General features: G+C 47.2%; 2 protein-coding genes across 7 annotated transcripts; one reads left to right on the forward strand and one right to left on the reverse strand.

The window, feature by feature from the left end:
• Positions 1 to 2,898: 2,898 nt before the first annotated feature.
• CCNK (cyclin K) lies at positions 2,899 to 31,362 on the reverse strand. 2 transcript variants are annotated; one of them, XM_028099444.1, is made up of 12 exons: positions 31,288 to 31,354; positions 30,513 to 30,599; positions 19,079 to 19,327; positions 18,524 to 18,605; positions 16,811 to 16,942; positions 12,401 to 12,506; positions 11,847 to 11,904; positions 10,968 to 11,137; positions 10,393 to 10,664; positions 9,782 to 9,815; positions 7,034 to 7,105; positions 2,899 to 4,260 (listed from the first exon to the last, which is right to left on the reverse strand). In XM_028099444.1, exons 3-12 carry the CDS (start codon positions 19,273 to 19,275, stop codon positions 3,635 to 3,637), a joined length of 1,749 nt encoding a protein of 582 aa, XP_027955245.1. In that variant the 5' UTR covers positions 19,276 to 19,327; positions 30,513 to 30,599; positions 31,288 to 31,354; the 3' UTR covers positions 2,899 to 3,634. The 2 variants fall into 2 exon arrangements, with proteins under 2 accessions (XP_027955245.1, XP_027955238.1); XM_028099437.2 differs by lacking the exon at positions 30,513 to 30,599 and having other exon boundaries at positions 31,288 to 31,362.
• A 545-nt stretch (positions 31,363 to 31,907) lies between these two features.
• SETD3 (SET domain containing 3, actin N3(tau)-histidine methyltransferase) lies at positions 31,908 to 109,825 on the forward strand. 5 transcript variants are annotated; one of them, XM_088024458.1, is made up of 14 exons: positions 31,908 to 32,032; positions 46,197 to 46,270; positions 46,376 to 46,485; positions 48,280 to 48,372; positions 51,212 to 51,360; positions 54,055 to 54,127; positions 54,428 to 54,684; positions 92,587 to 92,645; positions 93,920 to 94,034; positions 99,035 to 99,109; positions 100,135 to 100,301; positions 101,115 to 101,200; positions 107,660 to 107,820; positions 108,499 to 109,825. In XM_088024458.1, exons 2-14 carry the CDS (start codon positions 46,257 to 46,259, stop codon positions 108,928 to 108,930), a joined length of 1,791 nt encoding a protein of 596 aa, XP_087880584.1. In that variant the 5' UTR covers positions 31,908 to 32,032; positions 46,197 to 46,256; the 3' UTR covers positions 108,931 to 109,825. The 5 variants fall into 5 exon arrangements, with proteins under 5 accessions (XP_087880584.1, XP_087880585.1, XP_087880587.1 ...); XM_088024459.1 differs by having other exon boundaries at positions 46,244 to 46,270; XM_088024461.1 differs by lacking the exon at positions 46,197 to 46,270.
• The last annotated feature ends 32,542 nt before the right edge of the window (positions 109,826 to 142,367 follow it).

The raw sequence follows: 142,367 nt of genomic DNA on the forward strand, positions 1-142,367 counted from the left end.
CTGAGCCCCACGCTCGCTCTCTAGGTGGGCAGCACCGGGCTGAGCTGGGCCTCTGGTATCCCCCAGAGCCTGGCCCCAGCCAGGGTCACTGTGGACAGAGCTACATGGACTGGCCCTTGGGAGACTTCTGCCCTCTCTGGAAGGAGCCTGACCTGGCTCTGGCTTTAATTGGCTGTGTGACCTTCAGCAAGTCACTCAGCTTCTCTGGGCCCCTAGTGGGAAAAGGAGGCCTCAGGTTCTCTGGGCCGTGCTCACCACCTGAGGCCACCGGCTTTGTTCAGCCTGGGCCTCCGTCGCGGCCCGCGCGCCCAGGTGGTCCATCCAGCCAGAGGCTGCTGCTGGCGGGGCTGGATGGAGCCAGGGACCGAGCGGGGTTCCACTGCCTTGCTGCCTCCTCATAGGTGCTGTCACCTCCCCTCCCTGAGCCTCAGTGTCCTCCACTGGAGAAGGGACAGCCTCAGGCCCTCCTCGCAGGGCTCGGGATCGAACGAGACCTTCAGTGTAAATGACCATGTACAAACTATAGAGTGTGATAGAGAGACGTTGAAATTGGTGAGGAAGGTGAGGCCCAGAAGGTGGGTGATAGGGGGCACATTACAGACGAGCTCCCGGATGCTGGGAGGTGGGCGGGCCACTGTGAATGCTGTTGGCATCGGCCCTGACGGCCACTCGGTCCCTCCCTCCTCCTTCACTGTCCGGTGGTTGCTCAGCTCCGTGCCGCAAGCATTGACGAGCCCAGAAGACCGCTTTTGCAGCAGGCAGGCCTCGTCCAGGCCCACATGAGGGCCGGGGGCCGGGCGAGGGGATGGGGGAGGCCACCCTGTTCCTAGAGCCCCAGCGGGAACTCTGCGTCATTCCCGCTGCCTGTCGGCCATCGGCGCCCTTGGGTCGGTCGTGCACTCTCAGGGGAAAGGCTCGCAGCCCTCATTGTGCCCAGGGAGTGCCAAGTGGGGGGCTGGTGGCGGCGACAGGCGTGTTCCTCTTGCGCTAGGTGTTACAGGGAGCTCTGGGCTCTTCCTGGAGGGAGCTTGCCAGCAGGTCAGGTGGTGAGCTACCTGTCACTAGGGGTATGCGTTTGAAGCTGGGGAACACCCTTGGTCATGGTACCAGGCAATTCTTGTCCTAGTGGGCAGTGAGCTGGGAGGTAGAGGCCCCCTCTGGAGTCCAAAGAACCATAGAGCAGCCCGGGGTGGGGGGGATGGGTCCATTTTGGGTGGAAGCCACATCTGGGAGCCCAGTTGTCATGTCTGGATCAAGTTGGCTTGGCCACCACTGAAAATAAGCAATAAGTAAGGGCTCCTGGTATCTGCAGATCCGCAAACTGACCCAGGGAAGCACAGCTTTGATGGGACCGTCCCCGCCTCCGGAAGGAAGTGACCCTGTCCCTCATGCTGTGGTGGCGTCCGGGGGTCAGGTGCAGCCTTTCTGCCTGGACCCTCCTGCGCACCATAGAGGCAGCAGAACCAGGCGCAGACCCACCGCTGCTCGTGTTCCTGAGCCAAGTGCATGGGGATGGCTTTCGAGGACAGAACTGTACCTGTGACAGTCATCTAACGTAGTAAGCTGTTAAAAAAAAAAAAAAGCCAGCAGCACCCCTGCCTGACCCCACGGGGCAGGGGGTGGGTGGGTGCAGTGGGACCCCACAGACGGGGGAGGGTCAGAGGAGCCTCACGACAGGGGCGGCCAGGGGCCAGGTGAGCACGAGTCCCAGCCCTGCCAGCAACACGGGCGTGCGTCCGGTGACGTCGGGTGACCCTCCCCCCCTCCGGAGCCTTAGCTGTAGAAGCTCACGGTGGGGGGAGGGGTGTTGCCGAACTTGGTGCCCTTTCGTAAAGGTCCCTTTACGTTTCAGATACTCTGATTCTAGATCTTGAAGCCCCACGTGACACCTGTACTGGGGCTTCAGTTCCCACTGTGATGGATGTCACCCTTCCAGCCTCACCCCAGGTGGCCAAGGCCATCCTGGGATCAGAATCTGCTGAGCACATTTTTTTAGGGTGGCACATTTTTATCCAAAAGTTATTAGCTACACATCAGTGTTTAAAGAGAAAAAAGTGACCTTTCATTTTTTTTTTTCTTGGAAACTTGAGAGGAAACGAAATACATACTACTGATTTTTTTTTTTTTTTTAAAGGAACAAGCTAAATGCATGACTGCAGAGCGGTAGAGGTGTATATTTTTCATACTGTAGGGGGGGGAGTATTTGTGCTGCTTTCTGGAATTGGGCTGGAATGTTTGGTTGCTGGCCCCGGGCCGTCAGCCATGCTGTTCTCCATGGTGGGTGACTGCCGTGAGAACCGGGGCCAGCCCCTCACCCGGCTCCAGGAGGAGCTGGGAGCTGTGGACCCCTGTGCCCGTTTCTACCTTCCACTGAACCACTTTGATTTGGGGAGAGAAAAAGAAATAGAACTTTTGATAGTGTGGTAAAAACATTGATTTGAACTATTTTAGTAAAAGGAGTAACAGAAGATTGTGATAGTGTATACTTTGCGCTAGATAAATAAAGGCTCTTTGCAAGCCTCTGTGGTGGGTGCGCAGTGCTTTTTTGCGGGGGGTCCACCGGGTGGAGGGCCACGGCCCCTGGGAGCACCTCAGATGTGGGGGCTTGGCCCGGTGCTGGAGACCACAGACGGCTACTCCCTTGGGGGTCCTAGGAGCCCGTGTCCCGCGCAGGTGCCTCTGTCCATACTGGTTTGGAACTCACCAGGTTCCTCCGAAGGGACCCCACGCAGGCACGGTGTGGGAGGGCTGGCCCGCAAGGACAGACCCAAAAGGGCACTGCCTTGGGGGGATGTGGGGGTCAGGCCTGGGGGTTGCGAGGCCAGTGTCCCCCCGGACTTCACATCCTAGGGCTGCTTACGGCCTGGGGCCCCACCTTGTGCAGAAGAAACAAAAGGGTCGTTTCAGAACAGGTTTTATTTGGATAAATGACCAAAGGAGCCGCATCTGTAACCAAGATGGAATTCACAGTATGTTGTTACATTCACACTTAAAAAATATATCTCTATGTACAGGAATTTGCAAATTGATGTAAACATACATTACTTTCCAAGTACATTTCTCCCCTTCTCTCTGGAGGAAAAAGAACAAAGCCATCCAACAAGGCAACCCCTTCAAAGTAAGTTTAATACAAAGGATGTAAATATCTCTAAATCAAAAAAGTGGTTCGTCTGACCTACTGGGTGTCGGGAGGGAACGTCACGGAATGAAAGCGATGACAACAGCTTGACTTCAGATGGAACTGGACTATTTAAAATGGATTTTCCAGGAAAAATAGGCACTGATTTCTAGAAGGAAATTCACTCCTTACTGAAGCTATTTCTTGAGCCAATATGGCTGGTTAACGTTTTCACGAGTACAAGTAACCCAGGGCAGGACCCTCCGACGCCACCAGCTGAGACCAAGCGCGCGGTCGGATCGAAACCGGCGCTGCTCAGGCTATACTGAAAGCCACTGGCCCCATTCTCCAGATGTGGAGGACCACCCCAATTTCATTTCGGGTCCGGGCCGTTTCTTCCCATACTGCAACTGTCTAGCATTATATAAGGTACCCTGCTGCTTACCCACTTAAACTACTCTTCAAGTTGATTAGAAAAACTTGTTAAAAAAAAAGGGGGGGGGAAAAGGCATCACGTTATCTCATCCAGGCTGCCCGCCCCAGCCCCCCAACCGGAGGCATGCCAGGTGGGGGGATGGGTGGGGGCACGGGTGGCTGTCCTCCTGGGGGGACGGCCGGAGGTGGGTAGCTAGCCGGTGGCAGGCCCAGGCCTGGAGGAGGGTGAGGGGGGACTGCGTGGGTGGGGGGCAGGCGTGGGGGTGGGGGTGGGAAGTTGGGGTTGTAGGTGGGGGGAGGAGGGGGATAGCCCGGAGTGGGGGGAGGAATGGCAGGAGGGGGGAAGGAGGCTGGGGGAGGGGGCACGGGCGGAGGGGGCGGGTTGGGTGGGTAGACGTGTGGGTGGTAGGGCAGGTGAGCCGGCGGGCCGTAGGCTGGGGGCAGGGCACCATAGGAGGGGCCCTCGGTCTTCATCATGGACTGCAGGCTCTGGTAACCCTCTCCAGACATGTAGGAGCTGGTGGTAGACATCCCGGTCATGTAGCTGGAGGGTGGCGGCGGCGGCGGCCGGTGTGGCAGCGGCGGCGGCTGGTGCACGGGCGCCGGGTGGGCCGGAGGAGGAATCTGGACTTTGGGAAGGTCACTGGTGTCCACGGGGCCCGGGGGCTCCGCCTCGCCTAAGGGAGCTGAGAGGGGAGGCTTCCGGTCTGCAGAGGAGAGACAAGTGACTGCCTGGCCCTGGGGTGGCTCCCAGGGCTTGCTTGTGCAGGGACACGTCCACTGACAACCTCAGGGTGGGGAAGGCCACCCCGGGAGCCAGGAGCTCCACAGAGTTCTCATGCCCCCCTCTCCCCCCCACCGGCTATAGCACAAGCAGGGCTGCTGCTCTTCCCCCAGGGCCAAGGTCACAGAGAACAGTGACAGCTCTTGCTGCCGGTGCCTGCTGCCCCCACGAGGACCCGCTCCCCCCAGCATGGCCGGGTCTCCCTCCCTCGGTCCTCACCACACCGGCCAAGGCCGAGCCTGCAGTGCCCGGAGCCCCTCCTGCTAGTACAGACAGACGGGAGTGGGCCCTTCTTCCTGCCCGTCTCTGCCCAGAGACCGTGAGGCCAGGGCCATGTCACCTTACGTCTGCAGCACGGGGCAGCGAGCGCAAAGCCTGCGAGTCAGGTGAATGAGGCAACATTTAAAAACGTACGAACAAGTCTCTGACATTCCCGACGAAGCTGCCAAAGGAGCAACTCTGGTTCGAGTTTACTAAGGGAAGTGACCTCAGCCCCTAGTGCGTGCTCTCAGGAGCGCTGCTGAGCTTTCGGGTGCCGCCCTCCGTGGTGCTTCCCAGCGCAGTGCCCCCCCTGCTCCCTTCGTCCAGAGCCTCACTGCAACATTTCTACCTGTGATTCCCCTCTGCATTCATGGTCAGATACCTGGAGAATGACACCGGGGATACCCCACCAGCAGTGGACAATCACTGAGAAAGTGTGTTCTTAGGATAATTCCTAAGGCAGCCCAGAAGTCAAGGGCAAAGCATAGGAGCCAAGATCTCGGTCCAGAGAACACAAAAGAGTAAGGGCCACGAAGGGGGTTTCAGGTCTCCCAGCACGTGGCCTCGTGTGCTCCCTGCGGCTCCGAGCAGCCCCGACTGTGCCGACACGGACACGCAACGTGCCCAGGCTGGGCATCCGCGGAGGCCTCACTGCTCTCGCCAAGTGAGCTAGGACATCTTCGCCCGACAGCAGTGTCCCTAGGGCCTGGCCTGAACGAACCAGCAGGCCCACCCAAGGCAGCAGGTCAGACATGCCTTTGGAGAAATACGGGCTCCAGGGTAGGGCCAGGGGCCTTTGAGTTCCAAAACTGACTAGAGAACATAAAAGTATGAACTTGAGGCCTGTGGACAAAAGGGCCAACCACCTTGAATTCCTCCCGTGCGTCACTCCACGGCGCCTGGGTCCACTAACACGCTCTTCCGCCTTTGAGACATCACTTCCTGTCACCTACAACACTGCTGCCTCCCCAAGTCACCCGTTCATCCACCTGTCCTCTGTACCTCGGCCTGGAACAGGTGGTCTCTCCAGGCACCTGTGCTGCTTCTCTTCATCCTCGCCTTGACGCCTGCCACCACCAGCCGCCCTCGGAGATATCCCTGGTGACCTAAGTGCCTCTTCCCGCCTCCTGCACCTCATTAGGGACTGTGGTTCCCCAAACCACAGACCCTGCTCCTCCTCTGAGCCTTCTTTTCCACCCACCTCCCATTGGCCACAGGCCCCTATGAAGTAGTGGCGGGACCTCGCTGGAGTGAGCTCCCGTGGCCTGGCCCCCTGATCCCTCTGTGTCCAGCTCCACTTTCAGCAACTGCAGCTGCCAGACCCCACGCTCCCTCCCACCGCGGCCCTTCTAGCAGCCCAGCCGGCTCCCACCACCTGCTGCCGGGACCTTCGCCCTTCCCGCCTGCTGCCCGTGGTGGGAGCTCCGTGCGTTCTGCGGGGCTCCTGACACCATGCCCAGGCCACCCCTGCCCCGCGGTGTGCAGCTGTCTCCCTGCCCTGGGCTCCCCAGGCCACCACACCTCTTCTCAGCCACACCCCTGGGCACAGGGGCTGGGGATCTGTGCTTGCTTGCAGAGGAGATGCTACATAAATACTGAAGTGACCTACTGCAGGTGCCTTTTTAAGCAGGCTTCATACTAGAATGGGAACTGTAGGATTTGTCCCAAAGCAGAAAATGATGGCCCTATTTTCCCAAAGCTTCTAAAGTGCTATGACTGACCATAAGCAGAAAGAAATATAATGGGTGGTACCTCTGCCCCAGGCACTCGGCACTGGGAGCCCAAATGTGAGCCGTGGGGTGGGGCGGGTCAGCCCAGCACCCCTCAGAACACAAACAACTCCTGCCCACCCCAGCCTCCTGCTCCATCTTCCAGAACGCTGTCCCCGGGAGAGAATGCTATATCCCTTACAAGGCTTCTCCTCTGGGTTTACATGGCGCCAAGGAAGCTTCCCAGTTCCCTGTGGGCCTGTCGAGAACTCGTCATGCTTTATTCTCCACTCGACTCTGAGCAACTGCTTATTCTTCCAAATGTACCCAGACGATGTCCTACCACTAGAAGCAGACGCGAGAGAGACTGGGGTCTAAGATCTACACCAGTCCTGCAGGTCAATGTTCATAAATTGTCAGGGCATTGTCAGGGCTTTGTTTTCCTAAAACTGATTCTACATTTATTTATCCTGCATAGTTTGGCCTTTATGCACACGAGAGGCCAGAGAATATCCAGACATACTTGGAATTTACAACATCCTCAAAAGATCTGGTTTGTGAAAGACAAACACCATTTTTTGAAAGATCCTTGGTCATTATCTTCTTTTAAAATTCTGGCTACCAGGTCTCCCTTCTATAGACTTGGCCCGGGCCTTCCCAAGTCTGCCCTTCAAAAAAGCAGAGAGAAAAGCTGGCCTTCCCACGCTGCTTTTCGCAGACACTCACCTGGAGGTGGGTGGGCCGGAGGCAACGGAGGGTGAGTGGTCTCGATTTTGGGGATTTTAGGTGGTGGTGGTTCTAAAAAGGAAAAGGAGATTGAAAAACAACTCATGCTTCTTCATGCGAACAAACATGTCATAGTGAAAGAAAAAGAAGAAAAAGGAAAATGTGCCATTCAGGAATTTCTTTGGGGAACAAGAGACAAAAGCTTTAGCGAACTTGAGGGAGACCTCAGCAAAACCAGTAGGTGCTAATCCTTTCATGAGAACCAAACAAGTCTAACAAACACCATCCCCCACCCCAAATAAAACAGCCTGCTGGCTTCTCACAGCTGTTTCTACATCTACCTGACTTCCTTGCTGACCATCCCGGACAAGGCCTTCCAACATGAGAGAAGCAGAGTACTGTCTCAGTTACCTGGGGTGGGGGTGGGGGGGGAAGGGGGTGGCTACCGGGTGCACGGTCACGTCACCCAGCCCTGAGGGCTCACGGGAGAAACCTTCCACCTTTGTATTCTTCATTGGGCACATTTTAAGTCTATTTTCTTCGTCACAAATATGTGCTCCCACGTCAGAAGGACATTAACGACGTCAGAACAGATCTAGAGGCTGCAGAGCCAGCATAAAAGCAAATAGGACACTTGGGAGCGGTGCACATAGCCCACCCCTCGGGGTCCAGCGGCTATGGGCAACCAGCATCCACGGCAACAACGCTCAGTAGCCAAGCCAGGCTACGCCAAACCCAGGATCTTGTGTTTATGAGGGTAGGGAGTGTGTACACGTAACGCGGCACATTGCTTGTATGTTTTGACCCTTTCTTACAGAGACTCGCTTTATTCTGGCTTGTACACTGTTCTGATCGATTCTACTCTAGCATCGCTGAGCTGTCCTGGTTTCCTCTGTCCAAGTCCAGGGATGTGTCTGTCTGCATCGGCTTCCTGGGGGATCAAGTCCTCTCTCCTCTAGGTGGACGAATGGTGGTACATGTGTGCCTCTAGCTTCTCTCTCTCTCTCTCCTAAAGCCGTGGACCTGACTTTTGAGCTCCACCCTAGACCCAGCAGCTCGCATGATGCCTTCCCAGCTCTGCTGCGACTGCTATTACCGTCACCACGGACGCCCAGAAGCTGTCTGGATCAGTGCCGCCCCCAAACAGAAGAGCCACACACGTGATTTAAAATTTTCTGGGAGTCACCTTAGAAAGGGCATTGATTTAATATTTAATTTAACCTGATGTGTAAAAATCTGATCACTTCAATGTGTAATCGACATAAAAATTTATCAGTAAGAGTTTTTACCTTCTTTTTTCTTAGTAAAACTTAGAAATCTGGTGTGTATTCTGCACTGAGGATACATGATGATTTGGGTTAGCCACACTTCAGCGCTCGAAAGCCCCCTGCAGCTACTGACACGTAGCGCACAGCGTGGTCAAGGTCCTACCTGCAGGCCATGTCTGCACCCTCCGTTTGTGGCACCATGTCTCACTGAAAGGCTTGCGAGCTTCTTCCCATTCCCAACCACCCGTCCTATTACTGCCGCCAGGAAACTTTTTATAAAATGAACTCAGACTTTGCCATCCTCCTGCTCAAACGTCTTCAGTGGCTCCCACTGCCTACGCAAAAACCCACATTTCCTCCACACGGCCTCTGGTTCCGATCACACCTTCAGTCCCGTCAAAGCTCCTCCCTTTTACCCCCTCACATTCTAGTCAGACCTCCTCTCCACCTGTTCCCAGTTCCTTTGCCCACTTGCATCCTTCCACCCACAGGCCCAACCCCCCAGCTCAGCTCCAGGTGCTCAAAGGCCAGTCCTCCTCCAAGGTCACCAGTGGCTTGTTTCCGCCTCATATAGATGTACACGTCTAGCACAGCGGCTCGGCTCAATTGTACATCCACGTGGCAAGGAGCGCAGCCCACCCTTGGGTCTCACACTTACTTTTTGCCCAGATGGAGAAGAAAAATTCACCTGTACTGAACTCATCATTTCCCCAAAGACCCTGAGAAAAATGTAGCTTTATTGTAACTTGAAGATCTCACAACAGTTCAATAAATCATTCACTGAGTGCCCACCCTAGAACTTAGCAACAGAGAAGCAGAAATGAGTAAGCACTGTTGTGCCTTCAAAGAGTTTAGCACATCAGGGCCCATGACACAGGGACAAAGGCTTCTAAATTTCTGTTTTGTGACCTTCCAGATTTTATGCACCCTTTCCATTTGTTTCCAATATAGAAACAAATTAACCAACTTTTGGGCTCTAAAAAAAAACCCCAAAAAACCCAAACCCAAACCCAAGCAGTATTTGAAGGTCTGGCCTGCATAAGCAGCAGGGCTGGGACACAGGGTGGTTCTCTGGGCAACAGCACTGCCTATCACTGCCATCCTGTCTGCCCACCACTCTGCCACTTGGTGTTCAGGACGGGGACCCCCCAGGCCTGTTACTGTCTACTGCAGTGGGCTGAACCCAACCTCTAGAAAGGAACACTGTGGTAACCCTCCCCCTATGTTCATGATCACATTTGTATATAGGCTACCTAAGTACATTTTTATGGCTGCTCATGTTTTTTGATGACTTTGGTCAGAACACAGTCTGAAAACATAGTCACGGCACTTTTTCCGTCAGGCAGGGTAAAGTTTTGGATGGACTCTAAGGGTACATTTTAAGGGCAATCTAAGTCTTGCAGAAATGTTAACTAAGGATTTAAAGTTTTGATAAACAGACATATAAAGCTAAAAAAGCCCTCTAAGAACAGGAAGTTACCTGCTGCTTTGTTCTCTTCTTTGGGAGAAACAACCTGTTACAAAAGATAATACACAAGTGTTAACCAAGACCCGGGGTGCAGTGAGGAAAAACAGATTATCCAGGGCCCAACAGAAATCGCAGCAACAGAACACAGCTCCAGACAGAAACCAGCTCTGGCTTAGAGCCGCACAGCAGACTGGACCCCCGGGAGATCACCCTCTGCTTCCTTCCTCCTTCCCTTTCCCCGGTCAGATGGGACCACCGAGGATTTTCAACAGTGGCTTCCGAACGACACTAAGTTTTAGGGCCTCTAATGCAGTGGCCTAAATTCGATGAGCTGTTTGCTGAGCGCGCGCACACACACACACACACAGCAGTGGCTGGAGGAGGTCGGAGCCCTCCCTGGCTGCCTGTGGCCCCCTTCCTCTGACCGCAGTTCTTGCACTGCCTGTGGCCCCCTTCCTCTGACCGCAGGAGTTCTCGGACTGCTCCCTGTGGACGTGCAGCCAGGTGGCGAGGCCAGGGGTCGCCCTCCCCGCTCCGTGTCCTGCACAAGCCCGGTGCTGCCCCCCACCCCCGCCCCCCTCCCTGGAGAGCAGGCTGCCCCTGGGGCTGCCTGGCCCACTCACCACGGCTCGCTTCGCTGGGCGTGGAGGACTGGGCTGCGGGGATGGCTTCTTGGGCTGCGGGGCCTGCTGTGGTGGGGGCTGTGGGGTGGGCGGCTGCACGTCCTTCTGCTGTGGCTGGGGCGGGTCGGAGCCTTGAGCCGGCTGGGGCGGTGGCACTTGTGGCACTTGTGGGGTAGATTGGAGAGGTGGGGGCTGCTGCAGCTGGTGGGGCGTGTGATGAGGCATCTGTTGTTTTCCTTGTGAGTAAAGATCCAGGATTTGGTGGCAGATGTCTAAATGAGGGACAATTACATTTGTCACAAATTAATCTGCCTAGGAAAAAATCAGCCCATTTCCCCTTCCGGCTACGATTCCCCTACAGGGTCCGATGAGCAGGGATCACATCTGCAATTCCCCCAAACTCTGCTACGCACAGCGTGGACAGAGCGGATGTTATAAGAAAACCAGATTAAAGGTGTTTCTGAAGAACGGCTTACATTTACTTATGTGGGGAAGTCCATTCTCGGGACTCAAGGCTGACAGGGAAGGATCCCCTAAACATGGAACCCCCTCAGGAAAGCCCAGCATGCCAGTACCTTCCAGAACGTCCACAGGGACATCCTGCACAAACTGCTCCCACCATCTCCTATACATGGGTTTGGAGGTCCACTCTTGTATTTCAAATTTGCACAAACGTCCTGCGAGATACATTACTGCCACTGCTATGATCTCCGGTTCCCACTGCAGTGACAAGGTCGTGCAGAGACTAGTTCAACAAGAGAAAGGGGTGACGTGAGTTGGGAGCAAACAGCTATGTTACCAATGAATGGAGAGTAGATGCCGCAACTAAGTATCATTTTGCCTATTCCTCTCTAAATAACCAAATAAAGAATTAGAAATAAAAGCAACAAGTTTTAAGTCTTCTAAAGGTACCAAAATAACTTACTTTAGCCATAGTTACCAATTTGTTCTTTAAAGACTCAGGACACTAGCACATTAAAAAACTGCTATGTCACGAAATACAAATGAACATAGCTCATGTTCTTCAAATTGTTGAAATCCTCGTCACTGAACCATGTTTTCAAGTGATGGCAACTCCCCACACAGGCCGTCTGTCCCCGCACAGCACCTCATTGGATCCCTGGCTCTAAGAATGGCCAGGCTCTAAAACCATTACAAGGAAGTCTATTTGTGCAGAACCAAATGGGTTCTAAGTATTTAGTTGTCCCAATTCTCTGGTGTATTGTTTTGGACTATGTTTTAAACCGTGGGTGATATTTTCGCTTCGAGACACGGCAGGGCATCCCTCTGCTGGGGAGCCGACTTCCTGGACGCTGGCCCCAGCTCTGCCATTAGCTGGCCTTTCAAGCTGGGTGAGTCAGAGTCCTTGATACAAAACAAGGAGTCTGGATTCAGTGACCCATAAAGTCCCTATTGTAAAAACTACAATCAGAGCGACATTTGAACACATGTACCTGTCATTTACAAATGTCCATGCCATTTGAACCAACTTTTGAATTTTGTTTTTATCACCTAGAAATGGGAAGAAAAAGGTAAATTAGTAGTGATAATAACAATGAATGAGCACATAAAAAGCACCATTTAGTTCAAGTCCACTGTGTGCTCAGCACCGTACCAACACACAGCAAAGAGCTGCTGCCTGGGAACAGAGGGCACACGGGTGGGTCTGAATCCTGTCTGTTCTCTTCCCACAGGACCTGCACTGAACCGCCGTTTACGGGAAGCCTGCTCCGAGGCAGATTTTATTAGGCTATTTAAAAAATTCTGACTCATTTTCCTGCCTCCTATCACTTGGCAACTGAATGGCAGAATGTGTCGACAGCTGACAGGAAGCGGTACTAACAGCTACATTACTGGGCTGTCTGGGCGCCTGACGTCCTGGGCACACATGCTCATACACCCAACTCTTCTGCTTTCCTGTTTCGAGAAGCATAATCCGAGTGCCATCGAATCATCGTGAAGACTTGATTTCACAATGAGAAGTTCTTTATGTAACTTTCCCCCTTACCTTTGAGTTGTTTTGCATATTTGAGAAGGAACTGGTATGGATGCTCCACCTGTAAATCAAACTTTATGGTCTGGAGTAGGATTCTCTCCAGAACCATCACTTCTTCCTAAAAATAAAATAACAAATGTTGGGATGTGATTTCAACCACAGGTCTGAAGCCACGTTCAACAGTGAACTTTCCCACTTCCTCTCTTCCAGCTCTATTTTAGTGACTCTTTTTCATTCCTTCTCTCCTCTGCCCTCCCAGGCTTTCACCTTGCTCAGAGACAAGGAGAAATTCTGAAAAGAACTAGAAGGACGAAGATGAAACAATTGAAGTTGATTTTTTAAAAATACTGGAAACATTCTTAGAAATATTTTTAATTTTTTAAAAGATGTTATTTTTTTAAGTCATCTCTACACCCAGCGTGGGGCTCAAACCCATGACCCTGAGATCAAGAGTTATAGGCTCCCACGACTGAGCCTGCCAGGTGCCCCAGGAATGTCATTACTCTCAATACACGAGCCCTTCTTTACAAAACAGACCTTCCCTTTATAAAGAATTTAACTGTAGTTTCTTTCCAGATCTCCATCAAAACCGCAATCCTTCAGGGATTTCCACTGAAAACTTTAAGTGTATAAGCAATGATGATGATGCAGATTCACGCAAACTCAGACTCAGTATCTGTTCGATATTCGATATGTACGTGTGTAGCATGTGTGTTTTTACAGAATACGTCATCATTTACTCTTCTACTAAACCACATCCTAACCTGTCCACACACACAAAATCTTTTCTGGTCACTGATCTGTTTGTCTCCTTCCATCTGAGGATCAAAGGGATGTAGTGTTTGGAAAGGAGAGTGTTAAGCATTACTCCTCTTTCCTTGTTTTTGCATGTCTCCCCCCCCCACCTAATTTTTAAGTTTAATTTCCATTTTCTTGTTTTCCAGAGGACAGTTTTTCTTCAGTCTTAAGGACTTAGTTCTCACATGGATTTTGGTGGAGGTTGTGGGGCAGGACCCGGAGTCACGAGAACGATGCCTGACTCACAAAGGAAAGGAGCTTCCCATGTACCATGGGTGGGACACAGGTGTTGAAATCACTTGCTTTGGAAATGTCCCTGACAGTGGCGGCCACTACTTTGCTTCCAATAATGAATTTCATTTTTTCATTTTTAGAGAGAGAAAGAGAGTGTGCGTGCATGAGCGGGGGGAGGGGCAGAGGGAGAGACAGAATCTTAAGCAGGCTCCATGCTCAGTGAGGAGCCGATGCAGGGCTGGATCCCACAACCCGGAGATCATGACCTGAACTGAAATTAAGAGTTGGATGCCTAACTGACTGAGCCACCCAGGCGGCCCTCCAATAATGAACTTCTTGATGGCCTTGTCCTTGGGCACACAATGGGCGCGCAGCTGGCGTAGTGAATAGGCTGCACGTGGCCATGGGTGCTTTTTGGCACAACACTTCCTTCTTTTGTTGGTTATCTTGGCAGCGATGACTCATGGGAGTGCTCCATACCTCATTTTAGTATCGTTTTACTTAGTATCAGTCCAGAAGAAAAGGAAGCTATCAACGTTCTGATTGGGAACTCAGTGGGTCCTAGGACAATTTAGGGAAAATGGAGATTTTTAACTTTGAATCTTACCAAACATTTATTTATTGGAATTTTGTCATTCCTTCAGCGGTTTTAAGTTCCATGGTTTCCATAGCTTCTTACGAGGCTTCATTCTGGACATTGTATTTTACTGTTGCTGTCATAAATGGAATCTCCCCTTTCACCATGCTCGGGAACTAGCTAACACCTACAAACCGGAACTTCCTGAGCCCGGCCTCTGTGCAGCCTGGCTGCACCCAGCACTTAAAGACAAGGTGCACCCGCAGTCACGGTGGTCTAAGCGGGCAGAACAATCAGACAATGACTTGTTTATTACACCACAGAAGACAGGGCTTGGTAGGGGCCTGAAATCCATTGCCAACAGGTGCACAAGTCCATTAACACCAGAAAGAGAAGACGTGCTGGGAACGGGCTTTCATGCTGAGGTCTGGCCTCACTTCACAGAACACAGACAATTCTTTCAGGATTAGTTACTCCAAGCAGCATGGCAGGACTAAGGTTTTTCTACCCTAGCGCTGCAAGCATTCTCTCAGGAAAGCTTTCTACCATCTCAGACACTTCCCCACGATATAAAACTTCCTGCTAACTTTGCCTGGTTTTGTCACTACCTGTTTCCCAGTAGTCTCACCATGACTCTAAATTTAGAAACGGTCTTTCACCAAGTGCGCCTACAGGTTTGGAGGCTGTGGCCCATATAGTATTACAGGATAGCCCAAGGCCTGGCCTCCCTTTCTGTTTCAAATATTCAAGTAATGGGGTAATGATAGGTCTGTGTGCAAGCATCATTCCTCAGGGAATCTTCCCTCAGCCCCACAACACTTGTCTGGGGGACTTGTCCAGGTTCCCAGGTTGAATGCCCTCATTGCACCTTTAAATAACTTTTTATAGTATTCCCCACAGCTCATAATCCAATAGTTATAGAATTATTTGATTAAAATCTACTCCAACTCCACTATAAAATGTAGGTGAATGGCAAAGGCCATGTCTGTTTTAGGTCTAGTGCCTCACACAGTGGCTGGAATAAGTATTTGTTGAGCACATGTGAAATTAATATGATGCGGGGGGAACCACACAGTTAAAGCAAAGCTAATTAAGGCAAAAATGTCCCAAGTGATTCACCATCTTTTTTTCCTAATTGCTTATAAGCCTCCCCTTAATAACTGCCCTGCTCGTTCTCCTCTCAGGCAAAGGAAATGTCCTCCACAGTGACTTCACTGCTCCCAGGTCCAGCGTACTTTCCTGTGGCCCTTGTACTCCAGATCATTTCTGGGGAGACCGCACATGATAGAAAGGAGGGGCAGGTTTCAAAGCCCCTTTGCCCTACTCGCGACAGGCTGGGCCCTGCTGTATAAGCCCGACTAGCATGGCCGTTCCCCTCTCCTACCATCTGGGGCACTGGAGCTGCAGACCCTGTACCTCACTGTGCCCGGCCAGGTCTCGGTTTCCTGATCTGAAAGTACAGTGAGTGGGTAAAGGCTGAAGGTAAAAGCGGACTTCCCCAAAGGCACCTAGGATAACACATGCCAGTGTGCTGCACATGCCCACAACACGTTCCTACAACTGTCTCTTACTGTGTCAGAATCAGACACCCACAGGTATCCGATGGTCACATTACTTCTATTAAATTGCATTTTGATCACTTTAGCATGAATTCCTAACAGACTGACATTTTCATAAACAGGTGAACAGATTTATAAATCAGTTCAAGGAACAGAGTTACCCATATTGAACAATACTTATAAAGTTATTAGTATTCATCGCAGCTACACCATATGCAAAAGCACTCAGCCTCTGTTACCTCCTTGAAGCAAGAAGGAGAATGAACACGTTTAATATACACACATACAAACACTGCTTGGCAGACAGAGGTGTCTACTGTGGCGGGCAGCAGCAGCGAGGGAGGAAAAGCAAAACCGGACAGGGCCGAACTTCCCTGCCTTGGTGAGCTCTGCCCTACCCGTGCTTTTGAGTTTGTCATTCAGTCAATAAGTAGCTGTTGAGTAGCTACTCTGCCCAGCCTCTCTACCAGGCGCCAGGCAAGAGAGACATGGTCTTTGCTCTCACAGACCCTACAGTTGAGAAGAGGCGAGTTCTTTGTGTGATTATTTGATTAAAATCTATCTACCAGCTGTGATCAATGTTGTGAAGCATGATGCACAGGTGCCATAAGGGTTACAATGGGGGGACCCTGGCAAGAGTCAGGGGTGGCTGAAAAGCTGCCCCTGGGCTCTGAGAGTGGCCTTTTTAGACCTAATAAAAGCATGTGCACAACTATTTTAGTACCATTTCCTGACACTGTCAGGGAGTGTGGGGAAGGGACAGGATGGATGGTACGTCCAATAGCAACATTGGTGTCTGAAAATAGCAGCAAATGTTAATACTTGCCAATATTCTCAGGAAGCAAAAAGACACATAGCATAAGCACACACAAGTGCATGTCCGTCTATCATCTGTACTTTCTGCCTGCCCAGAAGCTGGATGGATCGGGCCTTGCCATCACTGCTGAATCAAAGAAACCAAACTGCTTCTGGGTCTAGGAGTGCTAATGGTGACAAGAGGATCTCTGCTCATATCCAATGTGCTCTAGCCCCCGAACGCACTCAGAACAAGGGAGGCGTGTGCATTAGCAAGTGCTACGCAAATGTAGGCCACATTATCTTCCTTCCTCTCTGACAGAAGCAAGCACAAGTACTTTCTGCACAGGGCCTTCTCAGGGCTCAGGGGCCTGGCAGATCTAAGGGCCATACAAGGAACTTTACCATAATGCTACCGCGAGGAATTAAGATTTGAAGGCAGGAAGTTAAGATTCTTACCTTTGGGTCATCTCCAAACTGGCCAAATTGTACATCATTTAATAAACTACGAGCTGTTTTGATGATATCTTTACACTTTTTGGGCGTTTCTTCTACTTTCCCAGCCAGAAAGAGACAACAAGCTCCCGTCACCTAAAAGGGAAACAAAAGTTCTTGAGATACTGTTAACAGAACTCATGGAGAAACAAGTAAGGATTTTTGGCCTTCCCAACTTGGCTTCATAAATTATTTTAAATCTAATTTTCTAAAGAAAACATCATGTAAACAAAGTAGATGCCAGAAAGGAAAAGAATCATAGGAACAAACTTTCATTTTACATTGCAGTCTTAAAGATAATGGCTCCCTGAGGGCGCCTGGGTGGCTCAGATGGTTAAGCATCTGCCTTCGGCTCAGGTCATGATCCCGGGGTCCTGGGATCGAGTCCTGCATCGGGCTCCCTGCTCCTTGGGAACCTGCTTCTCCCTCTGCTTCTCTCTCTGTCTCTCATGAATAAATAAATAAAATCTTTAAAAAAAAAAAAAGATAATGGCTTCCTGAATAGTGAGCTTTGCTGCAGAAAAAGAGCGCAATTAAATGCTTGTCCTGTGGAATCCATCTCAACACCACTGCCCACACTTTCTCTCCCCGCTCCAGCTGCCTGAATCCACATGCACATCCTTACACCCCTGGCCTTCTCACTGCTTGGCTTCTGGCTGTTCTCTGTGCCAGCCTCCCCAGCGCGCCCCTCTCTCCATGGGACCCCGAGTGCAGTGCGTGTCAGACGCTGTGCTGGGGCAGCAAGATGATTCTGCTACAGGCTCCTTCCTCTAGAACTTCACAAATTAGTGTGGAAGACGTGTACAAAACTCAGTAAAATCTTAAGAGGAAGATCCCCAACAGATGAATTTCCTGGTAAGACTTCTGTCAACTTCCTCATGAAACCCTTCGAAAACTTCACAGTCTACCTACTAAAGTCAGATTTCCCTGGTCTGGCTTTCAAGGCTCACTATGGGCCGTTCCAGCTTACCTTTCCACCATTTCCGTCCTCCCAAATGGACCCCCCCGGCTGGGCTGACATCAAATAGCATGCTTCCTGGTGTGTCTGCTCATGCCAGCTTCTGTTGGACTAACTGCTCTGTCCCATTTTGGCATGTCTAAGCCCTACTTAACTAACTGCTGGCAACTCCTTGCTGGCATTTTCCCTGATCCCTCTAAGATGTAATTAATCTCTCCTTTGACTGCTCCAGCTTTCCTTCCTTACCTCTCTTATGGCTTCACTACTGACTGTGTGTTCTATACGTGTCATACCATCGATCCTGGCTACTTGAGGCAGGTTCCCTGACTCCCCCAAAGAGTATAAGACATACGGCATGTTTAAAGAGTAACTGAAGAATGAGTGATATGGCAAAAGGAACTTCTCTTCCATCTTGGCCTTTTTTTTGGGGGGGGGTCTCAATTATAAGTCCCAATTTATCTTGTAAAAGGTAAGAAGGAAGTAAATTCCACACAAAGTGCAATATGATTATGGTCCACAGTGGCCTAAATAAAAAAAGATTTAAATATAGTTAACTGGAAAAAACAAAAAATTCAAACTTGATTGTTTAGAGATAGCATGTATTATATAAAAATAAATACTTTCTGGAAAACAGAATAAAAAGAGACTATAACCAGTCCACTAAACTGTGTGAAAATATAACATGTGATAGAGAACTATAATAAAATTCAAATACTTACATATCTTGGGAATTGCTTGAAGGAATGAAACATATAGAAGCGATGAAAATAAATTATTCCAGTTGCCAGGGTATCATAGTGTCTGTTGTTTTGGTTAAGGACTTTACCAAGAATGTTTATAGGTTATGTTCTTAGTTAAAAGTGGAAAAATAAAGACAAAAAATAAGAAAATCAGTGTTAAAGCATATACCATCAGTGACCAAGCAGGCAGATGGGGAATCTCAGGGTGTCAGAACTCTGACATAGGAATTATCAAGTTGAAGTTTATACTTATAACAAGGCGGGGCTTCACCTTCCTTTAGGTGCACTTCCACTATGGTCACTAGGCCTGGTGGCCACTCGCTCAATGGCTAACTCTACGCATTTAAATGACAAATGGGAAACAGAAATCCCCCGAAGAGCCAAGTAAATGAGAAATAACATTTAAATAAAAATATTTAAGAACTGTTTAGTAAAGAGACAGTTCTATATACTTTGTATATAGTATCTAACTTAATTCTTGGTGGTGGTGGTGGGGAGCCTATCTGTAACAGATTCCAGGGAGACTTAGGATACAGTCCCAAGCGTGTGCCCACATCGAAGATGAACCGAGCTCCCTCTCGGCGATACCGGGCCTCAGTGGCTGGATCAAGTCCTTCCAGCTGCGAGGGTGTATGAGCCAAATCTTTCTTATCCCAGTACCAACATGGTTTTGTGTGATCCAGGTTTGCTGAGGTTACTGAAGGGCTTGAATTTTCTTTATTCTCCTTCATTTATTGAAGTAGACTTGTTCTTTCCAAAAGATTTTCTGAAAATGTTAGAATCCTAGGAGAAAGAGAAGCGGCAGCAAAGTTGGAGAGGAACTTTCCATATTAAACAATCCCGATCATTATAAACAGTCCTCAGTCACAGGTTATACTTGATTTTGGATCAAAATTTCCCAGAGCAGCAATACTACTGAACGACTGATACAAGCCCATGTTTACCTCCAAAGCCAATTTAACACCTAAGTGACCCTCAGGATAACAAATTCCAAATTTCATGGTAGTATAAAAGGAAGAGCATTTCTGTCTTACATTCCTTTCTGCCTTTCTTCAGTAGACCCAATCCCCTCACGCTAGCTTAGGTTCCATTCTTCAGTAAAACCCAGGCCTGTCCTAACCGCCTAAAAAGACTTATGCTTTAAAATTATCCATCTCTTCCATTCACCACCCAATCAAAATTTTGGTTTTTTGGTTTACTTCATTTCACTGAGAAAAGCCACCAGATCAGATGATTTCACATCTACATAAGTCACTGAACTGAGCAGTATAAATCAGGTATGGGTGCAGTGATTTTGAGGGGAGCGGGTGGAGGAAGGTGGTCCACAAGGGAAGAAGCGAGTTCCTTTAATACGTTCTAGCTTTCTCATCCTCTTTTTTTCTTTCAGAATAAACAGATTTTCTAAAAGTGTCATGTTGGGGTGCCTGGGTGCCTCAGGCGGTTAAGTGTCCGACTCTTGCTTTCATCTGAGATCATGATCTCGGGTCATGAGATCGAGCCCCGTGTCCGGCTCCACGCTCAGCAGGGAGTCTGCTTAAGATTCTCTTTCTGCCCCTCACTCTGCTTGTGCACATGCACACATGCATGCACACACTCTCTCTCGTGCACGTGCGCAAATGGATAAATCTTAAAAAAAAAAGCGTCATGTTGAGAAAATATAAAAAACAAGGACTCTCATCAAGAGGCCACTGGAATATGTAAACTGTAAATGTGATCAGAGAATAGCAATTTTCAAATAGGTCAAGGATTTTATTTATTTTTAATTTTTTAAAAGATTTATTCATTTACTTGAGAGAGAGAGAGAACAAGCAGGAGGAGTGGCAGGCAGAGGGAGAAGGAGAAGCAGGCCCCCCACAGAGCAGGGAGCCCAATGCGGGGCCCAATCCCAGGACCTGGGACCATGACCCGAGCCGAAGGCAGACGCCCAACCGCCTAAGCCACGCAGGTGCCCCCTCTATATTTAATTTTTTGAGGAATTTCCATACTGTTTTCCAAAAGTGTTTTTACCAATTTACATTCCCACCAATAGTGCACGAGGGCTCCCTTTTCTTCACATCCTTACCAACAATAGTTATTTCTTATCTTTTTGATAACAGCCATTATGACAGGTGTGAGGTGATATCTCACTGTGGTTCTGATTTGCATTTCACTGATGATCAGTGATGTTGAGCATCTTTTCATGTGCCTATTGCTACCTAGATATCTTCTTTGGAAAAATGTCTATTCAGGTCCTTTGCCCATCTTTTAATCAGATAGGTTTTTTTTGTTGTTGTTGTTAAGAGCTGTAGGAGTTCTTTATATTTTTTGAATATTAACCCCTTAACAGATACATGATTTGCAAATATCTTCTCCCATTCAGTAGGTTGCCTTTTCGTTTTGTTGATGGCTTCCTTCAGTGTGAATTAGTGTTTTAGTTTGATGCAGTCTCATTTGTTTATTTTTTGTTTTTGTTGTCCTTGCCTTTGGAGTCTAATCCAAAAAACATCACTAAGACCAATCTCAAGGAGATTACCACCTATGTTCTCTTCAGGAGTTTTATGGATTCAAATCTCACATTCAAGTCTTTAATCCCTTGAGCTAATTTTTGTATATGGTGTAAATTTCATTCTTTTAGTGGTGCAATTTCATTCTTTTGCATGTAGCTGTCCAGTTTTCCCAACAGTCCTTTCTCCATTATATACTCTTGCCTCTTCTGTCATAAATTAATTGACCAAAGGGGCGCCTGGGTGGCTCAGTCGTCAAGCATCTGCCTTCGGCCCAGGCCGTGATCCCAGGATCCCGGGACCAAGCCCCGCAGCAGACCCCCCGCACTGGACCCCCCGCCCAGTGGGAAGCCCACCTTTCCCCCTCCCACCCCCTCCGCCCACACTCCCTCTCTCGCTTTCTCTCTCTCTCCCTCTGTCAAACAAACAAAACAAAATCCTTAAAAAAAAAAATTAGTTGACTATATATGGCCAATTTGTGGATTTCTGGACTTTCTATTCTAGTCCATTGATCTATGTGTCTGTTTTTATGCCAATACCACACTGTTTTCAACACTACAGCTTGGTAGTATAGTTTGAAATCAGGAAGTGTGATGCCTCTGGCTTTGTTCTTTCTCAAGATTGCTCTGGTTATTCAAGTCTTTTGTGGTTCCAAATAATTCTATATTTGTTCTAGTTCGCGCTTGTTTTTGGTGCCGTGCCTCTTGGTGGCGGTCAGCTCCTGCTTGATCTTAGTCTCCAGGAATTCCTGCTTCTTACTTAGCATCTCCTCTGTGTCCCGCAGCCGCTGGCTGGCATCCTGAGGGGTCGGGCCGCCCTTGCCGGCCTTGCCACCTCCTGCCCCGAACAGTTTCCCAAACACTGACATGGTGGCTGCTCGCCGTGCCGCCCACTCCGGCTCGGCTCGGTTCCAGCGCCCGCTCCTGGCCCTGCTGCTTCCTGCGCCGCAGGCCTCTCCGCTGCCTCTGCCCTGGAGCTGGGCCCCCAGGTCAAGGATTTTAAAGAGGCAGCTAGAACCAGGCTGGTCTGCTTAGCAAGAAAATAGCAGTTCACTAGCTAGAGTCTGGGCCAGAGGCATCTGGAAGCCTAACCTCTTCTGTGTGCCACTTCATTTCTGGTGGGAAAGGTGACGTGGCAGGGCTGAGTGCATCCCTCCTCTTCCTCCTACCTGGGAACCCTAAAAATCCGATCTTTCCTCCAAAAGGAAGAAATTAAGTATCAGGAAAAAAGCAATCTTCTTCCACTAGTTTGTACTTGGCCGTGTTGTGGAACTAGGCAATGACTGTGGGTTGGGGGAGGTCAGTTACCTAAAGCCTAGGTAAATATGGAAAGTGCACAATCAGATGCTCAGTAAATTGAAGAGTTCATAGTCAGATGTCATACTGAGATATATTTCTCAACTCTCAGTTGGCAGAAAATCTAAAAGCGTGACTATATACTATGTTGGCAAGGCCAGGGAGAAGGAGGCGATCTCATATAGTGCTGGTAGGAATACAAAATGGAACAACTCTCACAGTGGGGAATTTGGCAATATTTAACAAAATTGCATATGCATTTGCTCTTTTACTTAGTAATCCCACTTCGAAGAATCCACTCTGAAAATACCATTACAAGTACGAAACAATGTGTGCAAAAGATTATTCACAAAAATGCCATTTATGATAGCAAAAAACTGTAAACAACCCAAATGTCCCTCAATAGGGCACTGGTTGAATAAAATACAGTTAACATTAACACTAATGATGTACCATGCAGGTATAAAAAGAGACTGAAAAAAACCTTTCTTTAAGTATTAGTAAGGAGACATTTCCAGGATCAGCTAGATACAAGACAGTGTACACGGTACGTTAGCATACATGTAAGAACAGAGGAGAAATGAAATAGACATCTCTGTTTTTTTAAACTAATTTAAAAAAAAAAAGGTTACCAACAGGGAGCAGGGAAGAACAGAATGGAAAGGACAGGGATGTGAGCCACACTTCTCTGGGTACACCTTTTTACACAGCTTTGACTTTTTAAGAAATCTTTTATTTGAAAATAATTATAGATTTACAGAAGAGTGTAAAGATAGGAGAGAATTCTCATGTACCTTTCACTCTGCTTCCTCCAATGTTAACATCTTACACAGCCACAGTACATTTACCAAAACTAAGACATCAATTTTGGTACATTATCAACTACAGCCTTCACTCAAATTTTGAGTTTTTCAAAAAATCCCTTTTCTGTTCCGGGATGCCACACTGCATTTAGGAGCCATATTTCCTTAGTATCTTCTAGTAACAGTTTCTCAGTCTTTCCTGTTTTTTCATGAGCTCAGCAGTTTTGAAGAGGACCTAGGCTGACTGAAATGTCTCTGGTTTAGGTGTGTCTGATGTTTCCCATGAACAGACTAGAGTTCTGGGGAAGAATGCCACAGAGCTAAAGTGCCCTTCACCTTACCTCACATCAGATACCAGAATGACTTCCTACGGCTGATATGAACCACGAGCACTTGGTGAAGACGGGGTTGTGCCCAGTTTCTCACTGAAAGTCACTATTTTCTCCTTGCCATATTCTATTCCTTACAAACGAATCACAAAGTCTAGCCCACTCTCGAGGGAAAGGAATTAGCCTACATCTCCGGGAAGGAGAAATATCAAAGAATGTGGGGACATAGGTTATTATTACTACAGTAATTAGTAAGCATCTTAGAGAAAATATTTTGCAATGCAAAATACTAAGCAAATAACCTGTTTTTCTTAAAGTTTTGCCCATTAATTTTAGCATTCACTGAAGGATCTTGCCTGCAACAATTATCATGGTGTTCCAATGGTGACTTTCTATTTCCTTCCTTCCTTCAACATTATTTGGATTTCTTCTGTAAGAAAGGTCTGTTCCTTCTCCCTCATTTATTCAATCATGTATTTATATTAGTATGGACTCATTAGTATTTGTTTTATTCTTTGAGTTATAATCCAATACTATCATTATTTATTTTGCTGCCCAAACTATTCCAGCTACAGCCACTGGAAGCAGCTCTTTCAGGTTGACTCAGGAGTCCTTCTGCAACTCTGACTTTCAAATTATGTAAATATTTAACACATTCATGAACTTAACTAAAAAGAAAAAAGCAAATCCTAAAACTCAAAATAAGCCCAGTGTATAGCAAACAGGAAACATAACCACCAGAAAATCATTATAAGTAATTATTCCTGATCTTGTTCCATCCTGAGTGAGATATATTCTAAGGACTAAAGAACTGCAAAGAAATCTTAAACTTCTCCAGTAATGTTTTGTTAGTAGTGGCATTAATATTGTTAACTGTCAAACAATTTTGTCAAACAATTTTGTGTGTGTGTGTATTGTAGGATAAAGCAAAGATATATAAATGTTAATGTTGTTAGGAATCAAGATTTTCAGTTCAGTGCACAAGATCAAAGGTTAAGTAAAATCTTTAATGCTGAATTTTAATTGAAAATATAAAAATAAATTATGGTTAAAAAATACATATCCTAGCTCTGTCCACTGAAGTATCCAGAAGCAATGACACTCCCTTAGTCAGGAACACATCAGGGTGCACATCTTAGTTACCCTCTAAAAGGAACCAGGTCTCCATTCTCCTTTCCAGTCTGGAGTAGGGGTCTGCCTGGGATGTGCTCCGACGAATGGAAGCTTATAAAAAGACACAAGAGGCAGCATCAACTCTCACTGGACAAAATCAGGGAATTGGAATATTATAAAGAAAAATGACAAGGATTGATTGTAAAAGATCCATGAGTCTACTTTGCTAGCACTGGTATTAATTATTGTAGAAAAAAGTACCTTTACCTTAACAAAAAGTCAAGCCTGGCATCACTAATAGGGTGAAAACCTGCTATTCTGTGGCCTGATATGATGTGATATGGAATAAAAATCAACCACCTGTGTAGTATTCTTACCTCCAAAAAGCTGAAGCTAAATCCAAGCAAGCTAACTTGGTTAAACCTAACTTCTAGTTTACAGTAAATACTGGGAGTAGAAGAACAAGTTAAATGGCACAAGGAAACTATTAGTCACATCCAGAAATGTGACACTCCACCAGACGACTGACTGGTTGCTTCAAAAAAGTCAATGTCATGAAAAAATAAGATGGGAGGAACTGTCCTAGATTTGAAAGACTACAAAGGCATAATGTTCAAACTAATGTGTGAACCTCGATTAGATCCTTATTTTTTTAAAGAAAAAAAAACTATAAAAGAAATTTTGAACAAGTAGAGAAATTTTGATATGGACTGTATATTAAAGGCTATTAGGGACTGTTAATTTTCTTAGGGGTAATAATGATATTGTGATTATATACGAAAATGACTATTCTCAGGCTGAATGAAGTATTTAGGGGTAAAGTATCATGTCTGCAGTTTACTCTCAAATGGTTCAGCTAAAACACAGGCTCAAGCAGTAAAGGTGGTAAAACGTTACCAGGTGTCCAGTCTGGACCACAGGTAAACAAGTGGTCCCTGTACTCTTCTTTCACTTCATGAAAAGTGGGAGAGACTCAGGTAAGACTACTTACCAGACCTCCTCCTTATCCCCTCTGGATCAGAATCTCTCAGCAGCCAAAGAATGCTTGCTTATGTGCTTATGATTTTATAAATTCAAACAATGTGTAATTGCATTATAGCATACAGAAAAAAATTTTAAGTGTATGGTTTACCAATTTTCACAAAGCGAATACACTTGTGTAACACCATCCCGCTGAGAAGCAGAATATTACCAACATCCCGGGCATTCTCCTCACTCTTCTTCTAATCATGATCCCCCCAAAGATAGCCACTATCTTGATCTCTACTCCCAGCAACCAGTCTTGCAGGTTTCTGAAGGACTGTGGAATGATAGAGTATCACTCTGTCACAACTGCTTTCTTTTGCTCAACATTATGTTTGTGGGGTTTATCCTTGTTGTTGCATAAAGCACTATTCATTTATTCATTCTGGTTTTCAGGGGCGAATTTGACCCCCAGGGACATTTGTCAATGTCTGGAGACAGTTTTGGTTGTCATAACTAGGGAGCTGCTGCTGGCATCCGGTGGGTAGAGGCCAGGAATGTTGCCAAACATTCTACAAGGCACAGAACAATCCCCCAAAAGGAATGAACTGATCCAAAATATCAACAGTGTTGAAGTTGAGAAAGTCCATTGTACAGTATTCCATTCTATGAATAAAACACAATTTACTTATCCATTCTACTATGAATGAACATTTGAGATATTTCTGGTTTTTCATTATTAATAATAGTAACAAACATTCATACACATCCTTGCGGAGCAGAAAGCAACTGGCCAATTGGCTTGAGGGAATCAATATCTCAAACTGTAATTTATTCACGGTACACTAGTTGGGAATACCTACTTTAAGATATATTAACCCAACAGTTCTGCATGTAGTTATTCATTCAAATATTTATTATTTACTATGAGCCAGGCTGCAATGACACAGCAGGAAACGAGAGGTCAGGTCTTTGCCCTACTACAAGTTTATGTTGTAGTGGTAGAGACTAAGAGAAACAAATATGTGCTTACTTGTCAGGGAGTGGCAAGTGCCATGAAAAATAATAAGGCCTGGTAAGGGGAGAGAGAGATGAAGTGGAGGATGTTTGGAGATTTGCAGGAGGAAGACCAGCTAGGAGACTATAGCAGCTGTTCAAGAAATGATGAGGGCTTGTCCCCACAACATAGTGTTGAGTAAAAGAGGAAGCACCACAACTGGCCGTGAGGCAAAAAAAGTGGCAAGAGATGATTTCAGGTTTGTTTGCCTGATGGAAAGGGTAATACTAAAAAGAAAAGTGGGAAGAGAAGGGGTTAGTTTTGATGGGGGGACCTGGGGCGGGGAGAAGAATTTTGGTTCCAAAAATATTAGGTTTGAAGAATGTGTAAGACGTTTGTATGGAAATACCCATCAGATAAACAGGACTGTTGAAATCTGGAAAGAACACATCTATTTGGGATTCATCTATACAGAATTGACAATTAAAGTCATGGTCACAGGTAAAGGGCTGGAGAGTGAAAACGGATGGGTCTGGGACAGAACTTGAGAAAGCAGAAGAATCACCAAAGGAAAGAAAGGGAAGGAATGGTCAAAGAGGTGGTAAATTTGCAACTTCAATTGCAAGAGAAACCAAGGGATACTGACCGTAATCCAGATGTGGTAGGCAACAGTGACAAATGCTAAAGAACCAAGAAATAAGGAAAGGTTACATTGGTGATTAGTTCTTAGAGACAGTGAAAGTCCACTGCAGTAATGGCTGCACAACCCTGTACTGAAGGCCACTGACATGCACACTATTTCAAACAGGTGATTTGTATGGTTTGGGAACCATCTCAATAAAGCAGACACATACACATGTGCAAATAGCAGAATCTTGGCAGAAGTGCAGTGGGGCAGAAGTAAGACTACAAGGGGCAAGGAATGAATAAGCTATGAAACAGGTTATTCTTGTTTATTCAGCATAAAGGAGAAGGAAGGATGTCTGAAGCAAGAAGGGAAAAGAGCCACTAGAGGCTGAATAAGCCACTGAGGGGTTCACTGGCCAAGGGATCATAAAAAGCATAGGTAAAAAAGTTAACCTCAGGAAGGAAGCTCTTTCTCTGAGACAGAGGGAAGGAAAAGTTTGAGGAAGATATTGGGAAAAACTCATTTAAGGGGGAGGAAATAAATCCTAAAATTCCACTGGGAAGTAGAGTGCCAAGACACCCACTGAGACGACAGGGGCAGAGTGAGGATAAGGGTTCGGACCCAGTGAGGGTGAAGCACAAATGGAAGACAATCCCAGTCCCCCAGTGAATAAGCCACAAACAGATTCAAGCCTGTTCTGCCTTGCTGTCAGTGGCCAAACCCCATGCTAATGATCCAGCGTAGGTGCCTTTAGACTCTGGGGCCAAATCAACAATACATGAGAGGAAGTGAAAATAAACGTACACAAATAGAATAAAAACAGTCCTCTGAATCATTCATTCCCCTGAAAAAGTTCTTACATCAGTTCTATAACCCTGTTCCCTATTACTCTTTAATTATTTTTTCACAAGACCCTAAAGTTACAGGTTTTCTCATTAGCAGCTCATGATTACCATGAAAATGACAGAGACGTTTATGAGCTCCACAAAGTAAAAAAATCTCTCAATAAACAAGCAGCATGTCAAAGTATTTTAGCAACATGTTTCAGGTATGTGCTTTGGATATGTCATTTTACATGATGAAAGAATAAATGCATTTTCAAATTTAGAATTATGGACACTTACAAGTTGGAAACAACAGTAAAGGTCACTACTCAATTTTCTCAGCTAGTACAGAAATTCTAAATAACAGTAATATTTGGTCACTCACTAACCTTCATCTGGCCACTTTCATTAACGGGACGTTAATCGTTTACCAGACAGCCTATGGCATTGCTGAATATCAAGAACTAGTGTTCACCTTAATTCTTATATTAATCTTACATTGATTTTTCTACCTTTCAACAACACTCTGACGCTCCTACCTTGCTCCTACCTTTCAAGGCTTCAAAGCCTCCAAATACCTTTCCCTTATCTGATTGCCTTTCGAATACGTGAAGAGAATTTTTCCATTCCCTTCTCTTCTCCAGGGTAAACAAACATCTTTATCTTCTCAACATGGTTTTTAGTGTTTCAAGATAACCCCTAAACATTAGCAACCAAAATGGAAAACAGCACCTTTTATATGATCTTCATAGCAAATGGGGGAAGGGACATTCCTAATATTCAGCACCATGTCCACTGTGTGCCCACTGAGACACAGTATGCCTGCCAGCTATATTTTCCTATCCTCACAATTTATCGCGGAGAAAATAGAACCGAAGAGACATGAAACAACTTGCTTAATTCACAAAGGTTGTAAATGGCAGAGCCACAGTTTGTCATTAGACGAAGATACTGCTTTCCCTCAATCTGGGGGAAGATTCTATACTTCACTTCCCTATATGGAACATTACTTTCTAGAATCCTTTTTTCAAGTCAGGTCTTACTTATCTCAAATATGCGTCATTGAGTTTTTGTAAATTCAACCTGGCAAATGTACATCTTGTTAGTTTTGGCCTATTGTTTCAACCTTTAACAATTCTTTATAGTACGGCTTTTGAGTGCATTGATTAGTCTGAGAAGCATGCCTCCTATCAAGTTGGTAATAAGAAAGTGCTAACCAGAGTAAGGGCAAGACCAGGGCCCTGTAGCTCATCTCTAAAGACCTCTCTTCAGGCTGACATCAACCCATTAATCAACATTTTGGGTTGGGTAATTGTAATATAAACCCATCCAGATAGACCTTACCCAATGTACGTTTCTCTCTTGTGTCTACTAGGATAGGAAGAGAGACTACGTTCAGCATCCTAAGGAAACCTGAATAGATCCATGTCTAACAATCCCTCATTCATCACCAGGGTATAGTAAACTTCTAAGGAAAGTAATTAGATATATGTCACCTGGCTTTTTTTAGTTAAAACTCTGCCAGTTTGAAGGAATCAGCTCTCCTCTCCCAAGTATTTACAAACTCTCTTTTTGCCCTCCCAACAGGATTCCAAAAACAGATTAGTAACAAGTTCTAGCGTTCAAGAGCCACCCATCTAACTGCTCTCTGCAAACACAGACATTTACGACTCCGGTCTTCTACCGTTAACTGTGCTTTTTGGATTCCTCAAAACCCATGAACAACAATTTTACAATTTTACCTGCAAGTACTCTGGTATATCATTTATCTGACCCTAAAAATATGAACTGAACTTAACCTGGTTTAATATTCTTTGTAATCTCCTCAATTACCTTGAATTTAATTCCTTTTGGTTGTTTGTCCTTACCCAGTTTTTACAAACAAAGCAAACAAAACATTTTTCTCCCTCAGCGAACTCCATGCTTTTGAACATAATCTCCTGAAGTAAAGTAGTTCATTTACTAAGCCAAAACTATGACCAGTTTTTTCTTTATGACATTCAATTTCAGAAGTGGCATTTAAGGACTTCATTAGCAACTAGAATGTTTCTTTATTGCTCGTGGGTGCAAACTACATTTTCAAAATGAAACAAATGTTAAATATGTTTTATGCAAGAATCAACTAAAAAAATCAACCAATATGTTTGAATAATGCATCACAATATAATCAAAATGAAACAAAACCCCCCTTAAAATCAGGTATCAATAGTGTCACTCTGAAGAAAATAAAATAATCCTGGACAACTCATATTTATAGTCAAGATTATTTAACAGGCAAGATCCTAAGGACACTAACAATCTTAACCAAAATGTCGATCAATACCACCGCTACTACCATCATTCAGCAATCTAGAAAGCTTACTATACCTCAGCAGTGTTCTAGGTGGGGAGGATACAAAGCTCCTCATAGAGTTTTCATTCTAGCAACATCATGCATACAAACCTTTTAAGAGCGCCTACAATTGAAAGGCACTATGCTAGATATCTCTAAAGACAGATTTAGAGCGAGACACATAAGCATTATCAAGTTTACCTTAAAAACACAGAAGACCACACTCTCAAGTAATTGCTCTTGGAAGTCGTGCCTAACGTCGGATGATTTGGCGAAAGCACGGTTTAACTGCAATTCAAATTGAGGGAGCTTTATCGACCATGCTTTGTGCTGGTAACAGGCTAAGGGCTTCTAGATAAGCTCTACACTTACGCCTCAACTTGCTAAGGAACAATTCCTTTAATAACAAACCAAACCCAGCAGAAGATCGGCTAAGGACCACGTCTCGGAAAGAACGAATCTAATCGCGGAGTGCTTTTTTCTCATTCCCAGTCCCACCCTGTTACACGGTTCTTCAGACTCCAAAGTCGGAGTACCCCAAATGTGGAATAATTCCCGAAGTCCCAGGCCTAACCACGATAGGGGCCGGCACGCTGCGAAATAACTGGAAGATGTGGGTAGTTTGCGGTTGTGCGGCTCAGAGTGTGCGCGCGCGTGTGAAAAGACCCCCGCTCCTTCCCCCCACCTGCTAGAGAGTCCCCGAACCCTAGCCGCCCCTCACTCCGAGGGTCGCTGACTGTTTTTAGGGTCCGCACCGACCTCCCTCCCTCGCGCCTGTTCCTCAGACCCTCTCCCGGAGCCCGTCCCGCAGCCCCGCTGTCGCCCGCTAACTTCGATTTGCACGGGGGATAGCGGAGCGAGGCGGAATCCGCGAAGGGAGACTCCGCCAGTAAGCGGAGGAAAGAGGTCATACCCTACGCCGACCTCCAAGTAAGCGGGGATGAGCGGCGCTGTCCGCGGTCAGTCGGTCACTTACCCCTCGCCTCAGGCAAGCCCCTTAGCGACGTCTCTCCTCGCCGACTGTGGCCATTTTGGACACGGAATGTCGGGGAAACTACGTCATCGCGCTGCGACCGCGACGGAAAACAAGCGACCGGGCGCAGCCCCGCCCCGCCACCCCCAACGGTTCTGCTCGGCTTCCTCCCCAGCCATTGGGCCTGCGGGCCAGAGCGGTCTCGGCCCCCGCCAGCTTCGGGGTCACAATTGGCTGGGCTGCGCCCACGCCAGGCGCTGATTGGAGTACGGGCGACTCAGGCCCCGCCTCCCTCGTCTAAGTTCCGTTAGCACGTTCGGTTGCTCCCGAATTCCCTCTCGCCCCGGGGGGCGGGACTGACGGGATGGACTCCCCCCGCCCCCGGCTGGCTCCTCCTCCGGCCCGCCGCGACCACTGACCCGCGGGGAGGGGCCGGGGAGAGACGGGCGACACTTTCCTCTTTGGAGAGCTCTATTTTCTTCTGATTGGCTGACAGGCGCTCCCCATGCATCGGAGCCGCGGGCCAATGGGCGGCGGCGGCGGCGGCCCGGGGGCGGGGCCCGGGGGCGGGCGGAGCCGGGTTGGGCCGCGGCGGCGGGGCCGTCTCAGGCCGCCGTCCCGCCCCTCCCGTCCGGCCGCTGCCGCCGCCGCCGCCGCCGCCGCCGCCTGGGGCTTGGTTGAGGCGGACGGTGGGTCCGGGCCCGAGTGTGGCGCCGCCGCCGCTGCGCAAAGGGGGGCAACCGGGCAGGTGAGTGCGGGCGGCGGCCCCTCGGCGCGCGCGGCCCGCAGGCAGACTCGCGCGGCGAGGCCGTCCCCCGCCCCGGCCGGCGCCCCTCGGCCGGGGTCTTGCGCGCGCCCCGCCGGCCGCCCCGGGCCCGAGGTGCGGGGGGCGGTGTGCGCCCCGGGGGCCGGGCGGGAGGGCTGGGTGTGGGGGCCCGGCGGGTCAGGGGCGCCGCTCGGCTCTGCCGGTGCGGGGGGCGCGCTGGCCCCGGCCCCGCGGCGCCTCGGGGCGTTCGGCCGGAGGCGGCGGCAGGTGCAGGGAGCGCCGGCCGCTGGGCGCCCGCCGGGTGGGGCCCGGGCCGCTCTGGCTTGCGCTGGGCGGCTGGGCGGCTGGGCGGCGTGTGCGGCCGGCCCGCGCTCGCGCTCCCTTCCTTCCTTCCTTCCTTGCTTGCCCGCCGTCGCCCGGGTGAAGGCTGTGTGGCTTCTGTGTTCCGCTCCCCAAACCTCAGGTGCTCGCCGGGGCGCTCGGGGACGAGTCCCTGCTTTTCTTCCTCACTTTCCAGTTATAAAAACAGGCGTTGAAAATAGGTCATCTTTCTTCCCACGCGCCCTGGCCGTGGTCCACACGTTCGGCGCCCTACTAGGGAGAAGAATTCGGTGCTTTGGAGTTTGTCATTCTGGCCTTAAACTCTTCTTCCTCGCGGCTCCGGCCGGGCGCTGCAACTCTGCCTTTGCCCCGCTTGTCCTCGGGGGACGGTAGCCGCCGGGTAGCGGGCGCCACTCGCTGCGCGGCCTCGCCCCCGCCGTTTGTCGACACGTGTAGGATCCCTTGCAGGGTATTGCTTTGCTTTTCCAAATGAAGGAGGTGGTGTTTGAAGAGCAAACATACTTTTGAAGTATGTTGACAGGTTACTTTTGCTTTTAAAATCCTCCGAAGAGTTAACCGTTTAGCGATGAATCTGCTCATGGCTTGATTGTGGTGGTTGATTACGTAGCCGTATGCGTTTGTCACAACTCGTAGAAGTGGACACCAAAAAGTGAATTTTGCTGTTGTATAAATGGTACCTCTCCCCTGTTTTTCTTCTCGATGGCCCCACTGGTATTTCAAAATTGAAATAACCAGTAATAATCTTGGAGAGGTTTTTCTTACTATTTTAGGTGAATGCATTTAACTCAAGAATATAGTAAAATAGGGCGCCTGGGTGGCTCAGTCAGTTAAGCGTCTGCCTTCGGCTCAGGTCCTGATCCTGGGGTCCTGGGATCGAGCCCCGCATCGGGCTCCCTGCTCGGCCAGGAGTCTGCCTCTTCCCCTCCCTGTCGCTCATGCTCTCTCTCGCTTGCTCTCTCTCAAATAAGTAAATAAAATCTTAAAAAAAAAAAAGAATATAGCAAAATAAAAGCAGCTTTCCACTGTTAAAGTTTGGCAAGACTTTTGCTTGAACCATGATATATTATGTCTATGCAGGCTACTGTGCATGCAGTCCCGCCTTACCAAATTAGTCCCAGGGACTGCTGTGATTGATATTCTGGTCAAGTTCCAACAATTTAAGGAGGAGTTTTTCTCTGGCCGGAGAAAGTAGTTTGCAAAGCCAAGTTCTCAAACAGCTACAGAACAACCTCTTTATTGGAATTCCAAACAACCTCAGTTTTTAACCTTCTGCTACCCCTTCCTGTCTGCCCTCCTTTCTCTCAGTGTATTCCAAATTTTAAGTTAATGTCTGAAATGCAACTCTAGCCTGAGAGAGTAAAGTGGTTGCTGCTTCTCATTTCTTCAGTTTGCTGACATCTCTTGGTGCTTTTGTTCCTGGTATGGGAATGATGTTGGACTTGAAGATTGAAACATTTATGCTGTGGAAATGAAAGTTTCTGTTCAGTTCTGTCAGTAAGAGTGCAATAAGATTGTTAATAAGAAAGTAACACTTACTGAACTCTTCCATTTGGTGAACGTTTTAAGTAGTTAAATCTTTGCTTTAGAAGCCCCTGGGAAATGAGGAAAATGTAAAGGTTGTACTCAAACATCTTCCCATTCTAAAGTTTAACCACTGGAAACTGTTTTTGTTATGAGCACTCACAACAGCCTCCTTAAAACTTGATGTTTTCATACCTAGAAGAGCATGAAAGATGACAGCTAGAGAAAAATGTCAACATTAGCACAACAGAGGTCTGCTGGTACCAGAAATATTTAGTAGACAATTACTGAATTCAGTAAAACCAGGTACACAGTTTGTACTATGTGGAATTTTAGAAGAAGTAGGAGTAAAAATCTTACTAGTGGAGGGTTACTCTGGATTCTTTTTTACTAGATGTCCGTTTACTTTGAGGCTTTCCAGTTTCTTAAAATGTTTGAATTACATGGTCTCCTTTTTTTATCTTTAATCTGAAGTAGCTTTTAGAAATGTAACTAATCATAGTGTATCTTTATGTGTGTGTGTAGTTTGATGACTATCTTCCACTGGGAAGTTTTTTCTTTAGAAACTGGTTTGCTTTTCCCTGGCTGCTGTGTGAGGTGCTTCTGTTGGGGGTGGGGACGAAGAGTTTCAAGTGTGTCTCTTCTCCTTGTACCTAAGTCCTGGGAATGGAGCCATGATTTTGTTCTCCTGTTAGAGGAGCAGAAGTCATTTATTACTATGGCATTAAACATTTTTAACAAGACAGTGAACATATCTTTATTCTTATGTCACTTGGGAAGTTGCTTGTGGCCTGTTGTTTTCTCAGTTAGCTAACATTATATTTGGGCCCATTATTTTACCATTGAAGACTATTTTGATTTGCTCTGCATCCTTTTTCTTTTGCTACAGTCGTAGATGTGTTTATTTTGGACATCGGTTCATTCCGAGTTCTGCTTAACCAGTTAAAAGTAATAAACTAAGGGTTCCTTGCTTTTACATTTTTCTAGGTTTCATTTTTGTTGCAGTCACAGGTGTACCTTACTTGGCAAAATTGACTTCTGTACATTGGATTTCCTGACATCATCTTGTTTTCCTAGTCCTAAAATTGGAGATGTTAAATATTTTGATCTGGAAATAGAATTAATTTGCATAATGCTTATTAAAGTAAAATTGAAATTTTCACAAAATATTAATATATATAATGTTTGTACTAGAAAGGAGTTGAGCTTTTTTTTTTTCTAAAGTTGCTTAATAGTGTTATGTAAAGAAAGCTTAGTTAGCAGAATTGGCAAGATTAGAAGTCCTACTTTTGTTGTTAAATTTATCCAGTAACTCAAGCCAGAGATTAGCTGTGTCGACTCTATTTCCATTTGGGGGTTTCCTCTAGTTTTTAGAAATAAACAGCTCTGAAACAAGAGGTATAAACACAAGTATTGCCAATTTGCAACTGAAATAAATTTGAATGGAAGAAAAATTCCAGATGATTATAAAATTCAAGTACCAAAGTTAAGACTTTGAAATTATTTCTTATTCTAGTACTTTCTAAGTAGAAGTTAATTAACAATCAGGATAAACCCAAGTGGAAGACAGGTCCAACCCTGAAGTTAAGATTTTGAAAGGGATCTGAGTGATAACTGATTACCAAGCCAAGTAAGATCCTAACCTGTTACTTGTCTAGCTTCAGTGATGGGGATGTGGAGGGTGGGTAGGGAAAAGGGACAGAGCAGAAGAAATGTTTTCACTCTTTTTCAGAAGGGACTAAGGAATTGTCCAGAGGATGTAGATAATCAGGTGTCTACATGGAACTCTTAATAAATGTGCAGTGTTTTAGGCTTATTACCTATCTATAATCCTGAATTTCACTTTTCAGTTTTTTTTAGGATATATTTCTTTTTTTTTTTAATTTTTTATTTATTTATTTGCGAGAGAGAAAGAGAGAGAGAGCACGCACATGAGGGGGGAGGGGCAGAGGGAGAAGCAGACTCCCTGCTGAGCAGGGAGCCCGATGTGGGACTCGATCCCGGGACTCCAGGATCATGACCTGAGCCGAAGGCAGTCGCTCAACCAACTGAGCCACCCAGGCACCCTAGGATATATTTCATTAGCACATAGCAAGGTCTAAAAAATTATATGACTAAGTGGTTTAAAGGTTTCAGTCTCAGGAAATAGGCATGACTCTTCAATATCAATACTTTTCCAGTGAGTACAGTTAAAAGAAAGTAAGGATTAGTATTGAAAAATAACCACTGAAGTTGCTTCTGCCATATTTACTAATGATTAACAAAGTTTTCCATTTGTTGATTGTAATGACTTAGCATTGCTACATGTTATCGTCACCTGAGTAGTTATTGCAGTTTCTTGATCCACGACAAGAGTGTAGCATTGCAAATCTCAATATGGGCTATGTGAGATTGGGCAGAAGTTTATTTGGAAGTTTTGCTCATGTTTCACATTTAAGCTGAGGCCACTTCTGTTTATTTGGACAAAGCCAGCAAGATGGCTCTATACTTTAAAAGGCCAAAGAGGTAAAACCTTTACATAACATGTTTTACTACTGTAAGGGAATATTGTTATTTTGAACTTCAGAGGTGATAGCCAGCCTTCCAAGCCTTCACAAGTGGGTTGGTTTTGAGGTGAATCCATGAAACACTATTGAGTATCAATAAAGTTTGCCATCAAGGTGTGTTGGTGAGGCTCTGCCACCAATTGAGCCTTCATCTTGCACAGAATTTATTAACCTCTCTGAACTTCAGCTTTCTCATCTGCAAGGTGGGTATAATATCTATATCTATTGTGTAAAATGCTTACCTCGGTTCCTGATAGAGTAAGTGCCGGATTGATGCAGTTATGATGAAGATGATCAAGTTGGGGACCTGCTATAGGACACTGTGTGGCAGGGATGATGGTTTCAGTAATCTGGAAACAGTGTGATAGCATGAAAAATTGCATTTAGGTTCAGACACTCATTTGATATAGCACATCTGTCTTGCTGATCAGTTTATGAAACAGGTTTTAGTTGATTACCATCTTACCCTAAAGGCTATGGGAGTGCGCATGTGTCACTCATCTGTGCATTTCAGATCAGATACTCAAGAAATGTGCACTGAACTATTGAATGCGCTCCTTTGTTTGCCTGACTCGTAGGAAAGCTAGGGCAGTCTCCAGCATATTAGTAAGATCCCCTTGATTTGAGCTCCAGGGGAGGCGATTCCCACAGAGCTGTGTCCCTCTCAGAGCTCATCCAAAGGGTTTTGTTGCCTTGGGAAAAAACTGTTCACCAAGGTGGTTTTGTCCACTTTTGAGAAGGGATATGCTAAGTCTGGAGAAGAGAAGACTTTGTTGAGGGGACAGAAAGCGTCTTCGGAAATTTGAAGGAGTTGTTTCTTTTGAAAGGTGGAATTGGGAGGTGTCAGAGAGGATGGTGAACTTTCAGACCATGTGCTGGAGCGGCTCATGACATGGAGGGGGACAAGTGGCAGCTGACAGCAGCGCCCTGTGTAGGGAAGCAGAGGAGCACCCCCAGAACCACTCAGCAGCAGCAGGCCACAGGGGGCGCATTTCTTCTTGGCCATGACATGCTGCACCCTGCCTCTCCCAGGGGTTTTCAGACCTGAGTTTGCCAGTGGACGGCAAGGCACTCTGACACCTGTCATTGCTTCATGACCTTAGGTGTTGTTATTTTAAACATGTGCGAGGTGGAGCGTTAACACAGATAACCTCAAAAGTCTCTTCCAAACCTGGTATTCCACAGTTCTAGAATCTCGAGTCCTTATGGGAGGAATGTGGGTGGTTTGAAGGTAATTTCTTGACAGATTACAGCTGTTTCTTAACATTTTTCTATTTTATTTTAGAAAGAGATAATAGGAAATGATTATTCATGATACCAAATGATTCTTTGCTTTATGAGAGGTTTTTCCCCCCAACTTCCTTTAAATAGGAGCCTCATTTTAAGTGTATTTACAATTTAATTGAACAGCAGTTTAAAACTGAAACTCTTGTGTATTGAAAAGTCAATCAGAAATGGCTTAAGCGTTTCTAAAATTACCATGTAAATTAGTGGAAAATTAGCAAAAAACACTATAGAAAGCAAGAAACATCTGTATTTTTTTAAATCTCAAATTTGTGTATATCTATCTATCCCTGTCTGTCCATCTATTTATATGACAGCCCAAATTGTTCTGTATAGAGATTGAAATTTACTTACATGTAACTTACAGGCCTTTATGCATCCCTCTACTTAAATAGCTACTGACTTGAAATTAATTCCACCTTCTTGCCTGCCTGCTTGCCTTCACTTCTTGGTACCTTTGAGTTGTGGCACATCAGCACCTCTTTTGATAGGGATTGGAATGATGGATGCTGGTTATCTGTTTAAACTGGTAAAGTTCGTATGGCTTAAACCCACTGTAGGCCCTGCTACTGTGTAGAGAGTGCATATTTCCCACATGCTAGCTCCAGTTAACATGGTCGCATGCAATACTGGTCTGTGGATGCCTTCTCACTTTCTGTAGGACAGAAGACACTGCACAAATACTTTTCAGTTGGAGAGTGCTTTAATTTTCCTAAGCCGTCATCCTGTAATCGGTATATTTAATTCAGAGTGTAGTGATCTGATCCTAATGGCCTGCCAGGTATTTTAGTGAGATTCTTTTCTTCCTGCACAAAGATTAGGCAGGCTCTCATACTCCCATCAAGTACATTTACAGCTGGGTTCCTGAGGTGGGAGGAGGAAGCCATAGGACAATTCTCTGCTTTAGTCAATCCAGCTGTAAAGTAGGGTAGATTCAGGATACATTGAAAAACAGATGCTGGGTTGGAGCTAAAATTTTCTGGTTAAATTGCCAAATAAGTGTAATCAAAAATGTTTATTCTATTTGTATTTAGTTGAAAGCAACTCAAGAAAAATACAGATTTATGTACTTCTCATTTAGAATTAAAAAAAAAAATCCACCCAGCTGAAACCTATCTCAGTGTGTTCAGTGTACGTGAGCTAGACTTGGTAATAATGGTTAAAGTAGCTCCCTCCCTCACTGTCCCCCACCCATTAGCCAAGTTGTCTAAATGTGCTTTATCTTATTTCTCCTGACTTTTTATTCCACCATACAGATTATATATAAAATAACCACTTGCTTGGTCAGAAGTGGCTGGTGATTACAGATGCCAGTTCCTATTGGTCAGCAATTTAAATAATTGAATATTTTACAGTTTTATTTATTTTATGGTTTTCTAAAGTATTTTATCTACTAATGGGAGAGATTGTTGGTGGGCTTCCTAAATAGTTTATAGTGTCTTCAAGAGCCACATTTTGAGGATTCTGTAGATTTTTAAAATATCTTGATGGTGAAGAAACGTAGACATGTGTGAAACTCCTGGCTTCCTGTTTCTTTTCATAGATGCCCTTCCTTTGAACTATAACTGTTTGTAGAGTCCATTTGTCTATCAATCCTGTATTGCTTTTCTGCTTAGTTTCTTTTGTCTTAAGTATTTTCTTTTTTTACTCTGTACTTTGGTTTGTCTCCAGGTAATTCCATAAGAATTTGTAAATGATACCTGATTTCAGTCTGAACTTTGGGAAAAAAACTTTCAATTAGTGTTGTACCTTCTAGGTAATATTTGGAATTTAACTTGAATGTGTGTGTGTGTCTGTGTGTGTGTACATGTGTGTACACATATTTAATTTAGACATCTTTATACTTGTATAAGTATTTGAAATAAATATTGAAAATAAATATTTGGTCTCTGTAGGAACTTGATGAATTTCTAGTAGTTTTTTTCCAATGGGGGCATAAAGGATGCTCAGGCTACCTGTTTGTTCATTTGTTGAAACCTGGAATCTAGCCCCAGATCAGCTGAAATCACAATGAAAATTATTCATTATGTGAAACACATTCTTGAATCGTAAATGAAAAGGGTAGGTAGTTATTTCTAATCCATAATGTGGAGGAAATCTTCATTAGCTAAAAAAGGCAGACGGGGGTTGAATTTAGGAAACCACTCAGACTGGATTCTAACACCTTTAACGCTAACTGCATCTTAAAGTTTAGTCATCCTTCTTTAATTGTACTTTTTCTCTTGCCCCTTTCTGTTCAGCTACTTCTCTTAGGTCTTTGAGGAATTACCCATGCTGTGAGTCTTGGTTCCCCACCTCATCATCCTTGACACCTGCAGGGCTGGCCTGCCTTCATTTTGTGTTCTCTAGTGGCTGGCATAGTCCTAGGCACATAGACGCAGGAGAGCTTGTTTAATGGAGTGCATGCATCTGTATTCAGAGCCTGCCTATATGCTGGGAATGCTACAGGATTTCAGGTTTGAAGCTGTGGGTCCATGGTTTGGTGGTTGTGGGCTCTTGGCCAAGTCACAGCCATGTTTAAGCCCCTCAACATGGCTGTCATCAGCGCTGGCCTGTGCCGGCTGGGGCAGGGGGTGTATCTGGCCAGTGTGGAGCACCCTGGTCATGATGGCCCACAGAGTTTCAAGCTGTGTTTGGGCCATAACTCTTTTTTTTTTTCCTGTTGGAAGTGGACTGGTTCCTGCTTTGTTGCTTTCTAAGACACCAAAGACACTTAAAAAATTTGGATTTGTATTTATCAGAGATTTTCTGTTACGAAAATATCCAAAGCTTTTCTAATGATAAACTATGGACTCCCAAAAGAAACTGTCTTTTAATTTTAAGGGTAAATTCTGTGTATTTCATGTATACATAAAAATTTACAACATTATTTTTAAGAGTCATCTTAGTTCTTTAGCAGAGGTAGATAAATATTTAGTAAATGTTGCATTTTGACTACTGTTTTATTCACCGGTGGGAGAATATACGGCAGTGGTTCTCTGACACAAAATCTTATTGTTGTGATGAGAGATAAACTTTACCCATGAGTAACACTGATGTATCCAAATATGATATCTAGAGATTTTCATTCCTTCAACAAGTATTTGACCTTCACCTGTGTCCATGGCACCGTGCTGGACCCTGTAGGTAATTTAGAAATGGAAACTTTGGGTTTTTTCTGCCGTGAGACAGCGGGCAAAATAGGCACATCAGTAACATAGACTGTGGTGTGTGAGCCTCTGGAGGCTCTGGAGCTGGGCTCCAGCAGTGCAGGGAGGGTGACCTTAGGCGAGAGGTGGGGTCTTAGCCGAGATGTGGAGACACGTGTTCACCCTGGGGTAAAGGCATACAGGCCTCAGTGATGGAGGAAAGAGTGAGGGTGAGCAAATGACAGCCAGGCCAGGGGCGGAGGGAGGGCAGTGTGTGGGGAGCTGGTGGACTGTGACAGGGCCCGATGGTCAGTGGGGTGAAAAGAAGTAAATGTGTATACTTCTAGGTATACTTTAGCTAGGGATGTCCTACAGAAACTAGAAGAATTGGTGCCAAACCATATCTAATCTCGAGGTAAATGCATGTCACAGACATCGATGGTTGTGCAAGCTCAGAAGATTGGCTGCTGGGCTATAGAACTGGGTACAGAGAACCCTACCCTTTGGAATCCTGAGTTCATTCAAACTGAAGGCTGGGCGACAAGCCCATGACTACCTCTGATTCAGTGCACAGGGGCCCGAGCTTGGTGGGGACTCCCAGGCAGAGCAAGTCCAGGGCAGCTGGGGAGCTTTCCAGGAGGGGGTCAGTGCAAACCTGGTTTCTGGGAGGACAGATTAAGCCCCGGCCTGGACCTTGATTCTGTACCCTAGGGAGGTACGTTCACTGGGAACAAGGACAGACAGCCCCCTCAACCTTAATTAAGATGAAGTGAGTTAACGTCACTGTGTAAGATTCTTACTGCCTTTCCCAAGCAAGCTGCTTTCTCTCCAGTAGGGTCTATATCCCTGTGGGAGGGAAGCAGTCCAGAGAGAGTTGCAAAAGACTGAATCTCAAGGTAAGCCAAGACTTTAGCATCTATTAATCGCCTTGAACTTGGCTTGTTCTTACTGACTTTCATGGGTTCAGTCTATGAAACGAATAGAGGAGCCTAGAATTTCCTCAAGGACATTGGGGATGTTTTTTGGCTGCATCTTTACGTTTGTGAAACATTTTGTCAGGAGAAGACAAAGGGGGTAGTGGAGGATAGCTTCTTTCCAGAAAGTGGGGAGAGCGAGCAGATCCCTGGAGTGTGCCGTGTAAAGGGGTGATGGGTAGAGTGAAGGCAGGTGAGTAAAGTGGGATGGGGCGTGAAGGACCTCGAGGGCTGTGCTGGGGAGGTGGGACCACCCTGTGAGCTGTGCAGAGACCTTGTGCTGAGCAAAAGAAGCCTACATGTTTGTGATACGAAGTTCAGGAACAGAACAAACTAAGTGATGGTACTGGAGTCAACGCGATGGTCCCTTGCTGGGGATGGCTGTGACTGGGAAGGGGCCCGGGAGGCTCGGTGAGTGCTAGTACCTTACTGGAAGTGCTACCCAAGCACCTAGCAAGCAGTGCACTTTATACCTCCACTTATAAAGGCTAACTGTCCACGTGTGGTGGGAAGGAGATTGGAGGCGGGGAAAGAGAAGCCGGAAAGTTAGAAGGAGCTGGACGTGAGGGTCTAGCTGGGTGTGGCTTCAGTCAATGTCTCTATAAACACTCCCCCGGCCTTTGAAGGCTGTGCTCCATGTACCTGCTCTCCCCAGTGCTAATTGACGGATGTGTTTGGAAATTTGGCCTGCATTGTATTTCTATGCCTATTACTCATTTCTAAAAGCCGGCAGTTTTCTGGCTTAAGGAAAAGACATCTTGAGAACAGTTGTTTTAAGTATTCAATGGCAGAGTATTACTGCCAAGGGAATCTGTTGTGTTTTCAAATCATTGTGACCAAATCTTTAATGGCCTCTCACCTGCGGCAGGAATTAACACATTTTCTTAATGTTCCAAGGAGATTGAAGCTTGGGTAGGAGTTTCAGCAATACAGATTTTGACCTAAGAGAGCTGCCCAAAGGAGGCAGCGCTTTTCCCTGGGAGCTCATGAGCACCCTATGCAGAGAGCCTGCTGTGTGCTGGGTTCTGGGCTGGAAGTTGGGGACACAAATAGAAATAGGACAGGGTGCCTCAAGGAGCCTGTTACCCGGGAGGAAAGCCAGTGTGTGAGCAAGTCTTGCAGTGCAGTGAGATCCAGTGGTAGAAGAAGTGGTACAGAGGAGGGCATATTACAGCTAGGGGGATCAGGAAGAGGTGATACCGGCAGGGCTTGTAGAGGAAGCAGGGTACTGAACACCTGACTCATGTATTGCAGGTAAGGGGTGGGGTGGGACAGATGGAGGGACAGGGCACGGAGGCACGAGACGACACCTGTATGAGGGACTGGGCACCATTGGTGGTGGTGGAGCCCGAAGTGCTAGGGCAGGGATGGCAGCGTGGGGCAGATTTAAGTGGTAGCGATGGGCTTGGCCACAGAGACCTGTAAGAGGCTAGTGTTACAGTGTAAACAAGAGATGAATTCAGGAGGCGGGCAGGAGCAGATAGCGGGCAGTTGGCCACATCCAGGGGTGTGGGCCCTTGGTAGGGTGTTGTTGGGTGTCACGTCTGGAAGACCTTCTAGCCCTCCTGCCCCCTGCAGTGCCCTGTGCTTTTGCTCTGCGTTTAAACAGAGGCAGTAGGGCAGTGGCCAAACTTGAGAGTCACACAGATCTGAGTTCCAGTTCTAGCTTCATTTCTTACCTGATGTGTGACCTTGGACAAAGCTGAAGGACTTCACCTTTCTGAGAATGCCATCTAAAAGATGAGGGTATGATCTGAGGCGCCTGGGTGGCTCAGTCGGTTGAGCATCCAACTCTTGTTTTGACTCAGGTCATGACCTTAGGGTCGTGGGACCAAACCCCACATCAGGCTCTGCACTCAGGGTAGAGTCTGCTTGGGGATTCTCTCCTTCTGCCCCTCCCCCTACTCATTCGCGCGTGCATGCGCGCGCTCTCTCGAATAAATAAATCTTAAAAAAAAAGATGAAGCTATGATCTACTGATAGAGGGTCTAGGAAGATCAAATGAGGAGATTATCTTAGCCCAGCACCTGGCAGAGCATAAGCACTGCATGCATACAGGGTCACTGGTGCTGTTTTAATTGATGATCGTTATCTCAAGACAGGTATCTACATGCTGGGAGTGATGGCAATCTGGTAATCCCTGCAGGAAGACCTGGGGGGAGGTAGGGGTCTGCGGACAGAGTGAAGAAGCCTGTTTGGTAGTGGGTCCTCACGCTGTGGGGGCTGGTGTAGGAGAACATGGCTGTCTCGGGCTCACTTTCCCCAGGCCTGCTAGGAGAAGGCGAGGGTCCTGGAGTGCCTCATCAAAGTGATGTTTTCAAGTTGTTTGGAGCCTGACATGCAAAAGACTTGCAGACAGGGCTGAAGGGAGAGGCCAAGCAAGCCCATCACCAACAGTGGCCAGTTTCTGTGGTTCTTCCTGCAGAGCTGTATTTGGAAGTGTAAAGTCCTTTCCAAGGGGGGATCTGGGGATGGGTAAAATAGAGGAAGGGGATTAAAAGGTACAAACTTCCAATTATAAAATAAGTCACAGAGATGTAACATACAGCCTAGGGACTATAGTTAATGATACTATAACAACTTGGCATGGTGACCGATGGCAGGTAGACTTGGGATCACTTTGTAGCGTGTACAAATGTTGAATCACTGTGTTGCACACCTGAAACTAATACAATATTGTATGTCAGCTACCCTTCCAAAGAAAGAAAGAAAGAAAAGAATTAAAGAAAAAAAAAGTCACCCCCCTAAAAAAAGTCTTTCTTTCTAGACTTGTGGGTAGTTTTGGTCATCTTGGGGTCAGGTTCAGTGGTTCTCCGCAGAGAGCCCGAGATGCGGAGAAGAGCAGCTGGTGCTCCGATCAGGCCGTGCCTTCACTCTTGGCCATGAGCAAGTGCACGTGCGGAGCGTTACTCTCTTTTAAGAGGCTAGTCCTTCACTTCAGAAAAAGCCGCTTAAGCTCTTCCTCCTTCTACCCCCACCCCCATTTATTTATTTTTTTTCTGCTTCTGATCTCAGAGCAGCTAATTCCGTGCTGCAAAGGTTGTTGCAGATACTTCTTTTTTTTTTATTTTATTTTTATTTTTTTATTTTTTTATGTTGCAGATACTTCTTACCTGTTTCCTTTGATTCTGGGATGATGTGCACTGTGTATCGCACACTGTTTTAGAAGGCTTGTTAGATACATGAAGTTACATGTTGTATTTCACACCTTAGAGACAGAAGAAACATATCCTGGCCCTTTGAGGTAGGCGGTTTTCTATTATGTTAGCACACGGGCCCATGCCCTTACTTCCGATGCAGTCAGGGATCATCTATATAATGGGAGAGTATGTCTTTCAAAGCTTTTATCCCATCCCTTCTGGTTCCCCTTTGAGGTGACGTGTAACTTGTAAGAGGCATCGTGGTGTTGGTTATTAATCAGCGTGTAGGTTGCTGCAGTAGCTACTTGGCTGGGTACTGTCCATCTTTGCTGGGCTGTCGTCCTAAGGCGCTTCTCTCTGGTAGAGGAACGCGGGCCAGACGCCTCAGGCAGCCTTTGCAGTCCTCCTGCAGGGGGCGGACTCTCAGGCCCCACTGCTCCCTGGCCACCTCTCGACCTCTTGAGCCAGGCCCCTTTCCTCCTGGGGGGCTCCCCCTGGGGCGCCCTCGTGCCTCCCCCATTCCTTTCCTGGCCTGTGAATCTCCCTACCCTTTCTTCACACATCCTGATCCCTTACTTTCCTCAAGGCGCGTCTTGAAATCATTGTGCTGAAGCGTTTTCAGATGAGTCGTCTCACAGAGCCTGTGCCCGGCGTGCTGTTGGTGTATTTATGTCCCGCGTATGTATGCCTCATCTGCTTATACAATATTGTGGTCACTTCTCACCCAAGGCTCGTGGGTGGTCAAGGTGCCGCGTTGGGGGATGCTGGGAGACCTTGTTCCAGTGTAGGATCTGCCATCACCTTCCCGTGAGACCCTGGGCAAGGCACCTTGAGTTTTCCAGTGAAACAAACCCACAGAGTTAGAGTAGCTCTCTGAGGCGTCTTTGAGCTCCCACATGTCTTCAGCATTTGTCCTGAGAGCCTAGTTTGCCGCTTGTGGTGCAGTTGCTCTTAACGGGAAATGATTCTTCCAAAGCAAAGTGGGGAGAGGAGATGGAGGTTTTTGTGCCCATATAGCAGTTTGTGATACACGTGTGCATATGCATCTTTATCTGTGTAGTGTCATGGAGTAAGCATTTGAGCATACACAGTAAAAATCTGTGTAACTTGACAACATTCCAGAGTAAAATTTGCCTCTCCTGTAGTTTTTGTGGGTGAAAAGGAATGAACTTTTCTTCCAGAGACTACAAAGCAATTTTTTTTTTCTTTAGAGAGCCTCCAAATACTAATATTTGGTACACATTTCTTTTTCTGGAAGGAAACTTCAGAATATGGCACTCATGAGGTAAGATGCTAGCATCTTGAGGCTAAGCCACTGCTGTGCCACATTTTATTACTTGATTTGATTCTTTGGAAATGTAACACTTTTTGTCTTTTCTCTTCTCTGTAGTTGGAAAATGGGTAAGAAGAGTCGAGTGAAAACGCAAAAATCAGGCACTGGTGCTACAGCAAGTGTGTCACCGAAGGAAACCTTGAACTTGACTAGTGAGCTGTTGCAGAGTAAGTTCCGCCCTGGGCTTCCCGCCCTCCCGTGGGGCTTTGTGCCTTCACACCTTCGCGTCCTTGGGCTACGCAGAACAGCCTCTGGCCCGGGGAGGCAGGAAGTGAGACAAATCCCAACTCGTTAGCCACATGACCTGGGCACATGTCAGAACTTCTCTGACCTGCCGTCTCCCCGTTCCATAAAGCTGGGGATATTGGTCGTGGGTAGTGATGAACGAGGGCTGGATGAAACAGCGAACTGCCCAGAACATGGGCTTCCCTGGGCTCCGGTGGGCAGGGACCTACTCGACTACCTCGGGCAGATCATGCCACCCTGCCGAGTCCTGGTGTCCACAGCCGTACGTACAGCCTGCCTGGGGAGGGGGAGGGCCGCGCCAGCTGTGGCGCATAAAGGTGCGCCGTGGCCCTCAGGCCCAAGGTGAGCACGGCAGGCCTCTCAGAGCAGACCTTTGGAACTCTGCCCCCTTGTTAGAGTGGCTCCCCTTTCGTTTTAGTGATTCAGTAATAGTTTTCCAATTTCTTGGCTCAAGGAAGTTAAATATCTGTTAAGTGCCGGTACTTGCTTTAATACATTAGTGTAAATTGGTAAGTTCTTTTCTTAATGGTGAATTTAAATGGGTGCTATGTAGTTTTCAAACTTAGCTGTGGTCACTGTACTAACTCACTCCATTGTCTCGTTTTCTTTGCCCCTTCTGTTCAGATTATGTGACAGGCTAAACCCCACGTAAAAATTTAGCTTTCTCTTCCCGCCAGAAGCAGGCAGCAACCGAGTCGGGGTCAGGTCCTTCCCCAAGTGCTCCTGTGGACTCCTATGACCCCTGTGGCCCACAGAGCGGTGTGGGCCCCCCATAGAGCACTGAGGTACTGACTGCTTACCACCTCTCTCCTGCACTGGACTGCGGGCAGCTTGAGGACAGGCGCTGTCTTCTTGTATTCCAGGGCCTCAGTCAGGACTTGTTGATGGAAGGATGACTGGTTAACCTTAATAGTTATGAGTCAGCCCATGCGTTATGACTTGTTAGTGTTAATTGTTTACCACATACACTCTTTTCCTCAGAGAACAGAGGTGGCCGTGGGAAGAAGGCTCTCTCTTTAAACTCATACAGTTGTTGAAAAAGGAAAGAGCTTGCTGATAGGCCGGGTGCCCAGGGCACAGCCTTCCAGAACCACCAGCACCAGTCTCGAGTGCTGGTCTTTGCTTCTGGCCCTACAGCAGAGTCTCAGCTTCCTTTTGAGCAGTGACTGTGCCATCTCATTTTTTGACTCCCCCAGAGTGCTTAATATAGAGCCTTACACATGGATGTGCAATGTTTGTTGAGTAATTTTCCTTATGTCCAACTTAACTGGTTCCTTTAGAGAGCCATTGTTCTAGGATTTAACTAGAAAGAAATGTTGACTTTTAAGATGACCTTTTTTTTAAATCCATCTAGAAGAGTTTTCAGGGAAATGTTTTGCATTTTTAGCCTAGCTTTTTAGATTTTCCCATGTTCAAGTATATTCTGAGGAGAATTTCTGAACAGCAAGTGTAAGAGAGTTGCAAGCTCAGTGCTCACACTTAGGTACGGGGGTCCCCGTTTAGTAAAGTGGCATGTGGTTGGGTTCGGAGGGTTTATATGCTTTGAAAAGTATACCTGGTTAGTACTTCCCACGTTTATCAGCATGGCTGTGGTATCTTTGTCCCTTAAAAGTAAACCAGGAGCGGTAACAAAACCCCAGTCCTCTTTGTGCTGAAGACTAGCTGGTTGAGTTGAAAGCAAGCAGTAGTTGAGTGCCATGGCTTTTGTGTTACAGAATGCAGTAGTCCTGCACCTGGCCCAGGAAAGGAATGGGAAGAGTATGTGCAGATCCGGTCTCTAGTCGAGAAAATACGAAAAAAACAAAAAGGTACATTTTCTAGAATAATCTTATTTTAATAAAATCATTTAGAGACTTGGCACAAGTCAGAAATGTTTTGAGGTTATGTGAAAGTCTCGGTGTCATTCCTGCCTGTGGAAGGTCACAGTGGAAGGGGCTTGGAATTTGGGAGAGCTGTACTGGGAAGCTGTCCCAGGATCTGTCCCATTTCTGAGGTGCTGCTACCTGCTTTGGAAGGGGTAAGAATAGGGGAAAAGTGTGTGTATCTAGGGACTAAAATGACACAACTTTTGGGGCACCTGGGTGGCTCAGTCGGTTAAGCATCTGCCTTCAGCTCAGGTCATGATCTTGGGGTCCTGGGATCGAGCCCCATGTTGGGCTTCCTGCTCAGCAGGGAGTCTGCTTCTCTCTCTCCTTCTGTCCTTCCCCACCACTCTTTCTCTCTCTCAAATAAATTAAATCTTTAAAAATAAATAAAATGACACAACTTTTATTTATTTATTTTTTACAAAATATATATTTAGATCTGTTTTTCCACATTGTGTTTCCTTGAGGGTTTGAGGTCAGTACATAATGCCATGAGTGGTCAACACACAGATATACACTAATAGATTAATGTCTTCACAAGATTTATGATGAACTCAAACTCCTCTTGGTTAAATAAGAGATGTAGTTCTATTTCTGAAGCTCTGTTTTTACAGGGTGTATTCAGTAGGCGTCTTAATGATTCTCAGCCAGGCCAGCGACGGGGCCAAGTGTCAGCTTGGAAAAGCCTATTCAATATACCTATTGTTTTTGTTCTGTAAAGCACAAAAAATAAAGATTGGTATGCAGGGCCACATGGAAGGTGGAAGGAGAAAACATAATAAGGAGCCTGCGTTTAAAAGGGTGAGAAGAACCTTCTTAGACTCCATTTTTATTTACTGCCATGAAAGTCAGAAGAGGGTTTGGTTTTTTATTTGCTCTCTGAGGTTTTATTGCGCTCCCGTGTACTTCTACAAACATGCAGTCTTTAGCTTAGATGGTCTCGAACCCCAGATGGTGACGGGTTCCTTTATAATGTGGTTCTTTGCTCTAAATGGTAGACGTGCCAATCCTGGCTCACCAGATCTATAGCGGGACAGTTTTTGTATGTCCTGAGCGTTTGTTGTTAGCAGAGATGGCTAACTACAACTCACACTAAGGTTAGAGCATTCCTGAATTCTCAGCAAAGAGTGACTTCTGTCTCAGAATGTCCCTAACAAAATCAGCTTGCTGCGTATGCAGTGTGGCACAGCCCTGTGCCGGGCTGTCCCGCTGCAGAGATCCAGGTGACTGCTGATGGTGTCGTGTTGGCGTGGCCGCGGGCACCTGGGCTGGGCTCCACACCCTGCTCCTCACGTTTGTGAAGTTCCTGTTCCTCTCCTTTTATTTGTCAAATAAATCTTGGTTTTTCCTCTGTGGCTTTTCAAATAACACAACGCCTAAGAATCTCCTACCCAAACTGAATCAGTCCCACCGGTCAAGTTCTCCCTCCTTCCCACCTGCTGGTCTGATCCCTGTCCCTCCCTCCATCCTTTGTTGTGTTTTCATTATTTGTTTTTAAGAAATACATGTTGCAGATGTAGCTGAAGCCCCACGCTTCTATCCCAGTCCCTTTTTGGCCCCCTTGGGAGTTTGTCTTGACCGAGAATATTTTTCTACCTCTTGTATAACCCCATAAGTAAGTGGTATTTTAAAATTTTGCATAAATGCTATCAGAGCACTTGAATTTTTAAAGATTTATTTATTACTTGAGAGAGAGCATGTGCGCGCATGTGAGAGAGGGGAGGGGCAGAGGGAGAGCATCTCCAGCAGACTTCCTGCTGAACTCAGAGCCCGAAATGAGGCTCCATCTCAGGACCCCGAGATCATGACCTGAGCTGAAACCAAGAGTCAGACGCTTAACCAACTGAGCCACCCAGGCGCCCCAGAACACTTGAAGTTTTAGAAACACGGTGTTCTATTTTGTTTTCTTTGTAGATACATATGATCCAACTCATTCAAACTGTTCAACAGAATTCAGTTGCAGAGCTGTCCAGTTTTGTGCTCTTAGAATCAAGCCTGTAGTGCTCATCCTTATACACACTTCCTGTGTGCATGTCAGCTACAGATTTCTATGTTCTGGGAATTCTGCTGAAGCAAAGCTGCCTATGAGACACAGCATGCTGGACTTAATGTGGGGGGGGTGGCTGCTGTTATGTGTGAGGTGGTGAAGCCCTCCCCTTTCTACTGAGTCGCCTCACAGAACCCAGTAGTCAGTAGCTCTATGTCCTGGGCTCAGCAGACTCTTCTCTGCAGCTGACGAGGGTTTAGGATTGTACTTCGCTTTTCCTGCCACTAGTTAGGATATGTACTGTGACTGTTCTGTGATTTGTTTTTTTGTTGTTTTGTTTTTCTTTCCTTGTGATTTCTCCTTTTGTCCATGGGTTATTTAGAAGTGTTCTGCTTAATTCCAAATATTTGGGAATTTTAAGATTTTTTTCGTTGATTCTAATTTGATTATGTTGTAATCAGAGAACATTGTATGATTTCAGTCCTTTCCAATTTATTTAAACAATTTTTAAACCAGTTTATTTTTTAAGCTTTTCTTTTTAAGATTTTTTTTTAAGATTAAAGCCTAACTGCCATACAGTATTGTATTAGTTTCAGGTGTACAACACAGGGAGTCGATACTGCATACATTACAAAATGGTCACCCCCGTAAGTCTCGTTACCTGGTGATGAGTTTTGATTTCAAGATTGGAGCGTTATCACTATTTCCAGTGTGTGTTTTTTAGTTTCTGAGAGCAGAAAGAATGGTATGGGTCCTAAATATAGCTCTTGTTTTCTGACACATGGATTGAAACAGGTCTGTCTGTTACTTTTGATGGAAAAAGAGAAGATTACTTCCCTGACCTAATGAAGTGGGCCTCTGAAAATGGAGCCTCTGTTGAGGGTTTTGAAATGGTCAACTTCAAAGAAGAGGGCTTTGGTTTGAGAGCCACAAGAGACATCAAGGTGAGTTTTGATCCCTTGTTCCGGGAGCCCTCGGTGTGCTTGGATTGTGCCACAGGGCGGGCACAGGATGGGGAGACAGGTGTCTGGGCTGATTCTGACTCAGGGGCAAGCAGGCAGTGCACCGTCAGCACTCTGCTTCCTGCTGCAGGGTCTCCGGGCTGACCAGGGGCCTGGAAGAGCCTTACCAGTGTTCTAGGCAGCCCCTTCCGGTCTATCTTCTCTGGGAGCCATGCTGCTAACCAGTGACCTGGGGCAAGTCAGTTCATGCTTCAGAGCCTCTGTTAGGAGACCACAGAACATGCCTCACAGGATTCTAAGACTTCAGGAGAAGGATGTAGGCTCAGGCGGTTGGGGGGGGGGGCACGCAGGACCTGTGATAGAGTGGGTGTGCAGGGGGGTGGGTTGGAGTGGAGGGTGGGCAGTGTCCAGGCTCAGGTGGTTGGGGGGGGGGGCACGCAGGACCTGTGACAGAGTGGGTGTGCAGGGGGGTGGGTTGGAGTGGAGGGTGGGCAGTGTCCAGGCTCAGGCGGTTGGGGGGGGCACGCAGGACCTGTGACAGAGTAGGTGTGCAGGGGGGTGGGTTGGAGTGGAGGGTGGGCAGTGTCCAGGCTCAGGCGGTTGGGGGGGGCACGCAGGACCTGTGACAGAGTGGGTGTGCAGGGGGGTGGGTTGGAGTGGAGGGTGGGCAGTGTCCAGGCTCAGGCGGTTGGGGGGGGGGCACGCAGGACCTGTGACAGAGTGGGTGTGCAGGGGGGTGGGTTGGAGTGGAGGGTGGGCAGTGTCCAGGCTCAGGCGGTTGGGGGGGGCACGCAGGACCTGTGACAGAGTGGGTGTGCAGGGGGGTGGGTTGGAGTGGAGGGTGGGCAGTGTCCAGGGTGCTTACTTGTTTTCTGGAGGGGGATCTGAGTGGTTGGCAGTGCCACCTACTGACACTGTACCACCAGAGCTGAAAGGGAAAGAAGAAGAGCAGTATACACCTGGTAAGGGACAAATGCTTTTCCTCTGCTCTGGGTCCTTCCTTCCAGATGAAGGGAGCAGCAGTACCCTGACATTCCCAGCCTCTCTCTGCCCCTCACTCGTGCCTTTCTGAAAGAGGAGGCGTAACCTAATCTGTTTGAAGATTTGGGAAGAAGGAACCAGTCTTGGCCTGTTTCTTGGTGGGAGCTGGTTGCCCATATGCATCCATTGCGCTCTCTCCGCTGTGTGCTTTACAGGGCAGGCCACACGTGGGGAGGCCCGTGGGGCTCCAGTTCTGCCTGTAACTAGGTGGGGGAGTTGGTCTAATTCTGGGATTCAGTAGGTGATATTTTGGGTGACCATCTGTTGTAGTCTTGTGTCTCTCGCAGTGGGTTCAGAACTTGGATGGAGGAAATGAGTGTTATTTATTCGGGTCCCCTCAAACCTCAGGCAACGTTTTTGGTCAAGTTTAGTTAACCTTTCATTGATAAGTTGATAAACCATATGCCAGTTTATTAGATAGCTATTAAGTGTCTAGTGTATGAATAGTACCTTGCTCAATATTATACCAGCCTTCCAAAAAAACTGAGGTTTCTTCCTTCATGATGTTTATAATCTATATATAGTAGGAGAAGAGACACACATAAACAGAATCCAAATGGTAGACATTGGCAGAAGGCAAGAGTAACCAGGATGTCACACATTCTTCTCATGTATCAGAGAACCATCATTCATGTGGATGCTGCCCCAGTTATCTTAACTGTGGTCTGTCTTCACCGTGTGCATTTTTTAAGCTTTATTGAGGTATAATTGGTAAAAAAAAACTGCACATATTCAATGTTGACATTGTGATGGGTTGGACGTGCGCACACACCCATATCGTCACCACAATCGAGGCACTTGTCTTCGCATGTTTTAAGCAGTGTAGGACATATACAGCACATGCCAAAAAGAAACCTCTCATGTTGGCAAAAAATGAGATAATGTTTTTGGGAAAAACCTCAGTAAATCAAAATATGTCCTAGGGACTTGTGCTTTTGCTGGTAACTGTTGTGCCTTAAAGACAATCATGTTGAGAAAGGAATGTTCCTCTGGCTTAAAAAATACAACAGCAAGAGCAGTTTACATCGACAGGTTCAAGTTTTTATTGGAGATAGAAATTTTGTTTTGTTTTGCTTTTCGAACTTAAAAACTTGAGTGCAGCAAAGAATTAATAGTTTTGTGCTCCACTCCAAATGGCTATGTTTACTTCAGATTAAAGTTGAAAGTCCCATTTTTTTTTCTTAATGTATATGGTTAGTTTTTCTATTGGAAGTAGGATTTTAAACCCTGCTTGTACTCATCTAAGTATACCACAGATATTTACATTTAAAAATACATTTCCGGGCTCCTGGGTGGCTCAGTTGTTAAGCATCTGCCTTCGGCTCGGGTTGTGATCCCAGGGTCCTGGGATCGAGCCCCGCATCGGGCTCCCTGCTCAGCGGGGAGTCTGCTTCTTCCTCTCTCTCTGCCCCTCTTCCCTACTTGTGCTCTCTCTCTTTCTGTTTCTATCTCAAATAAATAAAATCTTTAAAAAAAATAAAAATACATTTGATAGTTAGAAATGAAGTGCTAACTTGTAACCTTAAACAGTATTTCATGTGTGTTGTGTGATTGGCTTTCTGACCACAGATGAAGGGGCTGAAGATTGTGACATGTTTTGATGATTATATGATTTTCTTATTTTTTTCCTCCTAGGCAGAAGAATTGTTTTTATGGGTTCCACGAAAATTACTAATGACTGTCGAATCTGCTAAAAATTCAGTGTTGGGTGAGAATAATTTCTGACTGTTCAAGGCAAAGTGCAAATGATAAAAGTATGAAATTTTATTTTGTGGCGCTAAGGACCATATTTGGATGTTTTCTCAAACTAGTGAAATGTTCCCCCAAATTCACATTGTTTTGCGTGCTTGTAATCTGACATAGTAGAAGAGTGTTGGAAGAAAGGGGCTTGTTACTCTAAATATTACAGAACTTTCCAGTTATTTCTGTAACTTAAATATATATTTTGAATGAATACTTTTTAAGTCGCTTTTTGGAACTTACGCTGTTAACTTCTGGGTTGATTCAGGGCCCTTATATTCTCAAGACCGGATTCTTCAAGCTATGGGAAATATCACACTGGCCTTTCACCTGCTGTGTGAGCGAGCTGACCCTAACTCTTTCTGGCAGCCCTATATTCAGACCCTCCCCAGCGAATATGACACTCCTCTCTACTTTGAGGAGGATGAAGTTCGGGACCTTCAGTCCACACAAGCTATCCATGACGTCTTCAGCCAATACAAGAACACGGCTCGGCAGTACGCCTACTTCTATAAAGTCATACAGGTGAGTGGCTGGTTGCTGTTTATTCTTTTTTTTTTTTTTAAGATTTTTATTTATTTATTTGACAGAGAGAGAGACACAGCGAGAGAGGGAACACAAGCAGGGGGAGTGGGAGAGGGAGAAGCAGACTCTCCACTGAGCAGGGAGCCTGATGCAGGCCTCGATCCCAGGACCCTGGGATCATGACCTTAGTTGAAGGCAGACGTTTAATGACTGAGCCACCCAGGTGGCACTGGTTACTGTTTAGATGCATGTTTAACAGAGTGCAGAAGAAAGGGAAATCGATGGCATAAATGTTCTACCTCGCATTTTATTACACATGTTTAAACATTGTGCTTTTTAAGGTAAAAGGCATTCTGATTCTAGTCCACTCTCTTTTTTTATACAGAAATATCCCTGAAGTGTGATTTGAACATATCTGACTTCCCTTGTTAATAGAAGCAGCCCTTGTTCCTGAGTTAGGAAAGTCTCTGAGCTTTTCTGAAAAGGAAAGATTATAATACAATACAACTTTAGAAGCTATAAAATATATCTAATACAAACAGGTGCTCGTGTATCAATTTTCCAAGAAAGTGAAAGGCCCTTTCTGGGTTCTTCATATATATATGTTGACATGTATTTTACTGAATTATAGCGACAGTTAATTTACTAACTTAGAATGCTTAGACTCTTCGTGTCTTTCAGAGTGTGCTGTGTATTATGTTAATTTTAATCAGTTCTGAGTGGAAGTGTCCTATAAAAACTTCTGTAAGGTTGTGAACATTTGAATTACATCTGGTTACTCCTTTCTGTGTTTTGGCAGTTCTCCCCTTTCTCAGTTGCTCAAGAATTAGCTCCAGGGCTGCTGTACCTGATACCTGGCCTTGGGGATGCTGCTAAACTTCCTACGATGTTCAGGGCAGCCCCCAAACGAATTTTCCAACCCAAAATGTCAGTAGTGCTAAGGTTGAGAAATCTTGCTTTGTGGTTATATATAGAACAAAGTGTCTCAGGTACCAACATGATACCAAAGATCACCATCATTCCTGACTGGTTGGATTCCTAGGGCCTGACTGAACAGAAGGAACTTAAGCTTCGTAGTGAGATGAACCCGAGCTGAAACCCAGATTCCATATCTCACTTGCTATTTAAATATAATTTGAAATTACAGTTGATCCTTAACACGGGTTTAAGTGGTATGGGTCCACTCATAACATGGTCATTTTCGATAAGTACAGTGCAGTGCTGTAAATGTATTTACTCTTATGATTATCTTGATAACATTTTCTTTTCTCCCTCTTTATTATGAGAATACAGAGTATAGTATGTATAACATGCATAAATCAACTGTTTATGTTATCCGTAGGACTTCTGGTCAACAGTAGGCTATTGGTAGTTAAGATTTTGGGGAGTCAAAAGTTATGTGTAGATTTTTGACTGGGTGGGGGTCAGCACCGCATCCCCTGCATTATTTGGGGGTCAGCTCTAGGTGCTTTACCCCTCTGATTGGTTTCCTTATCTGTAGGATAAAAACATATGCCCCATTTTCCAGTGTAACTATTGTCAGCCCAACTTGGGCTGTTCATCAGAGGACCTACCGAGGTGCTAGGCCTCGGCGCCTGTGGCCATTAGGAGTGCAGTTTCTTCTGGGAAGCACGGAGGACATCTCGGGTGAAGCCATCTCAACGGGGGCAATGTCATTGAGGCGGTGGGCTCCGGAGCTGGCCTGCCAGGGTCCGAATCCTCGCAGCACCCTGATTGCTGCGCTGTTTGGGGCGTGTCTCTGTACGTCTGTTTCCTTATCTCTAAAGTGGGATAATATAGTGCCCGATTCTAGGGCTGCGGAGCTGACCAAATGAGTTGACGTATGTACAGCCCTTGATGACAGCAGTGTTTGCTGTAGGAATTCTCAATTTGTGTTACTGTTCTGTGGCTCGTTCTTCAGGCCATGTGACTCAGTTTGAGTTTTTTATTGTTTTACGTGGCTTCTCCCCCTGTGCCTGCAGGGACTTACATTAGTGTGTCTTAACCTTCCCTACTGAACACCCTCGCCGCCAAGGACAATGAAGCTTATTCCTGCAAGATGAGGCTCTCCACCCAGAGTGGGCCATTACAGGCTCAGAACTGCTTCAGAGCCTCATGCTTTTGTCGTTGTTGGCTTCGTTTAAAAATATCAACAGTTCGTGCAAATGTGTATGTTTGCTCTAGTTTGAAAACCATGTTCAGTGACATACTATCAAGTCAGGTTGGCATTGTAGGAAAACAGCCTGGCTTCTCCTGGGGCCGTACCTGCCCCTGTGTGTGCCTGGGGGCCCCCGTTCCGGCTTGGCCCGTAGTAAACACTGTTACCCCGACATCGTGGCCCGTCCAGGTGTGCTTCTTTTTCAGAAGAACGGGGACACTCCACATTAGTAGAAGGGAACGATTACAAACTGAAGATACATCCTAATGGGATTTTGTAGGAAATTTCCTAGGCAGTGGTTTAATTTAAGTGCGGGCCGGAATAAGACCATAGACAGCCTGATGGGGTGGAGCCGCGGTGGCAGCAAGGAGGGTCCAGGCCGGGGAGAGGAAGGGCTTTGCACGAGCGTTCCTGACCAAGAAAAACGGACTCAGGCAAAAGTTATCTTTTTAAAAATTAGAGTTTGAGACCACCTGCTTTTCTGGTTGTAGAATGTTCTCGTTGCTCGTGGAATCTTCGATAACGATCCAGCTTAAACACAGACGTTAGCATTGTGCTGCCATTATTTTGTAGGTCAGGTTTTCTCACCTCGGCACCAAACCCTCCCTCTTGCTCATGCTGTTCCAGGATCAGCTGTCTGGCTTTTGCTCCGTTTTGGTAGATCACTCCATCAGTGCGCCGCCGCTTGGGAAGAGAGAGTGAGCGGGGTTGCCTCAGTTCGTATTTAACGTCTTCATTGCCGTGACCTGCTCTCAGTTTTGTTTTGTGGGGCATGGTGGCTCTTAACCTTTTCAGGGTCCTGGGGCCTGTCTTCCCCGAGAACTGTGCACATGTCCTCTATCACAAATGCTTACGTACCATTTGAGGGGGTCCCAGTTCCAGAACCTGATTTGCGGTTTTTAATGATAACTTCCCATTTAAAGTCATTTTCCTGCAGCTGGGCGCTGGACCTGAAACCCGTTATTTTTCTTCTGAGGTCTGCCAGCCACAGCTCTTAGCCACTATCTCGTGTCACACCAGCAGTGTGAGTGCAAGCACGACTTGTTTCCGTGTGCCCCCACTGGTGATGCCCAGACCCTGGGAGAAGGGTAAGGAAAAGGGAAAGAGTCACACCAGCCTTCTGTCTTGCTTCAGGTGCTAGAATGTTTATTCTGAAAGAAAAGTAGCATTAGTACTACCTCCTAGTCATTATGAATTCCTGTAGGTAGACTTCCCTGCATTGTGTTTTGTATTGTCATGTTTGTCTGTCTCTTTGGTTGTTGTTGACTAAAAACTAGAAAAATAATTTCCCACACTCTTTTCTCCCAGAGTGTTTTCTTAGTCAAGGGTTTTTTTAGAGCAGCCGGGTGTTAGTTCAGATTACTTTCTGTTCAGAAGTCTTTCTGGGCCTCTGCTGGTTCTCATGTATAGAGAAGGGGTTTGGGCTTTATGATCTTTTCAGTTTTTTATATTATATTTACATTGTGTTTTTGAGATGTTCTACATACGGGGTTTTCTCTAGGTCTTCAGCAGATGATAGTATGTAACCAGGAGCCTCAGATTCAAGGAATTTGGAGAGCATACCTTGTATGAAGATAGAGCACCTGCTGGTGAAATCTTATACTGCAGCTTAACAGTTGAGAAATGTCAACACGCAGACTCGAGAAGCTAAATTAGGAACTGTGGCTCAGCCAGATCCTGGAAAAGGCTTGTGTGGATTGAGAACCCTAAGTGGTGGTAAAATTTCTGTCATTTTGTGAAACAGGGACCAGCGCAGAAGAGAGGATTAATGGTAGAGGGCAGAACTTTGCATTTAAAACCACTGCAGAGTTTTGAGCCTATAAGAGTACACCTCGCAGACCAGGACGTTCCAAAGTTCAGCTCTAAGTTGAGACTTCTGTCTGGAAATATGGGACCAATTTTGTGATAGGAATCACTGGAAAAGTAGGACTTGGCTTACACCCAGCTCTGAAGCAATGTAATTGTGTAAAGGTGAAGAAATCCTATCAGATGTGACCTGACTTAGCACAGATGACCAATAGTCCACATATTGCTCACCCCTGCCAGTAAAAAAAACAAATGAACAGATCCTGTGAATGAACTGTGTTTAATTTGTACTCCCATCTATCAGACCAGGCACTGCGATGTGGGGTGTCAGCTTCTCCTGGGGTTAAGAGCTGTCTGGGGACATGCACGTTTTCCTGTGTTGCTGAACTTGAACATGATGCTCATGTAAGGAAATACAACTGTGTAAGGTTTAATAGAATAGAGGCATAGGTATAAAATTACTGTTTTTCCATTGATCTCATAGTTTACATGATTTGTCCCACCTTACTTGGGTTTCGTCTTTTGTGTTGGTCAGACAGTTTGAGAGGTTGAGTGGAACGGATGGAGATGGAGAAACCACTTGTGTGTCAACTGCCGTGAGTTTCAGTTGAGCGAGCTTCCACTCTATCTGCCTTATGCTTCAGGATGGAGTCAGGCAGTCTTGAGTTGGCTCTATTCCTTGAACAGGCCACTTCTCCTACCTAGTCAGAGCTGTAGTGGCAGAAGATTCGAGCAGTCATACTCACAACTTGGCTGAAAACAGAGCCCACCAAGAGGCAGAGGAAGATGTCACGCTTGGTTCTTGGCATCCCATGGCAGTTGTGGCCAAATACAAACAGTTGCTCCTCCCATTTCTCGCTGTTCTAACTTGTCTCTGACAGAGGCGCACAAGAATAGCACAAGATGGGAGTTGCCAGATAGATTTAGCCTGTGTTTTCCTAAAACTCGCATCTACACATAGAATCTGCTCCTACATAGTGCCTTCAGGGCTGAGCATCCAGTTAGAGTAAGAGGCTTTGGGCACTAGCTTACTCTAAAGACCCCGACTCCCAGAGCCTCACCGTGCAGAGCTGTTTGTAAGACCTCCGTGTAGATAGTGTGTGCTATCTACACACGGAGGGCAGCACCGTGAGGCAGAGCATGCATGTGTATTCCTGTAACTTCTCCTCTGGAGGCAGAGGCTGTGGGCAGGCGCCTGCAAGTTTGTGCGCAGGTTGTGGCCCCCAGGCAGCGTGGGGTTCTCCGTGGTCAGCTTCTCCTGCTGTTGGTCTTTCCCTTCCACCTGGAAAGCTGCCTAAGAGTCTTCCTTCATGGGTGTGCCAACCCACTGCTTCCTCCTGACCTTGGATTTACTGCCCTGTCTTCTGTTTTTAACCTGTGTGCCCTCTTGATTATTGCATTTTTCAACTAATACGTGTGTGTGTGTGTGGCAGCACACCCGGATCCCTGGGGATATAGAGATTTTCTTTTCTTTTTTTTTTTTTTTAAGATTTTATTTATTTATTTTAGAGATAGCATGAGGGAGGGGGTAGCAGAGGGAAAGGAATAAGCCGACTCCCTGCTGAGCGTGGAGCCTGATATGGGGTTTGATCCCAGGACCCTGAGATCTCGACCTGAGCCGAAATCAAGAGTTGGACACTACAGACTGAGCCACCCAGGCGCCCCTAGAGATTTCCTTTTTAAATGTTTTCTTCTGGAATGAACTTTTAGGCTTACAGAAAAATTGCACATGTAGCACAAAGTTGAAAGTGTGGCCGTGGACACACACTGCTTCCTGGCTTCCATCCTCCTGACCTCGTTCCCACTTACATGTTTTTCCTCGGAGGCAAACGTGTTCCAAATGGGACATTTTTGTTCTCAGCCAACTTCATGGCAGTGCCACATCTGTGAATAGCTGCAGAAGTGAAGAGGGAAGGAATAGAGTCAGAGGTGACGGTGACAGTGAGCACAGAGGAGGCTGATCGACAGGTTTGGAGGTGTTGGATGCAGGAGCATGAGTCCATGTTTCTTCCTTGGCTGCTGTGGTAACGGACTGGATAGAGGCTGCGGGATGCAGAGAGAGAGGATGATTTCCGTTTGCAGGTTGCTCATCTGAGTTGACCGGGGCCTTTTCCCGTCAGGTAAAGAGTTTCTGTGCTGTGTGCCTCGTGGGACTGGCCCGAGGAGGAAGGGCTGGTCCAGGGTGGGTCGGAGTGGCTCCTGAATACATGGCAGGAAACCCAGAGCCCAGCCCATCTCCTATCCGGTCAGAGCCTCTTGCTCTCTTCGCAGGGCTATAATCCTTCCAGTTACCTGTGAGGGTGCCCACGCCCTGAGCTGGGGTTGGAGCATGTCTGCTAGCCCCACGCCTGTGTCCTTGAATCTCTAAAGTTGTTTCTGGTCTTAATTTGGGGACAAAGAAGTGGTCTGGTTTTCAGGGCAGAGCAGTCTTGTTTACAGTCTTCCTTGGGCTCTTTTACAGAAAGCTGGGTGTGGCCTGCTGGCTTCGAGGCCGAGGCTGGTTGGGCCCAGGGCGGGAGCCTGCACGGGGCTCACCTGCTGGCTGCTTTTTCCAACAGCATGGATGTGCCTCCTGCCCAGCCTGGCTCCCGCTGTACAGAGGTGGGAGAGGCTCCCTCTCAGAGGAACCCATGCCCCTGCCCGGGGCTTTCTCTGCAAGCTGTGAGGAAGCCACCAGTCCTCTCTTTATTGTCATCCTTACTGATTCCATTTGTAGTAATGTGAAAAACATGAGAACGCTGGAGCTTAGGAAACCAGCGTAGCTTGGCGTGTTCCCTGGAGAGTTTCCAGTGCCCTTCCAGTCTTTGTTAGAGCCTCTGGCTGTCTCGCTGAGCTGTCGTGACCCACGTCCTTGCTTGTTCCCGATAGCTGACCTTGACCATTATTAATTTGTGTTAAATGTCCAAGAGTGTTGTCCTTATTGTGTCCTTACGTAAGCTTTCTGATTTTGTAACGTATCCATTCTAAACATGTTTGTGATTTTCATCGTTTTCATAAATAGAGGCTGCAGATATGTCATTAAAACTCTTTTTAACTCTGTTTCTTGTTTTGCATAGTGTTAGAGCAGGGCAGATGGGTATGGACTTCACCTTCCGGAATCCAGTAAGTGGTCCTGGTCTCCTGTTTTTTTCCAGCTTAAGTTTCAGCAGCCTCTGGGAGGCTCAAGAAATGAAGTGCTTTCTCTCTGTGTTCGCGCTTCTAATTGGGGAGCGTGGGCCTGATGTCCTAGCGGTGGTGGGTGGTCCTGTCTTGTCGGCTGAGGGAAGACGTCGCTGGAGGGCATTCAGTGGTGTGTCTGTGCAGGGGGAGACTCGGCAGCCCCGTGCTCCGTGTCCTCCCGTTGAAGTTCTCACATGCAGATTCGGCATCTCCCATCTGCCCTGTCTGCTGGTGACAGCGCGTCTCCCGGCCTCGCCTGTCCCTGCCGACTCTTCTCACTGGCGGCCCTCCTCCCGAACCACAGCCTCCCTCCCCTTTCTCATCTGCTTACCTGACTTGGGATCCTGGGGCCCTTCGGAAATCTTCCATTGTTGCTAATTAGGGTTAGGGACACGTGCCCAACACAGCAGGCACATAGATTGTCCCCGTCTCCTACTTTACGTATCACTCGGGCGCCAGCGTGTTCATAGAGGCCCCCCACGGGGTTGGCCGACAGACCCACAGGGGCGAGATCGATCGTGTACACGTGTCCCCTGGTGGCAGGACTCGGGAAGGAAGGCGAATCGGCATTTGTGGTGACGCCTGCTGTGTGTCAGGCCCTGTGATGAGAACTTTCTCTTCTGTTATTCTTGTGGTTAGGAGGAGTCGGGAACTAGTGTCTTCCCATAAGAATTTGAGACAGAAGTAGCCAAACTGGATTTTGAAGAAACCCCCAATACCAGGCCCAGGTCACTGGTAGTTAAATTCATGTCTGGAGAAGTTAAAGCCTCAGAGGTCAGAGATGGGGCCTCGCTCCTAAGACGCTGTTCACTGAGCCGATGCTTCTGCGTGCCGCTGGTGGGCTGAGGGGCTTGGCAAGGCTCCTCCAGTCCTCCCTTTTTCCTCATAGCTGGGCATCACCCCGTTTTCCAGGGGAGGAGACAGGCTGAGGGTGAGAAAGGTGGCTGGAGCTGCTGAGGGTGAGTCAGGATTGAAGCCCCAGTACACCCCACCCACCCACCTGGGGGCTGTGGGTCCCACTTCCTGTCTCTGCAGACCCATCCTTCTTACAGTTCCTTTCCTCCACCAGCCCCGCTTTACCAGTCCTGGCTCTTCCCAGTAGTCGGATCAATGGAACTTTGTGAAATCCCTGCAAGTTTAAAAACAAGCCTCAAAAAAAAATCTTTCTTGAAACCTGCCTTTTTCCCCCTTGGCCTCCCTAAGATCTGTATGTGTAAATTCCCTCACCTCTGGGACAGGATTTTGGGGTTTTGTTTTCTGTATGCTAGGGGACAGGACTTGCTCGTGTTTCTGAGACCTGGGGTAAGTGCCCTTATGAGTGAACACACTTGTGACCACTCTTGTTGGTTGATGTTGCTGCCCAAGCTCCATTCCTTCCTGGCAGAACTGTGCTGTGTGTGATGTCTGATGATCTGAATGATTTAGGCTGCAGCCACTGTGTAGCCACTGTTGGTATTCGTCATCCAGTCTCAAGGAAGGCTGCAGAACCAATAGAATGTGTATGTACGTAGAGAAGGAGATTTATTTTAAGGAGTTGGCTCATGCAGTTGTGGAGGCCAGTAACTCTAGAATTTACAGGCTGGACCAGCAGAGGCAGACCCTGGAAGGAGCTGATGCTGCTGTTGAAGTCCAAAGGCCCTCTCTCATAGGATTTCCCCTTGCCTGGGGGAGCCAGCTCTATTGAGGCCGTCAGCTGATTGGATGAAGCCCACCTGTATTAGGTAGGGCAGTCGGCTTTACTCCTAGCCCACCAATTTACATGTTAGTTTCATCTAAAAACAGCCTCACAGCAACATCCAGAATAACCCAGTATCTGGGCACTGTGGCCCAGCCAAGTTGCCGTGTAAAATGAACCAGCACAGTGAGCATGCTGTTCATCTCTCTCACAGCACATGTCACTGTGTGGACTTGCTCTTGCATTTATCTGTTCCTTCCTCTGGCGCGCGAGCTTCGCGGCCAGGGGCCCTTGTCCCTGGGCACCTTGTGCTGCTGCCCTCTGCACAGCGCCCACCACATAGGAGGCTCGGGCAGGGGAGCCAGTGGCCGTCTGGGTCCCCACACACAAGCCACGTGTGGCCAGGGCCTCTGGGGGCGGGGCAGGGCCAGAGTCTAGCCTGGCCTCACTCCCCAAGCTGGCCCCTGCAGAGCTGCGTCCTTGCAGATGGGCAGCCTTTTCTGGTTTGTACACAGGTCCCTGGCAGACACACTCGCCCCAGCAGGGACACATGCTTGACTTGCTGGGACGTCCGAGGAGCCAGCGTAAGTGAGGACTGTGCCGAGTGTCCCAGAACATTCCTCCCTCTGCTTGAGGCTTCTGTGGCCGTGGACATCCCTGCCCTGTCCTTTTGTCTTTTGTCTTCCCAGAGATGAAGTTTGCAGTGAAGGAAGAATTTATCAGATCCCCTGCTTTTATTTAATTTTTTTAAAAAGATTTTATTTTTGAGAGAGTGTACGAGCAGGGGGAGGGGTAGAGGGAGAGGGAGAAGCAGACTCTGCTCAGCAGGGAGCCCGATGCAGAGCTTGATCCCAGGACTCGGGATCAGTACGTGAGCAGAAGGCAGCTGCCCAACCGACTGAGCCACCCAGGCGCCCCTCTCCTGTCTTCTTACCGTCCTCACCCGATGTTCACTGCCTGGCCTCTATGCTCAGATTCTAAGAGTTCTCTGCAGGTAGACCCTGGGCCATTTTTCTTCAACCCTTCTTACTGGATCTCCTTTTAGATGATGCACACCCTCCTGCTGCTGGGTCCTGTGGTGAGTTGGGGCTTTTTGATTGTGCTGAGCCTCACGTGTACTCTGTGTGTCGCTCCAGTGAAATGCGCCTCCTCTACTCTGCTTGTTGACCTGCAGACACCTGAGGCAAGAAGGTTCCTCCTGACCCTCTTGCTGAGGGTTTCTTCTTGGGGGTCGCTGGACATCCCCGCCTCACATGTGACTGCAGCAGAGCACCCTGCGAAGGTCAGCACTTCAGATGTGAAGTGCATTTTTGGAGAGCTGTTCCATTTGGCCCCCACTTTGTTCTTTAGTCCTCGGGCTTCATCACACATTTTGATTTGGGTAGTTTTCCCTTTCACAAGTCAACTTTATTTTTTCAGCTTAAAAGAAAAAGTGAGTTCTAGATAGTAGTAGTCAGAAATACAGCCTGGATACTGTGCTTATCTTTATTTATGTTGAATCTTGTCAGGAAAAAAAATAGTTTTTTCTTTTTTTAAGTAAGTCAAATAACTATTTGAAATATTTGCTGATAGTAATGGAGTTTTACTGAATGCTTCTCCATTCAGTTTTACTGAATGGTCTCCAGTTCAGTGGTAGGTGCTGTAAGGAGATCAAAAGTAATACGAGATCCTTGCCTTTTCAAAGTTTATGGTAGAGATGGGAGGGACTCAGTTGGCAGGAAACAGAAGAACAAAAATGGTAAACTGAGGCAGTGACTGCTCTCTGAGCTCTGGGATGCCTGGGGCAGTCAGATGGTTGTGGCTTTGAAAGGCAGGATTGTCTGGTTGAGGGAAATACTGTCAGCGAAGGTCTGGACTTGGGGGCAAGCAGGGCATATCCAGACGAGCCTGAGAAGACAGCCCAAGCCCAGCAGAGGCCACACAGTCCCTGGAATGGTGGGAAGTCATTGCAGGTTTGTGGGGACCAGCTCCCAGAAGTCTGATGCCTGAACCTCTCCAGGGTGCCTGTAGCTTCTGTGGCTCAGGCCAGTGTGGGATGAGAGAGTTGTGGCTTAGCTGAGGCTGTTTATGTGACACCTGCTCACGTCACTCAAACTCCACGAGCCTCAGTTTCCACAGTTACAGTCTAGCCTGTCTTAGGCTGTCTTTGCAAGTGCAGCTGAGATACAAGTGGCTATAAATGTGTTTTTAAAATGCCAGCCTTGCTCTTGATGTCATTAACTGGCAGCTGGGTTTGAGCGTCCTTCAGTGATGTCGTGAAGGAAATTTCCTGCACTGGATGTAAAAGACAAGAAGATGCAACAGCAAGGCCTGTTCATAGGTGCTAGGATGGAGGGCACAGCAGAGAGGGGGTAGGGATAGACAGAAGGAGGGAGAGCATGAGGCTGAAAATGTGGCAGGAGCCCATCTCGAGGACCATCAGCAGGCCTTGGGGTTTGTGTCCTCCTCACGTGATGGGGAGCCGTGTGGGACCACACCAGCCTGGGTTTGCTTGCTTGCTGCTCTAACCTCAGAAGCAGGAAGACCAGCTAGCCCGAGGGATGTGAGAAGTGCTCGGAGGGAGAATCGGTAGTATCCGGGATACACTGGGCCTGAGGAGTTAAGGACGGTCACGAGGTTTCTGGAGTTTGCTGGCTTTAGGTGCACCTTCTCCCCTTTGCTCCTACACTGACTCTACCAGCCTCTCTCTATAACTTCTGTGCTTTAGAAAGGACATTTTTGATCCTAAATTTCTAGCTTATTCTAACTTGTTTAAACCCGAGACCTACCAGAAGTAACTTGTATCTGCGTTTTCCATCCAGACATCTTTATTTTGTACTTTGGAATATATATTTCAAGCTGAAATCTTTTGTATGCAAAAGTCAAGCCTGGAGCAAATGTTTATTGTGAAAGTATAAGCCGGTGAGAGCGAAGGTTTTAATGGGAGTGCTCGGCCAAGCTTAACCCCGGTGGCGCGCACACAATGGCACGTCTGAAGGAAAAGCTCTCAGAAGAGCAGCTTTCAATTTGAATATATCCGGGATCTCAAGATGGATTCTAATGAGTTTTAAAACCTTTGTGTCAGCCTCATGTTTTTTCTTTAAATGCTGTGAAGTCATTTAAAATTAATAAGCCAGTTTGTATTTGACAGCATCTGCATCAGAAATGATGCCTCTGTCGGCTCTGAAGTCTTTGCTCTTGTGTGGTCTTATCATTTCTCTAAAGTGAATTAGTGGCTATGGCTTCTAGAACCACTAGGAGGACATCCACTGCTCGTTCATGGGCAAGTTGACTACCCGACAGACCACCTAGGTCCAGCTGCTGTGTCTAAATGCTGACACCATCACCTGAATGTGGGCCACATAGTGAGAAATGAAGGATTCCAGCGACGGGGGGGGGGGGTGGCATGGCGCGGAGTTTCCCTGGGTTAGTGAGGTGCCGGACCGGGGTACGCTGGGACTCAGGGACAGCATTCCAAAGCCGAGGAAGGTTTGTCGGGGAGGTCAGTCTCCTCGCACTTGCGCCTCCTCCTCCCCCACGAGAAGTCTCACCGCATCTGGGCCTTTCTGTCTCCAGCAGCTCTGCTGAGACACGAGTGCACTTGTGGGTGCTGCTGGGCCGTGGGGCGCTCACAACGCAGTTTGTGCTTCCACAGAGCTCCCAGCCTGGTGGAAAACCCAGTCAGGACGGTGATGGAATAGCAGTTCTGGCGGGGGGCATGGGGGTGGGCAGCCCAGAGGCAAGGGGAACAGCAGGAAGAGTGGGGAGTCAGGAGAGGCTTCACAGAAGTGGGAGGGCCCCTGACCCTGAAGAAGGTCCAGGAGTTTGCCAGGCAGAGGGCAAAGGGCACAGTGAAGCTGCCCAGTGCGCTTGGGAAGAGGAAGAGAAGGTGGAGAGACAGAGGCAGGCAGGGAGGGGGCCAGGAGCATCACATGGCTCACAGTGCCACCTGCATCAGGCACAGCTAGCTACATGTGACCCTCACAACAGCCTCACAAGGGGTCCGCTTGCTGTTATTTCCATTTGAGGGGTGACAAAATCGAGGCCTGTTTGCAGGTCTGCCTGTTCTGGAAACTTAAATGCAGACCTAATTATCAGTACACCAGAAGAGAGATTCACGTCTGATTCTGAAGTATCTTCTCTGCTGTATGGTGCTGCCTTCACCTCGTAACCATGGAAGCCGGTCACTCATCCCATAAACATTTATCGAGTACCAGCTGCTCAGGGAATCAGATTTGTATTTCAGCACGAGGTATTGGAATGTTTCAGGCAGTGGCTCTTGTTCTCAGGAGTCCTGCTGAAATGGAAGCATCACCAAGGCAGGGGTTGGCCTGTGTTGTTCAGGCACCGAGACGGTGAGTGCTGTCACATAGGAGAACTCAGTAATCAGCTAGTGGGGGGTGCCAGGAGAGTAGTGACTGAGGTCACGCTGCCAGCACGTGGCGACACAATTCTTTGTTTTCTCTCCAGTGTGTGGGCAAGCACTACCTTCCTGGAGAGGCTGCTCTAGGTATCGAAGCACCCTAAAAACAGGACCATGGGCCACATCAAATTTGTGTCAAGAAAAAGGCATTCTTAGCCAGCCTTATGGCTTTTTTAAAGAGGGGCGGAATCCTAGCAGACAGGGCTCCTCCGGATGCCGCAGTAGAGTGCACTCTGAGTGTGGTTAGGGAGGGCTGATGGCTGGTGTCAGACCACGGCCTCTGAGGCCGACTTACTGGCCCTGTTGTGCTTAACACTTGGTGGGATAGAGGTGAAGACCTAGGAGGCACGCCGACCAAATTTCTGGATGGTGGAAAACTGAGAAAGGAGGCTTTGTAAGTAGATCAAGCCTGTCTTGGTTCAGAAAACTCTGACCTGCGAGAAGGATGGGATTGAGCAGGAGTCATCTGGAGGCAGGAGGTGTGGGGAGAAGACTGGTGGCAAGACATCAGAGCTCCGGACCCTGTTCTTTGTCGGTGGCTCATTTGTGACCATAGACAAATCACTCACGTTCTCAGCCTTGTGCCCCGTTTCACCCGCAGAAGTATGAAGCCAGGTGAGAAATGGAAGGAAATGTGTTTTAGATGAAGAGCATTTTACAAATGCATGTTTCTTAAAGAGAAGCTCCCTCTCACTGCCCTTCCGGGTCCCGGTATGCGTCTTGGGTGAGGTACACGCTGCTGGCCCCTGGTGGTTCTTCCAGTGCAGTGAACTGCAGGGGGACTGTCCCTTCAAGGCCCTGTGGGCATAGAAGGCACACGCTTAGCCCCGTCTCTCCGCAGTCCCTAGCTCACAAACTAGTGGGGGAAGTAAGACAAGTAAGGAAAGCTAAGTGATGATACAACATCAGACTGACAGTTGTTGGCAATAGGAGTTCACTTGGTGGTATAGGATCAGTTACCAAAATTCTAGGGGAAAGTTGCTGAGGGAACTTCAGATGCGAGGAAGATTCTAGTGATTTAAGAGTTTACCACATAAAAAATATGACTCTGCTTTAAAGGCAGTAAAGGTCAATCACAGCTTCCAGCTTCACACATCGAACATTATAAACTTTTAAAATAAGATTAATATACCATCTCCCCAGGCATTGTACATGGTAAGAAATAGAAAAAGGTAAGAGTTATGTGTGCCTATTGATGAATTCTATCCTAGTGATACTGAATAGGCTTTAGACTGTATCAGTTATTCTTGAAAATGGCTTATGTTAACAGAATAAAAATGTAATAGAAAAAAAAAGGCTGGGGACATTTAGTAACCCCCTGTAGTAAAGACGAACAGTTTGGGTCATTTTCTGTTGATTTTTAATTTTCTTTAATTGAGGTTTAACTTCCACATGTAAAGTACAGGGATTCCATGTCGATTAGTTTTTATCCTAAGTAACCACAACCGAGATCAAGCTGTGGCACGTGTCTGGCACCGGAGGAAGCCGCAAGGCTCCTGTCTCAGGCAGTAGCCACCCTCCCTTTTCTGGAGGGAGCACCCTTCCGACTGTCCGCACAGCTTAGTGTGTGAGGCCGAGCGCTTCTGTAGGTAGACCCGGCGGTGCACTTGCTCGCCGCCGGCTGCTTTCACTCCCTGTGCTGTCCGTGGGACTCCTCCACATGTGGGTCCGCGGTACCTCCCTCCCGTCCCCGTCCCTGCTGCTGCTGCACCGTTCAGCGTCCTGTGTGCACCCCGCAGTCTGCGTATCCACGCGGTGCCTGGGCCTTTGTGTCGTTTCCGGCCTGGGGCTACAGAAAGCTGCTGTCAGTGATCTTGTCGTCTGCTTGCGGACACATGCATCCCTTTCCTTTGGGCACTCTCTGGGGAGAGGAATTTGGGAGTTTCGGGCAGTCACATATGCAGCTTCAGTAGATACTGGTAAAGTGGTTTCCAAACTGGCTGAACCAGTGTACGTGCCACCAGCAGCATGTGAAAACATTCTGGTTGCTCCCCGCCCCCCCCTCCCCCCCCCCGCTTTCTGTTAGGCTTTCTTTGCGTGTACAGGGGTGTCTCCTCGGGGCTCTGACTTCCCTTCCCTGGTGACTGGTGGGGTCGAGCGTTTGCTTATTAGCTACCCGGATATCTTCCTTTAGGAGTGCCCAACCAAATCTCTTACTCATTTAAAACACAGTTATTATCGTGTATTTTACCTAACTCAGTATACACGAAAGAGTATTCTTTAAATATATTAATAATATAAAATACTTAATAATACATTTTATATTTCTTTATACGAAATCTTGACAATGCAGTGCATTTTTTTTTTCTGCAGGGAGTATATTACATTAAGGTTTTTAATTGTGGTAAAATATATGTATCATAAAATCTGCCATTTTGACTCTAAGAGTACAAGTCAGTGGCATTGGTTATATTCATAATGCTATGTATCTGTCACCACTGTCTGTTCCCCAGAATTTTTCATCACCCCAAACAGAACGTCTGTAAACATTTGACAAGACCTCCCCATCTCCCTGCCCCCTTCCGAGTCACCCATTTGTAATTTGTTTTTTTCTCCTGGATCTGTGTCCTTGATGAGTGATTTATGCCTGTGTCCTCCCAGTGGCTCACCTAGTCCCTTCCTTAATGATGAAAGCCTTTGATGATCAGAGTTCTTTATTTTAACAAAGTCTAGTGTATCAGTTTTATTTTTCAAATACGGTATTTTTTGTGCCTCTCTAAAGAACTCTTTGCCTAGCCCTGGGGTTCCCAACTGAGAGTGGTTTGCCCCTCAGGGGACAGAGACAGTTTGGCTGTCACAGCTGGGCTAGGGATGTTGCTGTACCTACAACGCACAGGACAGCCCACAACAGAGAATGATGTGGCCTGAGAGGTCAGTGTGCTGCAGTTGGGAAACCTTGTCTGGCACAGGACCATGCATGTGTGCTTCTGGAAGCTTTGTGGCTTAGCCTTTCACATGTAGTCCAGGACTCACCTCTCCTTAGCCCCTGTGTATGTGAGGAGAAGAATTTGAGAGAAATCTGGATTCTTCCACATCTGTGTCCCTAGCCTTTTATTTAAACCAAAATTCAGTACATGATCAGGAGCTTTATATGGAACATAGTAACGTACAGAACGAAAGTTTTGGTAGTTGGTGACCTAAGAGCAGTATTTGGAGCATGAATGTAAATGGCTTGGCATTTGCAGAAAATGGAAAATTTTTCCCCTTCCAATCCGATTAGTAAAGACTTGATTTAGAGCTTTGTTGTTACTTTGTAACTGTCAGGTTGCCACCATAATGAAAACTCCACACAAAAGGGACAATTCATAAAATACATTGACCTGAAAGTGTGCTGTTTTTATCAGACTCTTACTTGGTTCTTTGCACATAGGTATAATGATTAACCAGACGTTTCTCAGACTGATGGGGATTTGTTACTTTTTTCCATTGTAGTTCAGTTGTGTGTGTACTTGTCAGATCTGTACACCATGCACATAAATACGCAGATGTTTGCGGATAGTTAGGAGCGGGAGAAAGCACCTGCGGAAGCAGTGTCCTGGAACATGTGGACAGCTGGTCTTCACGAGGATGGCAAGGAGGGAAGAGTTGCTGGAGCTCTTTGCCTCCGTTTAATGGTCATGCCGACTCCATTCCTAGCATTCTCACATTAAAATCTAATGCTGTTTAAGAACGTATGGCCATGGCGTGGTCAGATGGGAAAAATCACCTTGTCCAGAATGTGCTGTGGGCTGTTAATGCTCTTCTATTGAAATGGACTCTAGCAAGGGGGTGAGTTGCTCTAGGGTTAGAGCCTTAGGTCTTACTTTAAGAACACACGCTGTTTTGGGGGTACCTCTAGTTCCCTTTTACTACATTTGTGGATGGTGTGCACTAGAAAGTGCTAGGTTTGGGAGCAACCCCTGGGTCTGAGTCACAGCTACGCCTCTAAGTGACCTAAGGGTTGGCAGGTCGCTCTGCTCATTGCCTCATCTGGTACTGGTGGGGCCAGCTTCTGCCTCATTTGGTACTGGGAAGAGTCAGTGAGAAGTGGAAACCTTTGCATAAATGCAAGGTACCCACCTTGTGGGACCACCCAGTTTTTAAAAGAGTTGTCACTCCAATATGTGTTAATATTTGTGGAGAGACAGCATGTGGGGTCGTTAGGGGAATGGGTTCAGAGACTCTTCTGCTTCCTAGCCGGGTGGCCTGGCTCATCATTTATTTGTAAAGTGGAGTTGCTGGTAGTACCTATCTTAACAGGGTTACTGTGAGGTTGAAAGCTTATCTGTGTAACATGTCTAGGACATTTTATGTGCCTGGCATACACTAGGTGCTTAGCAAGTGTTAATTTTTATTTTTATTGTTGCTGTTCGAGTTGATTTGGCAAAGAGTGGAATTCAGGTCCTGCCTCAGTCAGCACTTTTCTTCATAGACTCGCCAGTCCACTGAAAACAGGTGTGGTTAGCTCTCGAAATACAAAGTTTTGGTCGTCAGCATTGTGAAGTTGATTAGGGGTCGTGGGGCATCTGCTGTGGGAGAGAAAGAGATGTGAGCCAGATGCACAACTTGGCCTGCCTCCTCACTGGGGAGCCGGTTCAGAAGTTTGATGGTTCATTGACGTTCACCTGCTCAGTCTCACCAGTTTACAGGGCTGTTCCGAGCCCCAAGAGGGTTGAGAACAACTTGCTTCCATTCTGTTCCCACAGCTCCTAGCCTGATGTTTGGCACATAGTAAATGTCTGTTGAATAAATTTTCCTTATTTGCAGGTTAAGTCCAAAACCGTATTCGCGATCCTGAGGAAAAAGTAATGTGAGAATTTTTGGCCGTATGGTGTCAGAGACCTTTTTGACTCTTTTTTTAAGTGTGAAATTATTTTTAAAATTCTAAATCATACATATGTATAACAGAAAATGTTAGAAAATATTAGCATAATCGCTTGAGGAAAATATAAGTCTTATTCTAGTTGGCAGGGTTTCAGTGACCCCGAACCTCAAGTGGGCAGATCTGGATGAGGAAGGGGCCAGAAACCCTCGTGGGAAATGCAGCTTCTCCCAGACTGCATTTTGCCGTCCTTCATATGTATGTGCATACGTACACGTGAAGAGCAGGGAGAGGTTTCATCAGATAGCAGAGATCTTTTCTGTTCTCTTCCTCGGTGGCAGCTAGCAATGAACCCAGGTCCTGGCTTCAGCTCAAGCGAGCGTGCATCACTGGGGACACTTGTCACAAACAGTGCTTCCAGGACCCCACTCTTGGGGTCCATAGGTCTAGACTGCAGGCCCAGCTGCAGCACACCCAGAGAATAGTGTCCTGGGCTGTCGGACTTTGGGGTAGCAGAGCACTTGCTGTTGCAGCCTGTCTGGAGTAGCTTACAACTTCCTTTATGCTTCACTATTTTCATCTATTTCAAAGGAAAAAACAGGTGTATGGAACTAAAGAGACCGAAATAAATTCGTAGGTGTAGAAGGCAGGCCTTATGGAGGCCTTCAGATTGGCTGGTTTTCATGAGAACTTTGGAAATTGAAGAGACTCGGAGGGCTTCTCTGTGGATTTGAGGCTGCGGAAGCAACAGTCTCTCACTAGGTCCTCCGTGTCTTTATCCAGAGCTGTCAGCATAGGAGTCCAAGAACGCGAGTATCTCCGAAAGCTATGCCTTTGGGATTGAAACAGTCTTAGTTTTCCGGTAACTGAGTGCTGAGTGTAAGTGGGTGCCAAAGGGACAAGAAACTGTATCACCACGTTAATGGTGATCGTGAAACAGACCAAATGTCCTTCATTTTAAGCAAAGTCTCCTGCCTCTGATTTGAAGAGAATTGAGGTGTCTTGTTACTTAGATTCCTTGGCTTCTGTCTGCCCCCCTCAGTCTCCCCGTACCTGCACTCACCCTCTTTGTGTTCCCTCTTCTGTCCTTACCCAGCCTGCCTCTGCCCCCTGGGCCCACGGTGTTTTATTCTGCCCCCTATGTCTTTGTTCTTTTGCTTCCTCCCCACCCTGCATCGTCTTCTGGCTTTCCTGCAAAATATGTTCATTTCCTTCTTCCTAAGAGGCAGAAGGTCACTAGCATGTGCTGAGTGCCTGGGTCCCAGAGTGAAGATGCCACGGAGAGGAGGCATAGCCGAACCATGGTGGGCCTGCAGTGAGTGAGAAATAAAACTTGGTTGTTTTAAGCCACTGGGACATTTGTTACTACAGCAAATCCCAGCCTGTCCTGACTGATACCATATGTATATGCTTCTGTGAATTGTGTTGCAGAAGTTAGGCCTGGCCCACATTTGTTTGTTTGTTTGTTTGTTTGAGGCTTACAACAACCCATATTTATTAGCTCAGTTTCTGAGCAGGAATCCAGTCATGGCCTGGCTGGGCCCACTGTTTCAGGGTCTCTCACAGGCCATGGTCCCGTCTGAAGGCTCAGCTTCGAAAGATCTGCTTCCAAGCCCACTCATATGACTCGTGGCAAGTTTCCATCCCCAGGGCCTCAGTTCCTTGCTGGCAGTTGGCTGGAGGCTGCCTTGAGTTCCTTGCCTTATCAGACACATAGTCTTGATCAGATTTTCGAACTTCCACCCCCCCCCTCATTTTCTGCTTCCTGCTTGTTCAGAGACCCAATTCACATGCCTCTCCTCCACAAGTCATGGCCAGATCTCTCTCTTTCCAACAATGTCTGCAACCTCTTCTCTGTAATTCCAACACATGTCGTTTATTCTGGTGTGACACGTTATATTTTACCCATCTGGATTGTCTGCGACGACACTGTTAACTTCTTGTGATGCCCATCTTACTCATTGTTCCCCCCCACAGTGCCTTACATTTAGCAGACAGTGGTGTTTGATGAATCGATGGACGAAGCTTTGCTAGAATGCATGGAAGATGCAGAAAAGATGCTTTAGCAGGTCGGGGGTGAAAATGTACCACTTTTATGAATTTACTCCTTTATTATTATTTTGTATGAAATAATAGCTATTTAACTTTGACAGCTTCCCTGAGAGTGATCAAACCCCCCCTTTTTTTCAAAGTTTCTTAACACTTGCTCCTCTTCCTACTTTTTGCAGATATATTTTATCCTGTAGGACACAGAGCATCACGGTCAATACTACATTTATTACATTATGTCCTTTTTTTTTGTGGACATAAATTTTAAGCACAGTGAGGAAGCTAAAAGATGTGATTAATATGGCTATTCTTATAATGGGTGTCTTATTTCCTCTAAAAGTCAGTGAGCATTTTCAAATCAAATGGGGAAGTTGTTGTCTGTCTCTCCAGAGGACGTTTTCCTTGTCAGCATCATGTGCCCATCGGGTTACTGGGGCGTAAGTTGAAGTACTTAGCTTTCTTTTTCAAAAGTAGAAGGTTAATTTGCAAAATGACCACACTTGGAGTAGTTAGCCTCGTAGTGGCAGTAGTGATTATAATAACAACAGGAGGGAGATAGGTGAGTGCCCAGGACACTGCTGTCTGTCCACCAAGCTCCTGGGATCGACCACACTTCAGAAGCAGCCACTCAGAACCAGTCAGTGTATCACTGCCTCCTGCTGACTACACCCCACCTGCTGCACGGGGAGACACGGGTGCCGCACGCTGGAGCATGTCAGGCCATATTTATCAGCTCCCTGTGTTTGACAAGTTCAGTGGGAGAGCCCAGATCTCCCCCTGCCGCCCCCCTCTGGCCTCCTAACCCCTGCCGATTAGACCACCTCTACCTGCCTGTCTGGTACCCCCTGTCCACCGGGCAAGAAGCCACGTGGGGGCAGAAACCAGAGCTGTCTTGCTCACTGTGTCCCATTCCTGGCACAGCATCTCACCCACGAGTTGGCACTCCATAAATATTTGTTGAGTGAGTGCCATGAAGCAATGCACGGAGCAACACAAGAGCAGTTTAATAAGGTGCGGAATCAGGTGCTAGGTGGTGTTTTGCAGAGTGTGTGGGTTAGAATTTCAGAGGTCAGGAGGTCATATGAAGGTTTGAAAGAGGAAGGACCTTAAGCTGGCCTAGGGTTGGTGAATCAGTGGAAGAGGTAAATTATCCTAACTGGGAAAGTAATATTTGAATATTAGTTGTGAAAATACAGTTGACCCTTGAACAACATGTTTGAACTGCGGGGGTCCACTTGTATCTGGATTTTTTTCAGTAAATACAGCCCAGTATTGCAAATGTATATTCTCTCTCTTAGGATTTTCTTAATAACCTGTTCTTTTCCCTAGCTTCCCTTATTGTGAGAATAGAGCGTATAATACATACAGCATACGAAACGCGTGCTCATTGACTATGTCGGTAAGGCTCCTGGTCCGCGGTGGGCTATGAGTAGTGAAGTTTGGGGGAGTCAAAAGTTATATGCGAATTTTTGACGGTGTGGGAGGGTTGGTGCCCTAATCCCGTGTTGTTCAAGGGGCAACTGTGGTTATTTTCCACATCAGGTTTTATCAAGGATAAATAAGGTTATTACTTCCAGATTTTGCAACTTTTTTTTAGAAATTAGAGGATGAATCGAAAAAAACAGTGGTCATTTTGCCAAGCGCAGAGTCTTAACTGACAAAGCTAATGATCTAGAAAAACCTATGTTGGAAAATGTCACTTTATTATATGTGTCTGGAAGTGCAGATGGGAAAACAGATTTTTTTCTTTTTTCAGTAGATTCATTAAGTGTTTGGGAAGAGGCTCTCTTCCACACCGTCCCCAGCCTGCGTTGTTTGAGACTAAAGCTGAGCCCCACTTGCCTCCTGTCTCTCAGGGCAGAGGCAGCTGCTGATTTTTGCTTACGGACCCGGGCCGGCGGCAGGCCTGTGGCAGGGAGTCTGCCACCGCCGCGTGGGGGTCCGAGGGCCCCGCACGGATGAAGCCAGCATGGCGGGAATGAAGAACGAAGAACCACTGACACTTACTGCTTACACAGAAGCCTTGGCGCTTGCCCCCGGTCATCCCCTGGCCCTGGCTTCGAGCGGAGGCCTAGGGACCCTGGGCTGGGGCTGTGCGCGCGGCGCTGTGAGCCAGGCCACATGTCTCCCGGGGCCGTGCGTGCCCCTGGCACGGGCCCTGCCGGCCACCGTGCACCTCGGAGTGGCTGTCTGCTTGCCACCTGTCAGGCCAACCCAGCGGGTAGAGCGTTACGCCGTGTGGTGACGCAGCAGTTCACCGTCCACACGGAAGTCACGTCCGGCCTGGTTGCTTTTGGTCTGCTGCGGTTTGATTTCAAAGACGTGGAGCGTACTTGGAGGAAACCTGGCCTTGCCGTGGACGTAGCCTGTCACACCTCCTGGTGGGTGACTTACCCCCGGCCTCCACGGTGGGCACCCTGCAGCACTCCCCAGTTTCTCCCATCCTGACTTCCATGAATAATGAGCTCGTCCTCACCGCCCACCTTCTCAGCTCCCCGCTCCAAGGGTTAGGGCCGAGGGTCGTGAGCTGAGTCAGACCTTCTCAGCCCAGCAGAGAGATGCGGTGTCACGGCCTGACGACCTGGGTCTCATTCCCCTGAGGATTGTTCCAGACTCCCTGCAGCTCCTTCCGTCCTGCTTCTCAGAGAAAACTGAGACCTCTCCTGCTAACTCTTGTCTCCATGTTGGAGCTGTGTCTTCACCTCCCTTCATCCCCTGAGAAAGAACACCCCCCAGTCGCCAAGGCGAGCCCGGGGCCTGTGCCAGGAGCTCTTTAATACTGCTGTCCTAGCTTTGTCCACTTGGTTTCCAGAATTTCCCTGTCCTTTGACGTAATATCCTGTTCACCTTCTGCCTTTAACCCCATTTATCATGAATATTCCACACTCGAGGCTTCTTCAGGCCCCTGCAACCCCGGTCCTCCCCACTGCCTTGCTGTGCCCTCTGGTGGATCTTGGGACTGCCAGTCACCCATTCCCGTGTCTGTTCTTGCTGCCCAGTCGCCTTGCATCCTCCCAAGTTGCAGGACTCTGGGTCAGGAGTCAGATCCACTTTTCAAAATCCAGTTCTAAAATCTCTTCTCACTTGTGACTATAATCAAAAATCATCTTGGATCAAGAGATGACTTAAGTCAGTATATTGGATTTCTCGCTCTCTGTTCCAAGTGAACAATTTCCTATCTGTTTAATAGGTAGTGCTTAGAAGAGAGGCACTGATTAAACTGTTCCATTGGAAATTTGTGTCTAGAAGCTGCTCCAACAAAATAGCATTCTTCTTAAAATGTGATATTGTGTTTCCTCTGAAAAAAACATGAGTGAAATCCATTACATAACTGTTGATCAGTAGAGCATTTAATTAAGAAAATATAAGGCAAATCGTAATTTTTTGGAGAAGGAAGCAGTCATATGGACCTTTTCTGCCTGGTACTGCTTGGCTCTGCTTGGCCCTCACTAGGCTTGTCATCCCAAGATGGGAGCCGGTGAAGCTTGGGGTGGTCCCTGGACTGCCTGGCCTGGCCCTTCGTCACTTCATGCCCTGCACAGTTTCAGGGTAAATCTAACTCTATATTACTTCACAGAAGAATTTTTTTTTATGACATCTCTTTTCTTCCCCCTGGGAAGTGTTAATACTGATGGGGAAATAGCCGGTAACTGCTGACGACGTCTTGGTGCCTGCTTTTTTTTTTTTGGTACAACTGTGTTTAAAGAGTTTTGATACCTATTCTGGACTCTTCATGAAATGAGAGAGGAAATTTTATCAACTAAAGAATATAAGACGTTTTTGCTTCTCCACTACTCTATCCAAAGTCACGGACATTTGAAATTACGTTTGGTTAGTCAAGTCAGTGTCTTGACGGAGTGTGAGAATGTTTTGTTTTGACTCTAATAAATATAACCTTATAATTCAGTTCATTGCAGTTTTAATGGGGATATTTTTACCAGTAAGGTTAAAATATTTATCATATCTCAGGGTAATACTTTTGAAAGCCCTCTTTTCAGGAGATACAAAAGTTATTAAGACTTTTCTGAGCTAGCCTTTTCATCAGCAGCTTTCTTTGACAACGGGGGTACAGTGGCCTCTTCACCTCTCTTCCCTTGGTTGGAACTTTTGTAACCTGCTGTCCCACCAGTGACCCAGGGAAATAGTATTGGGATAGTGCATTCACCATTGACATGTCCACAGATTGTGGATAGAAGTGGCTGCTGGCTGCAGGGGCCATGGGGACGCACACTTCACCTTGGAGCTGGGTTCTTGGACATGCACCCCCACCCACCTCCTGTGACCAGCAGGTACCTTTGCCCTAGATTTTGTTGTGTTGGGATTGACCAAAGTAAACTTGTGGCCGCTGGTGACAAATGTGTGATGTATGGACTCCGATGGTATGCCTGGGAATGTGGATGTTTCACAGGCTCTCCGAATTGTGGGGATCCTCTTATGTCATTAGGATCGATTGATTCCATCAGAATTTGGCCCATCTTTATCAGAACCCCAAGTCTGATACCTACAGGTTCTCAGCTTCCATGCTGCACTCTACTAGCTACTTACAGACTCCTTCAATTTCCTTTAGGCTTAAAGGCAGAACATTTAAGGGGCCAAGGTTCATTTCCCTAACAACATGATAACTAGGAGAGGTGAAAGTAGCCAAAAAGTTCATTTCGATTAAGAACTTGGAGATAGGGGGCGCCTGGGTGGCTCAGACGGTTAAGCATCTGCCTTTGGCTCAGGTCATGATCCCAGGGTCCTGGGATCAAGCCCCACATCGGACTCCCTGCTGAGCAGGCCCTCTCCCTCTGCCTGCCACTCCCCCTGCTTTTAATCTCTCCCTCTGTCAATTAAAAAAAAAAAAAAGGAACTTGGAGATAGTACAGTTTTAATGATTGATAAACCTGTGGGGTGTTTTAGAGGCTGTTCAGAGTTATCACAGAAATGGTAGGAATTCCAGATAATGGAATATTGGAAGTTGTTGGAACACTAATGTGGCATAATTCTAGTGAAGAAAATACTGGAAAGAAATTCCAAATAATACCCTAATGTTTTGAAATATAATGAAGGGAAGGGGAGCATATATATCTAAATGTATTTGATACACGTGTGGTTTCTGGGGCCAGCATTCTTCATGACCAACATGAAGGGAATTGGGCCAGATGATCTCTGAGTTATCATCTAGGTCTGAGATTTTATGACAGTGGAGGTTACTTTTCAGTAAACACAGTATCCTTTCTGGTGGTTGGGAAATAATAGATTCACAGTCTTAGTCTCGCTGATATCGCTTGCCTCTAAGCTTTATAATGTTCTTCAAAATATCTCTGTGCTGCATTTTATTTTATTGACGTGTAGCTGACATACAGTATTACATTAGTTTCAGGTGTACAACATAGTGATTCAACATTTATATTCATTACAAAATGGTCACCATGATAAATCTAGCTTCCATCCATTACCATACAAAGTTATTATAGTATTATTAACTGTGTTCCCTAAGCTGTATATTGGATCCCCAGGTCTTATTTATTTTATAACTGGAAGTTTATACCTTTTAATTCCCTTCCCTTATTTCACCCATCCCCACCCTCTCCCCTCTGGCAATCACCACATTGTTTTCTGTGTATATGAGTCTGTTTCTGTTTTGTTCTGTTTTTGGATTCCACGTATCTAGAGACCACATGTGTCTTTCTCTGACTCGTTTCACTTAACATAGTATTGTCTAGGTCCATCCATGCTGTTGCAGATGGCAAGATTTCATTCTTTTTTATGGCTGCATAATATTCCATTCTATAGATCTATAATAATTAAAATATTATGTTATTATATATTATGCTGAAGGGTATAATATATAACATGTAATCGTATCGTGTTATAATTAATATGTTATAATGTATATTGTACACACACATACACACCACATCTTCCTTATCCTCTCATCTATCGATGGACACTTAAGTTGCTTCCGTATCTTGGCTATTTATTGTAAATAGTGCTGCAGTGAACATAGGGTTACATATATCTTCCTGAATTAGTGTTTTCATTTTTTCAGGTAAATACTAAGAAGTGGAATTGTTAGATCATATGATAGTTTTATTTTTAATTTTTTGAGGCAGCTCCGTACTGTTTTCCAGAGTGGCTGCACCAGTTTGCATTCCCATCAACAGTGCATGAGAGTTTCCCTTTCTCCACATCTCTGCCAACACCTGTTGTTTCCTGTGTTGTTGATTTTGGCCATTCTGACAGGTGTGAGGTATATCTTTGTGGTTTTGATTTGTATTTTTCTGGTGATGAATGACGTTGAGCATCTTTTCATGTGTCTGTTGGCTATCTGTATGATTTCAAAAAATGTGTATTCAGGTTCTCTGCCCATTTTTTAATTGGATTGTTTGGCTTTTTTTTGATACTGAGTTGTGTGAGTTCTTTATATATTTTAGATATTAACTCCTTATTGATTATGTGATTTGCAAGTATCTTCTCCCATTCAGAAAGTTGCCTTTTTATTTTGTTGATGGTTTCCTTCACTGTACAAAAACTTTTTAGTTTGATATAGTCCCATTTTGTTTATTTTTGCTTTTGTTGCCCTTGCTTGAGAAGACATACCCAAAAAATATTGCTCAGACCACTTGTCCAAGAGCTTACTGCCTTTGTTTTTTTTTCTAGCAGTTTTATGGTTTCTGCTCTTATATTTACATCTTTAATCCATTTGAGTTTATTTTTGTATGTGGCGTAGGAAAGTGGTCCAGTTTCATTCTTTTGCATGTAGTCGTCCAGTTTTCCCAACACCATTTATTGAAGAGACTGTCTGTCTCCCTCTTGTGTATTCCTGTCTCTCTTAAAGATTGACCGTAGAGTTGTGGGTTTATTTCTGGACTCTATATTCTGTTCTGTTGGTCTGTGTATCTGTTTTTGTGTCAGTACCATATGGTTTCAATTACTATAGCTTTGTAGTATAGTTCAAAACCTGGGATGGTGATGCCTCCAGCTTTGTTCTTGTTTCTTAAGATTGCTTTGGCTTTTTGGGGTCTTCTGTGGTTCCCTACAAATTTTAGAATTGTTTGTTCTAGTTCTGTGAAAAAACTGTTGGTATTTGATAGGGATTGCATCAAATTTATAGATTGCTTTGGGTAGTATGGACATTTTAACAATATTAATTGTTCCAATCCATGAGCATGGTGTATCTTTCCATTTATTTGTATCATCTTTAATTTTTTTCATCAGTGTTTATAGTTTTCAGAGTGTGGGTCTTTCACCTCCTTAGTTTAAATTTATTCCTAGGTATTTTATTCTTTCTGGTGCAGTTGTAAATGGGATCGTTTCCTTAATTTCTCTTTCTGATAATCTATTATTAGAATTTGGCACTGCAACAGATTTATGTACAATTAATTTATGTGTGTTATTTGTATCCCATAACTATACTGAGTTCATTTATTACTACTAATAGGTTTTTGGTGGAGTTTTATGTTTTGACCTCATATTGTGCACATCTTGTTATTTTGTGTATCCTTTGAGAAATTATTGTAGGTCTAGATGATTTTACTACTTTGTCTTTTAACCTTCATACCAGCTGTGGGCTCTACATTTACCTTTACCAGTGAGTTTTTTCTTTTATGATTTTTTTTATTTCTAGTTATGGCCTTTTCTTTTCTGTTTAAAGAAATCCCTTTAACCTTTCCTACAAAGCTGGTTTGGTAATGATGAACTCCTTTAGCTTTTGCTTGTCTGGGAAACTCCTTAGAGATACCCAACCTTGCTGGGTTGAGTATTCTCGATTGTAAGTTTTGGCCCTTCAGGACCTTGAGTATATTGTGCTACTCCCTTCTGGTCTGTAAAGTTTCTGCTGAAAACTCATTTCATAGTCTTAGGTGGGGACTCCCTTGTACAAAACTAGTTGTTTATCTCCTGCTGCTTTTAAGATTCTCTCTCTAACTGTTGAAACTTTAATTATAATGTGTCTTGGTGTGGGTCTCTTTGGTTCGTCTTATTTGGAACTCTCTCTGCCTCCTGGATCTGATGTCTGTTTCCTCAGCAGGTTAGAGACGTTTTCAGCCATTATTTCTTCAAATAGGTCTTCCATCTCTTTCCCTCTTTCTTCTCCCTCAGTGAGCCCTATAGTGTGAATGTTAGTGCAACTTATGTTGTCTCAGAGGTCCCTTAAACTATCCTCATTTTTAAATTTCTTTTTCTTTTTCTTTTTTTTTTTTGCTGTTTCAGTTGGGTGATTCCCACTACCCTGTCTTCCAGATTGCTGCTCTGTTCTGCATCCTCTGATCTGCTGTTGATTCCCTGTAGTGTATTTTCCGTCTTAGTTACTATATTCTTCAGCTGAGTCTTTTTTCTATTTTTATCTCTTTGTTGAAGTTCTCACTGTGTTCATCCATTCTTCTCTTGAGTTCAATGAACACCTTCATGATCATTGCTCTGAACTCTTTATCTGGTAGATTGTTTAACTCTTTCATTTATTCTTTTTCTAAGGTTTTGTCTTATTTCATTTGGAACATATTCCTCTGTCCCCTCATTTTTGCCTGACTCTGTTTATTTCTGTGTATCAGGTAGATCAGTTATGTCTCCCAGCCTTGAAGGAGTTGCTTTATGCAGAAGGTGTCCTGTGGGACCCGCTAGAACGAACCGCCTTGGTCACCCAAGCCAGGTGCCCCAGGGTGAGCACTGTGCGGGCTGCCTGCACCCTTCTGTTGTGGCTGGATTGCAGTTGGTGCACACTCACTGGGTGTTGGGCAGGCCTCTGGCATGGCTGGCTGCAGGGTCCTGGCTGTGACTGTTGTGGGCCTTCTAGTGCATGGAGCTAGATTCCCGGAGCAGGCTTCAGGTATTGGCCTGCTGGGGATGGCAGGGGTGGGTTTATGGTGAATTTTAAGTTTATTTATTTATTTAACTAATCTCTGTACTCAGTGTGGGGCTTGAACTCACAACCTTGAGATCAAGAGTCACATGCGCTTTTGACTAAGCCAGCCAGGTGGCCCAATATGCTGAATTTTACTTTATTTTTTTTTAATTTTGAAAAAAAAATTAAAAAAAATTGATTTTATTTATTGAGAGAGAAAGAGGGCACACACGTGAGAGAGAGCACAAATTGGGGAAGGGGCAGAGGGAGAGGGAGAAGCAGACTCCCCACTGACAGGACCCTGGGATCACAACCTGAGCCAAAGGCAGACACTTAACTGAGCCACTCAGGCGTCCTGATATGCTGAATTTTAAATGAAAGCAATATTTGCCAAGCATTTTTGTAGGATTTCATCAAGAAAAAATGTATTTACCATATCAGAACTTATGCTATATTTATAGAAGTAGGACGACTGATTGTCCTTTGCCTTAAAGTAACATCCAGAAAACAGTGGCCTAAATCTTTCCCCCAGCCCCACCACTTATTACTGGGCAGCTTTGGACATAGTGGTAACTTCTGTGCCCATCAGTTATGGCATCAATAGCACGGGGCTAATAACAGTGCCTATTTCATAGGCATCACAATGATTAAATTATAGTTGACCCTTGGACAATGCAGGGGTTAGGGACACTGACCCTTTCCACCCCCAATGAAAATCCACTTACAACTTTTGACTCCCCAAAAACTTAACTACCAATAACCGGTTGACCAGAAGCCTTACGGATAATGTAAACAGTTGATTAACACATATTTTGTATATGTATTATGTACTATATTCTTACAATAAAGTAAGCTAGAGGAAAGAGAATATTAGGGAAATCCTAAGGAAGAGAAAAATACATTTACAGCACTGGACTGTAAAAAATCCATATATAAGCAGACCTGCACAGTTCAAACCATGTTGTTCAAGGGTCCACAGTATATATAATACATGTAAAGTTCTCAAAAGAGTTCCTTGCACAGAGTGCTTAGCAAATGGCCATCGTTGATGTCAACCTCCCTCCCTCCTCCTCTCTGTCTCTCTCTCCTGGAGACGCAGAGAGCTTTCGTATGTACCAAGCATGGTACTTCCTTTTCTAGGACAAGAGTTTATATGCATGCTCTGAATGTCAGTCACCCTATCAAGGAAATTGGTTTCACAGTGGTGGTCATAATGCTCTCATCTTACAAATGACTGGGGACTCTGATCATGCTGGATTGATGAATTTAACCAGAGTCCAAAGTCTTTATCCTGAATCACTGAAATCTGAAATAACTGAAATGAAAAGTAAGGTACTATGAAGCTCATGACAAATAATTCTAGCCTGCTTCCTTGATACAGATGTGTCCTTCTGAAACAATAACTGCTTTTTACCATTCTGTGTATTTGCACTTTCATTATTGATAAGTGTGAGGAGCTGCAAGTGTAAGTTACCTTATCAATAATCATGGATTATGTGGTGGAATTGTCTTCTTGATTATGGTTTAGAGTCCTTAGGTTAATCAGTAGATTGAGATATTTGGGTGGGGGAGTGTCAAAAGACAAAGAAACAAAGCTAATTAGAACTTAAAAGATAGAAGTTGTTTGTCCAACCCCCTTTTCCGGCAGGGAAGTAGAGGCACAGGGAGCTGGGTGATGAGCATGACCCGGGAAGGGACAGGCTAGCCTTTTCCAAGGGTGCACGCTGCTGGATGAGATGGAGTATGGAGGAGGGAAATCTGGTGACTCTTTGGCACAAAGGACTGCCGTGCTTGGTCCCATTTGCTCCCTCTTGGATTCTTAGAGCTTTCTCAAATAAATGCATTTAAAGGTAGATTTGGGGAAAGAGAGAGAGAGGGAGAAAGAATATTCTCTGACCCCTAGATGGTGGGAGAATATCCTCATCTTAAGGGATGGCAGCTAGAAGAAACGGAGAAGGAAAGCTGTGTCTCTGAAGCCTGTGGGAACAGCTCTCAGACCAGGAGCGTGGGGTCCCCATTTCCCTGGTGATAACTGCACTGCAGCCAGATCGCCTGGTCCCCTGGCCCTACCTCTCTTCCCCCGTGGAGTCCTGGTGGTTTGGGAAGTTATCACCTCCTGTATCTTGCCTCTTGTTCGGGCTGTTCTGGAGCCAAAGACAGGAAATCTAATTCCACAAGGTCAGTGCTCTCCTCTGCCACCCAGCAAAGGAGGGTGTTTCCTTAGCACTTGAAGGAGGAAGAGCCCTTTGAATGAAGAGCCCATGCGAGCCATTGGAGATTCTCTGGTGATCAAAACAGGCGTGGTCCCTGCCTCACTGAGGTTCCCTGCTGTGGGAGAGAAGCAGGCGTCAAAGGCTCTCACGCATGTGCATATATGTGCACACGTGTGCATACACACGCACACTCACGGAGCGGCAGACTGGGGTCGGCCGGGAGGAGGCAGAGCAGGGAACCCAGGGTGGTTGACCAGGGTGACCCCGGAGAAGGGTCTCCCGGCTTGTTGTTAAGTGAGTCCTCTGACTGCCGGTAGGCAGAACCCTCTCCCCACCGCCCCCCACATGTCTTTTTGCCCACCTGTCACACGGCATCTGCCAGAGTGCCTTCCGTTTCACATGGTCAGTAAATACAACATTTGTTGAATGAATGAATTTCTGGTCGTAACCTATTTTCACCTTTTTCTTCCCTGAGTCAATAAACATTTGGTGAGTAGATAAATGGTTGGCAGTCAGAAAATGCTGATTGTTCATAACTGTATTTGGTTCATGGTTGTCTATCTTCAGCGTTTACAATTGGTGACTAGTAAAGTTTTTGAAGAGGCATATCTTTTGCAGTGTTTCAGCAGATTTCAATTTAATTTAAACTGAATACAGGTCATAGATTTCAGTGCCTTCCAGTGAAAAAAACAATTCTTCCATCTTAGAGTAATTTTGTAAGTTTATTGAATGACGTTGATACTTCTCCACTGATCTTATTTTCTTAATTTAAACACTTTTATTACAAGGTAATATGCATTTTTGTAGAAAAATTAAATATATATAAGTGCAAAGCAAATAATTTAAATTTAATGTGTATTGATGTATTTATTTGATCATATTGAGTGAATTCAAAGAACTTTATGATGGAAAATTCCCTGAAGAGTTGGATGTAATCTGTGTTTAAAAATAAAAGTCTTAAAAATTGATTTTTTTCCCTCAAGAGCCAAATACCTGAACCATGCTTTGATTCTGATTTATGGTCATCAGAACTAAATTTTAGATCTGGTAGCTGTTTTGCAGCTTGTCATTCTGTTAAACTGTGTTATGTCCACTTAGAAAACGTAGGGCAGGTTGAGCATGAGGAGCATGCCGCCTGTGCAGCCTTCCCTGGGAGAGAGGCCTCCGTGTTCCGTGTAAATCTCCCTTCTGCCCCCCACCCCCGCAACCCCCACTCTTTGCGTTTTCCCCGTTCCCTCCTGCTGTCCTCTCCTGCCCTGTCCTTCCTCCTTTTTGTTTCTCTTCTGCCCGTCTCCTTCATTCAACTTCCTGCAGGGGAAGCCCTTCTTTCCTTCTGACCACCCTCGTGGAATTGCGTTGAAGAGGAGAGGTCTCCCCAGGCGTCAGGATAGGGCGTGGGTGAAGCTGTCTTTTGCCTCTCTTTTCTCCTCAGTCTGCATGGACCTAACATTTGCTGAGACCTGGATCCACACTGGGCTTAGGGAGCATGCCACGGGGCTGCTTTGTGGAGGGTTCTCTCAGGTGGCATTGAAAGCACCAAAGAGCTCTTGCTTCCCTGAGGAGTCACAGCTCCCAAACGTATAATTGCATCCACCCACATAGTTCAGATCTGAGGTTTGGTGACTGATTTTATCCTTGTAGAAATAAGAGAAACAGAACCAGCACTAGAGTTAGGTGTGACTACCCACAGGTAGTTAACCCTGCTGTCCCTTTTAATACACACTTAAGAAGTAAAGCCAAATATAATCTTAGTTGGAAAATTTTAATTGCATGCTATTTTTTTATGAGCTTAAACCAGGTACAACTTCTGAATTATGTATTTTGCCCTTCCTGATACTATAGTACCATTATTAAGTCACTGAACTACCATATATATTTTTGAAATTAACAAGTACATATTATAGCAGGCTATAAATTGTTTAAAATACAGTATTTAGGAGTCATTTTTATGAACTGAGCCGCTCTCCTTTTAGTATGTTTAAATGCCTCTTTGAAGGCGATTATTAAATGTGTTCAACTTGATTTCCTCATAAAAGTCTGTGTAGGTGGAGGTGAGTGTCTTTTAGAAAAGTAAAGATCCGATTTTGAAGTGCTTGGTGTTTGTGTCTTAGAGGCCATTTGCGTGTTCTAATCCTTTTTTTTTTCTTTCCCTTAGAGGGTTTTGAATCTGTCCTCAGGTTGAATACAGTTCCTTCTGAGAATTATTTTAGGAAATGCCTCTCTCTCTGTATGTGGGAGCATTTATCTTTGGTTTGGTTTATTTTAAAAATGCTTTCTGTTGGCTGTTAAAAAGAAAACAAACTTTAAGTCAAATGCATTTTGTTCGTGTGCAGAGCTGTTGCAAAGCTGTTTCCCATACTAGATGTTTCTGAATTAGGAATTCACATAATAACGAAGTCTGCTTATTTTGGTTCTCCACAAAGGTTTGTTGTATGAGCTTAAAAGAAGGCTGCAGCTGATCCGTGTAACACGTATTAACTGTTGGTCTAGTTTAAGCGCACGTCTGTATCTCTCATTTCTGATCAGCCCCAACAATCGGCACGCCGCACTGCAGCCATCTTCTTTTACACTTTATTAAATCTCTGTCAATTATAAATACCAAGGTTTTACATTAATGTCAAGATAGTGCATCAAAAATTCATGGAATATGTGACTTTTTCCAAGGGTATTTAATACTTAATGCATTTGTGTCATTTTTCTTTCCAGAGATATTGACAGGTTTTATTAAGTGTTTGTTAGGGAGATTTCATTTTTATCAAGGGACTATAAAGAGAAGCTGCATGCTAAATCAATTTTTTAAAGCCAGAATATTGTTCATTTTTTTCATCTTCAAACTCTTGTAATCCATAGGTTTTATTTAAATTTCCTCTCGGTTTATTTTTGTTTTATGTGAGTGATAGTTCAAGACAGAACTTTAATAAGGATCAAATATGCTGACTGTAGTGGTTTTTAATTTCCTTAAGCATAGCTACCAGACCCATGCAATATGGTAAATTCTTCAAAATGTCATACTTACATATTTAGCAATATTACTTCTTTTTATTGAAGCCAAACAAGCGATTTTAGATATTAATCTTTCCCAAACACAGTGATTATTTTGTACTGGATACAATATTACTGCGTCTCATCTGGAATACCTCCTTTTGGCAAAAAAGGGGATGGAGGAGGACTTCACTGGGTGTTGCCTGTTCACATAAGGAAACAGGAGCCCTCTTTTAAAAGTGAGCTCTTCAGGGCTTCAAGACTGATTATGAGCTTCCCCAACTGTTTATTTCTCCAACTTTAAATATTTATAATGCTCAAGAAAGCAAAAATATCGGTCACTTAAAAATCTGCAGAAAAATCTGTGGCTAGTGTCTAACCCTGTCTTTGTGGGGGTGGGGAGGGAGTTAATGCTTTGGCAGATCCCAGACTTGCCCCTGACACTGCCTGATGGCCCTCCTCACCCATCCCAGGTATATCATGTCTCGGAAATGAGTCACAGCGAAAGCTAATTGGCCACAAAGAGTAAGCTTTCTGTTTTAATTTACTTTTTATTTTTTTTAAAGATTTTATTTATTTATTTGACAGACACACACAGTGAGAGAGGGAACACAAGCAGGGGGAGTGGGAGAGGGAGAAGCAGGCTTCCCGCTGAGCAGAGGGCCTAACGTGGAGCTCGATCCCAGGACCCTGGGATCATGACCTGAGCCGAAGGCAGATGCTTAACCGACTGAGTCACCGAGGCTCCCCTACTTTTTTATTTTTAAAGTACAACTTAGGAATGTCTTCTCTTGGAGAAGATATGTCATGATAAACAAAGCCTTGATCAGATTTTGCTTTATAAGGTGAGGAATGTTTAGTTATCCTGCCTTTAATGGATGACCTTAAAGACTTCATCCAAGAACATTTTAGGAACGTTCAAATAACTTTGGGTTAATATTAAAATTTTTGCAAGTTGTGTTTTTAAACCTTAACTGGTCTTCAGCGGGAAAAAGACTTGGTGTTTAAAAAAAAAAAAATCATTGGGTCCAGAGCTTCAAGAGTGTTTGAAACCGGTATGTTTCTTATTCTTGTTCATATTTTCAGGATATGTGAAAATACTTCTTTTCAAAGTTAAATGTTTTTCACACGCAAATCATTTTCAATATTTCAGTGGTTCAAGATCCTTGTAAAACTATTGTACGATACTTTTAAGAGGTAGGGTAGGTGGTTGTTTTTTTTTTTTGAAACCAAATTTTGCTTGAGTAAAGCTGAAACAGTAGCTATTCTAGATAAACCCTAGTTTGGGTTTACGGTAAGTTGCTTTGTTAGGCCTTAACCCTGGGAACGAATTCAGGAATTCAGGAACTCTGCGGCTCTGCCTGTTCTACCCTGAGGCCAGTAGGTGGCGATAGTGCCACAGTGGTGAGAGCCCTGTTGAAATGAAGTTACTTGCCGTTCTCCATAGTGTCAAATTAAATTGTGCCTCAGCATAACTGTTAAGTACATGTGTTCTGTGGCAGAATAGCTTTTTATACCAGAATTACATACAGGAAGCACACCCTAATTTTTAAGCATATAAGAACAATTATTTCTAACGGATTCTGCAAATATTACATAACCCTACAGCCAAATAATCATCAAAATTAATCTGAAGAAAGCATTTGCTAATTTTTTCCCCCTGAGTTGTCTTTACGACTTCATCAGGACTATGAGCATGAACTTCTCTTTTCGGTAAGAAAGGTATATAAATAGGAGGAAGGGAAACATTTTGGAGAGTTAATTTTCCATCTTTTTGGCCCTTGAGGAGGTCACCTTGTTTGAGTACGGTTGCAGAGTCCACAGCTGTTTCAGGGTCCTGCAGTGGTGGAAGATCGTTGCTCAAGTCGTTTTGACATTCAGCATTCCAGTTTTGAAAATTGTCATCCTTTCTTCTATTCAGTAAGTCAGACTTTTTGGGAGGGTGGGTCAAATTCTTAATACCTATGGGATTGAGTGTTGGAATTTACCAACTCTCAAAATACCATAGTGCATTCCACAGTTTAAATGAATTAAAGTATTTTAAAGTAGCAAAAACAACAATGCTTCCCATGTCCTAGAGTTTGAAATGCGATGGCATGTGCACCATCCTGCCCCCGTCCGCCGTGGTGCAGATGTGAAGTGTCACTGTATTGTAAGTGAAGGGGTTTCGGCAGGCGAGGTCCTTGCTGTGGTGCTTCTTACCGGCACAGTGGTTCTGGGTTTGTGGAGGGACAGTTCTTATCTGCTGAATTTGTACTTTTATAAGGAAAAACCTGAACACTGTTATGGTTAAGTTTTATAATGGTAAATGGAAAGCATCTTTAGGCTGTTAGAACATGGCCTTACATTTCATTCATTACAAAGAAGAGGGAAAGAAGCTTCAAGCTCTGGGATTCTCACATCATCGCTGGGGTTGACCAAAGCATCGGATTTTTTTTTTTTTTTTTTTTTAACAGAAAATCCCAATCTGCCACCAGCAGCTGGAAAATTCCTCTGGGCGATATGTCATTTTATATATTGACTTGAGACATACCCTCTTTAATTTCATTTATGTTCCTGCAACATTTCAGACTTACACACATATTATATTTTGACTTTTCTTCCTAAGGGTTAACACTGGGTGAAGAATTAGAGGAGAGAGCAGGCACCTGGGAGCTAACACCCAACTGGCAGCCTTTTGTAGTATATAATTTGCCTAAAATTGCGCACTGAGCACAAGCTTTTGTTTTCTAATTGATTTACGGTTTGAGCCACTTTTACCTCATCCCCTACTGTCCTGCGCGCGGTGCCAGCAAGTACATTACAGAGAGCGATGATAAATGGTCGTGCACTTGTGATGCTAATGCGTCAGGATACAAACTGCATGCTGCACAGAGCTGCACGCATCAGCAGCGGCGCAGAGACTGGACAGCGGGGTCTCGCCGCATCTCAGGGATGGCCGTTTGCTCACTTGGTCACTTGCTGCCGTCTGTCTGTCAGACCGGAATTGAAACCGAAGATTAAAATTATGCTGTTACAGCTTTTAATTTCTTAACTGACAAAAAGTTTTTGAGCGCTGGAAAGGTCCAGGGTCAGGGGGTCATTGTGCTGAGAGAATAGGGAATGGATAAAATGTTCTCATAAGTGTGACGTTTGAGACATCGTTACCAAATGTTCTTTTGTCCAGAGGGGGAGAAATGTAGTCCGATTTAAATAGGCCATTCTCTGTTTTATCTTTGTCTTGTTTGTAAAATTTACGATTTCACAAAACTCTCTTGATTTTCTGTACTTGAGCCGCATTTACTACGTATATGATTCATTTGCACATAAGTTGATTTCCATCCAAATGATTTAAGTCGGAGATAAATGAAAGAACCTTCAATTTATTAGAGTGCCTTTAATTGCTCCTTTTATGGATATAAGACGAGATTTGAAATGTATTCATGAGGGATGTGCAGCTTGTGGGTAGAAGGATTTGAGGAAGGCCAGGACAGACCCCTAACTTCGGAGGCTCCCGGTTTCGGTTTGGATCAGATTCTCAGAGCGTGGGTGTGCCCACCTTTGGTAAAGTCAGTCCACCTTAAATTTTATTTTTGCGTGGTGTCTATGGGTTCTGGTATCGAAATATGAAGAAGCAGATTTATGGCGGCTGCTGGGCACAACAAATTAAGTTGACAGTGATGTATGAGAGCATAATAGCATGATGATCCCTCAGTAGCGCGGCTGGACGCCTCCTGCTTCATTTGGCTCTTGTTAGGATCTGTTAGGCAGCTAAATAATGAAATTCTGCTGACTGATTTCTGTTTTCCCTTCTTCTCTTTTCACGTCTGCTTTCTGAAACTTCTAATTCCCAGACCCATCCTCACGCCAACAAACTGCCCTTGAAGGATGCTTTCACTTATGAGGACTACAGGTTGGTGTGTGTGTGTGTGTGTGTGTGTGTGTGTGTGTGTGTGTGTGTGTGTGTGTGTGTGTGTGTGTGTGTGTGTTGGGGTGTGGCGGGGGATGGTTGTGGTGTGTGTGTGTTTACATCTTTGGTGTGTGTTGTGTATTGTGTGCGTTGGGGGGCTGGTTTCTGAGTGATTTGGGGATCTTGGAAGTGGCAAGTACTTCAGTAAGAAGTGACCTGCTGTCACCAGTTAAAGCCCCCAGACACGTAGTCCTGCAGAAGTTATAATGGACAGCTGGGGTAAGGATCAGCATTTTAATAACCACACAGAAATTGTCCTCACCTGTAGTGGTGGGGGATTAGCCGAGGTGGCCAGGTGATAGTGGAGATTAACTTTCATGTGGGGTGGTCGTGAGGACTTTTTCCCCTTTTTAAATAGACTATGTTAGTGTGAAGTGGGGACTTCTATAAAAATTTAAATTCAGTCAATTAACATATAGTGTATTATTAGTATCAGAGGTAGAGTTCAGTGATTCTTCAGTTGCGTATAACACCCAGTGCTCATTACATCATGTGCCCTCCTTAATGCCCATCCCCCAGTGACCCCATTCCCCACCCCCCTCCCCTCCAGCAAGCCTTGGTTTGTTTCCTGTGATTAAGAGTCTCTTATGGTTTGTCTCCCTCTTTGATTTCATCTTGTTTTATTTTTCCCTCCCTTTCCCTATGCTCCTCTGTTTCGTTTCTTAAATTCCACATATGAGTGAAATCATACAATTTTTTTAAACAAAAAGATTTAATTGACTGCACACCGTAATAAAAAATAACATGCCACATTTTGTTGAGTTCTTAGAGGGTTTCTGCTCAGAAAGGAGTTATGTTGTTTGCCTTTCACTGAGGTTTCGTACAGGTGCAGAGTTAGCATTTGGGTAGGAGAAGGTGGTGTGGGCTCGGGGGCGGGGTGGGGGTTCCCGGCCGTGGTGAAGACTGGAGGCCTGGAGATCTCTGTCTCTGCCCCTCCTTCCAGACCCTCTGTCTCCCTGGAGGGAACATCCCCCCTTTATCCTCGCCCCTGGGTTTTCTCTGTCTCCTTTTCCCTCCCAGTTTCCCCTTCCTCCCCCAGTCCTAGATTTAATTTTAAATGATGATAAGAAGGCCAGTCATGGATGACCTGTGGTACTTAGGATAAGGTTTTGAACACTGGTGAGACATCAGACAAACCATAGTTTCTCGTTGAGGTCTCACTGCACTGGGCTCTGAAATGTGCCTACCGTAGTTCACCTCTTTTCTGATCGTTACAGGTGGGCAGTCTCTTCTGTTATGACTCGACAAAACCAAATTCCCACGGAGGACGGTTCCCGGGTGACCCTGGCGCTGATTCCTTTATGGGACATGTGCAATCACACCAACGGCCTGGTAACGCCCCCTCTGCGTTGTGTTTAATCCGGGGAGCTGTGGTGAATAAGCTTTAGAGTGGACATTCCACCTGCAAATCCTGCCCCCTTGCTGCCTCCCTCCAGAGGGAGCAGGCAGAACCAAGCCGAGCCACCTCTCCGACCTCCCACAGAGAGAAGCTGGTGTTTTTCTCTCTCTGCGTTCGCTGAATCCTAAAAACCAGGAACTTGAATCTCATTCCACTTTCAGAAACCACAGTGAACTGCATTTATTTGCTAAGCCATAATTCCAGCCTAAACATTCATTTTCTTATCTTATTGAACCACAGACTAAACCAAAGTTTCTTTTTTCTTACTGTCTTAAAATACTGATTTATTGAAGGGAAAAAAAAAAAAAACAAAAAAACCTTTCTTCTTTCTTGTGTTTCCTTTTCTTGTTCCTTGTTTTCACTCTTTGCTGACTACGGTCCCGGCTATTATGTTCTCTGACTGCTCGCTGTTCCCTTTCCCTTCACCTGACACACTGCCACATCCTTGGCCCTGCTTCCTAACCTGCTTTCGTTCAGGAGCTGGGGCTGGTTTCCCTGGTGCTGGGGCAAGGAGGAGGCACACTGGGGCATTTGGCTCCCGGCCTCGCACGCAGGGTTGGCGTGGGAAGCACCGGGTAGGAGACACTGAGAAAATAAGGAAATTTTAGGGTGATTGTTAATTATGACATGTGAAAGGAGGAAGCCACGGAAGCCGGCTCCCTGTTCCTCAGTGTTCCTTGGGGTCCCGGCAACGGTGGAGGTTCACGCGTTCTCTGTGCTGAGGTGGTTGTCTGAGCAAGATTTCCTGATACCCGTATAGAGAAATAGGATCAACTTCAGAATGTTTTGAATTTTTAAGCATAATAACTGGAATACCAGCTTGGTTACTTTTTTGTTCATCTTTTCTCAACATCAGCTCCCTTTGTTATTATTAGCAGTACTGTAAACGGGCTTAAAAAATGCTGTAAATGAGTATTTCACATCTAACCCCACGAAATGTCCAGAACACGTGTAACACGTGCCAAACACTTGAAGCTAGAATACCTTGGTGCTAATTTGGAAAGGTGTAGCAACCAGCATACTCTTAACTTGTAGAGAATGAAGAGTTCCCCTCTTATAATTATATTTCTGCCTTAGTTTAGATATGCTTAATTTAATTAGCCATAGTAAGGAGCAGCATATTTTATTTACTTTCATTCTTTTTTGTTTTTGTTTTTTTTTTCTTTCAGAGCTATCTTAACACTGATTACAAGATCGAAGTTCTAAAATTTTTCAAAAAGCTTTTAATATTTGACTATAGTATTTTTCTTTTTGCTTCACTGGATTAGATCATTGGTTCTCAAACTTGATTGATCATTAGAGTTTATTGTTTTATTTCTAAAATTTAAAAAAGTCCATACTCTATTGTAAACAAACAAAAACAGTTAAACAGAGGCCTCTGCGGGAATAAAATATGGAGGTTCCCTTCCCCTCCAGCACCCCACCAGCACCCGGCCCTGCCCCTGGCCCGGGTCCCTGTGCTCAACACCCTCCAGGTACATGGTTAATGGTTTTGTGCAAATCTTTCTCTCCTTTGTGTGCATTTGTGCCCTCATACCCTTACATACACACTGGTTTTTGTGTTGCTTTCATGTAAATCAGATTAAACTATTCACTCTTTTCCCTCTAGGAGTAAAAAACAAAAACGTAGTGCATCTCAAAATAAAAGTAATGCATGGGTGACAACCACGAATGCTGTATTTTCTCTAGCTTTGTTCATAAACTCTGCATCCCACCCCAGGGCTGGCGAAGCATCGCTGGCCTTTAGAAGGTTTCTACAAGATGGTAGTGCTTTTTCTTACAGTGGTCGTCTTCCCTGAATACTTAACTCCATACCTTGGTTGAACCGTTTTCCCTTGTAATTATAAGGCTTCAAGGGAAATTGCATCTGGTAGAATCTGAGAATCTATTTTAACACTATGAAGTTGTATATTACATGTACTAACAGTTAATCTCTTTTTAAAAATAAGGTCCTTGAAATTAAGGCTTGGCTTTTCAGACGGTCGATTTTCTGTTTTGTGTGTGTCTATCCTGACAGTCGTTGTCTGTCTGTTCTATCACCGAGGGTGTAGGTAGAAATTTGTAACCCGGCAACGCTGTGCTTCTGACAAAAACCTGCTTCTGGGAGCAGAGATGGGAGAGCCGAGCCTACAGCAGTAATTCCAGACCAGGAGCAGCAGGGAACTAGGGGAGAAGGGAAAAGCCTGGGTTGGTCCCTGGGCCAGAGATGGTGGCACGTTGTGAGCCCATTTCCTAGCCACTTGGAGAAATAGAGTCAGACAAGTTCATGGACATCATATTAAATTGTAAGATAAGATGTATCTTTAAATTCTGCGTGACTGGTTCAGAATTAATGGAAGCAGCAGTTTTCCTTTCTTGAGCTGGTTTGGTTTGTGCAGAGGACAATGCCAAGTGGTTTATAGGCCACTGTGTCCGTTCTAGTAGGTAAAGCATGTTGGAGTAACCAGCCCTTGTATTTGAGAGCGTAACTCTCCTGGAAATTTAAGCAGAATTGAGAGAGGCTCTTTTTCAGGGTCTTTCTGGTTGAGTATTAAAACATCTAAAACATTTAGATTTATACAAGGCTTCCAGTCTCAGAGTGAAAGCCCAGGTTTTTATAAGTAACAGACAAAGCTCCCTGCTCAACTTGTCCCCACTATACTTCTAGCACACACAGGTCTGGGACCTGGGCTTCCTCAGACACCAGCACACACTCATCTCTGGGCCTTTGCATGGGCTGTTCCTGCTGCCTGAAACACTGTCTGCAAGACCACTCACAGACTTCCTCAAGGAAGGCTGCCCTGGGTGCCCTGTGTAACATTTCCATGCCTCCCCTTCCGTGGGCCTCCCTTCCCAGCCTGTTTCTACCTCCCGTGTTTCTACCTAATTATTTTTGTTTCTTGCTGGCCCTTCCCCGCCCCTCCTGCTTCCCTGCCTGCCCTCCTGCTCTCTGCGGCTCCTGCTGGGGCCCGTGTAAACACGGCTGTGGAGCTGCAGACTTTCAGGGCAGGGAGCTCTTGGGCAGTTCCTGTTCCATCCTTGTCACCTGAATCATGTTTTGGGGTCAGAAAAGCGATTTTGACATTGGGCAGGAACTTCCCAGAGCTGATCTTATCAAGTGTTGAAACTGTCCTGTGAGTGGAGATGTGCCAGATTCCTGGGAGCTGCATTCATCTGTCACCGCTTTTGTGTCTCTGTTGGCTTTTGCAGAGCAGAAGCATGAGGGATTTCTAGGTAGATGGTTCATAGGCCATTGGTTCTGGGGATACTGGGCTTAAGGATGATCGTCCCATGGCCCTCCATCCTAAAAATGCCGTTCCCTGGATTCGGAAGTAAGTTTTTGGATCCAAGCTGTTGATACCTTTATGAGCAAGTAGCACTTGCGGCGGTCTGGAGTGTTGCTTCTCAGGACAGAATGAGGAGGTCAGAGTAATTCATGAACAGTTTCAGACAATCTAAGAGATTGGGGAGGCTGCTCTGAGGGGTGGACGTCTAAGAAGGAGCTTTTTTTTTTAAGATTTTTTTTTTTTTAATTTATTTGACAGCGAGAGAGGGAACACAAGCAGGGGGAGTGGGAGAGGGAGAAGCAGGCTTCCCACTGAGGGGAGAGCCCGACGCGGGGCTCGATCCCAGGACCCTGGGACCATGACCTGAACTGAAGGCACACGCTTAACAACTGAACCACCCAGGTGCCCCAGAAGGAGCTTTTAATATAAATGGGAGACCCTGTTCCTTACCCTGGTGGTTCATGCATCAAGTAAATATTATCAAAGAGTTCCAGGTGTCGGGTACAGGGTGCTCTGCTGGGGACACAGGTGAAAAGGGAGCTCCAGGTCTGGCTGGTGGGGCAGGTGTTAGGGGAGGGGTGACAGCACAGGGGCTCTGGGAGTGCAGGGTGGTTGGGTGGGATGAGGGCAGGCACCCCTAAAGAAGCCAGGGCTCGGGTAAAACAGGTGCGAAAGGTAGTTCTAGGCATGAGGGAGCTGGAGCAGAGACCGGTGTGGCAGGCAGTCCGGTCAAGAGGCCGGAGGGAGACATGGGCCTCCTCATAAATTGGCTGTGCTCCAGAATTTGCATTTTTTCCTATGGGTAGAGTGGAGGGCCACCAAAAGGTTTTAACCAGGAGGTCAACATAGTAGTGTCACTAGAGATGCAGGAAGGACAGTGAGGAATTTGAAGCCGGTCGGAAGGTTTTTGCAAATGGTAAGGACCTCGGCCACGCAGGGCAATGACGAGGAAGGAAAGAGCCCAAATTTAGGAGTTCAGGTGCCAACCGGTAGTGGCACCAGGGATATCGTTGTGCCCTTGTGCATCAAGACATGGACTTGCCTGGCCCCCCAGGACAGGAGAGACTGGGGAGAGATGCAGGTTTCTGGTGTAGGGAGCGGGTTTGGGGCAGCGGGCTTAGAGATGCTAACAACCTAGCACGCAGCTGAAAATGTTTAGGCTACAGCTTAGTTATTTTATTTTCCCTTTGCTTATCTGAAAGTTTCAATTTCTCTAATTTCAGGGTAAAATATGTACGTAATCTAGAAACAGGCTTTTCTTTTTCCCTGATTCTTTATCCAACGGAAGACACGCTTTCACTTCTTGGTGGCCAAACGTGGGAGAAATGATATTTGCCATTCAGCTAGAGTTCTCCAGGAGACCCTGCTTCCATCTGTGGGGCTTGCTTTGGGACAAGTGACTCTGCTTGAGGCCAGCGAGTGATAATCTGTACACTGTATTTTCCTAATAGTTAGGTCCTTTACTCGAGGTGCGGAATCTTGTATAAGAATCTCTGGTATAAACAGGATTAATGGAAATTACCAAGCAGTTCTTTGTCAGCTTAGTAAAGCATGCAGAGTGCAGTACCTTTGGGTATCTTTTATCTTCTAATTGCCGAAAAAGACCCTCATGAGCAAGGGGACTGCAGACCTTGGTGCTAACAGTTGTCACCCTCTCCCCCACCTAGATCACCACCGGCTACAACCTGGAAGATGATCGCTGTGAGTGTGTCGCCCTGCGGGACTTCCGGGCCGGAGAGCAGGTAGGCGGCATAAGGTCGGCTGGCCAGTGGGCATGGGGTTAATACTGCGTGGATCAGTTTGAGAGGGTATTTAACTCAGAAAAGTGGGGGATTTGTATTTAGGACTAGTTAGGGAACACATCTTGAGACCCAAAGCTGTAAGAAACATACTGTGCTTTGGGTCCACAAAGAAAAAAGACGTGAAGGCACTTACTTGCACAGTTGACCTAATATTTGTGATCCTGTCAACTGAAAATAAACTTTGTGTTATGACAGTAGAACATAATTTTCCATTACATAATCTGCATTGTTCTCTCTGTTGATTAGAACCTTCTTTATAAAGAGGCTGTTTATTTAAATGGCAAAAACAAGGGGACTGGGCGCCGTGGATCTTATATATCCACTTTAATCCGTGAATTTTTCTCTCATAACCTGGGTTGGGGCAGGGTCAGGCCTTTCAGTACATTTGAAAATGCGCATCTTTGAATGGCTGCTTTCTGCCTCTTGGGCTTATGACCAAGCAGTTAACCCCCAAAAGCAGAACTGACGTTGGCCGTTGACCGACCATTGACGTTCCAACTGAGACAAAACCAACAATATTACTCTAACGCAGTGCTGATCGGCCCTTCCTGCAGAAGAGTTAGAAACCCTCCGACTAGGTGCCGAATTGCTACGGGACCTGGAAATGAATGTCTGACAGACGTTGTCTGAGATCTTGTTCCAGGAGAGACTCTTGTATTAGAAGGAGGGAGGGGGGACGGTTGCCTGTTGTCAGCCGTATGTACTAGTCTCGCTGTCCCGGGGACGGGGAGGAGGCAGGGAGCGCCGCGGCAGCAGGAATAGACACCCTCTGTCACCCGGCTCAGTCCGGGTAGCTGGGGGGTTGCGGGATCGCAGGCAGACGCGTAGTCACTGTAGAGCTGTTGTGTGTCCCTAGTGGAAAGGCCAGTTGAACATAGGGGAACTGATCCTTTGCCCTGCTCTGTATTGAGAATGATGTTGAATTTCTTTTATATCCCTTTATTTTTTTCTTTACTGCATCTCAGATTTACATTTTTTATGGCACTCGGTCAAATGCAGAGTTTGTGATCCACAGTGGTTTTTTCTTTGACAATAATTCACACGACAGAGTGAAAATAAAGCTGGGAGTGAGTAAGAGTGACCGGCTGTACGCCATGAAGGCTGAGGTCCTCGCCCGTGCCGGCATCCCCACGTACGTACGGAAACGCTCACCTCTTTCCCGTGTCCCTTGAAGTATTTCCAGTTGTGTAGTGTTTTGTTGGTGCGTTAATACAACTTCTCTAGAGTGGTTTTTCTTCATGTCTTCGTCCCTGCTGCACAGCAGGTTTAAACAGAGATGCATGGTGTCGTTGGGAGCAGGCCTGGTCCATTCCAGGGGACACGGCCTGAACTCCTCATTAAGTTAAATAAATACTGTGGATCGTTAGTGTCTTTCACCTTGAAAAGGTTAATGACCCGGATCAATTTGTTTCATTTAATTCTTTGCCACCATTAGTTTCTGTAATGAAGTCATGATCCCCATTCAGGAATTTCTGGCTAAATTCTTTGCGATTTTCTTGCATTTGAGGTGCAAAATGATAAAGAGGACAAGAATTATGATTTATTAGTTCTCCGGGGAATGGAGGAACCATTCTTAATGAAAATGGATTATCCAGACCTGTTTTTATTGAACTTGTCAATATTTGATTAATGATTAAATGTGAACTCAACATAAATTATTGTTAACATTTTTTGAGAACCACGGGCATACTTAATTCTCTGAGCATGTCGTGTGCACCCTGAGGTGAAGGCTTTTAGACGCCGGACAGCCGGCAGTCACCGCCGTCCTCTCCGGGCAGCCCGCCGTCCTGCGCTTCCCAGGCATCCAAGGCAGTACTCGTGGGGCTCGGGCGAGGGGTGGGCACCCCTTGAGGACCCCCATCCTGCAGAGTGTAGAGTGAAGGGATCTCACTTGCCGGGAGCAGGTGCCCAGGCAGGGGGCTAATGCTGTTCCCACTTTTGTCAGTTCCAGTGTATTTGCGCTGCATTTTACCGAGCCACCGGTCTCTGCGCAGCTCCTGGCTTTTCTCCGCGTGTTCTGCATGACCGAAGGTAAATGATTTCTGGGGGGGAACAAAGATGTTGACTTTTTAAAAAATTCATGAGGTGTAAATCATAGATTTAGATTAAAGATTCAGATTAAAGATACAATTGTTTAAAACTAGAGCACTTTTTGGGGAGAGGGGAGAAGGCACTATTGGAAAATGAAGTGGATCTCTTTGACCCTGGGAATGTTTTATTAAATCCTTGATGTGTTGTCAATATTCATCTGTACTAAACAACTGGTTCCCTACTGGGTTGGAAGAAAACTTAAAACATCTGGGGTTGTCTGCATGAAAATTCTGTGTTTGTAGCGGGGAGTCTTTGCTGTCCTCGCTCTGCAGACAGGCTCCTCTCACTCGCGCGTGCTGACGTGAGTGCCCTCTGACGTCACGTGGTCAGCGTGGCATACGTGGGCCACAGGACTTCACTGGGCAGCCGACTCTGCGTTCCAGATCTGAAACTGCTGGCAAGCTTTTAATGTCAGGCATCCTGTTAGAGTCATTAACGCTGCAAACAGAATCTGTTTACATCACAAAATGTTCTTGTCTGCAGCCTCTGATTTCGGGTACAGAAAGTGTTAAATGTATGTATTGAGCATCTACTTTTATGTTTACTTAAGACAAGACATTTGGGGTTTCTTATACTGACATTTGACCTATTGTGGTTGCATTTTCATTTTTTGTCTGAAAATGTATCCCCCCGCCCCAATCCCATGGTCCTGAGGTTTCACTTTTACATTTTTTTTAAGTTTCTATTTAAATTCCAATTAGTTAATGTATAGTGTAATATGTACAATATGGGAATCATATAGCCCCTGTGCTGATCACAAGTGCACTCCTTAATCCCCATCACCTATTTCCCCCATCTCCCCCCGCCCCGCCACCTCCCCTCTGGAAACTATCAGTGTGTTCTATAGAGTTAAGAGCCTCTTTCTTGGTTTGTCTGTCTCTCTTTTTTCCCTTTTGCTCGTTTGTCTTATTTCTTAAATTCCACATATGAGTGAGATCATATGGGGCACCTGGGTGGCTCAGTTGGTTAAGCGACTGCCTTCGGCTCAGGTCATGATCCTGGAGTCCCGGGATCGAGTCCCGCATCGGGCTCCCTGCTCAGCGGGGAGTCTGCTTCTCCCTCTGACCCTCTTCCCTCTCGTGCTCTCTATCTCTCATTCTCTCTCTCTCAAATAAATAAATAAAATCTTAAAAAAAAAACATGAGTGAGATCATATGGTATTTGTCTTTCTCTGACTTATTTTGCTTAGCATTATACTTTTTATCTCCATCCGCATCGTTGCAAATGGCAAGAGTTCATTCTTTTTGGTGGCTGAGTAATATTCCATTATATGTATACACCACAATTTCTTTATCCATCAGTTAGTGGCCATTTGGTGTCTTTCCATATTTTGGCTATTGTTAGATAATGCTGCTGTGTACATCGGGGTGCCTGTATCCCTTGAAATTAGTATTTTTGTATTCTTTGGTAATACCTAGTAGCGTAATTGCTGGATCATAGGGTAGTTCTATTTTTAACTTTCTGCGAAACCTCCATACTGTTTTCCACAGTGGCTGCACCAGTTTGCATTTCCACCAACAGTGTAGGAGGGTTCTCCTTTCTCCGCATCCTCACATCCTCGCCGACACCTGTTGTTTCTTGTGTTGTTAATTTTAGCCACTCTGACTGGTGTGAGGTGGTATCTCATTTTGGTTTTGATTTGCATTGCCCTGATGGTGAGTGATATTGAACATCTTTTCCTGTGTTTGTCGGCCATTTGTGTGTCTTCTCTGGAAAAACGTCTATTCATGTCTTCTACCCATTTTTTAACTGGAATATTTGTTTTTCGGGTGTTGCGTTTGTTAAGTTCTTTATATATTTTGGATACTAACCCTTTAATCAGGTACGTCATTTGCAAATATCTTTTTCCATTTAGTAGGTTGCCTTTTAGTTTTGTTGATTGTTTCCTTTGGTGTGCAGAAGCTTTTTATTTTGATGTAGTCCCAATAGTTCATTTTTGCTTTTGTTTCCCTTGTCTCGGGAGACATACCTAGTCCTACAGCTGATGTCAAAGAGGTTGCTGCCTGTGTTCTTCTCTAGGATTTTAATGGTTTTCTGCCTTATATTTAGGTCTTTAATCCATTTTGAGTTTATTTTTGTGTGTGGTATAAGGAAATGGTCCAGTTTCATTCTTCTGCATGTTGCTGTCCGGTTCTCCCAACATCATTTGTTAAAGAGACTGTCTTGGGGCGCCTGGGTGGCTCAGTTGGTTAAGCGACTGCCTTCGGCTCAGGTCATGATCCTGGAGTCCCGGAATTGAGTCCTGTATCAGGCTCCCTGCTCAGCAGGGAGTCTGCTTCTCCCTCTGACCCTCCCCACTCTCATGCTCTCTCTCTCTATCTCATTCTCTCTCTCAAATAAATAAATAAATAAATAATCTTAAAAAAAATAGACTGTCTTTTTCCATTGGATATTCTTTCTTGCTTGGTCAAAGATTAATTGACCATATAATTGTGGGTTCATTTCTGGGTTTTCTGTTCTGTTCCATTGATCTATGTGTCTATTTTTATGCCAGTACTATGCTGTTTTGATTACTGCTACTTTGTAGTATAACTTAAAGTCCAGAATTGTGATGACTCCAGCTTTGTTTTTCTTTTTCAAGATTGCTTTGGCTATTCGGGGTCTTTTGTAGTTCCATACAAATTTTAGGATTGTTTGTTCTAGCTCTTGTGAAAAATGCTATTGGTATTTTGATCGTGATTGCACTAAATGTGTGGATTGCTTTGGGTAGTATAGACATTTTAACAATATTTGTTCTTCCGATCCATGAACAGGGAATGTCTTTCCATTTCTTTGTGTCTTCCTCAATTTCTTTCATAAGTGTTCTATAGTTTAATTTAGAGTACAAATCCCTTACCTCTTTGGTTTAGGTTTATTCCTAAGTATCTTACTGTTTTTGGTGCAATTGTAAGTGGGATTGATTGCCTAATTTCTCTTTCTTTTGCTTCGTTATTGGTGTATAGAAATGCAACAGATTTCTGTATATTGATTTTGTATCCTGCAACTTTACTGAAATCGTTTATCAGTTCTAGCAATTTTTTGGTGGAGTCTTTTGGGTTTTCTCTATATAGTGTCATGCCTTCTGCTAATAGTGACAGTTTTACTTCTTTGCTGATTGGGATGCCTTTTGTTTCTTTCTGTTGTGTGACTGCTGAGGCTAGGACTTCAGTACTGTGTTAGATAACAGTGGTGAGAGTGGACATCTCTGTCTTGTTCCTGACCATACAGGAAAACTTCTCAGTTTTTCCCCATTGAGGGTGATATTAGCTATGGGTCTTTGATATATGGCCTTTATTATGTTGAGGTATTCTCCCTCTAAACCTACTACTTTGTGGAGGGATTTTTATCATGAATAGTTGTTGTACTTTGTCAGATGCTTTTTCTGCATCTATGGAGAGGATCATATGGTTCATATACTTTTATTAATGTGTATCGTTGATTGATTTGTGAATATTGAACCACCCCTGCAGCCCAGGAATAAATCCCACTTGATCATGGTGAATAATTGTTTTAATGTACTGTTGGATTCGATCTGCTAGCATTTTATTGAGAATTTTTGCATCCATGTTCATCAGGGATATTGGCCTGTAGTTCTCTTTTTTTGTGGTGTCTTTATTTGATTTTGTTATCAGGGTGATGCTGGCTTCATAGAATGAATTTGGAAGCTTTACTTCCTTTTATATTTTTTGAATAGTTTGAGAGTAGGTATTAACTCTTCTTTACATGGTTGGTAGAATTTGCCTGTGAAGCCATCTGGCTCTGGACTTTTGTTTGTTGGGAGATTTTTGATTACTTGATTCAATTTCTTTGCTGGTAATCGGTCTGTTCAAATTTTCTATTTCCTCCTGTTTCCATTTTAGTAGTTCATATGTGTCTAGGAATTTATCCATTTCTTCCAAATTATCCAATTTGTTGGCCTGTAATTTTGTATAATATTCTCTTAAGATTGTTTTTATTTCTATGGTATTGGTTACTATTTCTCCTCTCTTGTTTGTGATTTTACTTACTTGGGTCATTTCTCTTTTTGGTAAGTCTCGCTAGAGGTTTATTGGTTTTATTAATTTTTTTCAAACAACCGGCTCCCAGTTTCATTGATCTGTTCTATTGTGGTTTTTTTTTAGTTTCTATATCATTTATTTCTGGTCTGATCTTTATGATTCCCTTCCTTGAGGTTTCACTTGTAATTGTGTGTGTGTGTTTGCTGTTGTAAACTACCTTAAATCCTGTGCAAACCAAATTGGGTAGGAAGAAGTAAGTGAGTGACCATCTAGTTGAGCAGACAGATAAGCACTTCTCCGAAGGAAGCTGCCCCAGCAGCAGGGAAGGGGCGATTTGGTCTGCAGAGGCAGAGCCTACTGGGCTCTGCTGTCCTTGGCCCCCCTGTCCTCATGTCTGGTTGCAGGAGATATGCTGTCCGGTCCAGGGTTTGACATCAGGGTGGAGGTGGTAGAGACAGTCCCCAGACCCAGGCAGTGTAGACACCAGCTACTGGAACCCACCGAGCTGCGAGATGGCACTTGTCCCTTCTGAGCAGCCACATTGCTATAGACTCACTGCCCCTCAAGTTAGAACTTCCGGCTAGTTTGTACTTCGGTCGTGGCTCGAGTTAAGGGTTTCCTGTGGGCTTTTCTTGCATACGATGCAGAAGTATAACATTGAAGGTCACAGTTCATAGCCTGTAGGAGTTTATAAGAAGAGATGACAGTGATACTGATCCCTGTCATTTGTGTCGGTGCTCAGTGTGGGGCGGACTTCATGCTCATTCTCATCAGGCTCTGCTCATCAGAGCCTGCGTCCCAGGCATCCCACGTGGCTCCTGCTGGTTTGCAAAGAACAGGATTCGTGGAAGAGATCCTAGGAGTCCAGGGGTCTGGATGAACCAGCGTTCAACACAGAGCCAGGTTGAGGAGTGAGGGCACTGGTCACTGTCTGGGGTGACGCCATGTGTACTCCTGTGGTGGCCGGGTGAAGGCACAGAGCCCTGGGGGGGACTCGGAGGATCTGTCAGGGCTTTGTTAGCTGTAGGCAAGCAGGGGAAGGGGCCCACTCACGAAGCCTCTGGTCACAAGGTGACACGGCCTCATGTCGCCCCCCCACCCCCACCCCCCCTTAGTGGTTTCATGTTCCCATGCATAAGTGAATAAGCCCAGTTTCACTGTTAAAAGTAGCAGAGAGAAAGGCTCTGCTTCTGCCCCTTAGCTTTTCAGCGTTGAGGGCAGAACCTGGGCGGGTTTAGGGAGAAAACAAAACCAGTGACTTTAGTGAGGGGGCTTCTGAAAAGAAATCTCTACCACTCAGGAAGCATGTTTTAAATTTTCAGCACTTTATACAAAATATAAAAACCCTGAATTTTATCATGATCTTTTGCTAACAAATGCCACTTAATAAATTTTTTTTGAACCTTAGATTAACTTCTTTTTTCCTTAAAAAACAAACTGCCTGAATCATTTTAGGTCTGCTGATTCTCTTTAGTGTCTCTTTAGTCATAGAAAGATAATTTGTCGTGTCAAGACAATTGATGTATTCTTCTTTGAATTGCTCTAACTAATACTAATAAAAGTTTGGTTTGCTGGCAGCAGATTCTTCAGTTTGAATTGTAAATAGTGACAGCTGTGGGGCATTTTGCTCTGAAAAAGATACTGTCTCATAATTACATAAGAAGTTGGGGTGTATTTCTTGAGCATGAATAGGATCAGCATGTTTGGGTCTCTTGAAGATAATGTGCCAGGAGCTGAAATGCTCAGAGCAGTTGCTGAATCCTTTCCTCTTCTTAAATATATTTGAAGGTAATTGAGATGTTCTCTTGTGTTTATTTGTAATTTCTGTTTAAATTCCTGACAAGTGAGGGATAAAGCACATTTTTCATTAACTGAGATTTTTATAGTCCATTTTCTTATTTCTTTCGGTTTGTGGTTTATGTGTTGTAAGAGGAGATAAATAGCGTTGTCAGGTCCACTGCTGCCATGAGCACCAATCTGATGTAAATTTAGAAGGGTCACTGGATTGTTGTGCTGTCACCCGTTTGTACTATTTACATTGTTCACCTGAATGTCTGTTTGACCCCGTTGGTGTGACTGAGCGCGTGGTTTGCGAGAAGGCTGTCGTCAGAATAAGGGACGTGTCCCTGTAGATTTGTCCTTAAAACATATCTTGTGAAACTGTCTAAAAGCTCTCAGTGTCCCTCATAAAAGCAACGAGAGATGGAGGGCCGCGCCAAGGCTTGGTGTGGACTCCCAACCAGGAAAGCCAGTGCTGACTTCCTCTGGAGAGCCCGGCCCGGTCCGGCCCATCGATCCCGGAGAGCTTTTCACCACAGGCGGGTGACGTCACCGGGGCAGATCTTTTCCGAGGTGGGCTGCTTGTTAAAATGAGAAGCCGTGCTGTTTCCTCCCTCACAGATGGCTGTTTGTATTTCTGCAGAAGAATTGAAGGAACATTTGCTGGGAGATAATGCTCTCGACAGAATCTTCACTTTGGGTAATTCTGAATATCCCGTTAGCTGGGACAATGAGGTCAGACTTTGGACATTTCTTGAAGATCGAGCCTCGCTTCTTTTAAAAACATACAAAACAACTATTGAGGTAATTAGATCGCTTCAGTGAGGATTTGAGCTTTGTCATGTTTTCAGGGATTTTTAAAAAGAGATTCCTTCCTAAATGTAAATGACTTTCGTTAGCAAAATTGTTGTATATCGGATATTTTTCATTCAACTTATTAATATTTTCTTATTTAACACATTTATACTTATCAAAAGAATCCTCTTGAGGCATTGTTGACTGGAAGATGAATTTTTAAAAATTATTCAACACTTTTCCTGTAATTCTGAGTTTTCATTTGTGCTTTCCAGGTTTACCATTGCACCACTAACTTCACATGCATCTCGTTCCTTCATTCATTCATTCCGCCCAGTGCCGAGCCCTGGAGCTGGCAGTGCACGAGACAGACAAGGAGTGATTTTTAAAATAAGCCAAGTTCCCTGTCAGATGTGGTGGGACACCGTTTGATTTAGGCTCACCATTTTGGTTTTATGGTCACTTTCTCGGGGTGTAATTTAAATACAACCCACGCTTCTAAAGTGTACGTTTTGATATAAGCACATAGTCCTGCAGCCACTGCCAGAGTCAAGTTCTAGAACCTTCCGTCACCCCTCACATTTCCCTCGTGCCCCCATCCGTGGCCACAACTGATCTGCCTTCTTTCGCTGTACTTTTGCTGATTTAGACTTCTTATAATTAATTTTGCTCTTTCTTGTTTTCCAGGAAGACAAATCCTTCTTGAAAAACCACGACCTTTCTGTTCGTGCAGCAATGGCCATCAAGCTGCGCTTAGGAGAAAAAGAGATTTTGGAGAAAGCGGTGAAGAGCGCGGCTGCGAATCGGGAGCACTATCGCAAGCAGGTGCAGGCGGGGGCCCCGCTGCCCCGGTGTGAGGAGAGTGGCACGGGGGGCGCCAGGCTGCCCCTGGCCTTGCGGAGCCTGGAGGAGGAGGCTGGGGTGCAGGAGGCCCTCACCCTCACCGAGGCCGTCGGCAGGGTGAAGGCTGTGGAAAACGGGCTCGTGAATGGCGAAAACTCTATCCCCAACGGGACCAGGTCAGAAAAGGGAAATTTAAATCAGGAGGAAAGTAAAAGAGCGACTGAAGGCACCAAAGAATCTTCTTCAGATAGCACTGAGCGTGGTAGAGAGCAGTAGCCCTGAGAGGAGGTGCCGTCTGGTGGGGGGGGGGGGTTGAGTTGAGCAAAAGTTTATGAACCGTCCATTTACATCGCTGTGTTTTCTTGTTCACATTTTTCTTTCTGCAGAGAGGAAAAGATGTTTTTGCTGCTTTATATAAAAATGATTTTTTTTAAGTTATTTAAAAAAATCTAGCTTCCCTCTTTGATTAAGATTGCCATCTTGCTTCTGGGCAAAATGAACAGGTTATCAAGCCACCAACGAGGTGCTTTGGAAGACTCTGTAGACCCATTGTGGGCAAATGTGTTTTCTTCCTGGGGAAGAATGCAGTTCTGCTCTCAGCTGTGCTTTTGTGGGCCTGTCATCTTGACAACCAGGACGACAGCAGGACTGGGTGTCGGCGCTCTGGGGGCTCAGCGTGGGGGAGGGGGGGCGTTGTACAGCACAGAGCGGGCTTGGGGTCTGGCAACTTGAGGGTTGGGGCGAAGCCTTTTTTTTTTTTTCTAAAAAAATAACACCCTGGTACTGAAAGAAAAGTGAAGGTGGCAACCTTATTTTTAATAGTTTTAAATGTTGATGATAATCCTAATTATATAAATACACACACACACACACACACACACACATCTAGTGATTTCTAAAGATTTGTTTACCTTTTGTGTTTTGTTTTACTGTGTTAAGAACTTGTCCTTTCTCCTTGAATCACAGTAGGACGTGCATCATCCTTTCTAATTTTAAATGTTGGCTCTGATTTTAAAGTGTTGCATTTGATTTCCCGCGTCGGTCCAGCTCGCCATGGCAGTGTTCGAAGTGAGGCGGCTCCCTGGCTTTTCTGGTTTTCACAACAAGCTAGAGATTTTCAAAGCTACACTTTTGACTAAAAAGCCTTATTAAAAGGAAAACATGATTAATATTTTTTGTCTATTCCTTTTTTTTAAGTGGGGACAGGCCCTTTGAATTGAGCCTTGACGCAAACCATTCTGCTTACTCTGGGAGCAGGTCCGAACGTGGCCTGTGAATGTGGCCTGTGCCATGAGCTGTGCTTGCCCCGGGGACGCAGAGATGCGGGATGGGCCTGAGGTCGGCCACTCCCCAGCCTGCAGGGGGCTGCCCTGAGGAGGACCTGGTGGTGGCAGGCACACACCAACAGGGCGCTCTTAGGTTTTCGGGGAGGCCAAGGCCTAGGGATGGTGTGCCCAGAAAGCCACCGGTTCTCAGGCCGCGGATGGCCAGTCTTCCTCAGCTGCAAGTTTGCACATCATCTCCGAGGTCCTAACTGTGAAGGACATCACTTATTTTGGAAAATGCTGTGTAAATTCTTCACCCTGCCATTTTGGTGACATTGCTGCACATAGGTGGTTTTTTTTTTTTTTTAAAGATTTTATTTATTTATTTGAGAGAGAGAGAGAGCACATGAGAGGGAAGAGGGTCAGAGGGAGAAGCAGACTCCCCGCTGAGCAGGGAGCCCGATGTGGGACTTGATCCAGGGACTCCAGGATCATGACCTGAGCCGAAGGCAGTCGCTTAACCAACTGAGCCACCCAGGTGCCCCACATAGGTGGTCTTAAGGACGTTCTCCCTGTTTCTTCTCGGAGAAGATGCGGGTCTGCAGATAAGTTGCTTAATCCTGCACTGAGGATGCATTGCCTTCTAGAGCTCAGGAGGCCATTAAATGCGAGGGGCAGGTTTCACTTTTACACATGGTTGGTAGCGTTTATCAGTGTTGACAGACACCCGTAACTCTCGTCCATTGTTGATGGGTGTGCAGCTTCGACCTGTTCCGTAATGATGCCTGTGATTGCAAACTACCCCATCAGCCTTGTATCTGAGATACTTTACCAAAGATATGAATAGTCTGTAAAACCTACAGATCAATTTCCAAAAGGCAGAACTGTGTATGTGAGGCGCTTTCTGCTCTGGCATAGACTAGGACTTGAAACACCACTATGTCTGTAGATGTGTTTTCGCATTGGTTTCAGAGTTAAGTCTAGTATTAAATATGTCCTTGGAAAAAGGATATACACTTGAGATGTAAAATAGTGTCTTGAGATGGGGTGACAAAATATTCCCTGGAAAAGACACGAGTCCGACGGAGCTGACAGAGCCCTGGGTGGGAGCTGGACTTCAGGTCCTGGCCCGCAGGGCACCGCTGATGGGGGTCGTCGTGGCCCCTGGGGACTCCATTTCTTCTCTTACTTGCAAGGTGATTATCAAAAGTCCCTGCTTAAAAATTTGCAGACTATTCTGTCCACTAAGTCCCCACCGATGGGTCTATTTGTTCAGGTAATTGGACCAAAAAGTGATTATATAAATTAGGCTTCCAATCAAGGACAGTCTTTGCCTTTGTGACATAGAAATGGTGCTCATAAGAACAGAACTTTTTTTTCCCTTAAGATTTATTTATTTATTTGAGAGAGAGAGATCTGAGAAAGGGCGTGAGTGAGCACACAGAGGGAGACAGAGAGGGAGAAGCAGACTCCCCTCTGAGCAGGGAGCCCAATGCGGGGCCCAATCCCAGGACCCTGGGATCATGACCCGAGCCGGAGGGAGACGCTCAACCGACTGAGCCACCTGGGCGCCCCAAGGACAGAACTTTTCACCGTGGGAGGATGGAGTGTCTGTTGAGCAACCTCGCTTTCCTAAGCTGGGCGGAATTGCCCTCGGCTGACCGTGAGACCGAGGCACACGTTAGTCACCCTCCTGTCCCGTTTCAGTGCAGCAGATCCAGCACTGGTGCACAAACGCTTGGAGCCACAACTTAAGCACTTGAAAATCGAGGAAAAGTGATTAAATTGGCATTGAGGAGCCCTCATTGCCATCAGTCATGAAAATAGACCTTTCTCTCAAATCATTGTCAAATTTACTTTTTTCTTAATGCTTTTGGATCTGAGGCTGTTCGGGCTAGTGTCCGGGAGAGTCGGCCTCTGCTTCTGTTCCTTAGCTCTCTGTACACGCTTAGCAGTTAGATTTCACCGGCCTAGAGAACCACCCCGTTTCTCCACGCAGACTGGCAATTGATAGGTGACTTCCCCCAGTAGTTTCTAGAACAGGCTCACTGAAAGATGTTTTTTTTTGTTTTGTTTTGTTTTTTGAGAGAGAGAGTGAGAGAAAGGGTAAGACATTAAAAAATTCTCAGGCTCCCAGTACCAATACACAGGGTTATGCTAAATTAAGCCTTCACTTAAACATAGGGATTTTTCTGTAAATCATGACTTACCATATTTTTTGGTGGTTAATTTGTACGTGTTGGAGTGAAAGAATTAAGAAAAAAAACCCAAAACCGAAGAAAGTACCCGTGACTTGAGCTTAGTACTAAAATAGGACTGTCCGTAAAGAAAATGAGGAGTCATCGTGGCTGCTGGTTTTGGGGGGTGAGTTTCAGAGAGCCCAGATCTTAAAGTGCTGTAACCATGGCTACGGGAAGAAGCTTTTTATGTGATATATCGTGCCACGTTCATATTATTGATCTGGCAAAATGAGTGTGTTCAATTGGGTGTAGCTGATGCCCCGAGCCAAGATTTGGGCTCAGTCCGATTTGAATGTCAATTTCAGGCAGCATAGAGTAGAATCCAGTGACCTCTTTAGGGGTCAGCCTACTGTTTTCATCCATAGCACCTTACATAATGTATTCCTAAAATTCTGTGTGTAAATTGAATTTGAGTATCTGGAATTGTATTTAAATGCACTGGTGAATCTGTTATTCAAATGACACTGCTGTGCTGGTCCTGGGTGCGCTTGGGCTGAGGGGGAGGAAGCCTTGGGCTGATGGGGAGGAAGCCGTGTGATGTCCACGGAGCATAGGAGGGGTGGGCCCAGTCGGAGTCTCCGCAGAGGCAGAGCCGAGGCCAGCGTGGGGGAGGCAGGTGGCCCCTGAGTAAGGGAGCACTTTCTAAGGACGCCCACCAAAAGGGTGACTGTGCTAAAGACAGTGTTCTAAACATCTGGGGTGCTCTGATTTTATTAATCACTTTGCAGAGGCTTGGGGAGGCCATCCATGATGGCTAAGTGTGCGGATTCCAGACACAGACTCGGGTTCTCCCGCCATGGGACCACGCACAGTCCTTGCAAATTTTTGTACCCTCCTGTAGGATAGCTGTGCTTCCTGCCTCTCCCGTCTCTGGGACGACCAAATGAGATCATGCATATACCGGCTGGTGGCACAGTGTCTGCGCGTGCTGAGCGTTCAGAAAGTGTTTATGGGACTGGGGTGGCAAAAATGACCCATGCTCTGCAGACACACAGCTTGCCTCTGTCCATAGATTTGAGGAACTTCAGACCCGGACTCAACAGGAGTTGTGTTCCTGGTGCGATGGCAGTTTCTGTGAGTAATTCAGGATTCCCAAAACCCTTGCTGCACTCAAGGTGGCGGGGTGGCCATTTGAACAAAGAATCCAGGCAGACCATGCCATGTGTCATTGGAGGGGTAGACTGTGTGCTCTGGTACTTAGCGGGCAGAGAAACGCTGGAGGAAGGACCTTGGACGGGCTGTCAGGGGTCCGTTTGTGCGTCCTGCAGTGGGGACAGGGAGAGCCAGGAAGTCCACGCCTCCTGGGGAGGAGGGATCCTGCAGGGACTGAATCCTGAACACTGTGCCCAGCCACCGCATGGAGAACCCCAGGGGGTTTATGAGCTTCTTTAGGTGGGAGAAGATAGCAATCGCCAGGCCCTTGAAACACAAGTGCCGCCGTTGTGTCTCCTTTAGAAGCAAGACAGTAAGGCAGAGAAGTCTGTGTTCGTGGACTCAGCACGATTTGTGGAGTTGGGAATGTCCATCCAGACTGTCACACTCCTGTCAGCTCCGACTCACACATACCTGTGTGTGTGTGTGTGTGTGTGTGTGTGTGTGTGTGCGTGCGCGCGCCCATACGTTTTATATACGCAAACGTGCACACAGACACGAAGATACGCCTACATGCACACAGCTGCGTGTATGCGTACACGTGTGTGTGTTCATTCAACTCGCATCTTCAGTTCCAGGCGACTGAGAGCCCCCCGGTGTGGCCTGGGCCCCGCTGCACCCCAGCTCACGGGTGCGGGTGTGCAGGTGGCGCTGCATGGCCATGCCGGCTCAGCCTCGCATCCCTGGCGTCTAGCGTCGGAACTGGCACCTTGGGCACGCCCCGCACGGCTCCCCAGCTTCCAGAGTGTTCCAGTAGAAGAGGACCGTGCTGTGGCTTGAACCTCAGAGCATCCTTTCCTGTCTTAACAGCACGTGGTTCTGGAGAAGCTACTTCTAGGCTGACCGGGGCTGCTGACGTTGGGGTGCCCGACCGGGTGGTTGCTCTTGTGGCCCGCATGCCCCCCGGGAGGTTCGAATCCTGACCGCTCCTTTCTCCACCGTAGTCTGGGCCCCATGGCAGGTTTCTTGAGGTTCAAGGCCTTGATTTTCTTCTTTGCAGAATGGAATGAGCTCGTGGTTGCAGGAAGGAGGAGCCGTGACGTTGTGTGTAGTCCCGGCGCGGTGCGGGGAGCGCAGTAGGTGCTCAGGAGAACGCCCCCGGCGTTACTGGTGCATCGTGGCAGTGAGGCTGGGAGCTCCGCCCGTGGTAGGACCCCAGGTTCCACATGCTGAGGGAGGAGGTGCTGCGTGGACGCCAAGTCTTCCCGTCAGCCCTGCGGTCGCAGGAGGCGGGACCCGTACTGTGTGTCACGGTCACTCCAGGCGTCATCCCGACCCGGCAGATCTCCCAAACTGACCATAGTTACTTCTCTTATACGGTCCTGTTTGTAAGCATGAAGACCCGTCCTAGAATAGGCACGTCTGAATTTCTTGGCTTTCGGTTCTCAAGTAAATCTCGCTCAGAACAAACCCTCCCCTGAATGTAGAAGCACATGACATATGAGGGCCACCCCCGCAGACCTCATTTTGGAAATAATGCTCTAGCTGGCTCCAAATCCTTTTGTCAGGTGAGTCCTGACCTGCACCTAGAGAAACACTTACCGCTTTTTCATGCGAGACTTGCAGGAAAAGTTTGGTTTTATTTTGGTCCCTGGCAGTTGTCACAATGGGCAGCTTCGGGCTTATGTCATCTAATGAATTAAGTGTCATGCCGTGAAGACTGCGGGGTAGTGACAGTCTGGGAATTGGGGTGGAATACTCCTTGGGTTTTAAAAGGACCAGGATGGGTGTTTGGGAAAAGTTGGAGCAGGAGAACGGGAGGCTGGGATTTTCTTCCCTGCTCTGCGCTTGGTGCCGAGCATCAGGCCGATCAGCGGAAGGGCATGTTCATCGCCTCCGTTCCGTGTCACCAGCCTCCTCCTCCCCGGAAGCGGGTGCTACTCTCACTGTATCAGCTGCTCCAGCAAAGGTGGCGTTCCACAGAAAAGCCCTTACGGTGGTGTTTCCATGACACTAGGGTGCTGAGCGGGTTTGGGACGCGCAGCAGCCTGGTCGTGTGCGTTTTGGCCACGTGTACAGGAAGGGTGCTGTGGGAGCCGGTGACTCCTGCACCCGGGACGTCAGCAAGAAGCCACCAGCTCGGCACTGGGGGTTGAGCGCAGTGGGCCTGGCCGGTTCGCTGAGTAACTGGAGTGAGCCTGTGGGGAGCCGGAAGCCCAGTAACACCTGGCTTTCGGCTCTTACTTCGTGGTGACAGAAGAGGCTGTCTCCTCCAGGGACTCAGTGCCATTCAGCCTGACGTGGCCAGGGGAGGCACAGGGGTGAGGAAGGACGTGCACCAGGCCCTTGGTTTCTCCTAGGGTTAGACCCAGCAGTTGCCCCCAGGCTGTCTCCCTTGGAGGCTCGGGACAGCAGGGGTTTAACTGAAGAGCCTCGAGGTACAGGTGCTTCCCCACCAGGACCCACACAGACTTGACCTGCTGCTGCCTCCACCTCGCCCAGGTGGCAGGGGCAGATGGCAAAGGCCCTGTTTGGCAGACGATAAAGCGCTGCAGGTCCAGGTGTGATGTTGAGGCGACACGTGTCACCCCAGGGTCTTGGAGCCACAGGGACTTGCCCCAGTGTTGCTTCCATGTTGCGCTTTGGGTCAGTGACCAGCAGTGACTTGATACCCGATATGCGCTGGGCGCTGCACAAGGCCCCAGGGTGCACAGCGCACAACGCGGGTGCTTGCCCACGATGGGGGGGGGGGCTCACGGAGGACCCCACGTGGCCCTGCCCGAGGCTGCTGCGGCCTTCGCCTCTTCTCTTCTTAACAGAAAGGAGCCTGGCCGGGGCTTTTCATTCTGCCGTATACAACATCGTAGGTGACCTGCTTGCTGTTTCTCTTTTACCCCCTTCCTCCCCGAACAGGTTCATTTCTGTAACCAAACAATAGAGAATGTAACTCTGATTTCTTTTCCCACCTTCACTTGAGTGCTTTGAAAACATGCCTCCGGGAACAGGGGTCATCTTCAGGTTTTCTGACATTCTGGGATGTTCGGAATGAGTGGTGGAATTCTAAGAGGGGACCCAGCGTCACCGCTTTAGAGGGACTCCATAAATGACAATGAAGTCCCTGTGCCCTTTGTGGAAACAAATGTGTTAAGAGGCCGGCCTGGGAGAGCGTACACCGTGGGGATTCGTCCTGTTTTTCCAGGCCGGTCGGCAGACAACCATCCCCAGATGAGGGCATTTAAGAAATGACCTGTTGGTCCCGTGTGGGGTTGACTTGACCGTCTACCAGTAGCAGGACAAATCACAGGGCCACACCTACGGCACCCTATCCTCCATGGACAACTAACAAGGAAAGGAGAGGACCCAGGGTCAGGGATAGACCGAGTCAGGCATAGAAGCTGCCCTCAGTGTCCACTTCACTCCTGGGGCTCATCCTGTCGTTTACGGCCCAAACCACCTTTGGTCGAAGCGGCCAGGCTCTGTGTCCATGAACAGTGTCTCGCGGTGTCTAGAAATCCCAGTGAGCAAGTATACCTGCCTGAAACAAATACAAAACGATTCGTGTAAGCATCAGATAATTCTGCAGGCTAACTTGAAGGAAGCCAGGATTTCCAGCAGCAATTAAATTGCGTGATTGGATACAGGGAAAATTTTATAATTGCCCACAGGTAGCAATTTATTAGGATAGATGTTACTTATGACATGTGTCAAGAAGGTCAAAGTTTATACTTCCTTGGACATTAACCTAATCTTTGAAACTCTAAAAGTTACACTTTTTGGTCATTAATTTTTTTTACAAGCAGAGATTTTGACAATTAACCCAGTTAATAAAGGTCAAATTTCAATTTTTTTTCCAATTTCTGGAGCACTTAACTTATTCCTTTTTGAAAATGGGCAGATAGAGGATGATAAATAGTTATTAAATGAGTACAAGGATGTAGTTCTGCTGTCAGGGTGATGATTATAAAACAGCTGATCCTGGAAGAAGAGAATTGCTGTGTATCTGATGGAAGGGGAATAGATTACAAGCCAAGGAAATAGAAAAATTAAGCCCAAATACTGTGTGCAGTTAGTAGGATAATATGAGTACATGCGCTTGTTAAATCATCTCAAGATTCTAGCCATTCAGTTATGTAGACTTCAGGCTTCAACGGTTGAACCTGCACATTTTAAAATAAGTAATTTCTGCAAACTTGCACAAAGTACAAGGTGAGTTAAGAACCAATGTGTCACCCACTAGGCTGCATCCTTCAGACGAACCCGCAGATGGGCCATCGGCAGTGGAGGCAGCTGAGTGGCCCTGACCAGAGGGTGGGCGCGGTGGGAGCCCTGCGCCCCCCTCCACACCGCCCCTGTGGGCAGCCCCCCAGAATGGACAACACACAGCAGCGAGAGCCCACAGAGCCCTCCTCTGCCACCCAAGCAAGATAAACCAAACCTCCCTTTCCACTGTCATCAAAACCCCCCAGCGCTTAGGGTCAGCTCCCCCCAAGCCTTCGTGGGGGCTCCTACCCCGGCAACCCCCACGCCCCTGCTTCGACAGCGCCCCCAGGGAAATGGAGCCCAGTGCTGGCATCCCACACCCTTGGGAGCCGGTGCCTTCCCGGACCTGGCTGAGAACCTGACCTGAGGGCCAGGCTTTCTTCTCGCTGCTGTTATGTGGCAGAAAGAAACGGATGTGCTCATTGTTAAAGAATCAGTACGTCAAGACTGCAGGTACCTTGCCTCCGTGTATCCCACAGCACCCGTGATGTGCAAGGAGCCAGCACCCTGCCTCATCCGCCCGCTGCCCTCTGGCCCTCCCCGTTGTCCCCACCTGCTTCTCTGTGCTTAAACTCTCGGCCGGAGGCCTGGGCTGCCCCTGCGCATTGCTCGCTGACCTCTTGCAGTGGCTACCTGAGGTTCTTTGCAAAGGAAGTCCGAGCCAGTTAGCTCAGCAAGAGGGCTTGAAAGCGTGCATAACAAAAACAGTCTTGTTAGAAATTGTTAGAAGAACAGAACATGTTCTGTTTCCAGCGATCCCTCCCCAGCCCGTGCCGGCGGACGGTGTGCAGGGGCAGGAGCTCATGGGGTGATTACAGACTGTGAAGAAGGATAGATCATTTCCCCAGAGACGTGGTCGGGAGACAAAAATGTGACTCCGTTTACAAAACTCCGGTGAGCTGCAAGTCCTCGGGAGCTGGTGTTGCTTGCAGTGAGTGCCACCTGCACGGACGCCATGGAGAGGAAAAGCCGGGGAGTGGAGCAGCATCTGCTGTTCCCCAAAATACCCCCGCAGGCTGCAAACCTGGGTTACATCTGAGCGCACCTGATGGCTGAGCCCTTTGTGGGGCTTGGTGTTAAAATAAGCTGTTGTGTCCTAGCCAGGAACCTGCAGGAAAGACGACTTTGGCCTTGCATTTTCCTTCCTTTGGACCTCCAGCCCCCGTGTGGGACCTGCCCGCTGCCCTCCTGCTGTCTCTCCTCCCCGGTCTCTTTGGTAACCTCCTCAGCCTTCCCGCCACTTCATCCGTCCTCCCTCTTTGCCACCCCAACTCTGCTCCCATTTCCACAAGAGATCGCCTCACGAATTTTATTTGATCTACAATTTGCTCAGTGTTTGCAGGGGTCAGACCCCCCACTCTGGATGGGACCAGGGCAGGTCTGGGCACGTCAGAGGGACAATGACCACATGGGGGGTACCCGGCCCCAGCAGACATCTGGGGCAGTTTTCCCAGTGGGCAGGGAGGTGGGTGGTGCCTGGCTGTTCCAAGGCTGGGGAGCTGATCCAGGGGCTGGGTGCAAGGGAAGAAGAGCCCTCCAAAGGGAACCCGAGCCCCGTCACAGAGCTTCCCATGCCTGGCAAGCCTGGCTTTTTTCCAGGGAGAGGCTCTCTGAACTTCCATGAGGTCCCTGTGGGGCCCTACGATGCACCGGGGGGACCTACATGCAGGCTGTTGCCGGGAGGTGCCCAGGTGTCTGCAGCAGTGGATGTGGGCAGGGGGAAGAGGGAAGACCTGGGGTTGCCTCAGACTCCCTATTCCACCCCTGCCTCTTTGATCGAGGGAGGGTCTTTAGCAGACCTTGGGTTGCTCGGTCTATAGAATAGGAGAGAGGTCAAGGAGGACGGAAAAGCCCTAGCATGAACCTGAACCCCTAGATTTATGTGTGGGAGGGATGTGGGGACTCTGGTGGTCGTGTCTCACCAGGAAACACAGCAAGCTCTTCATGAGGCATGGGTGTTTCACTCAGTTTTGGCAAATCTACCCAAATCTAAAGTGTTTTGGGGAGCCACGGTGTGAGCCCCTTCATAACCTTTTCAAGGTCACAGTGAATCTGCCTTGTCTTCCTTTTCCAGCAAAGCCTCCACCTTCCCCTTGTTGGCCCTGCCCGCCCCGGGGTCCATGGTGAAGGTCTGCACGCACGGGAGGAGGAGGCCGGAACTGTCCCTCAAAGCCCAGGGGCGATTCAAGATGGATAGATCGGACTACAGACATTTCCCTTTAATCGCATGGAAGAAAACTCCACCATAGTAAACAAAGTCAAGGGTGCCTGGGTGGCTCAGTCAGTTAAGCGTCCGACTCTTGGTTTCGGCTTAGGTCTTGATCTCAGGGTCGTGAGATGGAGCCCTGAGTCGGCCTCCACTCAGTGTGGAATCTGCTTGAGATTCTCTCTTTCCCTCTGCCCCTCCCCACCTGCTTGTGCTCTCTCTCTCCATGCCCACCCCCAAATATAAATAAATCTTAAAAAAAAAATAAAAAGTCGAAAGTCAATATACTGGGAGAAAACATTTACAACATTTGCTGTAGACAAAGGACTAGTATCTCTATTATATAAAGAACTCTTAAAAATTGAGACAAAGGACCAAAATCTTGAAAGAAAATGGAAAAAGGATGAATACACGGTTTACAGACATAAAGTCATCAAACAGAAAAATCATCCCAACCCACTCATCGTTCAGAAATGCAATCAAAGCAACACCAAAGCACCGTTTCTATCCTATCAGGCTAACAAAAATTGAAATGTGACCCCGCGCTCTGTTGGCAAGGCTATGGGGACCCCCATGCACGCTGCATTTGGGCTCTCATGCAAATTAGTGCATAGCTTTTGAAGGGAAACTTGGCGACACCAAACAGAACCACACATACACATGTACACTTAACCTTTCAATACAGCAATCCCACTTCTGGGACTCTGTTCTGAAGATATGCGTGCAAAAATACAGAAATAGATATACAAGGTGGCTCAAAATATGGGAAAGCACCCAGAAGTCCACAGATAGGAGAGGGGCTGAGTGAAGAGTGGTACCCGCACACCATGGAGCATTATGCAGCCATAAAGAAGCAGGGCAAGAGCTCCGTGAACGGATGTGGAGTGATTTCCAGGACATACTGTTAAGTGCAAACAGCAGAGTGCAAGAGAGTTCTATAGCATGTGATCCTTGTAAGAAAGAAGGAGATCTGAGAAAGTACACATGCACCTGCTCATCTGTGTGCCTTTGATACGGGAAGAATAAAATGCACACTAAAGACTGGTGCCCAGCGGTGGGAGGGCTGGCGGGGCTCAGTGTGTCCTTCCGTCCAGGGCTGTCTCAGCACCTGTGCAATATTTCTTAGACCTTCACGCAGCCCCCCAAATAAACAAAATATACCTGGATGGGTGGAGCCCCGAATGGAGTAAAAACCCCCAATGAGCCACACCGGATTACAGGTGAATAACATGACCACCCTGGAGGGGCTGGGGACGTACCTCTAGATGGCGATGTCTTGGTGGGGTTGGCAGGGCCGCAGGCAAAGGCCAGCAAGTGCTTTTCTCACTGCGGGGCAGGTGGGCAGCTCAGGAACCGCCCTCTAGAGCCATGGGCGCTGGACGATGAGTGACCAGGTTGCAGCTCATAAGAGTTGGGTTTCTTTCTGTTGGAGAAACCAGTTACAGCCGAGGAAAAGAGTGCCAGGCTGAAGCGGGCCACGTGGTGCAGGAAGCTCAGGTGTCCAGAGGAACTCTCGGTTTGTACAGTGCACCGTATGACGGGTGGACACAGAACCACGGATGCGTGTGCTTGTGGCTCTGCACAGGGTGAGCACCTGTGTGCTCAGCTCTGTCCACCAAGTGGCCTGGAAGCCGTGAGCTGCAGGAACAACGGGCACCCCCCAGCATTCTTGGTTTCTAAGGAGCACCCCCAATTAAAGCTCGTTGGAGGAGTGGTCTCAGCCCTGGGGCAGGGAAGATACCAGATGAGCTTGGGGGATCTTGTGGTGTCAGAAAGATGGGCTTGTGGAGAGAACACAGGAGGCAAAATGAAGAGGCTCCCGATGGCCAAACGGAAACAGTTTGTGCCAGAAAATAAGTAATAGGACTGCATTATAACACAGAATACAATAAATACCCACGAGTCCACACTGATATAATCAGTCTGATAAATAAATGGGGAGAAGGGACAGTTCTTCCTTAGAGTCCAAATCCTATGATGAAAAGGAGAGAATTAAAAACAGAGTCACCATTTAGCAGACATTACAGCAATTACTGTTCTGGACAAAATCTGCTAAGTGATGCTAAAGTCAGCGGACCCAAGTTTGAGAAGTCGCCAAATATCTCCCTCAAGACATTTATAGGAAAGATGGAAGCTTGAGGGTGGGGGAGCCCAGCAGATGCCACCGTGACCAGCGACCAAGATCATCATCACAGTGACCGGACATGGACACCATGAACCCCCGACAGGAGGCATGAGCGAGACGCAACATCACCTCTGTGGGGTTCTTGCCAGAAAGTGTTACAGCCTTGTGTGGGGGGGGCAGAGACCCAGCAAAAGCAATGTGGGGTCCCCGTGGCGTCCTGGGTGCATAAAAGGACACGCACGAGTGGAAAACCTGTGTCTGCTGACCACACTTTGGTCGTGCGTGGAAGCTGAGGGCTTGAGAGGTTGCTAGGTGAGGAATACATGGAAACCGCACGATTTCTGGGGCTTTTCTATAAGCCTAAAGGTAGTTCACGAAACCAAGACAAAACCCTGTGTCCTGGCGGAGACTGCTGGGTCTGAGTCCTTCTGTGCCAGTCAGCACTGTGCATTAGGGTCCCCGGCCTGCCTGCGGGGACCGGTCTCAGAGGGCAGAGAGCTCTTGGAGCGACACCCGGGGCCCAGGGCCGCCGGGAAATCAGCCCTGGGCTGCACAGATTTACAAATTATTTTTTCATTTCTCTTGTAGAAGTACGGAAAGAACTGTAGACAAATCTGTAACAGCGCATCAGGGTCCAAGGGGTGCTTTTTTGGTTTTTCAAATGAAATGCGGGGAGGCTGATGGTAGACCACATAAAGGAAAAAGGGCAGGGTTTTTAAGGCAATTTAGAAAACTCAGCCAATAGCAAGACAGGCTGAGGCTCGTCTCCAGGGAAAGGGGAGTTGCCAGCACCGAGCACTTTCCCGTCTGGTACCCCAGCACTCCTGGCCGGCCAGGGTCGGAGGACACCCCACCACCTCACAGATGGCATCCTCCAGCGCCCCCATCCTGCCTCCCCCTCTGGCCTGGAATGCCCTGGAATGTCCATCCCACCACCCTGTACCTAACAAATCCCTCCTTTCTGACTCTGCACACCCACCACCCACCTGGTGACCCCCCCCACACACATCCCCCAGCACCTGTAGAACTGAGCCCTCCCCCCAGGGAGGCCAAGAGTGCCCCCATCAGCCCCCCAGGACCTGGTCAGTGCACGGGGGCTGGTTTATGGTCCCTCTGAGGCTACCGGGGTCCCCTCGGTGAGCAGCAGAGACGGGAGGAAGAATTAATTCGATGACCAAGTGGCAGCCCATGTATCGGGCACTTACACGTGCCAAGCAACCCCCCCTCAGAGGCTCCAGCCTTGCTTGGCAGCCCAGGAAGCGGAGGCCAAATGAGGTGAGTGCATGTGTGTGCGTGCACACGCGTGTGGGAACGTGTTGTGCCTGTGTGTTACACGTGTGCCTGTGTGCCTGGGACCCAGGGAGGCTGGCTGCTGAGCCCCACCAGACACCGCAAACTGTAATTACCTGCTCCAGACAAGGAACGAGGCCCAGAGAGACCTGTGGCCCACGAGGGGCACAGACGGGGAGAGAGGCCAAGTGGGGCTTCCCTCCAAGTGGCCTGCCCTGGGTCCAAGCAGCCCCTGCGACCGCGGACTGAAATGACCAAGGAGCATCATGCCATGACAACGGAGATCCTTTTCCTGCAGGATGCCGCTCAGACAGCCCCTCCTCAAAATCAGTAGGTCCTTCCCGCTGCCCCTTCCGTTGGCCTCCTCAGCGGGCCTGTGATGATTTGTGTTTATGACTGCGGACACCTCAAAGTCAGAGACGTGTCCGATGCGGCGTTGACACGGCCGCGTTTCTGCACCCTGCGCACCCGGGGCCCTGCCCTGATGGCCGTTCGTTCCTGCACCCAGGGACACTGACAACGGCGTGGCTCTCGCCGTCTCCCGAGTCCTCATGACTGGAAGCCTTTTCTCGTGTCCCCTTCGCTTTGCAAGCCTTCCTCCGCCCCTGCGCCCCGGAAGGACGATGCTAAACGTCTGCACCAGGAGGAAGGTAGATTTTATTACCCCATTTTCTGGAGGTAGAAACTGAGGCCTTGGAGGTCAAATTCATTCCCTCCCTTTCGATGGAAGATGGAGCGGTGACTTGCCCCCAGCCCTGGGACTCTGCTCCCGCTCTCTTTCCAGCACATCGTGGCCTGCGTCCGGAGCTCTCTCCAGGGCTGTGTGCACCCCGCGTCTGCCTCCCAAGTGCTACCGGCAGGATGAAGTTCTCACCTCTCTTTCTTCCTCTTTAAAAACAAACGAAACTAGTTGTCACCACCCACATGCTGCATCCAACTCTATTAAAATACTCCCTTCCTTGGCTATATTCTATTAGGTGGTATTACTTTTCCATCAGCTATTCATCTTGCAAAAAGAAACCATAATCCTGAAGACACTTACTCTCCATTAGAGAAAAGAGGTTCAGCGTTTATTATTTAAGTGAGTCCACGGGACTGAAATTGATGGTGTGCCCAGATAGCTTGGGGACGGGGGAAGGAAGCTCAAAGCACAGGACAAAGGGATGTTTCTGCAAAGGAATGGTCCTACAGAGCACAGACTGGGTAGCAATTGGGCATTTCTCGGCTTTCAGGGAGCAGCTCAGCCGAGTGAGGCCAGCGTGAGGCTGGTTCATTACGGAAGCTTCACAAGCACACACCGCAGAGACTTGCGGTCCCATCTGACGTCAGCACTGCCCAGAGACAGGTGGGGTGCAGGAGGGGCTGGCCAACGTGTGGATGAGGAGACAGGGCTCATAGAGGCGGGCTGGTTCTGGACCGTGGGACCCGGGCTCCTACCCGGCTGGGCCAGGCCGGGCCGATTCCTTTCCCAGGTTGGGGAGCTCCTGGACCACGTGGGTCCTGCATCAGGGAGGGCAGGGGCAGCAGTCCTAGGCCCTCGTGGGGCTCCCATCTGGAGGGAGAATCCTACAACAAGGCAGGAACAGATTCCAGAGGATGACAAGTACCTAAAGGAACAGAAAGCAGGTTGGTAGGTTGGCAGGTGGTTGGAGCAGCCAGGCCCCTCAGGGTGGGAAGGAACCTGGGTGGGGGGGTGGCTCAAGCACAGAAAGGCCATCCTGGCCTCATGGGCTGGGCAGGGAGTGGTGTGGGGCATGAAGGTGATGAACTGGCTGTGAGGGAAAGCAGGGAATCCAGTTGCATCAGGTTTCGGCTGAGCCGCTGGGTGAGTGGCGCAGACGCCATTTCCTGGGCTGGGGAGAATGCAGAGAGGGGAGGAGGGGTCAGAAGTCCCATTTGGGCCCAATTACATTCAAGAAGCCTTCCGGGCAGCCAAGCCGGGTGGAGGCAGATGGACAGGGGCGTCAGAGGTGGGGCTGCAGACAGAGACGTGCGTCTGTGGGACAAGCCCTGGAGACAGTGCTGTGGGTCCCTGAGCCCTCTGGGTAGCCGCCCTTGCCCTGGTCCTGCAGCACGAGGTCCAAAATGGTACTCGGGCCAGGCTGCATCAGCCGGGAGGGGCTCGAGTCTGGCCATCCGGCCCCTGCTCTGCTGTCCCACAGGGAGAGGGAGAAGCTCACGGGCCTGGAGAGGTGGCTCTAACATGTGCCCCAGCCGGCCTCAGCTCCTGCATCCACAGGGCTCCAGGCTGGCTTGGAGTGGAGGGGGTCCTTGAGTGTCCTGAAGGTCCCCTTGGACCCTCACTCACTCAGAAAGTATCATCTGCAACCGCGAGCTGTCTGGTGAGGAACCCTGGGGCCCAGAAGCCGGCACCTGATGTGTCCTGGCTCCTAACTGTGCTCAGGCCAAGCCCATGAGTGGGGCTGGTCAGCAGCAGGGCGCTGAGGCGCAGGTGCTCTGTAAAGATCCCGGCAGAAGCAGAATGGAGCAGAGGGTGCAGGACTCTGGCGCATCAGCCACGGGGAGCCTTGGTGGCCCTTCTTCCACCAGATTTGCCCATGGGGAGCAAAATGGGGCTGGGGAGTGTGGGCACAGCTTGGAGAGGTGGGTGGATTTGGGGGCGGGGAGACGAGGGTAGAGATAAACAGGGCAGACTCCTTACGTGGGGCTCAGGGAGCAGAGCAAACGTCTGGGGAAAGGTGGAAAGGTGAGAAACGGTGGGTGTTCGGGAGGCAGAGCCGGGCCACCCGGGGAGGAGCTCCAGGTGAGTGGGCCAGGCGGCGTGCATGGATTTGAAATGAAACCCGCCAGAACAACTGTGCCCTTCTCTGCGGCCACCAGCGGCTGCTTCCACGCATGCGTGAAGAGTGCAGTTGAATCCACTTGGCAAAACCCCGGCTGCAGTTTGGGGTTTGGAGGAAAAGGGGCAGGGGTTAGGAGGAGCTCTCCTGGGGGTGAGGTGACAGGGGAACGCTGAGAGGTGTGTTGGGGGGGTGCTAGAGAGGCAGGGTGTCCGGCTGAGCCCCAGACTGCAAGGGAGGAGGGTGCCGGAGGGCGGGAGGGGCACGCTGGAGCTGCTTTTTGGGGGGGAGGTGAGGAAGGTCAGGTGTGGCAGGGGCCGTGGGTCTGAGATGAGATGGAAGGGGGGCCGAGATGCTGGGTGAGGACTTGTCCCTCAGGGGACAGAGAGCGGCATTCCAAGCCGACTTCATTCTTTGTTCTCCAAGGACATCATCTGGCTGGGCCGGGGGAAGCCCACCCTCTCGGCCAGGGGTCCCCGGGCACGCGGCCCCTCCCCGGACTAGGAGGCCCAACTCTGCAAACAGAGCTGGCAACCCCAGCCTTATTGAAAACGCTCAGTAATTTCTGGTAATGACCAACCAGAACCGAATAACAAGCTCTTCCAAAAGGTCACTTCTCCAGGAGAAGAAAATTATTCCTTTTCCTGGAGTCTGTCATCTTTTGCTTTAATTAATATCAAACGTGCACATGCTTGGCAGTGGCTTCAAGGGTTTGAGTGGACTTCCTGCGACATTTTTAATAAAAAATTGTAAATCTTCCTGGACGAACAGAGGTGTTGATCAGCGCCTCCTCGGCGGCAGACAGGTGCGGGCTCCAGCCAGGACAGCTCGGCACGCCTGCCGGCGGCAGGGAAGCGATGCGTGTGACAAAGGATTGCCTGTGGTCACCTCAGAGCTGCCTGGGCAGGTGAGTTGGCCTCCCCGTGCTTCAGCTCTAACAGCCCCGGTTTCACAAGGCTGCTCTACGGATGACGCAGGATGCAGTACGGGGACGGCTTAGCCCAGAGCTGGGAGCCCACGGGCGGCAGCCAGAGCCATTTGTCACTTTGTGCCGGGCACCAGCAATGAGCTGGACAGGAGGCCCTGCCTCCCAGCCGAGTCGAGTGGTTCTGCTCTTCAGACCCTGGGCAGCTGTGGGTCTCCTCCTCTCCCTCACCTCTCCCCGCCCCGCCAGGGGTCCCCAAGGCACGTGCCCCACTGTATCGTGGTCGTTTCTGGGTCTGCTGCCCCGACCAGACTGAAGCTGGGAGCTTGTCCGATTTCCCCTGGTCCACCTGCGTCCTGGGGCCTTTCCTGGGGGAAAGAGGAGCCAGCATGGACTGGGTCTCTGAGGAGTAGGAAGGAGCCTCTGTGGTCCAGGGGTCCAGGTGGGGAACAGGCCCCCGACGGACACTGAGACTTTAGCTTCTCTCCATGCAGCTGCAGAGGATTGTCCAGTCCAATTCTGGTATTGTTCCCGTTTTTCCAACAAGAAAATTGAAGCCGAGTTACAGGATTTTGCCCCAAATCACAAAGCTGACTTATTCCTCAAGGAATCAAGAGATGAACACCTGCCAGGTTGCCAGGACACCCCCTCAAGCCCACTAGGGCCGTTGAAAGCCCATGTCGGTGGCCCTCAACAAGGAAAATCTCGCCCAGCTTGGGCCCATCTGGTCTCCCACGCCCATGCTGGGCTGCCCACTGCCTTCCTCCTTCCGGGGTGGGGGCACATCTACCCTGCTCAGCCTCATCTAGGCTTTTGGTCTGAATATGCAAGAAGAAAAGCCAGCAGGCGAGCTGCATATTAAATTTGAATAGCTATTGCCAAATTGGTCTCCAAAGTGACTTTACCCATTTGCAACCCCACCAGCAGTGGATGAGCGAACTATTTCCCTACATGCTCTCCAAAACTCGATGTTGACACGTTTAAACTTTTGCCAGTTGATGGGGAAAAAGTATGTCGAATTAATTTACATTTCCCTTTTTTTAACTAGTAAGTTGAGCATCTGTTAATACGTGTCTTAACCCTTCCTAATTTCTGTTCTGCATCTTGTCTATTCAGATCTTTATTTTCTTATTAAAGGAATTCTTTATATATACATATATTTTTTATTAGGAATTCTTTACATATTTTGGATACTAATCCTTGGTGTGTTATATATGGTGTGAACATTTTCACCTTATCTGCTACTTCTCCTTTAATCTTGCGTTATCTTTCTTCATACAGATGTTTAAAATCTATAGTAAAATTTATGAACTTTGCTTTTCTTTAAATCTTGCTTAAGATTCCTCAAGGTCATAAATATATCCTCTTAAGCTTTCTTCTGTTCCTCCTGTAGGGTTCTTAAAAATACACTTATGTCTTTATTCCATTAATTTTTGTTAATGGCATGAAGACAGAATTTTATTTTATTTTTTCCAGGTAGTAAATGGTTCTACTATTTATTGAACAATCCACCTTTCCCCCAGTGATTTGAAATGCCACCTTTGTTCACGTACTAAATTCCAGTATATACATGGTCTATTTTTTTATCCTCTATTTTTGTTCCAAGGATCTATTTATCTATTCATGTGCTAATATCACATTATATTTATTAAAATTACTTTATAATATGCTTTGACATCTTGTCGGGCAAAATTCCCCTCTTTGTTTTTTCTTTTTTCAAGCTGTCTGGGCTATTCTTGAACATTTACTTTTCCATCTGAATATTAGAATCAGCTTGTCAAATCTTATTAAAATCTTGATCAGGTTTTGATTAGAATTGTGTTGAATTTATAGATTTATTGGGGGGATGAAAAGGGAGAACAAATTATTAATGTTTCGTGTTATGATAGGGTCCAGAAAAAGGGTACAGTCATGAGCAGGCTCTCGGTGGAAGGTGGGCAGCCTGAGCTTCCATGGGCCACTGAGCCTAGCTCTGGCCCTGGGGTCCAGGAAGGAGCCTAGTGTGTGGCCCGAGTCATGCAGAGCCGCCGGAACTTCTGCCTGTGGGGCCTCCTCGGGATATGAAATCCTGTCCTGGAACGATCGATTCCAACACCACTCATTTACCCTCAACACATGCTGAGTGCCTGTCCGAGGGTGTCCAGGTGCCAGGTGCAAAGATGACCCAGGCAGGGGCCAGGCCACAGACTCCTGCTTTGTGGAGCACGGTGTGGGACCCCTGAGGAAAGAGCCATTGACTGCTTCCTGGGGGGGACAGCCCAAAGATGGGCTTCATAGGATGGCTAAGTTTCCTAGACAGCACTGAGAATGGGGCTGTGCAGCAAAGGGATGCTTTGTGCATGATGTAGCCATGTGGTTGGGATGTGGGAGGAGTGGAGTGGCCTGCATCAGGGGAGGGGCAGCTGGGTCATGCCAGGGTCAGTCCAGGAGTCACGTGTGCCATGTAGGGGGTGCCCGGGGAAGTGAGGTGGGTGCCAGGAGCTAGACACAGGAGGCCTGGGGTGTGTCCCTGTGGCTCGGGACAGAGAGGAGACCAAGCAGTTCTGCGTGGGGAGTTGCTGAGTCTGTGTGCTTCCGGGGCCAATGGGATTTATTTCCATGTAGACGGCAACGTTTAGGGAAGGGTAAGGAATCGCATGTGCTGACCTGACGTTGCATGTATGTCTTCAAAAACAGTTACCACGGCATTTGTTTAGGACTCAGACCAACGGAGGATTTTTTCCCAGGGCGGGCTCTTTATCACTGACATTGTATAGAATTGCAGACACATGGTGATACTAAACATTAGATTGACTTTTAATCTGTTCTATTATGTTTTGAATTCCCTACGAACAGCGCACCTGGGTGGACCCTTCCTACTGCTCCCACCTTGGGTACGCTGGCCCCTGGTCCCGTGTGGCCCCCCCAGCACCTGGCTGCTTTTCTAACTCCCTTCCACGGCAAACCCCTGTGCCCTCATAAACCACGTTCTTTACAAAATGTCTGCTTAGTTAAATAGTGAGACCAACAAAAGAGTATTTGTGAAAACACATACGGTAAAAAGGAATAACAATATAGGAGACCTCATTACCCACCACCTAGCTTAAGAGACAAGATGATGCATCCTTCGAGGCCATCTGTGGACCCTCCCCGTCCCATCGCTGCCTGCAACCACATGCCTTGTTTTATCAGAACAGTGCTACTCACACAGGACCAGTCTCCTGGTGCTCATGGGCCAGAACTTTCTAAGGCATACACCCCCGGGTGGCATTGCAGGGTCATGGAGTATTCATTTCTTCAACGTTATTATGTAATGTAAAAAAAAAAAAATGCCTTTGGTAATATAGACTCCTGCCAGTATGAAGTTCCCATTTTCAGATCAAAAGGGCACACCAAGTTTCAGGTAGGATTAGCCCGGTGAAATCCCTAAATTCTGGGGAAAACTTTTTTAAAGCCTTCAAAATTCCAGACAGATAAAGTCAACTCACTAAGGGAATCTAGACTACAATTAGACTTCTCATTTGATGCCCTGCAAGTCAGAAGACAGGAGAATAATGCAATCATCATAACAACCCTGTAATACAGGTCAGTACTATTATTAGCCCTGCTTTACAGATAAGGAAACAGAAAGATTAAGGTCACAAATCTAGTAAGGAACTTAGGATTTAGACTTACATGGTCTGACTCCAGAATGCACACTTCTAACTACTATACTCTCCTAAGTAAAATGGGATATAAGAAAAGTACTTAAATATGTAAAGCCCTTTTACCCAAAACTGAGCAGTAAACAGAAATGTTAAAGCCGCTGCCGTTCAAATTGGGACCAAGAGAAGGTGCCTGTTATCACCACAGTTATTCAACACTGGTCTAACTAAGGCAACTGGAAAGGAAAATGAACAAAGGCAATCTAAATATGTGAAGAGAAGTGATAATATTGTCTTTATTTGCAGGTTATATAATAATGTGTCTATAAATTTCAAGCAATTCAACAAAAAAAGCTAAGGTGGCTGGTTACTAGATAAATAAACAACAAAAAAAGAATCTTTATTTTAGCAGTAGACAGAAATGGAAACAGAAAAACCACATCCATAATGGGAACAAAACTATTTTTCCAAAATATCTGATATTTTATATATATCTGATATAATATTTTCCAAAAATATCTGAAATACCCCATGTATGATAGCATAAGAAAGAATAAACTATGTAGGAATAAACTTTTTTTAAAAAAAGCACACAATTTATACTCTGAAAACTACAGAACATTGTTGAAAAAAAGGAAAGACCTAAACAAATGGAAAAAAATCCTGTATTTGTAGACTATAAGATTTATTATTGTTAAGATGGCAATTCTCCCCCAAATTATGTACAGGTTCAGTGTAATCTGTATCAGAACCCCAGCTGACTTCTTTGTAGAAATTGCCAAGATGATTCTAAAATTCATATGGAATCGCAAGGAACCGGAATGGTGAGAATAAGTTTGAAAAAGAGAAACAAAGCTGGAGGACTCACATTCCAGCTTTCTAAACTTACTACAGAGGAGGGCGCCTGGGTGGCTCAGTTGGTTAAGCGACTGCCTTCGGCTCAGGTCATGATCCTGGAGTCCCGGGTTCGAGTCCCACATCGGGCTCCCTGCTCGGCGGGGAGTCTGCTTCTCCCTCTGACCCTCTTCCCTCTCGTGCTCTCTATCTCTCATTCTCTCTCTCTCAAATAAATAAACAAAATCTTTAAAAAAAAAAAAAGAACAGTAGTTCAAAAAAAAATAAACTTACTACAGAGGAATAGTAATGAAGATGGTGTGGTATGGGCGTGAGGATAGACATCTAGATAGGTGGAATAGACTTGAGAGTCTAGAAATAAACCCATGTGTATATGGTGAATTGATTTTTCACAAAGGTGCCAAGACCATTCAATGAGGGAATAGATGGTCTTTTTAACAAATGGTGCTAGGACAACTGGATGGTCACAAGCAAAAGAATGAAGCTGGACCCTTACCTCACACCATATACAAAAATTCAGCTCAAAATGGCTCCATGAACTAAACCAAACCAAACCAAACCATAAAACTCTTAGAAGAAAACACAAGGGTAAACCTTCACGACCTCAGTTTTGGCGCTGGATTCTTAGGTATGACACCAAAAGCATGAGCAACAAAAGAAAGACTAAATCATTTGGTCTTCATCAAAATTAAAAATTTTTGTGCTTCAAAGGTCATTACCAATCAAGTGAAAAGGCAACCCGCCTCGGAATGGGAGAAAATATTTGCAAATTGTCTATCTGATAAGGGAATTGTATCTACGATATATAAAGAACTCCTAGAACTCAATAATAAAAAGACAGATAATCCAATTTAGGAACAGGCAAAAGACTTGAGTAGACTTGTATATCTTTCTCTGAAGAAGATATACAAATGGCCAATAAGCAGCTGAAAAGAGGCTCAACATCATTAGTCACTAGGGGCATGCAAATCAAAACCATGATGAGATCCCACTTTACACCCACTAAAATGGCTAGATTAAAATGTGAGCTAATCACAAGAGATGATAAGGATATAGAAAAATCAGGACCATCATATACGGCTCTCGGGAATATAAAATGGTGCAGCTGCACTTAAAAAGTCTGGCCGGGGCACCTGGCTGGTTCAATCAGTGGCGCGTGTGACTCTTGATCTCGGGGTTGTGAGTTCAAGCCCCATGTTGGGTGTGGAGATGACTTAGAAATAAAATCTTTTTTTTTTTTAAGAGTTTAATTATTTACTTGGGAGAAAGAGGGAGAGGGAGAGAGCCAGAGAGAGAGCATAAGCAGGGGGAGGGGCAGACGGAGGGGGACAAGCAGACTCCCCGCTGAGGAGGGAGCCCAATGTGGGGCTCCATCCCAGGACCCCGGGATCATGACCTGAGCCGAAGGCAGATGCTTAACCGACTGAGCCACCCAGGCGCCCCTAAAAATAAAATCCTAAAAAAAAAAATAGTCCGGCAGTTACTCAAATGACTAAACATAAAGTTACCGTATGACCCATCAAATCCACATGTATGTGTGTGCCAAGAAGAATGAAAGCATTTGTCTACACAGAAACCTTCATACAGATGTTTATTCACATGGACTGTTATTGCATCATTATTTATAAGAGCCCAAAGGTGGAAACAGCCCAAGTGTCCATTAACTAATGACAGGATAGACCAAATGTGGTCTAGCCATACAGTGGAGTGTTATTCCACAGAGAGGAAGGAAGGCCTGACACCTGCTACCACACGGATGCACCTTGAACACTTGCTGCTCAGGGAAAGCATCCGGCCCCAGAAGACCACATATCACATGATTCCCTTTACATGAAATGCCCAGAACGGGAGAATCGACGGAGACAGAAGGTAGCTTAGTGGTTGGTGGGGGCTGAGGTGGATGGGGGGATTAAGGGTAAATGGCAAGGGGGTGACCAGTATGGGGTTTCTCTCTGAGGCGATGAAGATGTTCTAAAATGGATGGTGATGACGGTTGCACACATTTGTGAGTACACTAAAAACCACTGAATTATATGCTTTCGATGGGTCAGTTGTATGGTGTGTGAATTATATCTCAATAAAGCTGTTTGTGTAAGTGTGTGTGTGTTTTGTTGTTGTTGTGTTTGTTTTTAAAGAATGAGTTGTGACAATTATACTGACCTGGAGAGATTTTTATGATAAACACTTAAGTGAAGAAAGAAAGTTGCAAGCTGTTATGGGTTGAATTGTATCTTGCCCCCCAACCCCAATGTATACAGTTAAGTCTTAACCCCCAGTACTTCAGAATGAAACTTTACTTGGACATAAGGTTGTTGTAGACATAATTAGTGAGGACGTCATACTGGGGTAGTGTGGGCCCTAATCCAGTATGACTGGAGCCCTTATAAAGGGGAGTGTGGACACAGACATGCACAAGCGGACACACGGGGCGAGAATCAGAGTTAGGTTGTCATGAGCCGAGGAGTCACCGGGAGTTGGGGAGGGGTCTGGAGCACAACCCTCTCGAGCATCTCAGAGGGAGCACGGCCCTGCAGGCGCCCTGGTCCCCGACTTCCAGTGAGGTCGGATAATCTCGAGACAACACATTTCTGTTTAAGCCATTCAGTTTGTGGTACTCGGTTATGGCAGCCCTCGCAGACCCATACAGAGTAACCGTGGAGATAGAAATTAATTTATATTAATTCACTTTGTTAACATTGGTTATCTTAATGGATTGGACTTGGGAGAGAGAGGATGTTAGTTAGGTTGTTAAACATGCATTTACTGTTTGAATTGTTGTAATGAGCACGCCCCCCTTTTCTTTTCTTTTTTTTTTTTTTTTGCATTTATAAAACAAGGATTTTTTAAAAGACAGCTTTGCCTGCAAGGTTTGAGGACTCTCCATTTTTTCTTTTACCTTCCAGGGTTAGACATTTTATTTATTTTTATTTCTTTAAATTTTATTTATTTATTTGAGAGAGAGAGAGAGCATGAGCAGGCGGAGCAGCAGAGGGAGAGGAAGAAGCAGTCTCCCCCCACTCCCGCCCGAGCAGGGAGCCCGATGGGGGACTCCATCCCAGGATCCTGGGATCATGACCCGAGCCGAATGCAGACGCTTAACCGACTGAGCCAGCCAGGCGCCCCAGGGTTAGATATTTTAACTGTCTTCTGTGAAGTTCCTCCTTCCCAGCATCCAAATTGGTTGGCCATATTCTCTGAAGCAGTCAGGAAAGTTCTATGGAACACGAGGTATGGTGAAAGCAAGGCAGGAACGTGGCTCTTGGGGCCTGGGACTGAAGACCGTCACTGTGGGGGTGAGGATGAGGAAGATGGTGAAGATGTTGGCGGTGGCGATGGAGGAAAGTGTTGAACTTGCTGGCTGGCACTCTCCCTTCTCCATCCAACCTCATGCAGGGCTCCAAGGCAATAGCTTCAATGTATAGATTTGGAAACCGAGGCCCCACGAGGTCAGGTGATTTGCGTAGGGGCCGCCATCAGTAAGCCGGGGAGTCTGGATCAGAACCTGAACTGGCCTGGCTTCCACCCCCTTCCCCTCCAGCTCAGCTGCTTCCCACAGCACAGCGGCTGGGAGAGGTGCGGTGCTTCGCCATCCGCGGCCCCCAACCCGCCCCACGGAGCAGGCCTCGTCCCCAGCCCCGTGGGAACCTCCTCTACTTCAAAATGGTCAAGGAAACAAATCAGGAACCCCCCAGGCTTTCTATCTGCAGTTTCCCACCAGCCCCAGTTGGTTTGCTGGGGTGCGGGAGGCCTGCATTATTCAAGCCCATGGAATATTCAGGCAGTTGGGCAGAGGAGCTGAATCTGTCAGGGCTGGCGGAGCTGTTCTCTCGCAGAGGGCCCCAGGGGCTGGGGAAGCTGCAGGGCTCTGGGACAGATATGGCATCCTGGCCTGACCCAGGCAGGGGCGCACGCCGCCTCTGCCACCTGATGGATGTCCTCATTTGGGGAGAATGCATTATTGAGCACAGGGCTCTTTCCAACCAGACTCCTGGACCAAATGGCTCAGCTGTGTCCCCCTGGTGGGAGCATCAAAGAACCCACTCCCAGGGGGAGCTGGTCCGCTGCGCCAGGCCTGTGCGGTCCAGGGTGGCAGACACCCTTCCCTCTGTTCCGGCACGGAGTCACCTCCAGCAAGAAAACCGAGGACTCGGGACACCTGCTTTTAGCGCTGTGTCAGCCGTGTGGCTGTGGGCATGTCAGAACTGTCAGGTTGGAAATCTTGGTTCTCTGGGCGAGTTGAGCTCAGTGTGAATGGGGTCCTCAAGAAAGAGGTGGAATACCAAAGCCCATGCTCCCAGAATCACGGAACGTGTTGTTCCTGAGCCTTTGCCCTCTTGAGCCCTTGGGTATGGCTCTGGAGAGCCCAAATGTCATGGTGTGTAGTTCTGGAACTCTAGAGCCATGGGCAGTTCTGGAACCTTGGGGCAATTTCCTGAACCTCAGCGTTGGTGGCTCTAGAACCCTGGGGGTGATTTTGGAGGCTGGTGCCATCCAGGCTGGAAAACTGAGCTCCCAGTCACACTGTGCAGAGCTCACCTGCTCCCTCCTGAGCCTTCTGGGGCAGAGTCCGTCGAAGGAAGCCTGGCTTATGGGGCACCTGGCCGGAGGGAAGGCCCGTGGTTTGCCGTTAAAGGTACGATTAAGGAAGAAATACTGGAAAGTTCTGCAACCGTGACACGGTTACTTGCAGTCAATCAGGGCTGCCAGTGTTCCTGCCTTCCTGTGCTGACTTATGGGAGGGATGGGACACCCCGAGCTCCACGGTTCACTCACTCACCCGCTCCCTCGGCAGCTCAGGGGAGCACCCCTCCCCCCGCCGGAGGCACCTGTTGCTCAAGACCCCCTCTTCCTCCCCCTGCCCTCTGGGCAATGGCAGGTTTCGGGGTTTGGAAGTCTCCTACTTAGTGGGAGTCCCCCCATGTTGCAATCTCCTTCTCCTCTTCCTGGTTTGCAGAGAGGGACTCTGAGCCTCTGAACACCCTCCTTGGTCTAGTCCAGAGCTTCTCAAGCTCAGCACTATGGACATCTTGGACTAGGTAACCCTCTGTTGTGCATTCAGAGTGTTCCGTCACAACCTTGGCCTCAGTCCATTAGATGCCAGGGGCTCTCCTCCAGGGTGACGGCCAAAAATGTCTCCAGACATTGCCAAATGTCCCCTGGGAGGCAAAAATCTCCTCCGGTTGGGAGCCGCTGGTCTAGGGGATGGATTCCTGAGCTCCATGTTGATTCCTGAGGTGGGCCTCATGGTTGCCCCACCAACCGTCTCTACTGCCTCACTGGCCCCTGTTCCCAACTTGAAGATGCCCCATGAGGGTCCCAGGAGAATAACCTGGGTATCCCCATTTTGCAGAGAAGGAAACAAAGGACCAGAGACATTTTTTTGTTAAAGATTTTATTTATTTATTTATTTGAGAGAGAGAGCATGAGAAGGAGTAGGGTCAGAGGGAGAAGCAGACTCCCCGCTGAGCAGGGAGCCCGATGCGGGACTCGATCCCAGCACTCCAGGATCATGACCTGAGCCGAAGGCAGTTGCTTAACCAGCTCAGCCACCCAGGCTCCCCGACCAGAGACTTTAAAAAGAGGCTTGAATTGTACCAAGGTCATGCAGCAAGTCAGTGGCAGAATTAGGATTCAAACTCAGATCTGTGTCTTGCAACTCAACGACACCATCCCCTTCATTTCCTTTATTTTATTTATTTATTTATTTATTTTATTTGAGAGATAGAGAGAAAGTGAGAGAGAGAGAGAGCACGAGTAGGGTGAAGGGCAGAGGGAGAAGCAGACTCCCAGCTGAGCAGGGAGCCCGACGTGAGACTCGATCTCGGGACTCCAGGATCAAGACCCAAGCCGAAGGCAGACGCTTAACCAACTGAGCCACCCAGGCGCCCATCCCCCTCATTTCTGCTGCGATCCTGAGCTTGCTTGGGCATTCAATAAATCTGCATTGAGTATATACAGTGGACCGAGACCTATTCTAGATGCTGCAGCAATAGCAACCAACAAACCAGACAGGGACCCTTGCCCTCATATTGCTGATATTCTAGTGGGGAGAGTGGGTGGAAAATGCCCAGCTTGGCATCAGGATTGAAGGCAAGCGAGAGGAGCCCGTGACTGCTCGAATGCCCCCTCTTCAGCTCGGCTGTGACTTGCAGCAATAAAAGAACAGGGCGGAGGAGCCAGGTCAGGGCGGCCGCTCCCAGCAGACCCCCTCGGGGTGCTTTTCCATACTCCCACATCCGTTCCACTATGAGCAAGCGGGCGCCCCGCCTGGCTGTGCAGACCCAGACCCCCATAAATTATGTACATCACTCCCATTTCTGGATGGAGAGCTGGAGAAATTATAACTGCCATTAGCGCACACTGCACAGGCAGCCCAGCTGTTTCCCCAACTCTGGCCTTTCCGGGCTGGAAGGACGGGCTTGGCTGCGGGAGGGCCGGAAACGCACAGCCACCCTGGGGCCTCAATGCGCCCCTCTTGTGATTCTTTGGCAGAGAGGAGCCTTCCATCCACAGCAGGTACGGCGCTGGTGCCCTGTGAGCTGGTCGGATGCTTGAAAAGCTAGATGGGAGAGGAAGCAGGCATGCAGAGGCCAGATGCCAAGGCGCAGGTGCTGCCTGCCCACCGTGTGTATGAGGGGCTGGGAGTGGGCATCTCCAGCTCCCCTGAGGACAGTGCCACACTATTAGCTGCCTGCATAGCTGGACCCAGGCTTGCCGGGGTAGGTGGGGGAGGGGGGCGGAGCCAAAGACCAGTGCAAGTGGGTGGCGGTGGTGGGCATGAGCTCTGTCCCACAGGAGCTGGCCCTGTCCTGGAACGCTATAAAAGCTCAGGGATGCCCACATGGGCTGTCGGCACACCTCCTCCAGGAAGGCCGATGTGTAGGAATCCCCACCGTGACTGGGGGCCGAACCCGATCTTCCCAGTGGCTCAAGCGCCCTGCCAGTGCTCTGGGACCGAGTTCCCAAATGGTGCGGGCACTACCGGGTGAGAACTCGGGGCGTCCCCGGACCAGGCCTCTGGAGGTGATCAGAGACTCACAGCAGGGCAGCCAGCCAGCCCAGGTACGGCTTGCCAGGATGTCATGGCTAGTGAACGCCGGCGTCTGCAGACAGACCAAGGAGGTTAGATATTGCAAGGTGCAGCGATATCGGTCAGCATCAATATTTATAAAAGTGGTAACTGTTTCCGTACGGAGGGGCCCTGTCTGCTGGCCCTTACGGATACTCATTCACGGGCCCAGGGATATCAGAGCTGAGAGCCAGGCAAACCTAAACTCCCCGCTTCACGGGCTGGAGAGGGGGCCCAGCCCGGAGCAGAGCCCAGCCCCCACACACCCAGTCCTCTGCTCACAGTCTCCTTTGCGTCCGAGTGACCCCAGGGCCCCTCTCCTTTCACCCGACCTATATTCTGTGGGCAGCAGTAAGCAGGGCCGGCCACCATGTACTGAGTGTGTCCTGGCACCTGGATTGTGCTGGACACTTAATATAAACTCTCGAAATACATGAAGCCCTCACTGGCAAGCTTCCTCATCCTCTTTATAAAGATAGGGAAACTGAGGCCCACAGAGAGTACATACCCAAGACGCTATCGCTAGAAAATGGCAGAGCTGGAACCTGCAACTTAATTTCTGATTCCAAAGCTCTGCTCTCATTGCCGGTCAGCCCCCGAGTTGGGTCTGGACGGGGAAGGCTGGAGAGCATTCATTCGCTCCCACGTGCACACACTCGTTCCTCCCACACGCCGATCTCACAGTTCTTACAACATCCTTCTTAGGCCTCGTAATCTTTTCCTTGTGTAGCCACCTGTCTCCTGTGAAATGTGAGGGTCCATAAAACACGCCAGGGTCTGCGTGTTTTATGGACCCCCCACCCTATGCCCAGCACTGGGCTAGTCCTCGAGAAACGTTGGCTGAATGTTGAATGGATTATAGGAAATTAACAAGTCAAGATTTATTCATCGTTGAATGAATGGGTGAGTGATCGAGGCTGGATGAATCCACAAATGAGTGAGCGGAGGAGACAGGTCCTGTCTCTGAGGCTGTCTTCCCTGTGAAGGGAGAACACTAGCATTCGTAACAACCGTCTGCCTGCCGCGGGGAGGGTCAGGGAACACGTGTGTGGAAGTCATTAGGGCTGGTCACAGATTTTCTAGATCCTTCTTTGGGTTGATTAGGAATGTAGTTCCCTGTCTCCTTGAAGTTAGGCGTGGCCAAGTGAGTATCTTTCGCGAATTAAATGTGAGTGGTAAGGGTGTAAGTGAGTGTAAACGTGTAAGTGAGTGTAAGTGTCCTTTCTGGGTAAAAACTGTAAGAAGCACCAGTGAGATGTTAACTCCCCCCCCACAATGGCAACCAGGCAAACATGCAGGTGGGTGGATGCTCCGGCTAATCCCCGTCCCTGAAGACCTTGCCGAGCGAGCTCCTGGGCAGCCTGTGTCAATACACAGGGATAAGTCAGTTTTGTTGAGTGAAGCCACAAGAGTTTGAGTGGCTCCTGCATCACCACGTAGCCCCCCCGACTTAGCAGAGTGGGCGCACCCAGCCCGCGGGGCCAAGGGCAGTCGGTGTTCCCCAAAAGGCCACCGGGCCGACCGTCCTGCCTGTCACAGTGAAGTGGGCTTCTCCTTCCTGGATGCCAGGGGCCCTGTCTAGGTACAATGGAGACATTTTTCTCCAGCTCTTTCCCAGTTGGCTCTGCAGCAGGAAAGCAGAGAAAACCAGACATGAAGTCACCGCTTGTTTTCGGCGAGAGAGCAAGAAAAAAGCTGCCGCAGTATTGTGTTTGCCTTATTAAGGCTCATTTTTTCATTACAATTTTCCCTCCTAATTGCTAATTTCTCCAGCTTCTCCAAGAGCCATTCTACTTCTGCCTTGTTCCTCCCCCCACCATCCCCCCCCCACCGCCACCTCCAAGAGCTGGTGCTTCGAGAAACTGCCACAGATGGGCAAAGGAGAAACACACATGCTTGTTTTTCATTTACTTGAAATCCTCTTCTCTTGGGGCTCCTGGGACGGGGGCTTCCAGGCTCTGGTGGCCATGAGGCTGAGGACTCAGCCCTGAGGACCAGCCCGGTGGAGGGGGCAAGGCCTGGGCCGGGTTGCCCACTCTGTGCCCCTCCCGAGGACCTGGCTTTCTGGCGGCCAGGTGGCCCTCACCTGGCCAGGACTTCTGAGCATCCAGAGCACCGTGCTCGACAGAGAGGACCAGGGTCATGAGTCCTTGGGCTGTAGGACTCCCCGAGCACCTGCGGCGCACCCAGAGCGGGGCCCGGAGCTGCTTCCCTGTGCCAGCAGGGCATCCACCATCCCCGCAGTGGGAGGGAGCCGTGGCCACCCTGTTTTCAGATGGGAGACGGACTCAGAGAACCCAGGAGACTTGGCTGCATCTGCTTAGCTAGTGGCAGCCTGTCTAGGTCAGTCTGTCTATCCAGTCCAGGGGCTTCTTCCACTCATCAGCAACGAGCCCATCACAAGTGACGGAAACCTTTCTCGGATCTTCTCTGAGCGACCTCTCCGTCAGGTGGGCCGCTGTGCACTGGCCATGGGACCTAAGTACTTTCCCTCCAGCCTCCAGCCTTTTGACTGAGGGGATGAAATCACGTGATGCCTGCAGGTCTGATATTTGGGACCCCGGGCATGATAGTCTCCCGGGTCTCCCAACCCTTGCGAGCCAGGGAGCACCTGGTGTTCCAGGTAGAATCAGACCGTGATCCATGCAGGAGAGTGGTCTGGAGTGGTCAGGCTGGCTCTGGCACGGGTGGGCTCTGTGAGTTTGGGCCCACCATCTCCCCTCGCCAAGCCTTGGCTTCGTCGTCCACGAGAGGAAGGTAATAATCCCTCCCTCCCTGAGTGTAAAGCCATTAGCCCAGCGTCTGGCAGCAAGGAAATATTCCGAAAACAGTAGTGGTTACTGCTGTTTATCACCACCATCGTCATCATCGTTGTTGTTACAGACTTTTTTTTTTTTTTTTTAGGATTGGAGAAAGTCATAGCCATCATATACCAAAAGGTCACTTGGTCCAGCTTCCATCGTTTTAAAATTGGGAAACCAAATCAAGAGAAGGGAAATGCTGTGCTCCACCTGGGGTCTACAGAGAGTTAGCAGGACTCTGTTTTACCCTTCTGTCTCCTCTCCCCTCTAAATGGAAAAATCAAAGCACCTGCATGTGAAAACTGGTGTGATTTGTCAGATGCCGGAGGGAAAGGACCCGTGGGGACAATTCCTGCTGAACAGTGTGCCGTCATCAGATTCGGTGGCGGGGGGCGCCCTGTGCCTGGTCAGCAGAGGCCTCAAGAGTGGGGTCCCGGTGGTCCACACCGGGAAGCTTTGGGGCAGGGCTGATGTCATGGGGCGAGGGAAGGTCCCACTGAGTTGTCTACAGGGACCCCCCCGAACAGCGAGGAGGCAACTGTTCTTCAAGGAACACAAACCCACATCACTGCCACCGACCGGCCAGACTGTCTTTGTCCTTCCCGGCACTTCTCACAATCACAGCGAGCATGGGGGTGACTGTGCCTTCAGAGCCTGACTCCTGCTGTGCCGGGGGCTCGGACCCTGCACCCCCAGGCTCCAGCCCAGTGCCTGGTACTTCAGAGGGACTTGTCAGGATGAAAGAAATGAATCCAAGGCTGCTGAATGGGATCCTTTGTGGTTTTAGTTTTCAGTTCATGAAGTTCCTTTATAACCACCTATCTCATTTTATCCCTCAGATCCCCTGGCAGGTAAGGATTCCTCATCCCATTTCATGGATTAGAAAACAGAGGCTCAGAATTGGAGGCCGGTCTGGTAGCCCCATGGGGCTGTTTCTATCAAAATTCAATACAATTGAAAATGTTCAGGTCCTCCGTGGCGTTAGCCACATTTCCCGTGCGTGATAGGCACCTGTGGCTTGTAGAGGGGAAGCTCTCAGAAATTTCCTGGGCCTGTGGTTTCCTGTCGGGCACTTTGGATCCGGAGGGCCACCTTGCTGGGCAGGTGGGCAGACGTGAGATTCAGGAACAATCTTTCATTCTTCTCCAACATCATTTTCTA

The sequence above is a fragment of the Eumetopias jubatus genome, unplaced genomic scaffold, assembly GCF_037043125.1.
Source record: "Eumetopias jubatus isolate StellerSeaLion01/CBP00866 unplaced genomic scaffold, mEumJub1_p1.0 scaffold_7, whole genome shotgun sequence".
Lineage (NCBI taxonomy): Eukaryota > Metazoa > Chordata > Mammalia > Carnivora > Otariidae > Eumetopias > Eumetopias jubatus.

Excerpts from the sequence above, each read along its gene's own strand:
- CCNK (XM_028099437.2), bottom strand. The coding sequence starts at position 19,275 with ATGAAGGAGAATAAAGAAAATTCAAGCCCTTCAGTAACCTCAGCAAAC. Across the intron at positions 18,606-19,078 it reads GTGGGCACACGCTTGGGACT|ACACTATGATACCCTGGCAA; the intron begins GTATCCTAAGTC and ends CCAAAACAACAG. Across the intron at positions 12,507-16,810 it reads AGTTTGGAGATGACCCAAAG|GAAGAAGTGATGGTTCTGGA; the intron begins GTAAGAATCTTA and ends TTTTATTTTTAG.
- SETD3 (XM_088024458.1), top strand. Across the intron at positions 94,035-99,034 it reads GCAATCACACCAACGGCCTG|ATCACCACCGGCTACAACCT; the intron begins GTAACGCCCCCT and ends TCCCCCACCTAG. Across the intron at positions 100,302-101,114 it reads GCCCGTGCCGGCATCCCCAC|TTCCAGTGTATTTGCGCTGC; the intron begins GTACGTACGGAA and ends CACTTTTGTCAG.